Source organism: Rhinatrema bivittatum, chromosome 1 (assembly GCF_901001135.1).
Source record: "Rhinatrema bivittatum chromosome 1, aRhiBiv1.1, whole genome shotgun sequence".
In the NCBI taxonomy this organism is placed as follows: domain Eukaryota; kingdom Metazoa; phylum Chordata; class Amphibia; order Gymnophiona; family Rhinatrematidae; genus Rhinatrema; species Rhinatrema bivittatum.
In genome coordinates this window covers 715165544-715287439 of record NC_042615.1, presented here as the reverse complement: position 1 = coordinate 715287439, position 121896 = coordinate 715165544, and the positions used below count along the sequence as shown (strand labels likewise).

Here is a 121896-nt window from a genome sequence, read left to right as displayed (position 1 = left end):
CTGATGTTTGTTCTCTCTCCTGTGCTGACTGCAAGAAGCACAGCTCCTTTGTTATAATTTTTACAATTAAAACAATAGGTGGTGACTGGGTCAAGACTGGGAGAAACTCTTCTATGAGGGCCCCTCATGCTTTAGCAACAGAGGGAACCTCCAATCTCTACAGCCACAGGAGGGAGCTCCTCATCCTCCACTCCTGAGTCGTCCATATCAGTTTTGGAGGTCAGTCAACTGATCCCTGGCATCAAAAATGCTGAGAAGTATCTATCTAGAAGGTCACACCTTCCGCTTATGGGAAAAGCATGGAAACTTTTGTAACACGGCTATGTCATCACTGTAGTAATTTAAAAGTCTCAAAAATGCACATCAAATGCCTAAACAAGTTTTTATAAATTACAAATTTTATTAAGACACAACATGAACAAAACTGAGCAAACAATTCTTAGGGGTGTTAAATTTAATAGTAAATGCTTAGGCTTTATCAAATATATCATGTCTATATGGAAGACAGTCATGCTTTGTTAAATAAAGTTGTGTATGCAGCCTGCAACCTCGACAACTCAATGTTTTGGCCTAATCGAGTGCATATTTCTCATAGTGCTCAAAATATGTGTTCATACTTATCATATGCATCTACGATTGTTAAACAATGTTGCTCAATTTTTTTTTTACAGTACAAATAAGTGTTCAAGTCCTAGATGTATATCAGGTAGTTTACTGCATGACAATGGTCCCATTTCAGTATATTAGCCTAACTTCAGAACCCCAAATAACTTATGGTAAAAATACAGGCTCTTCATTTCTTGAAAAAAAGTATAAAATGTACACAACGTACCATAGCCCTAATATCTTGATTGTCAAGGAGTACAAGGTACCAGTGCGAGGTTCATATATAAATATACATCATAGATATCGTCAATGACCTTTATTCTCGCTAAGCTTGCTTTTGCTATTTTTTGGTAGTCGATGCCCCTTAGTATAAGCATGATACCAAAAGTTGAGAAACAGAATTAAAAACACAAACCCGTATGCCCAAATAACATACAGGAAAACTGGAAACTGGTATTGGCAATTCTCCATAAAAAAGAACTGGGCAATGTGAATGGTAATCATCACAAACTGGATCTGAAAGAGACAAGAAAAAATTGTGAGTCCCGCACTAAAGTTTTCCCATTAGTAAATTTATAGATCAGTTGCAAGAACATTATTTAAATTTATTTCAGGTAAAGGTTTATTCCTGTGATGATCACAGGTGAAATGTAACTTAACCGAATTAAACTTTGCTAATTTAAAAACAGTTTAATTTTGATTTATTGGTGCACTATTTTTGATACTATACACTTGCAGTCTACATACTGTCTCTATATTGACTAGGTTTATTTGCACAGCACAGAACTACATAAAACAAAACACTCTTGGTAGACATGTTTCATGTGTTTTCTGATTTCTTGCTCTTTGCTTCCCTCTTGTGGCTGCCATTCAATCCCTATTATGTTTACTTATTATTCCTGCAATATGAGAAGCCACATGATGTCTTGAAAGAAAAAGAATGTAGGTGTCTGTGAGAGTAATGTGGCAATAAAAGTTTCCTGGGCTTTAAAAACAGATTTCAAGACCAATATAATCCTCTCTAACGAATGAAAAGCAATGGCACATTTAAGGGAGTAAAGAAAATCCAGTCAAAATGTCAGTAAGTTTGCTTATATTGGGAGATCAAACTCCAGTCCCGAAGTCGGCACAGCCAGTGGAGTCGGGGAAAGGATGGTGGAGAAAAGAATTACAGCAGCCACTGCTGATATGCATGCCAAAAGCACAGGTGTTATAGTTGAGAGAGTTTCACTTAAAGATCTTGTTGGTTGTTGGGAAAGGTATAAGAGAGCTGGGCTTTAGGGCTGCACCCATGCATACAGACTTGAACACAGGGCTCCACAACACTGCCACTGAGCCACCACAGGCCAGCCTTCAAGGGGACTGCAATTTCACTATATACTGGAAAGGCCTCTGATTCCATTCAAAGATTTTGAATGTTATAATTTTGAGGAAAAACATTTTAATACAAAATATTTATGCATAGAGGGAAAATAACACTATCCATTGCAGGCCCTAAACAATGGAACACCCTCCCTACCACTCTCAGGCTAGAGCCATGTTACGCCAAGTTCAGAAAAAAACTTAAAACATGGCTCTTCCGACAAGCCTACCCTGATTAAGTACACCGACTTCTGCAAGTATCTTGCCTACGCCTTGTATATTCCTGTAAATAGTCCGTTGCAGTTTTTATTTATTGCTTTAATTCCTCCACCTCCTGCTCTTTGCATACTCCTCCTTGTTCGCCCTCCCTGTTCATTGTAATTTCTACCTTTAAAGTTACATTGTAAACCGGTATGATGTATGCATACTAATACCGGTATATAAAAGTTTTTAATTAAATTAAATTAAACCCATACTGTAGTTACAAGATGTTAGATTCCATATTAGGAGTTAGCACCCAAGAAAAAGTTCTAGGAGTCATAGTGGACAATACACTGAAATCACGGCTCAGTGTGCTGCAGTGGTCAAAAAAGCAAACTATGTTAGAAATTATTATGAAGGGAACGGTGAATGTCAATGTTTCTGTATCGCTCCATGGTGGGACCTCACCTTGAGTACTGGGTGCCACATCTCAAAAAAGATATAGCTGTACTAAAGAAGGGCGACCAAAATGATAAAGGGAATGGAACAGTAGCACATTTAAAACAAATCAGAGAAAATCCTTTTTCATTCAATGCACAGTTAAGCTCTGGAATTAATTGTCGAAGGATGTGGTTGGGGGCAGTTAGTGGAGCTGGGTTTAAAAATAAGTTCCTGGAGGAGAAGTCCATAAACTGCCATTGAACAAGCTGTCTTAGGGAATAGCCACTGCTATTACTGACATTAGTAGTATGGGATCTGTTTAATGTTTGGCTACTTGCTAGAAGATAACAACCTGGATTGGCCACTGTTGGAAATAGTATGCTGGGCTTGATGGACCCTTGATTTGACCCAGTACGGCAACTTATGTTCTTACACAAACACATAGTGATATAAAAACTAATTGTAAACTTGTTGAAACCAATGAGATTTTCAGGGCACCCTTGAGAGTAGTCCATGATCACCCATGCTGTTTATGTTGACTCTTCAGTGTCACTACTCTATTTAGAAAGAAATATATTGACAAGAATATACATTGGAATTATTTCTAATTTAATAGAATTATTGACCATCTCTTAATGTATGTATATGTATAATGCCCAAGAGAAGGTTGAAATTGTTCTTGATCGTTCACATATGATGGGCAAACTGGTATCTGATCTCTTAGCTATACTCTGTACCGTACCTCTCTCTATCCTACACCATTCCACGATCTATTCTGTACCTTATAGCTTCAATCTACATTCGCTTCAGCAACTAATTGATAACTCTCCCCCTAGTGTATTATAATCAACCTTGTAAATAATGTTAGAGCTGTGTATTTAGGTCCCTTACATCTTCTCTACACGTTTGTCCCCCCACATATATTCATATATACATTATATATATTCATATAGACATATATATTGTTCTTGGCATTGTACTTATTTGTTATCCTGTTATCTGTCAAATGCCACTTAAGCGTAGTTTCTCGTTTATTGTAAACCGATGTGATATCCCTGATGAATGTCGGTATATAAAAACAGTTAAATAAATAATAAATAAATCTTCTCCTCGTGTCTTAACACTACATCTGAACATTTTGCTATACATGTTTGAGGCTGCTCACTATTGGGCCAATACAGAAAACCATGCAGGAGAGCCGGCGAGTGCCCGCTCTCCCGAAGCGAGGACAGGCCACTCTCCTGGGCGCGCGATTCAGGAAGCCCAGGTATGCTAATTAGGGCCCATGGTAAAAAGAGGCACTAGGGACACTAGCACGTCCCTAGCACCTCCTTTTTGACAGAAGCGGCGGCTGTCAGCGGGTTTGACAGCCGACGCTCAATTTTACCGGCATTGGTTCTCAAACCCACCGACAGCCACAGGTTCGGAAAATGGACGCTGGCTAAATTGAGCGTCCATCTTCCAACTCACGGGCCGCGGGAAGATTTTAAATTTTTTTTTTTTTTTTTTTTACTTTTGGGGCCTCTGACTTAATATTGCTATGATATTAAGTCGGAGGGTGTACAGAAAAGCAGTTTTTTCCGCTTTTCTGTACACCTTCCCGGTGCCGGCTGAAATTAACACCTGCCTTTGGGGCAGGCATTACTTTCTGGATCGTGCGGGAATGACTAATAGGCCCATCAACATGCATTTGCATGTTGCGGGTGCTATTAGTTTCAGGGGGGTTGGCCGCGCATTTTCGACGCGCTATTACCCCTTACTGTATAAGGGATAAAAATAGCGCATCGAAAAATGTGCGGCCAAACGCGGGCTAACAGTGTGCTCCGCTGGAGTGCACTTTACGGTATCAGCCCGTATGATCTGTAAGATTCTTCACCCTACATACATTAGTACACCATTCTGTTTTGCTATTTCATTGATTTAAGACTTACATATATAACTAACCTGTTTAGAAAAAAAATACATTCTAAAAAGAAAAAGAAAAATGGCTTCACCATTAATTTACGTTAATTTCCTGGGAACTGAAAAGTAAATGCTAGTTTACCACAATAAACACGGATTTTGAAGATCCAGTAATATCAACAGCAGCAGAAAGACATTTTAGAAGAATTTGGTTAGAAAGTTACTTACAAGCTGCACAGTTGTCAAGTATTTTTTCCACCACAGGTATTTCTGATAGGCTGGTCCTAGCGCAGACAATCCATAGTAAGTATACATAATAATATGTACAATGCAGTTTATCAGGGCATGGAATGTACCCAAACCACCTACAAAGCAGGGAAAAATTGTCAAACTTTTGAAATATTTTATTGTAACAGCTAAGCAGTACCTGGTTGTTATTATGCCTGGCAGCCCTTCTTCCTTTTTCTTGGGCTGGTGCAGCTCCGTACATTGCCACATTCAGATTGTAATGGAGCTACCACATTTTTTGCAGCTCTTGGTGTTATTTGCTGCCTTTCTACACAATATGGCTTCCATAGACTCAGATCCTGCTTCATAACTGGGAAGGCTAGCTGTGATACAAATGAAAATAATGCCAAGTATCACCATTCTTTACAATGTTGCCAGTAGAAGTACCTGATAAAGTATTTAGGGACCTAAAGAAAGCAATTTTGATATTTTATTCTGGAATGAACTATTAAAAAGCAACGGGGTAGCTGAGCCTTGCCAGATTTTAAGCTCTATTACTGTGTTGCACAGTTAACAAGAGTGGCAGACTAATATAAAGGAAAAGGACAGCAAATACTGGATGGAGCTGGATAAACGCACTGATGGGAAAACAGATCCCCGTTGAGTGATTTTTCTCCAAAAGGTAAGTCTTGACAGATGAATCTGATCTATTTCTTTGTTTGGGTGATCAAAGAGTTGGATCGGGGGAGAGCGCTAGATGTAGTGTATCAAGATTTCAGTAAGACCTTTGACACAGTTCTGCATAGGTGACAAATAAATTGAGTGCACTTGGTATAGGCCCTGAAAGTAATTGGCTGGGTAGACACTGGTTGAATGGGAGTTGACAAAGGTGAGTAATAAATGGAGATCACTTTGAGGAGAGGGACATTTAATAGCAATGTGTCACAGGGATCAGTCCTTGGACCAATTGCTTTCAAGATTTGTGAGCGACGTTGTGGAAAGATTATAGGGAAAGGTTTGTCTTTTCGCAGATAATAGCAAAATCGGCAATGGGGTAGATAGCCAGGAAAGTATGGAAGATATGAGGAGGGATTTGGCAAATCTAGAGGATTGGACTAGGGTCTGGCAGCTAAGATTTAATGCTTAAAAAGTGCAGAGTTATGCATTTAAAGATGAATTTTCATACCTGCGTGCACGCACACATGGACGCACCAATTTTATACGGATGCGCATGTGTGCCAGCACACATGCGTAAGGGGGGGACATTTTATAAAATGCACGTGGCGACAGACTGGGCCTTTTCCCAGTTCCCTTACAATCCACTCCGATAAAGGAGTGGACTGGGAGGTAACTTCCTACAACTTCTACCTTTTCCCCTCTCCTCCCTGACCTCTAAAACCCCTCTAACAATTTATTTTTCTATATCTACCTGCTCTCCGGAGCAGTAATAAGTTGTGCGCGACAGCCGGCTGCCAGCGTGTGCCTCACCAAGACAGTGCCTAATGGGGCTGTCCTGGGCGGGCCACACCCACCCCTTTTTTTTGGGGTGGCTCTTCTGCGCTTACTGGGAGATACACACATGGTCACAGGCCTTTAAAAATCCCTGTGGCGCACGCGCAGCCACACACATATCTCCCTGTTTTTTTACATGCACCAGCTTTTGAAAATGTACCCGTAAAGCTGCAAAATCCCAATGGAGAGGTACAGTATTGGAGGTGAAATTCTTTTAAGCATGACAGAAAAGCGGTATCTGGGGGTGATCGTATCTGATGATCTTAAGATGGCCAAATCAGGTGGATAAATAGACAGCAAAAGCCAAAAAGATGCTTGATTGCATAGGGAGAGGAATGGTATAGGTCCCTGGTGAGACCTCTTTTGGGATACTGTGTACAATTCTGGAGACCACACCTTAAAAAGGATATAAAACAGTTGGAGTCTGTCCAGAGGGAGGCTATCAAAATAGGTAGGCATCTTCATTCTAAAGCGGTGGTTCCCAAACCTGCCCTGGAGGACCCACAGCCAGTCAGATTTTCAGGATATCCACAATGAATATATATGAGATAAATTAGCATGCACTGCCTCCATAGCATGCAAATTTGGGTTTGGGAACTTCTGTTCTAAAGCATATGGGGGTAATTTTAAAGATCTAAACATGTACATCCTCAAGGAAAGACAAGATAGGGAAGATATGATAGAGACATTCAAATATCTTAAAAGGTTTCCATGCACAAGTGAGCCTCTTTCAATGGAGAGGAGGCTTTAGAAGAAGGGTCATGACATGAGAGTAAAAGGGAGTAGATTCAGGAGTAATCTTAGGAAATATTTCTTTATGGAGAGGTTAGTGGATACATTGAACAGCCTCCAAGCAGAAGTGATAGAAACAAAAACAGTACATGAATTCAAAAAAAGTGGGATAAACAAATGGGAGATCTCTGAGGGAGTGTACAAATTGTAAAGCTAAATTATAGTTGGGTGGATGGCAGACTAGATAGGCCACAAGTTTTTTTCTGCCATCATGATTCTATATGGTCATTTCATTGACACTATGCATTCATTTGAGTTTTACCTGCTGCCATCACTACTCTGCCTCCTCTCCCCGGACTAATGGGCCTTTTTCCACTCTGGCCCTACTGAGAGAGGAGTGCATCATAGCTCGTTGCTGTTCCTGCCCGCTCCAGCCCCAATGCCATCGTAGGCTGTAAGCCACGCCGCCCAGTGACGTCATCCAAACGGGGGGGGGGGAGCCAGCGAGCAACGCCAGAGGCGTTGCGCACTGGGGCGTCATGCGCATGAAGGAGCGTGAAAAAGGAGCTCCTTTGTGCGCTTTTTCATGTGCAATGAGTGCGAATGAGGCCAGTGATTCTAGTCATTTACTCACAGACTTCCAGTTTTTCTGTACATGATTCTATCCCAGTTGTTTTAGGACAAGGCAGGTACGGTGATCTTTTTAATGTTAACAAATTTCATCTATTTTGTAGGCCATCCTGTTTAATTCAGATTAAACCTTCTGCTTTATCTAATTCTATATTTACTGATGCTAACGTCATGTTGATTAACGCTTAATCTATTAAGAAGAAATTTCAGTTTATTTATGATTTAATACTTATGGAAAAACCTGACTTCCTCTGTATTAGAGATGTGCATTCATTTATCACGAAATTGCCTAATTTGTCATGGGTCGGGGGCCCCAAACCCAGAGACTTATTTTCCCCGAACTACAAGGAAAATTAGTTTTTCGGGTTTGTACCAAAAACCACCCCAAGCATTAAAATTCATTGTAATACAACCCCCCCCCACCATCTTGATCCCTCCCCAAGACTTACTAACATCCCTGGTGGTCCAGCGGGGTCCCGCGAGGGATTTCTCCCTCTGTGCTGTCTGACTTTCGGGCCTGCCTCGATCAAAATGGCGCCGATAGCCTTTGACCATACTATGTCACAGGGGCTACCGGTGCCATTGGTCAGCCCCTGTCACATGGCCATCGGCGTCATCTTGTGCTCCTACCATGTGCCAGGGGTCGACCAATGGCACCGGTAGCCCCTGTGACATAGTATGGGCAAAGGCTATCAGCGCCATTTTGATCGAGGCAGGCCCGAAAGTCAGACAGCACAGAGAGAGAAATCCCTCGCAGGACCCCGCTGGACCACTAGGGATGTTAGTAAGTCTTGGGGAGGGATCGGGATGGTGGGGGGGGTGGGTTGTATTTAATGTATTAAAGTGAATTTTAATGCTTGGGGTGGGTTTTTTTTAGTTTCATTTTCCCACATCGGTTTTTTTCGGCCGGTTTTGTTTTTCCCTGTTTAATTTTCCCAAAAAGCTAACCGAGGGAAAACAAACTTTACCCCGAAGCGTCCGACTCAAAAAACGACCCGGTAGAAAAAAACGAAGCTCATCTCTGTATCACTGAGAGTTGGCTTCTTGACTCTGACATGGTTACCCTAAATCAAAAGTTGTCCTCCTAATTATTCTTATTATTCTGAGCCATGATCGAAGGGCACAGGTGGCAGTTTACTATCTATAAGGAATCTTTGAACCCTAAATTTCAAAACCTGAATGGTAACTCATATTCTTGTTACTTCAGGTTTTTCCATTTCTCTGGCTTATTGTCCTCCTAGATTGCTTCAATCTAATTTGTCTCCCTTTTTTGAGCTTTTGCTCTTAGCCAAATTTAATTTAAACAATATGTTTATTCTGGGTGATTTCAATTTGCCATTTACCTCTATTCTACAGTCTTGCCAGTGTAAACTGTTTTTTTTGACATTCTCTCTTCTCTGGGATGGTCACAATTAATTCATAGTCCTACTCACAGACAAGGTCACACATTAGATCTTGTTTTCTTAAATACCTCTAGTATACAATATTCTTCTCACTCCTTGAAAATCAATGACATGCCATGATCTGATTACTCATTAATAAGCTTTTTTGTTTCCTGGCCTAGGGACTCATATAATTTAAATTCATTACATTCACAAACTCAGAGGTTTCATTGATAGCTCTAAATTTCATGATGATTTATCTCCTCTCAGAGCCTTTGACCTCCATTGATTTAAATGATTTTGTTTTTAATTGGATCAACTGTCATCTCAGTACTGGATACTATTGCTCCCCTCAGACCTGTCTCTCTTCCTCAGAAGAAACCTCAACCTTAGCTCAATCAAACTTTAATTTCTTTAAGAAAATCTCTGAGAAAAAGTGAACGTATATGGTTTAAAACACCGTTGTCAGCAAATGCTCCCAAATGCTCCTGGCCAAATATCAAGCTGATACTCATGAATCTAAAAAGAATTTTTATGCTGAAAAGATTAGGCAGTTAGGAAATAAGGAGGGATACGATAGAGGCTGAGGGGGGATATGATAGAGGTCTTGAAGGAGTAGGTGTGAATCTGTTATTTACACTTTCGGATAATAGAAGGACTAGGGGGCACTCCATGAAGTTAGCAAATAGCACATTTAAGACTAATCGTAGAAAATTATTTTTCACTCAATGTACAATAAAGCTCTGGAATTTGTTGCCAGAGAATGTGGTTAGTGCAGTTAGTGTAGCTGGGTTAAAAAAAGGTTTGGATAAGTTCTTGGAGGAGAAGTCCATTAACTGCTATTAATCAAGTTGACTTAGGGAATGCCCTCTGCTATTATTGGCATCAGTAGCATGGGATCTTCTTGGTGTTTGGGTACTTGCCAGGTTCTTGTGGCCTGGTTTGGCCTCTGTTGGAAACAAAATGCTGGGCTTGATGGACCCTTGATCTGACCCAGCATGGCAATTTCTTATGTTCTTATGCCTAAAGCTTTATTCAGAGTGGCTCAAAATTTAACACGTGACTATTACCCTGTTACCTATTTCTGACACACTTTCAGCAGAAGCCTTTTTGAAATATTTTTCTCTAAATATTGAAAATTTTAGTTTAACTTTTGCCAATGTCACTCCTTGGTACTATAATTCTCCTTTGGTCTGCCTTTAATGATGTATCGTCTCTTGAAATTTCTATCATAATTTCAACAGTGAATAATGTCATGTGTTCATCTACCAACACCTCATTGCGACCTTTAAAACGATCAAGGATACCATTTTTCCATCTCTAACCTCCATTGTTAATAATTCAATCCATTCTGGGTTTGTTTTGGCTTGCCTTAAGAAGACAGTCGTCAAATCCAATCTACATTCATTACATTTTTCCAATTATCAGCCTATTTCATCTCTACCTTTCGTCTCTAAAATCACTGAATGTGTGGTTTTACACCAACTTACTGATTTTCTGGAAGACAATGAAATTCTTGACCCTCACCAGTTCGGCTTTTGCCATTCTATGGAGTACCGAACTTTTATTAGCTTCTCCAATTGACACTATTAGATGAGGTTTAGACAACGGTCAACAATTTCTTCTTGTATCATTAAACATCTCATCAGCATTTGATACCATTGACCATGAAATTCTTTTATTTCATTTATAAGAATGTGGTATTTGAGGCACTGTTCTAGGTTGGTTTTCATCTTACCTTAATAATCTATCACAACAGGTGAAATTCAATAATCAACTTTCTACGTCATATCACTTAAAATCCAGTGTCTCTCAAGGCTGCGCCTTGTCCGCAATTCTGTTTAATGTATACTTAGCTCCAATTACAAAACTTTTAGCCAACATTATACAGCTGGCTATAAGATTTATGCTGATGTTTAGTTTTTTATTCGGTTGCATCCCACATGGAAGAATACTGTTGAGCATCATCTCTGTATATCGTCCATAAAATGATGGTTACACCAAAACAAACTATCCTTGAATACCTCTAAAACCGAGCTATTATTAATTCACAGACCTCACTCTACTTCTCAACACAATTCTGTATCTATTGATAATCTCAGCTTTACTATTAACTCCCTTATCAAAAGCCTTGGTGTCTGGATTGATGCCTCTCTTAAAATTAAATCTGTGATTAGAGCTGGTTTCTACAAGCTACGTTTACTTGCTAGTTTACATCACCTCTTACATTATCAGGATTTTCTTACCATCATTCATTCAATTATATTTCCTCACATTGACTACTGTAATAGCTTATATTTAGGTCTTCCAACGAATTCTTTGCACCCTCTGCAATTATTTCTCAGTGCTGCCGCAAGATTGATCACCGCACCAGTCATTCTGACCATATTACTCCTGTGCTTGAGAAAATAAAATGGCTGCCAATCTAACAACAAATTCATTACAAAATTGCTATGACTACTTTTAAGCTGTTAAGTACTGATTCCTGTTCCTGGTCAAATGCCTTACTAAAAATGTCTAAACCTACATGAGATTTAAGATCCTTCCAATGAGGTCTTTTGGACATTCCTTCAGTATGTCAGAAACTCTCTACCAATGGAACTTCGGCTTCAAGACAATCTAAAAAAGTTTAGACTTCTTTTGAAAAACTTTTTACTGCAGCAGGCATTCCTATTTTCTATTGTTTTGTTTTATTAGTATTACTTTTATCATGTATGTATTCTATAAATTGCTTAGGCCTTTTTGTGTAAAGCGATCAATAAATTCTAATAAATACAAATACCTAGCAGATTAATTCTCCTACACACATACATAATCAGGTAGTGCCCTATTTTTTTTTTTAAACGGTTGTCTTTGTTCCTCAAAAAATTAAAGTACCTTGATCTGATTATTGCCTGATTTCTTTTTCTTTTGAAGTTCATGTACCATGCTCTGAGATGCCTACGACAAGAAGCATACCCAAAAAAAATTCAGAAAAGACCTGAAAACTTACCTGTTCATACAAGCTTTCTCTGAACACCCCTCTCTCCCATGACACCCTCTCTCCCTTGCACTCTCGTCTCGACTGTCAAATATGACTCTTTTGTAAATAATTTCTATTGTATATATTGACCTTTATTAAGCCCCTTTGGGCACACTATTTGTTTTTTTATCTGTAAATTGTTGAAAATTATGAATATCTTTATAGATTTCAGTTCCTTGTTTCACTGTAAAGCGCTTGTTGCTAAGTTTTGTTTTATGTAAACCGATGAGATGTTCCCAACGTTCATCAGTATAGAAAACTTTGAAATAAATAAATAAAGATAGTCCATTTAACTAAAGATTTGGGCCTAGTCAGATTCATAGAAGACCTGAGGAATATCAGAAAGATCTAAATTGAATGGCGATTGACTGGAATTGTACTCAGACCTTAGATGCTATTGCTCCAAAGTCAAACAACCCTCATAGGTTAAAGTCTGCAGGTACTTTCTAACTGCAGAATTTATCTAAAATTTTCAAAGTGGATATGTGCGCATAAATCTTTGAAAATACATAGGTGTGCATGGAACCCCTTTTGCTATACATGTGCAAATTTACAAATCTACTTTTGAAAATCTAAAGTATGTGTGTAAATCCTTTCCCTGCCCCAACTCTTCCCCCCAGAATGCCTACTTATGCATGTAAAAACACATGTGAAATCATGTTTCATGCATACACTCCAAATTGATTTTCAATCAGGATTTATGCGCAGAAACTCGAGTTTCTGTGCATAAATCTTTCTGAAAATTACTCCCTAAATATGGAAGTGTTCTGCTCCCTCGTACTCTGATAATCTTAGGTCTATGAAAGAGGAACTTAGAAGAAGCAAAAGGCTTTAGAGAAAGTCTAGACTGGCTGAAGCTAAGCTGAGCTAGAAAGCTAATACTCAGGTCTATCCAGTAAAGTGCGGCCGCGTTTACCCAGCTCCTAACCCGCATTCTACTCACTTTAAGGCCGCGTTAGCCCTTCCTGCGATCCCGAATCCCCTTTAACCTACTCCTACCGCTTCCTAAAATCCCCGGGCAACCCCTTCCGCACGCGGCATGTATATTGCATGCAAACGAGCGAATTAGCTATTCCCTAGCATCCCGTAACCCGCGCCCCGACTATCGCTATCTTTCCCTGCAGTTTTGTCGCGCGTTTAACCTGCTAACTTACCGCCTACCCTTACCCCTGCGGTAGAGGCAGGGGTAAGGGTAGGCGGCAAGCTTTCCCCCAGCCCCCGCTCACATGCCCCGGCCGCGATCATGGGTGCAGGTATCCGGGGCAGCCCCAGTCCTCTCCCCTCCTCCCGAAGCAAAAAAAAAAAAAAAAGCGAAAAAAACGTTGCAGCCCCCTCCGATGTCCGGAGGGGGCTGCAAAAAGTAAGTCGCTTCACCGCTTCGTACTGCCAGCTCCTTCTTCCCTCCTCCCGGAGCAAGGCTGCTTTTCGCGCCCTGCTTCGGGAGGAGGGAAGAAGAGACACTGACAGTGTGAAGCGGCGAAGCAACTTACTTTTTGCAGCCCCCATCGGACCTCTCCTGCCTCCCGCTGCGTGACTTACTTTTTTTTGCAGCCCTCCGGCCATCAGCAGGAACTGATCGTGGCTCCCCTGCCTCCCGGCGAAGATGGACGCCCGCACGGGGGAAAGCGGCCCCTGTGCGTGCAATTGGCCGCTCAAGACGTGACGTCACGACGTTTGGCGTCACGGCATGTGACGTCACTTCTTGAGCAGCCAATTGCACGCACAGGGGCCGCTTTCCCCCGTGCAGGCGTCCATCTTCGCCGGGAGGCAGGGGAGCCACGATCCGTTCCTGCTGATGGCCGGAGGGCTGCAAAAAAAAGTAAGTCACGCAGCGGGAGGCAGGAGAGGTCCGATGGGGGCTGCAAAAAGTAAGTTGCTTCGCCGCTTCACACTGTCAGTGTCTCTTCTTCCCTCCTCCCGAAGCAGGGCGCAGAAAGCAGCCTTGCTCCGGGAGGAGGGAAGAAGAGACACTGACAGTGTGAAGCGTCGAAGCAACTTACTTTTTGCAGGCGTCCGTCTTCGCGAGCAGCTGGAGGCAGGAGAGGTCGTCCGATGACCGGAGGGGGGTGCAAAAAGTAAGTCGCTTCGCCGCTTCGTACTACCAGTCCCTTCTCCCCTCCTCCCGGAGCAAGGCTGCTTTTCGCGCCCTGCTTCGGGAGGAGGGGAGGGGGGACTGGCAGTCCCGACTTCCCGGTATCTGTCATTTCAAATGACATTTGAAATGACAGATACCAGCGTGGCGTGAAGCGTTTTAGGCCTGCGCACCCAGGATACTGTATAGGCGCTCTATCCAGTAAAATGGGTTGCGCGGGCCTAACGCTTCATGGACCCTTCTTAGACGCGGTTTACATTTGCATGAAATTATAGTTCAGGATCGAGCGGTAGGTGAGCTGCACTGTGCGTGCGGCAACCGCGGATGCGCCGGGCACTAACACAGCTCTTCCTACCGCTCGGTACTGGATAGACCTGACTATGAGTTATAAGGACGCTAATCAAGAGATCTAAGATAATCTGATTATCAATAAAAGTTAAGTCTGTTGGAAATCAATCTAAGATTTTATTTAGAGTGGTCAAGAAATGGCCCTCTATCCTGAGTAAAGCATTAGGGATGGATTTCTCAGCTGAAGTTTGCAACTCATTTTAGGAACAAGATTGCCACTACCTATTCTGAATTTGAGGGCAAGTGATTTGAATGATAAATTGAACGGGGATGATGCGATTATGATTCCTAGGTTAGACTTTTCAAGATAAAAGTGTTGGAAAAGGGAGAACACACCTCAATTAAAATTGTTAATGAAAAGAATACTACAGTTTGGAGTTGTTTCCAGTGGGTTGATAAGATTCAATAATTGAAATCCTTATAGTAATGACTTCTTTGTGAGATCCTGACCCTTGTCCCTTTTTCTTGGTGAAGGCTCTACATATCAGTTGGCAGACTGAGTTTGACTGCAGTTTGCTGTCAGATGGTGTTTTCCCTGTCTTTAAAGAAGGGTTTAGTTAAACCCCCTTTTGAGAAAAACATCTTTGCAGCCTTTACAAGGAAAATTATAGGTCTCCAATGTATCATTGTTTGGGAAGGTTGTGGAACAATAGTGGCTACCTAGCTGCTGGAGTATGTGTGTTCTGTGACTTTACTAGATAAATATCACTTAGGCTTTTGTAAGTTTCTTAACATTAAGACATTACAGATTTTTTTTTAAGATAATAGTTACTGTTTTAAGATGGGTTGGATATTTTGTGATCTTTCTTTACCTCTCTACTGCCTTTTGATAAGGTTATCACAATATGTTGGTTGCCTAATTAAGGGCAGTTGGTTTAGACCAGTGGTTCTCAATCGTTTTTCGGCTGGGACACACCTGACAGATGGTTCTCACATGCGTGACACACTGAACATGTGACCATCATAGGGCTAAATGTAAACATGCACTCTGCACCCACAGGAACCCCCTCGACCCCCAGCAATGAGTGCAGAGCAGAACTAGGGCATTACCCTGTTCAACTCACCATACAAAAAAAAGAAGTATTCTGGTTCTGCTGACATCTCAGTAAAAGCAAAACAAACTCCCTTTACTACCAGGCACAATAGTGTTCCTTATGAAAAGACAGTAATTTACCACTAATGCATATCCTATTGAGAAAACACAACAAATAAGATTGATACAAATGCCTGCATGCTAGTAAAATACCTCACCTCAGTCACACACCCAGAACCGACCTTCACCAAGTACAGAAAAACCACAAATTATAAATATGGAGACAGAAACTGGAATGGAAAACTAAAAAAGCCACTCTGCATGCAGTGCAAACCTGGAGAAATGGAAAGAGAAATAAAGTACCTAACACAGTCCCAGTATCTGCAATAATGCACACAAACTAACCCGCACAAAGTTACACCTGTATTATGGAATACACTGAAACAGTAACAACCCTATCTATGAAAAGGCAACACTACAAATATTAAATCAGGCCCTAAACACTAATACACTTCCTATTAGGAAAACAGAATAAGCCAAGCTGCTATAGAGCCTCACATAGAAATAATTGTAAAGCTATACTAAAAATGTTACAAAACAGCTGCTGAACAGAATAACATCCAACAATTAAAAACTCATAAAAATTATTAAAACATGTCCAAATATCAATAAAATATTTCAAAACAGCAGACACTGCATAATACTCAATAATTAAAATGGCAGTCAATCAAGAAAAATAAACTTAAAAAGCCACCTTTACTTATCCTCTCCAGCAACTCTCCTACTCCTTTCCCTTCCAGGCCAATAGCACTCACCAGAAGCAGCAAGGGCTGCTGAAGCTCTGTCCTCACAGTCCTGTTCTTTAGTGCCCACAACCAGTCACTCACACCCAATTAGACCCCATGACCAGCCTCGGTCTCACACACACTAGTCATCTTTCTGACCAGTTTTTCTCTCACACAGAAACACATCACCTCCCTGACCAGTCTCTCTCTCAATCACATACATGCTTATTACATACAAGCTCTCAATCACACACAAATGCTCTCGCACCCATTCACACCAGCTCTCACCCAGGCACCCATTCACACAAGCCCTCACCGCCAAACCTCTTCTTCCTTTGGCTGCAGGGATGGGCTCCAGTTCCTCTGCGGCTTTACTCTGGCAGGCTCCCATGGCGGCCTTGCTTGGTCGGGGTCGGGTTTCCTCTTCGCTGCCACGGGGATGAACTCCCGTGGCGGTCTTTCTTCGTTGGGGTTCGACACTGTCATTCCTCCCATCCCACTCTCAGGCTATGCGATGCCCCTTCTTCCTGCCTCACTGGCCAATCAGAGGCTTCCTCCCTTCTTCCTATTCCCACTGGCAGGTAGAAGGGAGGAGGTTTCCGACTGAGAATCGCTGGTTTAGACTGTACAATATTACAGTGGTTTACTTCCCTTCCACAAGGATAATGGCAGAAAGTAGCAATCACAAATAATCAGCCTTCACCCAGGGAATTTTTCTATTGTGTTCTGCAAAGGGTCAGTTCTATTCTCATACCTTTTTAATCTTTTGTACGGCAGATTTTATGTATGATTATTTGGGTATCATGATTAAGATACCATTGCTTTGCCAATGATATGTGGATTTGATTTATTTATGGGATAATAAGTTCATTTAATATAAAAAAAAATTAGTGATGTTATGGATAGGGGAAAGGGGAACCTTATTCTGATTTAAGATTATCTTAGATGGTTTGATTATCCCCTTTGATTTTGCAGTTTGGAATCTGGGTTGGTTCACGGCTGACCTTTTGGTTACATAAGAAAGGGTCGCAGCTGGCAAATCAATTTGTTTAACCAGAACTTGGTCTCAGTGAGTGAGGCATTAGTAATCTTGAGATTGGAGTACAATAATGTTGTCAACAAGCAGGCTTGAATCAACCATAACATGTGGATGACATCATCCAATGGTACAGACCTGGAAGTGAGGTACAGAGCTCAGTAAAAAAAAAAAAAAAAAAAGTCTTACTGTGCATGCACAGAAGTTCCACCAGTGTGCACACGCTGCCTTGCAAGCTCCTTAGTCTTTGTCCAAACTACTGCATGGATATGTTTCCCATTCTACATTGGCTCCCTATTCACTTCAGAATCATCTTCAAGTCCATCACCATTATATATAAAACCATCCACCACCTTACAACACTTGACCTACAATTCCCGCTCAGCCAACATAACGCCTCAAGACCGACCAGAGAAGCATACAGAGGATCCCTCCAGGTACCTCATACCAAATCCACTCGGCATATAACTTTAAGAGAACGGGCCTTCTCGACAGCTGGACCATCCCACTGAATCTCCGACAGGAGCCTTTCCTCCCAACATTCCGAAAAAGACTTAAGACGTGGCTGTTTAAACAAGCTTCTCCGGACCCCTCATAAATTCCACCTCATCAACTTCAAAAATGCAGCCACACCAGTTATCTGTAAATAACTCTATATGATGTTAAATTACTACTGTATTTCTCTATTCTCCCAATTCGATCATCCTTGTTCTTTGTAACTGCATTTTCATCTGTACAAGTTCCAGTTTTATTGTATCTTACACCCCCTGTTCAACTGTAAACCGGCATGATGTGATTGTATCATGAATGCCGGTATATAAAAACCTTAAATAAGTAAATAAGTAAATAAAAATTCTCTTTAGGATTTTGTTTGTGTCAAGGCTTTGCCCTCATTCTGCCTCATTTCTTGCTTGTTGCCACTTCCTCAGTAGCCCCTCAACCAAACTTTTCAGTTCTTAAAAACAATAATAAAGATGACAAAGAAGAAAAATAGAAAAACCTAAGTCCAAGACAACTCTGTTTGGTGATTTTAAGGTCTGCAGTTGTGGGCACTGGATATCCATTATTGATACTTTTGCTGCCTATTATCACTGCCTAGGCCCATATCACGATGCCCCCAGCTGCTACAGTTGTGGTAGGAATGTCTGAGGATGCAGCAACAGCACACTGGAAGATGGAGGCCCTGCAGCAGGTACAGTCAGAGAAGAGCCCGAAGTTCTGACAGGAGGCAGCACAGCAGAGCTACTCCTCTGCTCGGAGTGAGGCGATGGAAGTCTGGGAAGGATTCTTCCCCATCTTTTCTCCCACAAGTCTAGGAGGCTCCAAATGTTTGTGCTGCGCCCCAGAAGCTTCCAGTCCTCCCCCAGAAGTGGTGGAGTCATCTCCTCCAGAAGAGTCCCTTAAGGCATGAGAGGGGGAATATGTAGGGTCAGTTCATTCTGCGTTCCTGCCAGAGGTCTCCCCCTTAGACGAGCAAAGACTCATCCTTGGTTACCATCATGATCAGGATTATGGCTCAGCATTCCTTTGTGGTTGGGGGAGAAGGAAGATTCCCTGGGTTTCCTTCACATCCCCTATCTGATTTGCTTCAGCATACTAGTCTCCTCTGAAAGATATCTACTAGAGTTTTGGGGTTTTTTTTTTTATAAGCTGGCACGGATTCTACCTATTAGTGTCAGAAAGAAGCAAGAACAGAGAACAGATGTTTTGGGGCTTCTTTAGTTTATTCTATATCTAGTCAATTCCATGTCCATTCCAGTGTATAGACTCCTCAAGGACCTGCAAGTAAGGCTGTGGCAAACCCCGATATCATGAGTGGATTAGAACAGATATATATATATATATATATATATATATGTAAGAAATGGTTATTTACTTTTTTGAATGATATAGGGGATATTCAATGAAATTGATAGATTTCAAACAAATTGGAAAAATATTTTTTTTCATTCAATACACAAACTGTAGAATTTATTGCTAGAGGATGTGGTCAAGGCATCTAGCAAAATTGAATTTAATAGGTGGTTGGACAGGAAAGTCCATCAATTATTAGCCAAGTAGTCTTGGGGAAAGCCACTGCTTATCTCTGGGAGAAGGCAACAAGGAATAGATCTTCTCTTTGGAATCAGGTTACTTCCTAGAGGATCTGGATTGACCACCTTTTGAGAGAGGATACTGGGCTCAATGGAACCTTAGTCTGACCTAGCATGGCAGCTCTTATATTCTTAATATAGGAAATGTTTCAAAATGGAAGAAGCCATCAGTGTGATACTACACAGAATATACTACATGACACCTTAGTATTTTTTTATATGTATTTTTACTTACTGGCCAATAACCAATTATAAGTGGTTAATAATTGTTCAAAATATTTTGTAAACAAAATCAAAAGGGCTTAAATAATTACAATGATATATTATTATGTAGAATTTTTATCCAAACAGGATCACAATGCTTTTTACAATTAAGTACGTCAGAAACCCACAGATATCCATCTCCAAGGCAAGAGATCTAGCTAATTGGCACTGGATCTGTATGGAAACTTCGAGAGGTAGATTCAAGAAGGAATAATGTTATCACCCTCTAATTACACTCGAGTCATAGGGAGATAAGATTTAACCCAAGTCAGGGTCACAATGGGGCAGCAGGCTAACATCTCTCAGTCTCACAAGCTCAGAACTGCTGCCTCCATGGATGTGGGCAAGAGATATCAAGTGTTTTAAAAGGCGCCAAACCGGAAAAAACAAGAAACTCCACGAAATGCTATGGAACTGGTGAAACCAGGGACTGGTCAAGTACCAAAATGATGGTCTTCTATAAACAATCTATCAAGGGTGTTACAAGTGGCATTACTCATTTCTAAGAAAAAATTAATTACAAATTGCATTTATGTTTTAGAAACATGGTTAAGACCAGAGATTTAAAATCAGGACTGTTCAGACAAATTTAGGGGGGGGGGGGGGGAGTAGTTGCTAAGAATACAAGAAATCCTTGTTGTTAAATGTCAACACAGGAAAGTCCTAATGAGCTGGGTTCATTAGTGTTGCAGGGTTATCACAGGTGGGGGAGGGGACTTCCCTTTAGCCTGCAATCATTTGCATAAGCTCACTTGACTGTCAAAAGGGGTTCTTGAAAAACGCACCATGGCATCAGCTACACAGAGAAGGGAAACCAGAACATTTGGCTTTACCATTAAAGAAATACAATACATATAAGGCAGCAGACAGAAATGGAGAGGTGGGTATTTTATCCCATGCATAAAAGAAAGCATTCCCATGGTGGGCTTAGAGACCTCTTTTCCCCCACCCCAACACCTTCCTGTTTCTAAGAGCCCTGACTGAGCAGTTCAGGAGGTCACTACTGGATTCTAAATCTCAATTTGACTACCTGCAGCAAACTTGACTCCAAACCACCAAGTCCACGGCATAATGGAATGATGGTAAACATGCAGGAATGTGATCTGGCTATTCTTCTTACGCAGAACAAAAAATATCTGAAACACATTTGTTTTAAAAGCACAAACACAAAAATTACATTTTCATAATGTGCAAAGTTTGTTTTTTTTAATTTAAGAGAATGAGACAAGTTTATCACTTATATAGTATTTTTCTAGATGAAAAATACATATATTTTCAAAAAGGTTTTCATTTCTAATCACTTCCATTGACCATTATCTTTGACTAGTTAAAGACAACTTTTAAAATAGCGCCTTGAAGTTGGCCCAACGATCAACTAAAATCAAAATGCCATGATCTTCCAATGCCTAGGTAACTCATACCCTATCCTTTCACCTGGCGCAGGGGCTCCTATGGGAATGCTGGGCCAAGTTGTCACCCATGCTCCCAGCTTCTTCCTAATGGGGAAACTCGTGAGTGTTATGGGACTCATTCTGTGGAGGCTCTGATCTCTACAGAAAGGGGCATTCTGGTGACCTCCTTATACCTGTATACAGTACCACTCAATAAAAGATCTAAATGTGGCACAAGGACACACACTATCATGTCAAGCTTGCTGGTTCAAGTCTTGCTTAGCAAGATAGTGACAAAGAAACTTTACCCCACCCTCCACCAACTAGCATTCTTGCCAATCTCCACATTATCTCCTCTGAGACGTGGCTCCACCTGACGACATTATGCACATCCAAAAAAGCAGTGGAAGGATACCAGGTAGGCCCCATATACTGGAGGTCACCAGGAAGTAAAAGATGCCCACAGTATGAGAAAATATTTTTTTGCAGTCATTTACTCAGCTCAGGAATTTTGCAGAATGAAGCCTGAAGTCATTCCCATCTGAAAGTCATTGGGATGGGTGACATAAGCTTGTGGTTTCAGTTCTGTTCCCGGTCAGTATGTGACCACACATTAGGATGTTCATAAGTAGTCTGAGCAGAGATGGCGAGGGCTGAAATTAGTTTCACCACTGCCTCAGCTCACACAGCTGTGTGAATAAACAAAGAGCTAGGGTTTCTAGCACCAAGGCATTTGTGGCTTCAATACTGTTAATGTTAAAGATATATATTATATATATAAACTTAGACAAAAAGAACCCAGTATATTATATATATACACAGAGCATTCAAAAACTATTCAGATACCTTCATTTTTTCCAAATGATGTTACATTACAGCCTTATTCTAAAATGGATAATATACATTTGTTTCCCTCCTCAATCTACATACAATACCCCTTAACGACAAGGTGAAATCAGGTTTCTAGAAATTTGTGCAAATTAATTAATAATAATAAACTGAAATATCACAATAACATGAGTATTCAGACCCTTTACTCAGTACTTTGAGGCACCTTTTTCATCGATTACAGCCTCAGGTCTCTCCTTGAGAATGATCTTACAATCCTGGCACACCTGGATTTTGGGATTTTTCTTCCTTTCTTCTCTGCAGATCCTATCAAGTTGGATGGGGAGCGTTGATGGGGATGGGGAGCGTCTCTCCAGAGATCAGGTTCAAGTCTGCGCCACTCAAGGACATTCACAGACTTCTCCCGAAGCCACTCCTAAATTGTCTTGGCTGTGTGCTTAGGGTTGTTGTCCTGCTGTAAGGTGAATCTTCGCCCCAGTCTGATGTCCAGAGAGTGTTCTGGAGCAGGTTTTCATCAAGCTGAAAAACATCCCCACAGCATCATGCTGCCACCACCATGGCTCATTGTAGGGATGCTATTTGCTAGGTGATGAGGGTCATGTCCTCCAGAAATGATGCTTGGCATTCAGGCTAAAGAATTCAATCTTGGTTTCATCAGACCAGAGAATCTTCTCATGCTTTGAGAGAGTTTTTTTTAAGTGCCTTTTGGCAAACTCCAAGTGGCTTTTTACTGAGAAGTGACTTCCGTTTGGCCACTCTACCGTAAAGGCCTGATTGGTGGCATGCTGCAGAGTGAGTTGTCCTTCTGGAAGGTTCTCCCATCTCCACAGCGGAACTCTGAGCTCCGTGACCACTGAGTTCTTGGTCACCTCCCTGACCAAGGCCTTTCTCCCCTAATTGCTCAATTTGGGCAGGTGACCAGCTGTTGGAAGAGTCCTGCTGGTTCCAAACTTCTTCCATTTAAGAATGAGTTCTTTCGGACTCTCAATGCTGCAGCAATTATTTTGCACCCTTCCCCAGATCTGTGCCTTGACACAATCCTGTCCTGGAGGTCTATAGACAATTCCTTCAACTTCATGACTTTGACTTTGCTCTGACATGCACTGACAACTGTGGGACCTTATATCTAGTGCTGCATTTCCAAATCATGTCCAATCAATTGAATTTACCACACGTGGACTCCAAGCAAGCTGAAGAAATATCTCAAGGATGACCAATGGAAACAGGAAGCACCTGAGCTCAACTTTGAGTGCTATAGCAAAGGATCTGAATACTTATGTAAATATATTTCAGGGGGTTTTTTGGTAATTAATTTGCACAAATTTCTAAAAATCTGATTTTGCTTTGTCATTATGGGGTATTATGGTAGACTGAAGAGAGAAAATATCATCCATTTTAGAATAAGGCTGTAATGTAATAAAATGTACAAAAAGTGAAGGTGTCTGAATACTTTCTGAATGCACTGGATATAAAGTTACAATCTGTATTTATTTATTTTTTTTATCAAATGACAAGTACGAGTACTTACAGTGTCTAATAATTCAATAAACTTTGAGAAGTAATAAAGCCAGCAGGTCCAAGCCATCTACAGAAGAAAACATATCATAAAATTAGATAATCAAGTTATTCTGTACAGGAACATTTTTGTTTAGAATTGCACGAGTTGGGCCAGCATGGTGGTTCTGTGGCAGTGCTATGTTCAGTCCTCAAATTTAGTCATTTAATCTGCTGTAAGAGTGTCTTGGTGATTGCTCAAGGTGACATCTAGCAGACAGATTTAGATCCCATGATAGAGAGTTCCAGAAGAAGCCCTGATTCAGTCCCCAGCCTGTTGCTACAAATGACTAAGCTAGGCATGCCGGGGGAGGGGGGCAGGGTGCTGTGAATGAAGGCTCATGGTGCTTGGATCCAAACCCTGGTTCTAACAGAGTTGGAGGTCCAAAGCAGCAGGAGGCAAATTGCTGGGTCCACCAAAAAAAACAAACAAAAAACCAAAGAAACAAAAGAATTGCAAATGAGTTCTACACCTTTACCCTAAATGATTACAAATTCTATTAAACACACATTTAAAATTTAACAGATGCTTAAAAAAATAAAAATGTACTTGGTAATTTGTAAAATGTTCTCTATTGCAACATGGGGGAAAAGGGCCATAGTAAAAGCTACATAAGTATGACAATGCAGTATAGGATTTTCTTTCCATGATATGCAGGAGATCTATTTTTGGCATAGGCATAAAAGTGGAAACTTTCCTTGATATGCAGGAGATCTATTTTTGGCTTAGGCATAAAAGTGGAAAAAAAAAACCCCTCACTTTGTAAATAGAGCTATAAAAACAATGAAGCCAGGTTGCTTGAAATGACCTTGTCCTTTCTTCTACCTGCTCTTGTTATTGATCAGTCAGTGTGTTAGAGGTGATGCAGATCCATGATCAAAAGCATTAACAGGAAGAACATTTAATCAATCTCGCATAAAATTAGCATCAGTAAAATGACTTACTCTCATAGCTTGAGGTGACCTGGAATAGTCCACAATGTCACATCGGAATGAATAGCCTGTGGCCCAGCCTGACATAAGGAACTTGAAGGACAGATGGAGAAAAATACACTATTTTAGATTACATCAGAGTTGCAGATTGGAAGCAAAATCTTGGCCTAAAAAGTGAATTTTTACAAATTTATATACACACAAATTTTTACCTTTCAAAACTGTATTTCTGAATGGAAAATGGCAATGGATCTTTATCATGTTAGTAACATATTTCATTTAGTGGGCCCAGAGTTTAAAAATCAAAGATTTTTCTCATACTTTTTATTGGACAAAGAATAATGAAAAATTATTTATATAAGTTTTTGAGATCACATAAAAGTCTCTTAATTGGTCTCAATACCCTTTTCAGATTATTCTTCTGTTGGCCCAACAGAAGGTATCACAGCATGCAAAGAATCCAGTATTCTGCAAGATCGAGTGCTAGAACCCTACCCTATAATACTTAGTAATTCAATAGATATCTGCAAATAAAGTCCATTTGGCTCCTCAAGTCTGACCTGTGGCCCCTGCCTACATGATTAACTCTGCTTATAACACTTCCTTGCTGTTATTATTACCCTCTCCTCTAAGATCATATCCTTTCAGCTACACAGGTTTGATGGCCTGCAGGAAGTCACTCCTTTGGTCTTTTTGTCACTAGCTGGACAGTTTAACCAAGTCATCCTGTTGACTGTGCCTCTTCCCCATGACCTTTCTGAGAGCATACCAAAGTCTTATTACCTTTCCATGCTAGTCAACCTGGTCATAACTTCCAGCATTTTGATGTTGCATACTGTCACTTAGTGCAAGTAAGTTTTGGCCCTTTTCTATTTCTATTAGATGGGCATATGTATTTCCCTACATAAGCCAATACCTAGCTCCACTCTTTCTACAGTACTTTATCCCACACCACCTTTCGTAATCACCACCTTCTGTATTTATCCCATGCATACTTGAATTCTCACAGTATTGATTACTATTACCTTTGCTGGTAGGCCACCCTCGCAGTAATGAAGTATTTCCTCATATTTCCCCTGAGATTTCCTCTTTCCAATTTCTTATAACTCCTTGTCTTTGAGTTAGTCTATGGAAAATGCTACCTTTTCCCAGTTTGTAGGTATGAGAAAATGTTTTGTACGGAGGGCCTATCATGATTGTTACTTTAATTTATATTTAAAACTTTTGATGCACATGGAAAAGAGACAAAAATAAACTGCAACGGAAAAGATGAAATGCTCCATTCTTGCTGAAATGCTTTCTTGTTGAAACCGCCTGTTCAGCACTTGCTGGATCCAGTAACACCAATACTGCTGATAGCAGATACATTTTTTCCCTCACTATCATCATTATGTATTAGTAGGAAATGCTGGTAAATACATGTTTTAGTATTTATCACTATTTTGCAAGAGTCGGAGGTCTACTTTCATGCAAAACAGTGGCATCTGTTCTAGTTCTAATTTATTTTTGTGTTTACAGTATTTACAGCAACTCTCTTTATAATGGCCAGGGCTCCAGCATTTGTCATATCCCAGTTTGTTAAACTAGAAAACCACTTAACCTGGCCTGTTTTTAATAACAGATTGAGGAAACGTATTTTCCATGCCCTTCACTCTGTTAAATTGCTGCAAAATGAAATTTGACATGACATTAAAAAAAATCTTTTCTTTTCAAACTGTGTACTTGTTTAGTATCCTCTGCAAGAAAGTCTCAGAAAGATGGGCTTCTACACTCTAAGGACTTTTTTCCTAAACTTCACAAGCTTGAAAACATGAAGTGGATTTTTATGCTTTGATCTAGAGACAAATAAAACACCTCGCTAATAAGCTATATGATCAAAAAAGCAAAAATCTCTTCTATGCTACATTCAAGTGATAGCAGATCCACCTTAAATTCAATATAAATATGCCACAGTCGTACATTCTCTCATACATAATGTTCAATCACCATGGATAAACACCATCATGAAAATACATTCCCCGGTGACATCCCTCCGATCAGCAAATCAGAATATTCTGGATATCCCTGCCCCTAAAATCGCGCATCTGGACGAAACTAGGGAAAGAGCACTTTCAAAAGCAGGACCAACCTTTTGGAATTCATTACAAAATGAACTGAGAAACCTAAAAGATTCTACGTTTTTAAAGAAAGCTTTAAAACTTTATTTAAACTCCCTTTTAAATGTCTAAATCCAGGTGTTTGATTGTTTGACTACTCGCTGCTATGTAATTTTAATTTTGTGTGACTTTGTCGCCATGTTTTAAAAAAAATTTGTGAATGTGATATTGTAACCCGCCCTAAACGTAGGGAGGGCGGGCTGTAAATATTTTAAATAAATAAAATGTATAAAATACTGTCCAAGCTAGTCATGAGATGTGCTCAGTTCCTGTGGCAGACTTTGTTTCTGTCAATAACATTCCACATCAACATGTGAATCAAGTCTACTGTGTGGCTAACAGGAATTCATTGACAACATCCAGTAATATGACAAGTATGATATTTGGCTGGTTATTGATCTTAACAATGAGACAGAAATAAAAAGAATTACCAGCATTGAATCCTCACTCATGTACATATTTTTAAAAAACTTAGTAAATGATACATTCCACCACTACTAGCACTGTGTAGCACATATTGGCAAAGTGTTTCGGATACATCTCTGAAATGTGGTTCCTGATGGAAAAGTATTACAATTAGAACTGCATTAAGGGAATCTGTAGACTGAAGCAAATTGGTAACCTTCTCTGCTAAATATTCCTTTTTAAACTCATCCAATGCAATTCCATTTATTTATTTTATTTTTACTACTTGAGTTTGGTTTACCAGTTACATTCAGATACCAACCAAGGACAGTAGGATGAAATCCCAAGAAATGTGGTCACTTCTCTAAATGCTAATTCTCCAATACCAGGAATAAAAAAAATGGGAGAATCAACTAATGCTCCAAGTAGGTAAGATGGCCCAAGGGAAGTAAAATTCTAGCTAGTACCATGAATCTCTAATCACTTTTTGCATATTTAGAGAAAGAAAAAAAAACCTTTAAAAAAGAGCCAGTACAAATGATGTTCCTGTTCATTTTATTATAGACTGAAATGCTAAGAAACTTTTAAGACCCGATAAATTTGCAAATTAATTTTACTCTCTGATAATGGGTTTGCTTATTCATGGTATGAAATTAAACCCCTTGAAATTCCTTTTTTTTTTCCTGTCACTTGGTTATAAGTTTCAGCAAAAGAGATAAAAAGCCTATTGTTAACTTCATTCCACGATAGATTTAGAACAAGCTAAAGTCACCATATTAAGTCCAGATGATTTCAATACGTGGGCACCCACCAACACACACAAGTGCCACTGTCCCAGTACTGAAAGAATTAGTTGCTTGTTAAAATGCGTTAACAGCTGAAACCAAGCATCTAAGAATTCATTCCTTACATATTTTAACAAAAGCTTGTTGGTGTGGCAGTCTAATAATGAAACACAGTGCTAGACAACCCTAAAGGGGCTCTGATTTATTAGCAAACTTAAGTTTTCTTTTCTAAAAACAAAATAAATGTGAAACCCCACACCATGTGTGTTGTCCTGCACAGGTGGGTCCATATTGCTCTTCGGGGCTGGAACCTCTCACTGGCTGGCTCTTGCATAATCTCTCTTACATCCAGGGCCCAATGTGACGGGGGTGACTTTTTTTTTTTTTTTTTAACACATTCCCTTTTCCATTGTGCTCCCTTGCGAGAGGGAACTTGTCCTTACAGTGGGTGCAGTGAGTTCAAAATAAATTCTTGGGAGTCACTGTGTTAGTGTCCAAAAAACAACGGCACAATAACTCATACTGCAGCACCACAGAATTCTCTTGTTTTCTTTTCTTATAGTCTCTTCCTTCTATCTTTGCAGGACTCTCATATCAGGACCAGGAAAACATCCACTCTCCTGGATTAGGTAACATGGGGCTCCCAGGTGGGCAGGGTTTCTTTAGACTGGACAAAAAACCCTTCCAAACTGATAAAAATGTTAAACAGTATGGCACAAAGAATAAATCCTCTCTCTCCCCAGGGTGATGAAACACAGGATTGATGTCCATAGTGATCTTTGATTGCCCTTACTCACAGTTAGCAGATCTTCAGGATCTCCTTGTTCTTACACAGGCTCTTTATTTTTTCTTTCTGGATCCCTGATGGGAGGGATCCCCTTAAAGCAAACAGCTCTTTTTGCTTCACACAGGAAGCAAGGGCTGCCAAAACTTCCTCCTGGATCTCGAAATCAAAGTCTGTCTTTCCCCAATTTAACACCAGAGTTCCTCCTAACAACGAGTCACCACCACCACTTCAGGGGCAGATCTTCCCAATCCCTGGGCATCCCAGACACAAGGTTCCCCATGCCTAAGTCCAAGAAAGGCCCGGGTATCCAAGGAGGCTTCTACCACTTAAAATCATAAAACCCGAAAAATAGACCCAAAGGGAAAATCCTAACCAGCCAGTGAGTGGACTGGAAAAGGAAATCCATCCTGACCCTGGTCAGGACCACTAAGCAGGGTTTGCCTGCTCTATCACCAATTCTAGGCAGGTAACAATGGACATTCATAATCCTTTCTACATACAACATAACTTCAAAAACTCTCTGCAAACAATAAAACAGCACAATAAACAAACAAAATAGCCACAGCAACTCAACAACACTACAAATTGTCAAAAAGTCACTGCTCCAAGATCAGTCACAACCTGGCCACATCCTTTCAAGATGAGAAGACAGAAGCTAGCTAGAAACAAGCTCATTGCTATCAAAGTATATAGCTATATATCATATAGCTTGGCCATCACATTAAAAGTAAAAAATCTGATACCAGCCTATAAAGCAAGCAAGATAGACAGATTTACTTACCAGAGACAAATTAGAGATCTGGCTGAAATAATCAGAACATGACACTGAAGAGCTGTTACAAATAGGAGACGCCAAACATTAATTAAAAGCAAGTGTAAATAAATTGGCCTTAAGCAGCTTCCTGAAAAATAGAGGTTTCAGGTTTCAACTTCTCCAGAGGGTCATCAATGCCAAATAGGCATTCAAGATTCAGCTAATCATAAGAGTTTAACCAATGGCACATCCAGCAAGCTAGGAGAGGAACATTGCAGCAGGCAAGAGGGATGAAAGATTTTTAGAACGGTGTTAAAACAACAGGGAGTAAAAGCCATCGATTGCATTATAAATTATAATTCAGATTTTATTTTTTTATTTATGCATTTTCACAATTACAATCAAGAATCATCTTGAAATAAGAAAAACACTAGATCCAGAGCTGATATGTTACCATAATGAACACAACCGAAAAGCTCGGAGCACATTTAGCCGTAACACCAGCCCTATGTTAAAACATGCGCATCAGACACACGGTGACTTTTTGCATGGGGGGGGGGGGGCAATAGCTAATAGCCTCATCTACATACATTTACATGTGATGAGCACTATTAGCTACAAGTTGGTTTGGACGCATGTTTTGGATGTGCTAATTCCCTTATTGCATTGGGTGTTAGCTTAGCGTGTCCTAAAAGCACATCTAAGAGTTTGTTAACCTATGCCCTAGGTTCAGCTCACAATATAGCATTGGCCTGACAAAATGGGCATTCAAGAGCAAGTAAACCTGTGCATTCAGGTAATTCACCTTTCTGTATCAGCTTGCATTGCATAGGAAGAGACACCTCTTACTGGGAAAACCAGAGCAAACCAAAGTGCTACAGATCCCAATGCAAAAATTATGTGTAAAGCCATATGCAGAGCACAGACCTACCCTCACCAAATACAGACTAAGGGACCACAAAAATTAAAAGGAGGAATCTGCAGATAAAAAACAAACCTTCTTCTTTCCTCTGCCATCAATTCCAGCTTCACCCCTCCCTGCCTGTTTTCTGCAGCTGTCTGGAAAAGGAGGAGAGCAGGAAACGGGAGAGGGCTGTATTAAGGAGCAGATTACCTCTTTTCTACTTTGCCTCAGCTTCACCCTCTCCCCTCTCCTGCTCCATGCTGCAGTAATGCTGAGAACAAAGCTGAAAGTTCAGTTTTCTCACAGGTGTAGACACAAAATGAGTCAATCTACTTTCAAAAAAAAAAATAAAAATGGAAAAACGTAACACACCAGAATAAACAAAACCATCGTATAAAGCAGTACTGTGTGGCTGTTTTATTTGTGCACATGAAAGATGAGAAGACAGTGATTGCAAATGCTGATGATTCTCAGTTTGTGTGGCTATCAGGACTTATTGTTTTGCTTTCACTGCTCCTGTTCTTTGCCACTCCCCAAAAGCCAATTGTCCTACGTGATCACTAGCAGGCCAATGCAATATCATGCATTAATGAGTTAATGAGCGCTTGGACGTGTGTTTTGTACAAGTGTCCATAACCCACAATGCAATAAGGGGATCAGAGAGTCCAAAACGGGTGTCCAAACAAGCGTGCAATAGCTAATAGTGCTCATCACATGTAAATTCCATGTAGATGAGGCTAATAAATATTACCCCACTATGCAAAAAATCCCTGTGCGCTCAAGGCGCACTTTTTAACCCATCAAATTTTACGCCTGCCCGGAGCAGGCGTAAAATCTTCCCACATGTTAAGGCTGCAACTTACAAACAAAAAAACTGTTTTTCTGTGGTGACTCCTACTTAGAATAATCACGATACTAAGTAGGAAGAACCACAGAAAGTTGCACCATGCAAAAAAAAAAAAAAAAGTCTTGACCACAACAAAATTTAGGGGCACACAATATACATGCTCAAGGCCGTGTATATTGTGCATGCGAATTGCACCAGCTGCTGCGGGATAAAACAGATATTCAATAATCGAGCATCCATTTTGGTAACCTGCACACACAGGGCACTTATATTAATTTATTCACTGCTTCACTTATTACCGATTGTCAGTGGAAGACCAATCTGGAACAATCCTGCCAACGGGTGGGGAGGGAGCTCTGACCAGGCTGTTGTGTACACACAGCTACTTTTCCTGGGCACCCAATGCACAGCGCTAGGGACATAAAAATTATCCATTGCACATCCCTTTTAGTGCAGCAGCCCATTTGCGTATTGTATTGAATGCCCAGGAGAGATGGATGTGCACTTTGGATGCATGTTTTTTTACACGCATGATATTAAATCGGCCTTTAAGTCTGCCCAATTGTAAAGCCAGTTCTATTTGGAGTAAAGTCAAGGTTGGTGGTTTGTGGGACAAGTATGTCCAAAGTATAAGAGAATAGTTTTGTAACAAGGAACTGCCTCCTCAGACTCTGACAAGGTAGTGGAGGAGATGAAAGGGTTAATAACCTAGAGATCCCAGAAGGTTTTGGTGGCATAGCAGCCAGTTTTTGAAGATGACTAGGGGTGCTAAACAACCAAAATTACAGCACTTCACCCCCCCCCCCCCCCCCACAAAGGAAAACAAACAAACAAAAAAAACAAACCATAGTGGATTGTGAGAACTGACCAGCTTGTATTTTAATGTCCAGAAAGGAGCAAGTAATATGGACATGGGGGAAGACTCATATGAGCAAAGCTAAAGCTAGGGATGTCAGAAACTTCCTTAGTTCTTTTAAAGTAATCTTAGGCCTCGCAGTGACCTTCAGCAGCAATTTCCTTAACTCATGGCTTCTGACTGTGGAGGGATGGTCCGATTGCGACTGTCTTGGTAATGCCAAACAGTTTCCACTTTACAGTGATGGATCTGACAGTGCCCCATGAGATATTGAAACACACTGCTATTTTTCTGTAGCCTTCCCCCCAATCTGCACCTTCAAACAACACTATCCTAGAATTCTTTTGGCAGCTCCTCTTTCAACATAATTTGACCTTGCTTCAAAAATTTACTACATACAGGACAAAACAGTTTGATTCTTCACCTGGGATTATTCATGTCAGTTCAGCTGCTGTGATTGGACACAGATGACTCTACTTTACTTAATAAGGGCCTTAAGGAAATGTTTGAACTGGAGCTAGTTTAGCTTTGCTATGACAAAGTGGGCAGAGACTTATGCAATCAAGGTTTTTGTATTTTTTTTTTAATTCTTAAATTACTTTTGGCATATTTCTATAATTGTTGCAGTATGTGAAACATGTACAAGGGAGTGAAGCCTTTTAAAAGACACTGTATATGCTACTGCTTTATATTTGAAAAAGCCCTTCGAAGTATGACTTATTTGGAACACCAACAATGTGTGGACTTTTATTTGGATCAACAACGGAGACCAGTTAAATGCCTGAAGCTATTGCTTCCCCTAATTCAGAGTAGAGGGACTTGGCTAACCCAAAGTGAACACCCTTACCAAAGGAAGGACCAGAGGGAGGTATCACTGGCAGCTCGGTCATGCAGTGAATAGTGCTATCTTCAGTTCTGTAGTGCAGAATTCTGGTAGCCTTATTAGTGCTTGAGTAAACGGAAGTCTTTAGGTTGTGACACTCTTTCAGGACCAACAAAAAAAAAATAATTTTGGTACATAGGTTCTCAAAAGCTCAGGTACTGCAGCATCTTTCCTGTTGGTCCAATATAAAAGGTATCAAAACCTACAAACCATTTAAGTCCACCTTATAAAGTGTAAAGTGGCTGAATGATAACCACTTATCTTGCCTTCCATGATACAAAATCCTTTATGCATTCACTCAAGTCCAGAGATGAAACAATTTTCTATTCCATGGAGAGAATGGTCAAAACCACTTAATCATTCTTGTGACACAGCCATCCAAAATATATACTGTATTAATTTCAGCTTTAAAAACCTTTCTACTGACAGTGGCATTGTAAGTAGAATTTTAAAAGCAATTAACGTGTTTTGGAAGGAGCAGCCAAATGTTTCGATTAGCTGAAGTGTCTGGATTTCTGCCAAACTTTCTAGCATAATTTCATGCAGTTGAAAGACAGTAAAGGGTTCACACATTAGAACACAGTACATATAAGAAGGATGCATGAACAGTATGATTATATCTGGTCACAATTTTAAACACTCGTACGGTGACAAGGTTTAAATGTTCAAACAAGTTTATTCAACGGTCTTCTTCCTGAGTAACATGGCCATGTTTCACCAATAAGGCTGCATCGGGAGGGACCAAAAAGACACAATCAATGCTGAGTTTACAAGAGGTTTAGATGGGGACTCACATGATTCACTAAAGGAGTAGCAGCTAGCTGAACACACTCATGCCAGTTCTCCAGTTCTTTTTCAATACTCCTTTTATTGAGATTGAGCCCTACAAAGTGAGGAAATGAGTGGTAAGGACTCTCAAAAGCAGTTGGCTGAAAAGGAACTCAAAAAGAAAAATCTAACAGAAAAGCCTGTTCCTGATATTGGAGTAGACAGCATTTCCAATGACTTAGCGTCGCGTGAGGAAGATTTAAACAATTTGCAGGTCTTAGCATCTGACACATTTCAAAGATATTTCAACAACTTTTAACATAAAATGGTGAAAAATATAGATGCCAAACTTACTATTGTTGTTGAAAAGTTAGCGAATTTGGTAGCATTGGTGCATGAACAAGGGGAGCACCTTGATAGCACTGACTGCAGAATCATGAATTTAGAGCACACCTATACAATATATGGCCAAAAACCCCCCAATAAATTGGAAAAACACAACACTAAAGCTTTGGAAGATAAGGTGGAGGATTTAGAAAGCAGAGGTAGTCATAATAACATCAGGCTTGTTGGTCTCCCAGAGTTGGCGGAGGGCCAAAATGCTGTGGCTTTTGTGTCAAGATGGCTGCCAATCCTGCTGGATTTGCAGGCCAAAGTGGATAAACAAAGTGGATACAGCCCATTGCTCTTTGGCCCTGCTACCCGGCCTGAAGCTACAACCACATGCAATCGTTGCCCATTTACATAACTTTATGGACAAGCAGCATGTGCTGAACATGACCAGACTGAAGAAGGACCTTCTTTTTCAGAGGACCAAGATCTTTATTTTCCCTGATTTTTCAATGGCAGTCCAGAATCATCAGCAAGGCTATGCTGAACTTAAACGGAAGCTGTGGAGAAAAAGGTATCCAGTTCACTATGCAATATCCCATAAAGCATTGGGATAGCACAAAGATTTTCAGTCTCCTGCGGAAGTCGAGGAATTCCTCAATTCCACCATAAGCGCAGAAGTTAAGAGGACTCATCTTACAATGACAGAATCAGGTAGGACAGACTGCTTATATTAGACTGTGACTGATCATTGTGCTGCATGGTTCCTCCAGGTATATATGTTTCTGAATTTCTTCATTTCATGTTGGACACGTTTTCATCTTGATAAAGTCTGGAATGGCAATTTTTGGTGATTTTTTCCAGTTTTTAATCTTCAACATATTTTTTCTTGTCCAGGGTTCTTCGGGGCTACTGGATTTTACACTGCTTCAAGGTTTTGGGACTTTTCACCATGATTACATTGCTACCTGTTTTCAGGGTACTTGGGGACTGTTTTGGACCTTTTATCTCACTAAGCGTAGGGTATGAAGTCCATAACCCCGATGGACATGGACCAGTGCACTTTTTCTGTGCTTTATTTTCTTTCCAATATGTCTTCTGATGTTTTCATTATTGGGGATGGGTATTTGTGCAGGAACTGAGTCTGCAGTTGGGTCACACTCAAATTGGCATCAGTGTAGGGTATGGGAAGTTGGGGTCTACCAGGTTATGCTTGCTATGGGAAGGGAGCAGGGTGTTGGGGGGTTGACTGGTTTTCCTTTTGTAAATTTCTGTTAAGTTGGTTTATAACATCACTGCCTGGATTTTTTGTTTTATTAAGAGGCAGTGGGATTAAAACAGGAAAAAAGGATGTACATACAGGCACTGCAGAATACATTACTTCTCGGTCAGTTTGGGAAAGTTGACTATCTTGTGCAAGACATGTTTACATTGAACTATTGCTCTTTAAATATTGTATCTCTGTGTGGCTAATGCCTCTCTCTAATATAAAACTTGTCTCCCTTAATGTTAGGACTTTCACACCCTATTAAAAAAAAAAAACAAAAAACAACCCAAGAACACTACAACATCTTCAAAAATTAGGAACTAATTTGGTGCTCCTCCAGGAGGCATACATGACACAGTTGGAACATAAGTGAGTGGCTAGGTGGAGAAAACTGTTTCTTCTTATTCTTCAAGAAGTAGGGGAACCTGCATACTTATACATAAGGCTCTACCAATCTCTATAGCCTGAGGGCAGAGGGAGTGCTTTATGGATTAACCATTTTACTAGTAAATGCATATGGAGTGAACCACTATTCTGAGGAATGTTTTGCACAGTTATTTGATATTCTTAAATGCTTCCCTGCTGATAGAGTAATAATGGGGGCATTTGGAACATATGCCATAAGGCAAAACTAGATAGGCCACATTCTTTGAACTCCTCTCTGCTGATTCCATTAGCTTTACAGAATATCATACAGTTTTACAACCTTTAGAATGTTTGGTATGCCCGCTATCCCAGTAGCCAAGACCATACATTTTACTCCCCTAGTCACAACTCATAGCAAAATCAACTTTTTTTCTGTGTGGTTTCCCGGTGTTGCTATTTGTAGCCCACTGAGATATTCTAGCCTCCTGTTTGTCTGACCATCACACCCTGTCACACTTTCATTAGACTTTGTCAGAGAAGCTGGTTCTGAAACTAGATGGTGTCTGAACTTAGCTTTCCTTAAAAACAGTGAATTTACTGAAATGGTTAAAAAAGCCATAGCAGACTTTCAGTGTCATCATATGGTAGTAAAGTATGACCCCAGGGTATGTTGGGAAACATTAAAGGTCAATATATATCCCATGCCAGTCACAAAAAGAGACAGTATATGTCTAGGCAGAAAGAACTGATGCAGATTATTAATAACTTAGAGCATCAGCACAAGACTGATTGCTCCCCCAGGACTTATAGAGCTCTACCACTCGCCAGCAATGAGCTACTTAAATTGCAATACTTGTTAATCTAGAAAACCTTTTGCTTTACTAAGTAGAGGTATTATGAACGTGGAAATAAACTGGACTCATTACTGGCATGTTTAATAAATACTAGATGTTCCTCCTTCAATATTAACTCCCTATAAGGATCACCGGGTACCCTTCTGCATTCTACTGTACAGATGTTACAGGAATTCAAGATTTTTTATCAACAGCTGTATACTGATTCTTGTATGGTTGCAGATGAAGCAATTCTACAATTTCTGAACTCTGTGCAGTTACCGCTGCTTCCTGTTGAAGCTAAGGCTCAATTGAAGGGTCCATTAACATCATTTGAAATTGTGCAGACTATAAAATATTTGGCAATGCAAAAAAAAAAAAAAAAAAAAAAAAAAAAAAAGAGTCCAGGACCAGATGGACTCCCATTGAAATATTATCATTGTTTCAGAGAAGGCTTAGTCCCTCTTTTATAAAAGCTTTTCAATTATTTGGGCACTCCTAATTTTTCCTCAGGAAATTTAGTGGACACTTTTATAACTTTGATTCTCAAACCAGGGAAAGATCCATTGCACTGCAGCTCATACAGACCTATTTCCTTAATTCTGACATCAAAATATTGGTTAAGGTGCTACAGATTTGGATGGAGCACTTGTTACCTATATTGATCAGCCCAGATCAGACTGGGTTTGTGAAGGGGCAAAATTTTGTTGCTAATACTAGACAGTTGATGAATATAGTTCAGATAGCCAAAAAATTAAAAATTCCTGGTGCCATTTTATCCCTAGATTTTTATTTATTTATAATTTTTATATACAGACATTCTTACATTAAAATGCAAATCATACCGGTTTACATAAAACAGAAAAAGCAGGAAAAAATATTTCCATAGTCAAATACAGAGAACATTTATAATAAAATTGTTAACAAAGGCATAAGGTAGGAACTTGAAAAAAGGTTACTTAACAGAAAACATAAAAGAAAAAATAGTAAATGATGTGGCTAAAGCATTTGACTGGATATCCTGGCAATATTTATTTATGGTCTTACACCACTACAGCTTGCCTGAACAGTTAATCAATTAGATATTGGTGATGTATAAGCATCCCAAAGCCCAGGTGCTGGTGAATGGGTCTACTTCTGACCCATTTGGTATATTTAGAGGGATTAGGCAGAGGTGCCTATTCTCTCCTTCTTTATTCAATTTGGCCCTTGAACCATTGGCACAGGAAATCAGAGAATCCATGCTAATTCAGGGTTTTAAGTCTGGGTCTGTTTCTCATGACTTCTCCTTATATGCAGATGACATCTTGTTTATATATTTCGCGACCAGAAGCATCAGTCCCTGCTCTTATGTCACTCCTGGAGAAATACAGAGCTTTGTGTAGTTAATTCCTGATTTTGCAGTTCCCATGGACTAGTAGGGGGTTAACATCCCAAATTTATTTCTTTATTATGTAGCCTCAAGATTAGCAAGTATCAAATACTTTTTGGCATATCTTAATCCACCTATCTGGGTATTGTTTGTGAGTTCGCAGTTGAGAGATCTTATTTTAAACTTCACTGCTTACTTTACCAACTGCTTCCCATTATTATGCTAAGATAAGCTGAATGAACACCATTATGTCACATACCCTTATGGTTTGGTGTACAGCTAGTAAGTAATTAGGCTGACAAAGCAAGGGATTGTCCCATATTTCATGCCTTCAGGGTAACCCAGCCCTGTCCCATATTATACTCTCTCTGGATCTGAAGACCTGGGACTGCAATATTTAGACCAGATTTGGGTAGGGAGTCAGTTTAGGAATTTTGGGAACCTTCAAGCTGAATTTCACATTCTACAACATACACAATATGTTTTTTCACAATTCCAAAGAGCTATAATGCGGCACCCAGAACATGGCAGGGAGCTGCGTCCACACACAGGACTAGAGTCCTTATTGATCCAGCCTGTGTTTCAAAAACGTTTGATCTCAAAGAAGTATATTTCCTTGAAGGATGGAATATTTGTCCCAGAGACGTGTCCCACCATTACAGAAAAATAGAATGAGGATTTAGCATTAAATCTGGATGAAGATGACTGAAAGATATTTGGGGTTTGACTCAAACTGACTTGCTGAAATAAGGTCCGGGACTTAATGTGCCACCTCCTATGTAGAACATAAAGATATCGCCTGTTGTTTCTCTGAATTTAGTGCCTCTAGCTCTTTATGCTGGGGGGTTGTTTAAAATCCACTTCTCATTTTGTATGCAGTGGGAATGTTTCATTGTAAGTAACTGTTATATTCTGGTATAGCTGTGGATCCTGGATCGTAGTGAGAGCTGTTTCCACCAACAGGGAAGAGCCCTGTGGGTACTCACCATGATAGGCATGGCCTCAGCTGAGACTGACACAGATAGAAACAAGACTTTATTAGACTGGAACTTAGGTGAGATACCCACTGAATGGGAAGGAAGACAGTCCAGAGTAGTAAGGTTCCTCAGTGATAGCCCTGGTAGTGGCCCACGGAGTGGGGTATGCCGGGGAACTTCTCCTCCAGATGATACACTTCTCAGGGTAGATCCAGTAGTGGCCCACAGCACAGGCCACTACTGGATCATTGGTAAGAGAAGTGCAGGAGGACAGCAGAGCTGGGTAGATAAAAGTACTCACTCTGAAGCGTAGAAGATGGTCTGCTGAGGTGAGCCCAGTAGTGGCTAGAGGCACTGGGTACACCGGAGGTTCCGTCAGCAAGATGGAATCAAATGTGACGTGTACTCACAAGGCTGAATGAGGCTGGGTCCCAAGAGTAGATGGATTCTCCAGGCAGAAAGGCCCTCCGAGGAGCGGATAGCCAGAATGCTACAAGGCTCCCGAGGAGCGGGTACCTATAGCATCCAAGTCCCGGAGTTCAGGAACAGTTCAGAGTAGCAGGAAGGAAGTCCTTGCTAACTCGTCGGAAGCATAGGCCGGATAGCTTAAATACACTGGCAGGTGACATCATGCGGAGGGGACACCCCCGAGGTTCCCGCCATGATGGGTATAAGAAAGGGCCTGGCGCGCACGTGCCCTAGGTAATCCCCGATTCAAGATGATGGACGGATAGCCCACGCCATCCCGGGGATGCTGGGGAAGGTGGCGTATATAAGCGGAGGCTGCCATTCTTCCAAGAATCGCTGGTGCAGGGAAAAGAGAGGTGAGCAACAGAGGTCGCAATGGTCTGCGACTGACAGGCGCAACAGTAACTTTTGGCACCAGAGACACTAACTAGAGATATATAGGGCCAACATCTCCAATACTTTGCCTCTGTGTCTTTGGGTAGATGGGGCGATATTGATTTGAGTAAACCTACTAGATCTCTTGGTGTTCATATATTTCACGCTGCCTGTACCATGATCGCCTACTGTTGGAAGTCGATTCCCTTGATTGCACACTGGATGTCAGTGTTAGTAGATTTTGCTATAATGGGGAAAAAAAAGTCTCCTTCTTGCTCCTTAACAGGATGGAGGCCTATGAAAACATATGGACATTATACTGGCAGTGGAGAAAATGTATTGAGTGATATTTTTGAAATGTTATCTTTGCTATTACCACTGTCAACAGCTCCATTCTTTTATATTTTCATTCTCATACTTTTATATTGTTTTTACTTCTTTTTTATTGATAAGGTTTATAACATGGTATCCCACTTAGTTTCATATTTGTTGTGATATTCTAGGACTGCTTCCTCTTTGTGATGTCTTGTATTGTTGCAACCCAAAATAGGGATTAAAAAAAAAAAAAAAGTTTAGATGGGCAGCATTGAACAAGTTAGCACCATCAATGTTATGTTAATCAGAGTCAGTGTGTAGCCAGACAAGTAATCCTGTGATAATTCAAATGTGCAGGACTTAGCTGAGGGGGATGAAACCATCTTGGTACAGTCACAACAGCGAGAAAATATTATCCAAGAAAGAATCAAAGGGGTCTGTTATGACTGTTTCACTCCCCCGGCTAAGACCTGTACATTTGAATTATCACAAGATTACTTGTCCGGCTAAACATCTTGTAAACTCAGCATTGATTGTGTTTTGTTTGTCCTTCCTAATGCAGCCTTAATCGGTGAAACATGGCCATGCTGGGGGATTGAAGACCACTGAATAAACTTCTTTGATCATTTAAACCTGGTCACCATATGAGTGTTTAAAATTGTGAACAGATATATCGTACTGTTCACATATCCTTCCTATATATAATGTCAAGCAGAACATGCAATTTTCCAAAGATATTTCATCTAGATCAGTCGCTCTCAACCTTTTTCCCCATCGTGACACACCTGACAGACCACGCTCACATGTGTGATGCACTGCTAGTTACAATTCATGGCGGAAATAAAAAAAATAAAGGTCCAGTATTATTTTTATTGCTAAGAATGACAGAAGGAAAAAAGATAAGTATTCTGAACAGAAATTGCATAAATAGTAAACATCCCACACCAAAACAGCACCAATTTCCAGCACTTAAACAGTAACCACCTTACCTAAGAAAAGGCAACACTGAAATATTACACCAGGCCTTAAGACACCAATACATCTCCTATTAGGAAAAAACGGACCACGACAGGCTGCTATAGAGCCCTACACAGAAACTACATGCCAGCAGAAAACCGCACCTGAATCACATGTGCTGACCCTCACCTAACAAAGAATAAAGAGACCAAAACACATAACTAGAAGCATGCAGACAAAAACTGAATTGGAAACCGCAAAAAGCCAGAGTCTCTGTATGCAGTGTAACAAAGGAAAAAAAGAAACATCACCCATCCTTATAAAACAAATCAAGAAATATAAAAATCAGTAGCAGTAAAACCATACTAACAAAAAGAACAGATTATTTCAAAACAGCTGTTGAATGGAGTATTCAATAATTTAAAACTCATATAAAAAATTTCTAGATATCAATAAAATATTTCAAAATAGCAGACACAAAGGCCCAGTAATGAAAAAATAAGGATACAAAAAATGTTTTGCTCTGCATACCTGGGAATGTTTGATATCCAGGTGCACTGAGATTGTTTGAATTAGCAGGAGGGGGGATGATTTGCTTGCAGCTTTCTCCTCTCTCTCTCTCTCACACACTGGCTCTCAGTCACTCACATATCCACATGCTTTTTCTCTCTCACTTATATAGGCTCTTAATTACACATTTACACACATGCTGTCTATCTTTTCATGCTTACACACACAGGCTTTCAATCAGACACATACATGCTGTCCTTTTCTCTCACACACAGACTCATTCACATGCTTACAAACATGCTCTCTCTTTCTTTCATTTACACACAGGCTCTCAATCACATATTCTCATGCTCTCTCAGCTATACCAGCTCTCAATCACACACATACACTCTTTCACATGTACAGGCTCTCAATCATTCACATACATGCTATCTCACTCACATAGGATCTCAAACACACATGCTTGCTCATTCACTCACACTTCCCCCTCCCCCAAACTAGCAGCAGCAGCAGCAGCCTCCTCCCAACCCTAAAAGCAGCAGCAACCTCCTTCATTTTCAGCCCTTGCAGAGAAAGGAGTCCCATCAGCCGCAAGGGTTGAAGTTGTTCCTCATTTTACTCCGAGCTGCGCTGCTCATCCTTCAGGCCGCGCCTCTCTTCTTTTCTTCGAGCTGATGCTGCCTGCACTAGCATGGTCTCTTCTTCCCACGCACACACCTGCTGCTCACCATTTCCTCTTCCAACACGCGGGAAGAAGAGAGCATGCCGCTGACTCCAGCTGTCCTGTTTTCCACCCATTTTAAGCCCGGGTAGAGGACTTATTTTGCTTGGGTAGGGGGAGCAGCTGGGTCAGCGGGGGACCAGGAAATGTGGCGACACACCTGCATGTTCTTAGCGACACACTGGTGTGTTGCGACACAACGGTTGAGAACCGCTGGTCTAGATCATTAAGACTTTTCTTCCTGAAAAATTATGTATGTATTCATGCAATGTTTCCTGAGATTATCTAATGGCTTTTGTTTCAGCTCACACAAGAATCCAAAATGTCACTACTAATTTTTTCATAATGAAAGTGACAGTTCATTGAAGCTAGAGCAGAGTCAATGATGCACAAAAACATTTTCAAGAGGTCACATGATGCAGGGAGCACGGGAGGACATCTTTAGCAAGAGCTCCAGGTGCCAATCTTGTTACCGAGGCGTTTTCCGTGCCCTCTCTCATTCCAATCTTACTGGAAAGCATGTGGCTCTCAAGTTTCTATGGACAAATACATGGTGCCGCAGCCAACAATGGCAACACATTTGAGCAAGTTAAAAGAGAAGGAAAAATCAAGGCCTTCTGAAGACAAAATGGCTGAGAGCTGCAAAGACGATGAGAAGGTGGCTTCAGATACGTTGCTAGCAGAGCTTATTGCGGCAGTGGTATCAGCACTAGAGAACTGCTTTAACAAAATAGATGAAAACCTTGCTGAGGTCAAAACCTTGTTGTTGGACGTCGATAAACGAGTCACTGAAACTGAGAATAGAATCTCAGCACTGGAAGATAGTAATCTTGACATAATGACGCAGTTGAAAGAGGCCTGCACGGTTCCTAAACTTAGCACACAAATTTCAGCTGTTACAAGCGTATCGACGAAAGAAAGATATTGCCTATCAAAAGAGCAAGGTTTTTCTGCGGAGGTGGTTGCTTGTCAAAAGGCCTTCTCGACTATATGTTCAGAGCTTGTTCAGAAGAACATTTGCTTTTCTCTGCTATTTCCTGCATGATTGAACAGTAAAATTGTGAATGCCAACTCTTCGAGTGAAGCGGAGAAAATTTTGAATGATCTGCACAAACCTTCAACAGTGGAAGGATGAGACTGAGGAAGACTTTATTGTGTTCGGTTGTATCACACAGAGGTCGATACGGTCCAACTTGGTAATCTTTTCTCAACCTGGAGAAATATGAGGAAGGGTGTCTTCTTCTTCCAAAGTTTACTTTTTGTCTAGTCCATGACTTTTGCTCAGGTAATAGCTGAGTGGTCTGTTTGAAATGTTTGATTTTAATGCACCAAATAGTGTACTAAGGAATGGCACCCGAACGTGCTGAGCTCTATACGGAGCTACAGAAAAATGGTATATGTTCTTTTCGGGTGTGAAAGGGGAAGAAGGGGTGTGAAAGGGGAAGAAGGGGGGGGAAACAGGGTTAGAGGGGTGGGATATAAGGATGGTTTGAGTTTTCTATTAATGGATATAAAGATCGATCTAAGATGGAAATTGGTGAAAGCCATGCTGCTCAGCATGGGACAGGCAGGCCTCTCATGACTATCTACAGACTCAAGTAGAGATTTGTTCCATGTGTTTACCATAATTTAATTAATTACATGAAATGTGGCAGGAAGAGGCACACCTATCAAGAGGGAAAAAGTCTTAACTCACTTACAGGCCGATACAGTACAGTGCGCTCCGACGGAGCGCACTGTTAAACTGCCCTTGGACGCGCGTTTTCCCTTACCCCTTATTCAGTAAGGGGAGGAAAACACGCGTCCAACCCGCGGCACCTAATAGCGCCCTCAACATGCAAATGCATGTTGATGGCCCTAGTAGGTATGCGCGCGAGATACAGCAAGTAAAATGTGCAGCCAAGCCGCACATTTTACTCTAAGAAATTAGCGCCTACCCAAAGGTAAGCGCTAGTTTCTTCTGGCACCGGGAAAGTGCACAGAAAAGCAGTAAAAACTGCTTTTCTGTGCACCCTCCGACTTAATATCATGGCGATATTAAGTCGGAGGTCCCGAAGGGTGTAAAAAGTAAAAAAAAATAAAATAAATTTTAATTGGGCCGGCAGCTGTCGGGCCGAAAACCGGATGTTCAATTTTGCCGGCGTCCGGTTTCTGAGCCCGTGGCTGTCAGCGGACTCGAGAACAGATGCCGGCAAAATTGAGTGTCGGCTGTCAAACCCATTGACAGCCGCCGCTCCGGGTCAAAAGGAGGCGCTAGGGACACGCCTCCTTTTGCCCATTTCTACCGCACCACCTAATTTGTATACTGAATCGCGTGCACCGGCAAGTGGCCGGTGCGCACGCCGGGAGAGCAGGCGTTCGTCGGCTCTCCCGCGTTTTTACTGAATCGGCCCGTTATATAGGTTAAAAGGGAACATTGTATGCTTAAAAGAGATCCATTTATCAGATGTTGAACATCTTAAATTGCGGTGTATTTGCATCGGGCTATTCCAAAAGCTGTGGTGTGGTAATCTTATAAATTAAGATGACTTTCAATTTCACAAAGAAATCAAAGATCCAAACGGAAGATTTCTTTTTGTCCTAGATTCTTTGATGGGGAAAAAAATATTTTGCCTTCCATTTATGTTCCTAATTCATATGAACATGCCTTTTTTTTCTAGTGTGATGACTAAATAGAATTAGGTTCTAGTCCTATTCTTTTTTTTTTTTTTTTTTTTGGGGGGGGGGGAGAAATTGTATTGTTGACCCTTTGTATGATAGATACCCAATCAGCCAATGAGTAATAAAAAGGGAATTCCTTTTTTATGCAAGAACTTTTAGTGACAGTAGATATCTCAGAATTATATACAAATGTCCTCAGGAAGCAGCTCTGTGTCTGCAGCTATTGAAGGAGTAATGGTGTTTCTGATGTTAATTGACAGTTTATTAAAGAATTGGCATCCATTGCTTTAACACAAAATTATTTGTTTCATGATCAATTATAACAACTAATTAAAGGCACTGCCATGTGAGCCACCATGTAATACGCTATACCAATTACCACCCTTGTGGTCTACACAACATCCCTGTTGGCCAATTTCTCAGACTGCATCACTTATACAAGATTGTGCAAGAACATGTCGCAGCAGTTTTTAAATCACAAGTATTCTACATCTTCAGTTACGCATGCATTCAATAAGGCATTATGCACCAAGAGTCCTCCAACCAGGATATTATATGCTTTACTATATTCATCATGGTCATCCCACATTAAGTCTATGATTTTACAATGGGCTGTACCATCACCTTTACAAATGTTTTCACAACCTCCAGTGTTTGCTTTGAAAAAAAGCTATGTGAGTCACTGACATCTTCTACAATCATTGAAGAGTCTGATGCTTCAGTTTCTTTACCAATGGACACTATAAATGTAATTCATTTTGGTGTGTAATCTTGCACTTGAAATTCAACAATTTGATCAACCCTCCTTGCCTTCTTCATATGTGCCCACCTGAACATTTTGATTGTAATTCAGCACAAATCATATATAATTTGTCCATGCTTTAAAATCTATCTTGGACAAATGAAGTGATGTGTCAAAACACATATTATTGAACATAGATGTGCTACTCACACAGTTGGTTGGGAGGCTCCATTGGTAAATCATTGGGATACAGCATCATACACAGTTAATGACATCAGATTTGTTGTAGTGCAACAGGTTTGGTGTCCCTATAGAGGCAATCTCTCTTAAATATTATTACAGCATGAACAAAGTTTTGTTTTTAGATGGAATACTTTGCAGCCTTCTGGTTTAAATCAGTAAATTGAATGGGTAGCATTTTCGTTAAGGTTGCTTGGAAAATATATTTTCATCTTATTTTTTTTCTTTTCCCTAACATTTTTCTATTAGGTTTTTTTTTTCACAGCATCTTCTGGGGTACTATATTTATTGGTTAATTTTTTTTGTAAAGATCCCTGGGAAAATGGTTTTTTTTATTAATTGAGTCTCTTGCAGAATTCTCCATGGAAACATGTTTGTCATTGGCTGATTTCAGTTAGAGGATTCTAGGGAAACAACTTTTTTTATTGGTCAGTTTTTCATGAATGTCCATTTTCTGGTCTTACTAAAACAGCATTTCCATGCAGCTATGCTTCAAGCAGGACTCCATAATGTTTTTGCAAAACCAAGTGCAAATGACATTTTTACAATTGAGAAGTGCTGTGTCATGTGTAGAGATTTTGTTTGACATTCTTCTGAATATGATTTTCAGCATGTTTGCTGAATTTTGTATTAGCCACAATGCTCCTTTTGGATACTACTGTTTACAATAACATTTAATAACTCATAAGCTCGGGGCTGTTAGTTAAAACTTTCTATTTAAATAAATATTTTGTTTTACAGATATTTGCCAGTTAAAATTTGGCCTTTTGTTCTAAGTATCCCCCCTGAATAAGTCAGTTTGGAGAAACAAGAACTCTGTTGGGACACTGGCAAATCTGTTACTTAAAATCAATGCTTTTAAAATGAAAACATTTAGTGAAATTTTGCTGGCTGCTCCTTATGTATGGGGAAAATGCTAGCTGAATTTTTGTTAGTTAATTTGATTTAAATCAAGTTTTTGAAATTATTTTTGTAAAGAATTTTGGAGTGTTTAACAGTCTAGACACGATTACTTTTTAATCCACTACACCTTATGAGTAGCTTAGAAGAATGCTTGTATGAACTGGCCGTTTTTCACTCTAATTTTCACTTTGATTTGTTGGTTGAGATCTTTACTGTATTTATTTGAAGTCCTTTTTTATTTAATTTCTTCTAATGAATTAGATAACCCCTATCTTTATTTTTTGCATAAAATTATTCTGAAAACCCCGGAAAAATAAATATGATATGTTATTATGACTACATCAAACAGCAGTTCAATCTTTCAGTCAAGTGATCTTTGAATAAGAATTCAGATTTCCGGCTACAAAATGTGTAAATACATTGTGAGGTATGTGGGACACCTTCCCCACATGTAGAATCTGTAAAAATTAAATCATATAGTGCCAACATTAAATAAATTCTCTTAAGAACTTACTTCATAACACATGTAGAAGGAGAAGACTACCATACTGAGGTTATAAAATGCCATTATTTCCTTGAGATCAAAAGGCTTCCGGTTTTCCATGAGCTTGGGGCCTAGAGAAGTGACAAAATAAATGTAGGCTCCAATGATAACAGTCTGTGGCAGAGGAGAGGACATGAGCAGCCAGTCTTCCACTCTGGGATCTGGAAGAAAAAGTAGCAGGTGTTACCAGATCAAAGATAGCTACACTGCAAAAATGCCTAGCACCCCTTGTATATTAGTAAGCTCATATTTGCCCAACCTGTGAATCAACAGAAATCATACTTTTACATGTGTGTCTGTGTGGGTGGCAGGAGAATGGGGTTCCTGTTTTATTTACCTGCCTCCTTTCCCTTGCTGACTTAGACTATAGCCACTGCTATTCGCATGGGATCTATTTAGTATTTGGGTAATTGCCAGGTACTTATAGCCAGGATTGGCCACTGTTCAGTCAGCTTCCCGCTGCCTTGAGCTGTATCTTCGCCCCTCTGGATCCCTCCTTCAACTTCTCTGCAGGCGACAAACCCCCCCCCCCCCCGCGAGGAGAGGGGAGCTGGAGACCCCGAAAGCCTTCCCTTCTCCTCCCCGAGTGTGGCGGAGCAGTTTAGCAGGGAGGTTGCGGCGTCCGTTCATCGACCTTCCCGAGCACTCAAGGCAGCGGCGTCCGTTCATGTGAAAATACTTAAATCCTGTCCTAAGTGCCTGGCCAGGTCCATACAGGAAACCCTTTTATTTACTATCTATATTTAAAGTATTTATGCTACTCACCCTCTAGTTCTTTGGAGGGCCACAAGGAGTCCTAGTTTGTTGCTGCTCAAGGCAGCGGGAGGTCACGGTGTCTGTTCATGGACAGATTCCTGGGAGAGGGAGAGACGAGACGAAACTAGAGTGTCTTCTTGAACCAGCGAGATGAGCGGCGACCTCCCGCTGCCTTGAGTGCCTGGCCTTCCCGCTGCCTTGAGCGCCCTCAGTCAATCCCGTCTCTGCGTCGTCGTCCTGTTTGTTCTGAAGGTGGAAAGCAGGGCACGCAAGATTAGACTTGGCGTTTTCACGCCACGCCATGACCTCCCACTGCCTTGAGCAGCAACAACTAGGACTCCCTGTGGCCCTCCAAAGAACTAGAGGGCGAGTAGCATAAATACTTTAAATATAGATAGTAAATAATAGGGTTTCCTGTATGGGCCTTCCCGCTGCCTTGAGCGCCTGGCTGGATGCCCAAGCCGGACGTCTGAGGTCGTGGCTTGGTCGTCCAGCCTGGTGCTCAAGCCAGTGGGGTCTGTAGAAAAGAAACTGACATTTGAAATGACAGGTACCAGCGCACCCAGGATACTGTATAGGCGCTGTAGACCGCTCTATACAGTAAAATGGATTGCGCATGCCTACCGCTTCACAGACGCGCTTTGGACGCGGCTTGCATTTGCGTCTCATTTGAACACTGAATCGAACGATATGTGAACCAAATTGCGCGCGCGGAAAACGAGCGGGCGCCCGGCACTGCCGCACTTTTTCTTACGCGTCCTTACTGTATCAGCTTGTATAGGAGTCTCTCTCTACAACTCAGCAAACCCGGAGATAGCAGTTCCGGGATCTGAAGGACTTCAGCCCTGCCTGGCACATCAGCTCACTACTGCCACCTCTGTTGATTCTATTACCTGTCTAATAAAGAACTATCTGTGTCTGTCTCCATACTCCAGCCTAGTCGATGGTCCCTCTCATGATATCCTCCTGGGGGCGCTGTCATCTGCCATTGCCCCCTTCACCATTCTACATTAGAGTGCTCATCTCTCACACTTCAAGAGCTGAGTACATCAAACTGCTAGCTTGCAGCCTATCCCTCAACTGTTGCTAACATCTCCTTCCTCAGGCACTGTATCATAACCAATTGCTACTTCTTAGCAGGAGCCATACAGATGGCCAACACCTCCCTTCAGGGGAATTCTTGTATATCAGGGTGCCACTCTGTGCGGCGATCCATAACAGATACTACTCCGCCCCTCTGGAAGAACAGATCTTATATGGTTACTGACTTCTCCCCTCTGGGGAGCAACTCTATAACAGTTTGCCAACAGATTGCCAACCCTAGCAGTCACTAACAGATTTCTAGCCCTTCCCCTCTGGGGAGCAAAGCTCAACAGGATTGCTGACTCCTCCCCTTGGGAGGAGCAAACCCTTACAGATTGCTAATTCCTAGCGGCTCCGTCAACAGATTGCTAACTCCGCAGTCCAACCTATAACAGGATCCAGCATTAAAGCAAGCTACTCTACAAGTCTTGTTCAAAGTCCTTCCTGGAACTGCTTTAGCATCCCTCTCCAACCTCACCATTTGCTACCCCCCCCCCTCCCGTTTTTCATGCTGCTGCCTCTTCAACTTTTGCACATCTGCTGACAGATTTTTTCCCTAAAATCTAATACAGCTTTTTCTCCCATCAGATGACTGAATCTTCCCCTTCTCTCCCCCACCTTTTTTTTTTTTTTTTTTAGAATTCTACTCAAACATTCATCTTTTCTCCCTTATTTCTACTTCATTGCCTAAGTAAAAATATTTTCTACCTATTCAAGTTCTATCAAGCCAACTGAACATTCTCCTGTCCTTTTTACACCCACCCTGACATTTATTGCATCTCCCACAGTGACTGGAAAGAGCTTTAAGATATGTCTATATAAAGCATATACCATGCAAAATTTAACTATTGTAGTTAAAATACTTGGTGCTCTTTACCATAACTAAATTAGGTCTGTCTTTGTATTTTATTGAACAGTGCATATCAGGTCATATCATCAGCACCTGTTAATTCAGCAGTGATTGAGTTAAAATTGTGGAAGGTGGCTATAAAGCAGCTGCCTTTGGCACTCCTGATACTGCATTAAGTCTCTTGGAACCACATTTGCCTGTTCTCTTAACATTAGAGTTTAAGTACTCAATTTAATTCTATGCTGTTTTGCAAATTACATAATGTGAGGTAGACGAATGGGCCTTCCAAATCTTAGGTTGGGTAATACTGCTGTATCACTCTTGGCTAGTAAGACTTCATTTTGGGTTTTGATTTTACATTTACATTTGACAGTGCATGGCTAACTGACAATTGATAAGCCCCATCAGAGGGCAGCCTAATAAAACCTAAACCAATGTCTGCAAGTTAAAATGTTCAACATCAGAGGTCTCAAGCTTCCATGCAATTTTCCCAATGATACATTTGGAAATTAAGTAATAAAAAATTCTTCCTGGCTTTTATGGTGACCAAAATGATAACATGGATGGAATGATTATCCTATGAGGAAAGGCTAAAGAGGTTAGGGCTATTCAGCTTGGAGAAGAGACAGCAGAGGGGGATATGATAGAGGAATATAAAATCATGAGTGGAATAGAATGGATAAATGTAAATCTGTTATTTACTCTTTAAAATATAGAAACTAAGGGCTACTCCATGAAGTTAGTAAGAAGCATATTTAAAACATATTTGAGAAAATCCTCTCTCACTCAATGCAGAATTAAATTCTGGAATTCACTGCCAGAGGATGTGGTAAAGGCAGTTAGAATAGCAGGGTTTAAAAAAGGTTTTGGACAAGTTATTTGAAAACAATTTATGGATTCTCCTAGATAGACTTGGGAAAAGCCACTACTTATCCCTAGGTTTTAGCAGCATGGGATCTACTGTATCTACTGTTGTGATCCTGCCAGGTACTTGTGATCTGGATTGGCCACTACTGGAAACAGGATACTGGATTTGATGGACCCTCAGTCTGACCACTATGGCAATTCTGATGTTATTTATTTTTATTTATTTAGTCGGTTTTATATACCGATGTTCTGTGTTAACCTTCACATCAGTTTACAGTTGATACAAAATATGAAAAACATGTAAATATTAAAATAAAATAAGCTATTAACACAATTAAAGTTTATGAGTAAAAAAAATTAACGAAAAATTAAAATTATTAAAACATAATAAAATAAACAAAGTAGTTATCACTGGCTGGTGTCTGTTCCATACGCTTGATTAAAAAGCCACGTTTTTAATGCCTTTTTAAATATTTTCAAATTTTTCTGTAATCTTAACTCGACAGCTAAGGTGTTCCAAAGTTTCAGGCCAGCTAACAAGACAGCTCTTTCTCTTACAGATGTAAGTTTAGCACTTGCTACAGAGGGAATAACAAGTAGCCCTTTATTGGCAGAACGTAGGTTACGTTGAGGGGTATGAATACGTAACATAGCGTTCAGCCAGTTGACCTGGTCAGCGCAGATTTTATATATATATATATATATACATATATATACACACACACACACACACTTAGAGGAAGGCCTGCATCAGAATCTGGTGGTTTACAGGAAATGAAATTTTGAGAGAGTGTTGGGTGGGAAAGCATGAGGGTGGGAGTACAAATGTCAGTTTAGCGATTCACCTGCATCCTTAATCCATCCATCGTAGAGTATTACTGCTTGTGATGTCAGTTCCTTGAAGGCCATTATCTCTGGAACCTCTTTTCCTGTGATTTTATTCTGCACTTCAAAAGAAGAAAAAAAAAAGATACTGGTTGTTATTTTTAGACCCTTCTGGAGGGTTTACTCTGCATTTTTCTTTGCTTTAACAGATAACATTCTTATGGGGTTGTTTAGAAGTAAAATAAACTTCTCAGTGAGACTGCAGAAACATTACAAGCTGCCTCTGCAGCGGGCCTCCTAGAGTTTGTATTCTTCTGGGCTTTGCCAAGTCAGAAAGAGCAGCCATGATACTATCACTGTTTACCTTCTCGCTGAGCTCTTCCCAGAACAGCAAACCTTAAGTTCTCAAAGGTATGCAACAGTAACAAGAAAATGTTAGTTTCTAATACTTTTACCTTGGGACTGGGAATCAGGAACTCCTGGAACCTGAGGCAAATCATCAACTTCCAACTGATTTTAAATGATACCAGTAACTTTCTCTCTTAGTACATACCTTGGTTTACCCAACAGTACCCAGGAAAGTATGGGCCTGTCCTGCTATGTTATATCTCAAAGTATAATGTGCCGTGAGGTATTCTCGTATGTAAGGCTCTATAAAAGCCTCCCATTACCATAGCATTATATCTACCAGAGAATGGGAATTAGTACTACATCTCATGTCAAGAATTTCAAACTTCTAAAAGTTTCCAGACACCGTTGGTAATAAAATATTTATAATAAACCATAAAAGTGGTTATTAGAGAGAAGCAAGGTACGTAAAAAATAACAGCAAGGAACATGAACTTGAAAATGTGCTGGCAGACAGAAAACTTGCACCAATAGATTTAGGGCAGTAGCTCTCAACCAGTGTGTTGCCAAGCACACACAGGCGTGCTGCTAACTTACCGGTCCCCCCGCCCCAGCGAGATGCGACCTCCTCCTCCACCCAGGCAGAATGCAGCAAGAGAGCCAGCAGAAGCACTCAGCGGCACTAACAGCATGACCTCTTCTTCCCGTCCCCACAGCCCAGAAGAGGAAGTGGTATGCAGCAGCCACATGTGCAGGAAGAAGAGACCATGCGAAGTTATATGTGCGTGCAGCATGGGCCCGAAGGAGGAGAGCAGTGCAGCTCCCGCTGCCATTAGGACTCCTTTCTCAAGGTCACAAGAGTTGGAAAAGGAGGAGACTGCTGCTGCCACCCGTTGTTTTTCGGTGGGGGACAAAGAGAGTGAGTGAGTAGACAGCCATGTATGTAATTGTGTAATTGGTAGGCTGTGTGAGAGAGAACAAGATGATTAACAGTATGATTAAGAGCCTGTGTGTATAAGTGAGAGAGAACATATGTGTGTGTGTGAGAGAGAGAGAAAGACAGAGAGCATGTGTTTAAATGTGCAATTGAAAGCCTTTGTAAGTGAGAGAGAGAGAGAGCATGTGTATGTGTGTGTGATTGACAACCTGTGTGAGAGAAAGCTTGAATGTGACAGAGGAGAAATCTACAAGCAAAACTCCCCTCCCCTGATAATTCACAACAATCTCAGGGCACCTGGAAATCAAACATTCCTAGGTATGGAGAGCAGAACAGTTTTTTATCATCATTATTTTTAATTATTGGGTCTTTGTGTCTCCTATTCTGAAATATTTTATTGGTGTCTGAAAATGTTTTATATGAGTTTTTAATTATGGGATATTCCATTCATCAGCTGTTTTGAAATAATCTGATCTTTTTGTTAGTATGGTTTTACTGCTACTGATTTTATATTTCTTGATTTGTTTTATGAGGACTGGTGCTGTTTCTCTTTTTCCTTTGTTGCACAGCATACAGTCTCTCTGGCTTGTTGCAGTTTCCAGTTCAGTTTTTTTCTGCATGCTTCTATTTATGATTTATTGGTCTCTCTGGTCTTTCATGCCATTGCAAGATTGGGTGCTCTGGTCAGCATGCCATTAAATGCATGGCCCGATGCAATACTAGGATCAGCTCGCAGCTAATAGCGCTCATCACATTTAAATTCCACGTAGATGAGGCTATTAGCTATTACCGCCTGATTCAAAAGATACCCACTGTAACACAGCAAATTTAACGCCAGCCCAGGAACTGGCATTAAGGCATGCTATGGTCAGGGGCTCACCAAAAATACAAAAATCTTTCTTTCTATGGTTCCTCCTATTAGTATTGTCGTGATACAAAGTAGGAGGAACCACAGAAAGCAGCATCATGCAAAAAAAAAAAAAAAAAAATTTTTTTTTTGGACAGCCAATAGACATGCACAATGTACTTGGTCCAGGCAGTGTATATTGTGCCGGCAGCCGGAGAAAACAGATGCTCATACTGAGTGTTTTTTTTTCCTAACCCGCACTGACAGCCATGTCTCCAGGGCGCCGTTGCAGAGAAGGCACTAGAGACGCATAGTTTCCCCATGTGCCTCCTTTTTTTACTTGGCAGCTCATTACCCCACTGCATCGCGTACCCAGGAGAGGTGAGAGGGCACTGCATTAGGAAAGTGGGAGCTCAATCATGAGTGCCCATTTTTCTCGCGCCAATGTTGTATCGGCTCCTTCGTTAGGCAAGGGTCTGCACGGGTCTGTACAGGTGACTGTCCTGTTTTCCTAACAGGAGGAGTACTGGTGTCTTAAGGCCCGTGTAATATTTTCAGTGTTGTCTTTCCTTAAGTGGTTATTGCTTGAGTGCTGGAAGTTGGTGCTGTTCTGGTATGGGAGGTTTACTATTTACTGTAAGTAATTTCTATTCAGGGAATGTACTTATCTTTCCCTTGTGTCATGCTTAACAATAAAAGTAATATTGGGCCTTTATTTATTTATTTATTTCCACCATGGATTGTAATGAGCAGTGGGTCACACGTGTGAGCATTGTCAGTCAGGTGTGTCAGAATAGGAAACAGACTGAGAATCGCTGATCTAGAGTACGGCAGGTAGACATTACAGTTGATGTCATCCTAGTATTTGTAGTAATATTTTACATTTTTTTTTCTTAGTAAATATTGTGCTTTCATATAGAAATCTGGCCAACAGTAACAGGGTCACTTTAGCCATCTAAAGGAGCCCTGGATAGCCCCTCTTATTTTCTCCCCATCGAACAGCACTCTCCCTTTCCTACCTTGTTAATCTGATGCTGCTGCAGCTTTCCATCTCTGACCCGGGTCACGGGAAGGCAGGCACATGCCACCTCCTTCCTCCAGCCTTGGTGGGCCAAAGCAAGCATAACGCTGCCTTCTTAGAAACTGTGAGGGCTGATGCAAGCCCGTCTTCCCCTTATTCCAGCTCATGCAGGCCAACGCAAGCACGCTGCTACCTTCATCCGGCCCATGCGGGCTGACACAAGCATGCCTCTGCTTTCTTCAGGCCCACATGGGCCCATGCAAGCAACTGTGGGGCATCTGCCTCCTGCTAGCCCCTGTGGGCTGGTGCAAGCATGGTGTTAAAGACCTTGTGATTTGGACAGGGCTGGTGCAGGGGTTATTAGGCACCCTTGGTGAACCGTCAGACTTATGTGCCCTTCTCCTATTAATTTTCAAGCCCATAGCCCCCTCCTAAGGTTTTAATAATTAAACTTATGAATCATTAAGAGCCCCATCAACCCTCCCTGAGCAATCCTCTAAAAACAAATAACTGGACATCATATTTTTAAATATTAAACTTTGTTTCATATATAGATACATCATACAAAAAAATGTTTCAGAAATCATGTCACAGTGTAATGATCTTTTGGGGGTAGAATGCAAAGTGTATATATATATATATATATATATATAAAACCAATGCAGCATGGATCTCTGATTTATATATATATATATATATATAAATTAAAAGAGATCCATGCTGCATTGGTTTAAAGTAACCTCTGAAATGTTTGCCTGACCAGGTTGGCTCAGCAGAGTTAGAATGTTTCCTCTTACTACTCACCATGAGAGAAAAAAAAATGTAACTCTGTTCTTACTTCAGCAGTGATACAAAGCCCTTCCATTACCAGATACGTTGTAAAGTAACACAAAAACCTGCAATAAAAGGCACTTTGAACTTATATAGCAAACCTATACTAAAACCACACTAACTCCCAGAACTCAAAACATCAACTATTCTATGAGAAAACAACATTTCAAATATTCCAACAGGGCCTAGAACACCAATACACCTCCTACTTGGAAAACAGAACAGTTTGGATTGCTACACACACCCCCTCACCAAATACTGAAAAAGTGACCATAAATTAGAAACAGAAATATGCCACCACAAAACTGAATAATCATTGCTCTGCTGAATATTCCAGCTTCATCCCTCTCCTCCTGTTCCCTGCATACAGGAGGGGAGAGGGGAGGGGAGTCGAGTGGTTTGTTCTTTGCTCTGCAATGTCTCCCTAAGGCTCATCTTCTGTCCATGAATGATAGGAAAGCAGAAATTATTGTTTCTGCACATGCCTTCTGTCACCTATCCCACTATCATCATTCTATGAATCTGGTTCCTCCATAATATCAAATGTAGTGGTTGAGATAGTATCTATAAGGAACATTATACACTTCTTGGCTATTAGTAGTTCTTTGTATATGAAGAGATTATCCGGAATAAACGAACTATGGAGGCATCAATATCCATGTCAGTAACACCTTCACACAATGTAGTGCAAGTAATTGACAGACAAACATTTCTTGGGTTGGGGGTTTTTTTTTGCAATCTCCAAAAATCACAGAGGATACATTCATCAGACTCTGACATGATTTCTGAAACATATATATATATACATACACACCACAAAGTTTAATACTGAAAAATTAATTGGATTAATTCATAGGATTGTTCTGGGAAGGGTTGTGGGTAGGGACATAGTAATTCTTGAGTGTAAATTATCATGGTGGCTGGGCTATGTGCCTGAAAATTAAAGAGGAGGAATGCAAGACTTAAGGACCTAGGGAAGTGGTTCCCAAACCTGTCCTGGGGGCCTCTCAGCCAATTAGGTTTTCAGGATTTTGCAATGAAAAAGCTTGTGTGGGAGAAATGTCAGGACTGCCTAAGGGCCTATGAGCGCATGACTGCTCACAGGCCCTGTGCTGATTTTATTTTACATTTCTGCAGCTATTGCTGCTGCCATTGTACAAAGATCTGCAGCACTACAGCCTGAGGAGCATAGGATGTAGAAAAGAGAGGGGAGGGGCTGCTGTGAGGAGGGTGGGGGCAGCTTCTGTTGCTGACCCGATGGTGAAGAGGAGGGTGAGTGAGAGAGGAGGGATGCTGCTGGACAAGAAATGGAGGAAGAGAAAGAGCAGGATGCAGGGCAAAGAGTGAGAAGGGCAAGAAAAAATGGATTGCAGAGCAAGGGGGTTGGTGGGGGAAGAAAGAGGAAGTCAAAGCAGTGGTGGGGAGGAGGGGAGAGAAAGGCGGGGGTTTTAGGGCAAGAGTGGAGTGAAGTGGAGAAGGGGAATATACAGAACATGGAGTGCAATGAGGGAGAGAAGGGAAGAAGAGCACAGAGTGAATTTGGGGAGAGAGAAATGCAGGGCAAGGAATGGAGGGATAGAGAAATGGGGGGATGCTGGATAGCAGGGGAGAAAGAGGGGATGCTTTGCTGAAACCACTGCTACTAGAGGATCAGCTGTGTCTTAGCTGCCAAAAGAGAAAGCGCGGTGCTGGAATGTGTGCCCTGGGTGCTGGAAAAGCTGGTCCTGTCACTGCCAGTTGGCTAGCAGCATTTTTCCAAAGGAACCTGTGAGAGCATGAGCGAACAGGCATCACTCCTCCTCCTTTTTGGATACCACCCACAAGGGAAGGGATAAGTGGGGGAACTAGGGAGGACCCCAGCCCTGGCATACACTTCAAGGGCTATCGGAGGAACCTGGGGATGTCCCAACTGGTCTTGGCTCGGCCTAGCTGGGTAGGCCCGGGCTCCGACGATGGATTTGCAGGGCAGGAGAGGGGGCGTGGCGGCACTGGCCTTGGCTCAGACCTCAAGTCTTTCTTGAGAGTTGGGGGGGGGGGGGGTAGAAGGCCTCAGGGAGGTCATTGTTTTTGGGGACACAAAAAAAATACAAAAGTTTTCAGGTATTTTTCGGGTTCTTTCAACCTCATTCATCTCATTATAATGAGTGCACATCCCTAGTTGACAGGGAAAGAATTTGATCTTTTCAGAACCCCATTCTGGCTTCCATGTCTTGTCAAGTTAAGGCCAGATTTTACATAGATAATTGACTGAAGTTGGTAGAATTTCAAAGACCATAATAGAAGGACTAGGGGGCACTCCATGAAGTTAGCATGTGGCCCATTTAAAACTAATCGGAGAAAGTTCTTTTTCTCTCAACACACAATTAAACTCTGGAATTTGTTGCCAGAGGATGTGGTTAGTGCAGTTAGTGTAGCTGGGTTTAAAAAAGGATTGGATAAGTTCTTGGAGGAGAAGTCCATTACCTGCTATTAAGTTGATTTAGAAAATAGCCACTGCTATTACTAGCAACAATAACATGGAATAGACTTAGTTTTTGGGTACTTGCCAGATTCTTATGGCCTGGATTGGCCACTGTTGGAAACAGGATGCTGGGCTTGATGGACCCTTGGTCTGACCCAGTATGGCATGTTATGTTCTTATGAGAACTCTTTACTATGTGAGAAGTTGCTGTTGAGACAAAGAGATATGTGCTGTTACCTGAAATGAAATGAAATGTAATGTACCTTGGGGGAGCTGAATAGGGTTAAAGCATGAATATGCAGAAATAGGGGTCAGCAAACAAGCTGTAGGTAATATCTTTTTTTGTATTACTTCAATACATCTGTGACAAGCTTTTGAGAGATATCCGCCTTTTATCAGGTTAGTGAAGATGTAACTGAGGTGCACCCTTGCTGCTGTGGACCCATAGGCCCTCACCAAGAGCTGGCAGACGTTCACTGGCAGGGGACTGGTCTACAGCTCCTTTCCCCACAGGTTGAGCCCCTTGGGCTCCGGGAGCCAGCAGATCTTAGGCAAAAGTCTCTCGAGAGAATGTGATAGATGGTACTAGCACTGCAAGCCCTTGATTGTGAGGCTGGGCGCCGAAGGCGTCTGTTCCGGCGGGGTCCCACCACGCGAGGGAAGGTTGGCGGTGTTTGCCGCGAAGGAGGGGCCCGGGTGCTGGCAGTATCAGGGCGAGTGTGGTGGCTTGCGGTGACACAATGCAGGACACCAAATGTAACAGCACAATTACACAGCCTAAGATCTAGCTGACTCTGTACTATCTAACTCCAGTTTAACTGCACTATTTCTTCACTGATCCGATAAAGGGAACAAAGAAAAAGCCACTCGGCTCCCTAATCCAGGAACATGAGGGGCAGAGGCGAGCCTGGCGCAGATAAGGCAAAGCAAAGAAAGCTTTGCCTTTTGTCCTTCCGCTCTGTTGTCCTTGTGTGTGTGTGTGGGGGGGGGGGGGCGTGATAGCACCAAATCATGTCCAAGGCGGCAAAATCCTAACATCTATCACTGGTGAGAAGAGCCAAAACATGCATTGAATTAGTCCAACAAACAATTTAAGAAAGTATTTTTTCCAGTAAGAGCACAATTAAGCTGATGAATTTGTTGCCAGAGGATGTGGTTAAAGGTTGGTAATACAGCTGTGTTTTAAAAGGTTTTGACTAGTTTCTGAAGGTTAAGAGCATTACAACAAAACAACTAGACAGGTAAGTTTGGGGAACACAACCTCTTACTGCCAGGCGCTGGGACTGAACAAGAAACAGATCTCCCCATTAGGAGCTGTTTTCACTCAGCACACAATAAAGCTCTGGAATTTGTTGCCAGAGGATGTGGTTAGTGCAGCTGGGTTCAAAAATGTTTTGGATAAGTTCTTGGAGGAGAAGTCCATTAACGGCTATTAATCAAGTTTACTTAGGGAATAGCCACTGCTATTAATTGCATCAGTAGCATGGGATCTTCTTAGTGTTTGGGAAATTGCCAGGTTCTTGTGACCTGGTTTGCCCTCTTTTTTGCTGGGCTTGATGGACCCTTAGTCTGACCCAGCATGGCAATTTCTTATGTTTTTATGTTACTTCTCCCAAGTGATCCTGGTTGTCACTGTTAAAGATGGGATTCTGAACTCAGCAGACTATTGGTCTGACCCAGTAGGACATTTCTTATGGATGATATAATACGACTATCCAACTCTACTCCTCGAGGGCTACATACCAGTCAGGTTTTCAGGATAGTCCTAATGAATATGGATGAGAAATATGCATGCACACTGCTCAAATATGTATGTAACTTTACCATGCATATTCATTAGGGGTATCCTAAAAACCAGAGCAGCTTGCAGCCCTCAAGGACCAGAGTTTGACACCCTTGCTATGTAGATTTCCATAACTAGTCAGACTCAAGCACCCCCAGTGATGAAATCCTCCTCCTTTTTTCAATTACCTGCATCCTCTCCTGCCCCTTCCAAAACCCGAATTAGTGTTAGCTTTCCATTACTTATTTTAGTTTGATATTCCACCATATCCTTAAGAAAGCTCAAAGCAGATTTTAAATCAGCTAAAACCACAATCATACATAAATAATATTAACACCAGTAAAATAAATAAAATAAAACTTGACATTCAAACATCCACCCAGATAGCTAACTGCAGGCCTGTTCAAGTTGCCAGATCTTACTTTTCCCAAAAGCAAGATACTCTGATTCTCCACATGCATGCAAAAGAATAGAATTCCAAAGCATCAGTACAAACAAACTAAATGCAAGCTTCTGGGTAGAGAACACTTTTGCCATCCCGCTAAGAAAGTGCTAGCTAGTAGAACTTGTTAAAAATGACCTGCTTATGTGGAGTCTGCAGTGGCAGCAGCCAAAGGAGCAATGCTGCTGGCTATTGACATTTGTTGCATAGAAACAGGGCCATGTGGGAGTCCTTTAATTGACATGCAGTACATCTCAAGGGCAGGGAGCCTGTTAGTATTAGAGATTGTTCAATATTGGGCTCAAACCAGATGAAGCAAGGCTTCCCAGCATAGAATATATGAGAACAAGAGGGGCGCACAATAAAATTTGGCAAAGTGCAGTTATGAAAAGCAAACAAAAAAGGCGTCCTTCTCATATATGATACTCATTTAATTTTTGGATCTTACTGTTGCCAGATGTAATATAAAAACTAGGTTCAAGAGCAGATTAGACAAGTTTATGGAGGTCAGACAGATTATTAAACACAGTGGGGACCATCATCAGACTGAAAATAATGAATAACCTGCTTGAAACATATGTACCCTTATAGAAATATATGCTTGGTGCAGGTTATTTACATGCCTGCAAATAAAACATGACACACATAGTGAAAAGATGTGATAATATTTTCAGTAAGTGCAATGACCCTTTCAGAAAAGGGCCTTAAGCAATAAACTATTTTCCCCACAGACACTAAATAGATTTTAAAAATTATCCCACACCCTCCCCCCAAAAAAAAATAGGGAAAAATCCTTTTGTGCACCTGGCCCTACATAATAAGAAATTCACAGAAAATGTTCAGGATGTACAGGTGAGGCAAACAAGAACACTGCAGAAGGAATAAAAAGTTGGCATACTGTAGTAAGTACAGCTTCACTTGGCAATTTGGCATTTTATCCACTACAGTCACAAGAAATCCCATTTGTGGCTTTAACTATGCCTGGTTGACAAATACTAATCTGGGTCTCATCAGGATAAACCTTATCCACAATATATTTTCCTGTAGTGAAAAAAACAACAAAACCTGGACCTGCAGCACTAAAAACAAGACGAATCTACAAACAAAATAGTGCAGTTTATCTGTAACATTATAAAAGCAAAACCTTTGCAAAACTACACATCTACGGAAAACTACAGCATGGCCTAACCATCCAACTCATACACCTACAAGCAGATTCCATTTAGTTTCAGGATTATACTAAACACGAGTAGGAAAAGAACTGCAGAGAAATTGATATGAACATTTTTTTCTATGTTTAACAGGAAAACATTTTTTCACTTTGGGCTAGGTGCATACATTTTCTGGGAAAATGTTGTTTGCTTTCTAGCTTTTATTTAGATACACCTATCCTGAAAATCTGGTTACCATCAGTTAAATGTTTCAGGAGATCAAATGTACACAAGCAGATAAAGCAAATACATAAGTAAAGGGGAAAAATGGATTGAATTAGTACAAGTTGAAATTTGTGAGCAATAGTGTCAATAGTCAAGGCTTTAACCCTGATTACTATCCATGTGTGCATCCCTCATATACATTCATATAATCCAATCTTTAAAAAAGGGAGTACAACTCACATCTATAGGTACCTCATGCCTGGATCAGGAATGGCCGAGCAGCATTCAAGGCTGTGTTGCCAGATTTTAAAGGGGGTTTGTAGCCCAAAACTAGTCCAAGTCAGTCAGGCAAAGGGAAGTGCCAAGCCCAAAGGACCAAATAAAGGCTAATATAAATGGCATTTTCAATATGTACTAAAGCATACAAAACTTGTAGTGCATTTACAATGTCAACAGGTTGATACCAAACTGCATCAATACCCCTCCCTCATCATACTGTACACAGGACATTCCCAGTTACTCTTAGTCCAACTGGGAATAGTTCTGACTTTGTAAAGTTAATTATGAATCCTGAGACAGCAAGATACCGGCCCCCCCTCCCCCAACAAAGTTTTGAAGGGGCAAGACAGATAGGAAGTTGAATGAGAAAAAGCAATAAAAAATAAATATATAAAGCAATAGGGGCTCAACATCCCCAAACAAGATTCTTTCCCAATCTTCTTTCCCTCTACACCGTGTGCCCCAAAACCTCCCCGCGTCTGCTTCCACCCACACCATCTTACCCACTGTCTACCCACCCTCTGCTCCTGACCCCTCCCCCTTCTCTTTGCCCCTTCGCTGCCCCTCGCCCCCTATCTTCCCTGCATCCACCTTCCTCTACTTATTCTACTCAAGACAGCATCAGCATTCCCACACTCATTCTATCTTTACACTTTCCATATCCCCAACCCCGGTTTCTTTCCCTCCCTTGTCCTCCAGCTTTCCTACAGTGCTATTCGCCCCCCCCCCCCCCCCGACTAATCCTTAATCAGGCACCAAACGCCTCCTCCCCTAATCTCGACTCTTACCTCTGCTTCCCGTTCCCAAACAGCACCTAGTTTACGGAGCTTCAGCAGCACAAAGTGGGGAGTTCAGCAGCTTTAGCTTCAGGGCCGAGATGAGGGAGAAATTCAGCAGCCACAGCAGGTTCAGGGGGTGAAGGCTGGCACCCAGCTCTGTTTCCCAAAAGCTGCCAGCAGCCCGGTGGAGGTAAAAGAAGAGAGGCAGTCTATGCTGGGAGAGCTCTCCCTCTCCGTAGTGCATGCCTCTTCCTCGGTGTGGCCAGACTGGGTTGTTTCACACCCAGTTAAAGCTACTCCCCCCCCCGTTGCGTGGGTTGTGCTAGTTCGGGGCTGGGCCACTGGGCAGCGGAGGGGGGCAGCCCGCTGTGCTGCTGGCGCCGTTTTCCTTTGCCACAGGCAGCCCCCAGCCAGCAGTCAGAGTGGTGACTCATCAGCAGCAGCGGCCAATCAGAGGTGACAGGGAACAGCAGGGCAGGTGCCGAAGGGAAGAAAGAGGAAGCGCCCAAAATCCTCAAAGTCAAATGTGCTATTAAAACCTGATTTGTAAAATGTCAAAAATGAATTACTCCACTAAGTTTACGTCAAAAGTGATTCAAACAATCACATGGAATGTGCAAAAACTCAAAACTCACTTCTGGTGAATACATTAAAAGAATAAACCCAAATATTTAATTCGGTATCGTTACAATCATCTTTTTCCTGCTGGCAGGCACCCATTTTTCAGATCCAATGAACTTGGTTATGAATTTGGTTCATAACCAAATTACCATGGGGGATGCAACGCAATGTAATTTCACTATGGTTCGTGCCTTTCTACAGGTAAACCCACACCTAACCAAGCTGATGCAGAAAGGTACGTTCAGCGGAACACACCTTTCTAACCTGCATTTCAAGTAACGTTTTCTGGGCGCAAACTGCCGATGCTGCAAGGACTTTTGTGCGAGAAAATGGCGTTTCCCAACGGGAGTACTGCTTCGTGCCTCCACATGGAAACCAGACACAACTGCCATGCAAATGAGGTCTTAAGCAAGTACTCCCCAATGCAGAGAGACTCCATCTGGCCAGTGCACCTTTTTCAGCGCTGGAAATGTAACTCCAGGACAGAACTGGTAACAGAGGATAACAGCTGCCAGAAAGCTGAATAATGGGCCGATACAGTAAAATCGCCGGAGAGCGATAAATTAAAATACTGAATCGCGCGCACAGGCCCTGTGCGCGCGATTCAGTATTTTAATTTATTTTAATTAGGGCCGGCACGTCCCTAGCGCTTTTTTTGACGGAAGCGGTGGCTGTCAGCGGGTTTGACAGCCGACGCTCAATTTTGCCAGCGTCGGTTCTTGAGCCCACTGACAGCCACGGGTTCGGAAACCGAACACAGGCAAAATTGAGCGTCCGGTTTTCGACCCGCGGGCCCATTTTACATTTTTTTTTTTTTACTTTTTTAAACCTCTGACTTAATATCGCCATGATATTAAGTCAGAGGGTGCACAGAAAATGTGCACTTTCCCGGTGCTGGCAGAAAAGGTAGGCGCTAATTTCTGAAAGCAAAATGTGCGGCTTGGCTGCACATTTTGCTTTCTGAATCGTGTGGGAATACCTAATAGGGCCATCAACATGCATTTGCATGTTGCGGGCGCTATTAGGTTTGGGGGGATTGGACGCACGTCCAAATGCCGGCTAACAGTGCGCTCCATCGGAGCACACTGTACTGTATCGGCTGGCTATTTGGCAGAGTTCACTGCTACTTAGCCAAATAAGTATTTATCTGGCTAAGCAGCCATCACCCACATCAGATAATCAGATATGTACTGACTTATCTGGCTATCTGGCAGAGACTTCCCACTGCCATATAGCTGAATAAGTCAGTATTTATCCAGCTACGTTGCGGCAGCTGCCATCACTTCTGGCCTGTCAGGGATGCTTCTACTGCATCCATTCCCAAGTTAAAACGTGCATTGGATTTGTGCAAATGAACATTTTGGTGTAAAAACAATTTTCTTTTTTGTACTCCCAGTGTGCCAGTTGGAAGCCCGATCTTCCAGTCTTGCAAGGAACTCTAGCAATTCATCATAATCCACTCAAGATTTAACTAATCTGCATAATTTTTTGTCATCTGCAAATTTGATCACCTCACTCGTCGTACCCCTTTCCAGATCATTTATAAATATATTAAAAAGCACTGGTCTAAGTAGTGATCCCCGAGCACTCCATTGTTTACCTTTTTCCACTGTGAAAGCAGACCATTTAATCCTACTTTCTGTTTCCTGTCTTTTAACCTGTCTTGTAACTTGCTTGCAGCCTACTCAGGCCTCGGGTCTATCGTACCTTGCTCCTTGCCTTATGCATAGCGGCCTATGGGCCTTCTACTTTGTGGCCTTTGGGTCTTCTGTATTCTTTGTTTTGTCTTGTCCTGTCCATGTTTAGTCCTGTTTTGCCCTGCCCACCTCATTCTTGTTAGTTTTCAAAGCCTTGCCTTTGTCTCCAGTCCAACCCTGCCTATACTCTGTGTCCTATTTCAGGCTGTATCCAGCACCAGTTCCAGTCCAGCCTCAGTTGCAGCCAACTTGTGTCTGACCTCCGCTTCCAGCCTGCACCACAGCTCCTAGTCCATTCCTCCCTATCATGATGTTCAGCCAGAAACAAGTCATGCCTGCCCCCAGAATTCAAGGGCTCAACCAGTGGAGGAGGGGATTAGTTTAGGCAGCAGACCAGTCCTAGCCCAGCCCTGTGGTCCTGCTTGACCATGACAGCTTTCAAACTTGTGCTAATTCAACCTCTTTTTGTGTCCTCTACTGAGGGCTTAATTTCTGGAAGAAGAACCCAGAACAGTGTTCTGCCATTTTTTTCTGGGACCGGCGAAGTGGCGCAGATCGGGCAGTGTATATCAATTCTGGCTCCCTGCGGAAACAGACCAGAGCCCATAGTTGCATGGATTATTTAAACCCTCAACCCCTTTGAGGAAGCAGAGAAGGACAGAGAGTGTTGGACTTGCTTACCCTGAGACAAGGGCAGCCACATGGCTTTGATTACTGTGAAATTTCCCAGCACAGTTTAGGAGGCCAAGGTAAAAAAAAAGAAAAGGCATGAGGTGAATGCTTGTCCGCTCCACTGCTTCTGCCACTCTTGGGCGTGTGTTAGCTTCTTGCTTATCATGTAGTCATCCCAGGTCCTGAAGACCACATTGGTAAGGGCAAAAAGAGCCAAAAGAGTGAATGAGTGGGTGGAGGTGGGACTGAGTGAAGGGATCAGAAGGAGAGAGAGTGATGAGATGTGGGAGGGCAAAAAAGTGATGTAGGTTGCATGGGGGGAGAAGAGAGAATCAAGGGATCAAAAATGCTGCAGGGTGTGAGTAAGGGGATCAGAATAACTATGAGATGTGAAGGAGATGATCAGAGTAGGGGGCAGTCTGTGCGAAAAGTGATCGAAGGATGTGGAGAAGGGAAGAGGATAGGAGTGGGTATGGCAGGGAAGGGAGAGAGAAGAGAATAAGAGAGGAGAGCACTTTCTTCCACTCCTAAGAAGGAAAAGAGCAGGCCCCACAGCCCTGTCCAAGGAGACTGAGGACAATTGACAGTGCATACTAGTCTTCTTCCATTCCCCCTAAGGTAGAGGTGAGCCAGCTGATTCCGACGAAGAAGAGGCCTGTACTTTACTGGCCGAGGAGGAGAGTTGCTGAAGATGATTTTCCAGGGAGATGAAGCTCAAGGATCACCAGGAATAGGAGATTAGACTTAGGAGCCTTAGGGGCACTGCAGGGGGGAACAAGGACCACTGAGGAATTTAAGGAGGGCTGGAGGATCAGGATCACCAGGGCAGAGAGGAGGTTAGAGAGAGAGAGAGAGAGAGAGAGAGAGACCCCCATTCTCTCTATTTGCCTTTTCCTTACCCCAGTGATCCTGCATCCCTAACACCCAACAATCCTTTGCCTACCAGTGATCAGCAAGCATGTTAAGAGTGGAAGAGTGTATGTGTGTGTGAGAGAGTTCACACCCATACCTTTGCACAGGTCACACCTGTCCCCGCCCATCTCATTCCTGCCCCCAACACAATTCCACTTCCTTTTTGTCTACAAATTAAACCCTGCTCCATATCCTTGAGTCCCTGTTGCTGAGATTGTCACCCTAATCCCCAATTCTTCTCTTGCTCCCCCCTCCTAGTCCCAATTCTTCCTCTGGTCTCCCTCACAAATCCACAAGAACACATTTTTCCCTGCTATTCCCCTCCCATCCAGAGTCTCTGCTTTCCTCCGTCCAGTCCCATTCTTCCCTGTTCTCATCCAATCCCTGAATCCCCATCAAGTCGTTGCCTGAGGACCCGACCCCTCCTCTCCTCCCCCCTCCCCCGCAGCAGCGAAGAGGTGGGCCGGAGCTGCAATGTCAGCATGGGCTCTTATCCCCGTGACTGTGAAGCGGTGGGCCAGAGCTGCAATGCCATCTCAGGATGGTGAAAGAAGGAGTTTGTCTGTGCCTAATGAAAAGGCCCTGTGTGTGGGGGGACTGAGAATGGGAGCCTTAATGTCTGTGTGTGAGGGTGGGGGGTTGAGAATGGGAGCCTGAGAGGGGGAGGGTGTTTAAAATTTCAGTGTGTGTGTGTGTGTGTGTGTGTGTGCGTATGCGAGAGAGTCTGTGTGTGTGCGTATGCGAGAGAGTCTGTGTGTGTGAGAGAGTGTGTGTGTGTGTGTAAGGAAGGAAAGGAAGAAGACAGCAGGAGAAGAGAGACCCTGAAAAGGAATGAGGAAATGACTTGCAAGGGAAAAGTGGGAAGAGAGAGACCAGGACCAACTGATTAGAAAAATACAAAGACCAGACAACAAAGGTAGTATTTTTGCTCTCTTTACTATTCCACTGTTCAGAGTCCAGTTTCTCAGGCTATTTCGGTTTTGTCTGCATGTTTCCATTTCTAATTTGAAGTCTGTCTCGGTTTTGCCTGTGTGTGACTGAAGTGCAGTATTTCTGCTAGCATGTAGTTTCTCTGTAGCAATCCAGCTTGTTCTGTTACTCCTGTAGGTGATATATGGAGGACTAGCCTAGTGGTTAGAGCAGAGGACTATGACCCAGGAAAACCCAGATTGATATCCCATTGTCTCTCCTTGTGACTTTGGGCAAGTCACTTTACCATCTGTTGCTGCAGGAACAAAAATTAGATTGTAAGCCCTGTGGGGATAGGGAAGTACCTGAATGTAATTTGCCTTGATGTACACTTTGAAGTGCCAAAAAACAGAATATAAAAATAAATAAAACATATTAATGTTCTAGGACCTGGTGTAGTATTTGCATTGCTGCTTTTTCATAAGGTTACTGTTATTTGAGTCTTGAGAGTCACTGCTGTGACTGTATGGCAAGGTTCTAGATGTCTTTTTTTTTGCAGGAGTTTGTTACTTCACAAAATAGCAGTGGAGGGATATTTTTTGCTAAGGTGACACCAGAATTTGAATTTTTTTTTCTTGTTGGTTGTAATGTGCTCTGCACCTGTTCTGATGATTAATGTATTTTATTATAGCTATGATTTCCAGCTTTCTGCAAAGAGTTCATGAAAGAATACATTCATTTTTGTTTTATTACAAGATTGATCGGATCTGTTTGTTTTCTTTGCTTTTTACATGATATACTTGTGCATTTATAAACTGCAATAAAAATAAATGTAAGAGATTAATAAGGAATTTTTAAATCTGATAAGTGCTTGAAATAATTGAGGTAAAATGTTTTAAAGTTTCACACACGATGCATAATGGCTGTTGCAAACTACTTAGAAAGCCACTGCAGGGTGCAGTATGAGGCATTATTTATCAATAAGAATACAGACCTGCATGCCTACAGCCCACCCAAAAACTCAGTTCTGGATATGTCACAGACTGGCTCGTCCTCCCTCTCAGGACTTCACAAAACAAACATCACAACCATATGCTGCCTGGGCCTCCCTAGCATCCCTAAACCCCTCAGGCCTCATGAAAATTTAAAAATATATATATATCAGGACCTCCAGACCCACAACAGGGAGAGCAGCAGCCGCAGCCACAGCCCCCAACCAGCAGGTAATTTTTTTTTTCTGTCTTCATGTAACATCTTTCCCATTACTTTTTGTCATATCCACAGGAGAGATGGAAAGCTGATTACCATCCTCTTTATAACTTCCTATATGTATTTCAATACTTAAAGGGAGGGTCGCCTCAGTCTTCTCATCTTTAAAACTAACGAAACCCAATACCTTCAAACCTTTCCTCATAGGAAATATTATGTAGACCAGAATATCACATTTCTGGTCAAACAGTGCTGGTCAAAAAACCCCCAAAAAACCTTACATTCAACCTTGGCATGCTTTTCATTCTGCCTTACAGGTTTCTCTCCATGAGTAACAAAATTAAGAATGGCAGGGTGGCATGCCTACAGCCCACCATCTCATCCCACACTGCTGCCCCTGCCCAGTTCTCACTCTATAGTCCCTAAACCCAGTTCTCTCAACCCTCAGTCTCCTTCTCCCACAGCCAGAGCTCTCACCTCACAATCCCCGAACACAGGGCTCTTATCCCTCTCTCTTCCCTGCACGCAAGAGCTCCCATCCCACACTCCCCCCTCTGCTCAGGAGTCTCACTCCTCTCTCTCCCTCACTACCCTTCCACAGCCAGTGCTCTCACCCCACAACCAATAGTCTCACCTCAAACTCTCTCCACCTGCTTAGGGCTCTCTCTCTCCTCTGTTTTCACCCCTCCCATTTGCACACTCCATTCTCTCTGTGCTCTCACACACCCTGCATTCTTTCCCCTTCTTTTTATGTCATAATGGGAAGAAGCTCTGCCTAGCACTAGGCTCCTTCTCCCTACCTCCCATAGCTGATTAGTTCATACTGTCCACTGTCCGTAGGAGGCTGCACAGTAAAGCAGAAGGTTTTCCTCTTCACTTTTATTATAGGCCTGAGAAAACAAGGGAGACAGCAGTGGGGGTGGGAGTCTGATTAGTGCTCTTCCTGCCTACGTCTCTCTATTACTGGAGGTCCTGCTTATAAGCTGGCTCCGACACTGTAGGGACCTGGTGCAGCTGCCTTTATTTAAAATTTATTTATTTAAAAATGTTTCTATATCGCTTTTACAAACAAGGTTTAGTCAAAACGGTGTACAAGGATACAAATCATAAAATAAAAGTAACATAATTAAAAAAAATAAAAAATACAATAATAACAAAGTTCATAAATTATTAAAGCTCATCAAATTAAACATAAAATCAAAATAAGTGCCATCTTATAGATTATTACGGTATATGAAAAGGAAAATGAAAGACATGGATGGTTATGTGGTGTGCCTCCCCCTCCCCCAAGTTCCTCAGTTCCTGCTTTTTCCCCCCAAGTCCATGATTCCTTTCAGAATGGAAAATGTGCAGCTTATGATTATAGGGCATGCACACTCACTACGCCCCTGTCACTGTGACAGGGAGGGAGAGGCTGGAGGAGGTACAGGTTCTCTCCAGAAGCTGTCAGGTTGAACTTCACCAAACCACAGCCCCTCTTCCTCTTCCCAATATCAAAGGTTGTGTAAGAAAAAGTCCCTGAATGTTCCACTCAATGTTGAGCTCTATTACTAGCCATGCATTCCCAATTGCCATTGGCAACTGGAAGTTTCACAACCTAATAGAGGTATCTTATTTTTCTTGATTCTCATATTTGTTTTTAAGCTTTTCTACCTGACACTTCCACAGCATTCAATGTGTGTTGAATGTCTGTTTCTCCTATTTGTTCAATTAATCTTTTGTTGCAGTGTTCTTACTGGTGCCTGTTCTTGGTATTGTATGGTTATCTGATTAAGCTCTAAGCACACTGCACTCCTTGAAGCTGAAGAGACAACCAAGAAGAGACTAAGATCCCCTCCCTGCTGTGAGCAGCTAGAATGGAAAGATTTTAAACCAATGGTAAATTAATTTAACTAACAAATTCCTTTTCAACTCTCACCAACATCTGCATACAATAATAATAAAACTGATACACTGGTAAAACACAAATGATGGTAGTAAAAACAAAACACAACCCACACACATCCTCACATCAAATAGCTCATTCTGCATTATTAGACTACAACTAAACTTTAAAAAACATCAGCAACTGTCAGAAATGCATAACACAAACAAGAGAAAAACAAATATATTTTAGAATAGTTGTACAAGAAAGACTAACTACACAAACATGATTTCCTGAAGATTTTATGAATTGTCCACAATATCCTGCTGGCAAGTCTGTAGTGGATTTAATCCCCTGGCTGCCCATAAGCTTAGAGACAGCTGGCTGCCCCAGATTTATTCAGATAAAATGGCATCACAGCTGATGATGTAAAACAAGTGGATTCACCCAGACAGGATACTGCCCCAGTGTGGCAAGTGGACTCACCCAGACAGGGTACTGCCCCAGTGTGGCAAATGGACTCACCCAGACAGGGTACTGCCCCAGTGTGGCAGCTTTCCCCTGCTGATAGTAATAAGAGTCAAACAATACTTTTTTTATTAAACTCTGTCCTCTAATTTTCAAATGTTTTGCATGCTAAACTTTAAGTACCTTGGGTGTAGCGCCATTAAGGGAATGATCTTCCTTTCATAGATATTTTATAACACATTATAGAGAAGAACAAGGGGGCATTTCAGTAGGTGGACAGGACTCAAAGAAGGATCATTCCCTTAATGACCTCCCAATTAAGGTACTTAGAGAGAATTAAGAGTACACAAGAAGGCAAAACAATTGAAATTCAGATGATGAAAACACTGTGAAACAAACAAAGGGACTTAATAAGGACATTGGCTTTCTCACCTATTAGCAGATATAAAGCAGGTTGACCTGTAAAGTTTTACTGTCACCTATGTCAAGCCATTCTTCCCCCACCCTGCCAGTTTTTACTGAATTGAAGCCTAGCTGATTCTGTAGTATTGAAACCCTGTGTAACTGCACCATTTCTTTACTAACGTAATGAAGTAGTGTGGAAATAAAAGTTAACAAATAAAAACAAGTCTCTCTGTCTCTCTCTGTCTATATATATATATATATATATATAGACAGAGAGAGAGATATTTTTTTGTTTTTGTTAGCTCTCATCATATGCAAATGCATGTTGATGAGGCTATTAGCTATTCACCCCAAATACAAAAAGAAATGTGCACCCGATTCGCACATTTACATGCTCAGAAATTAACGCCCGCCCGAAGCAGGCGTTAATTTCTGAGGGGCCAAAAAAAGTGTACAGAAAAGCTGAAAATACTGCTTTTCTGTATATCCTTCAACTTATCATGGTGATATTAAGTCAGAGGAACCAAAAGGTTAAAAAACATTTTTTTAAAAAGTGCAGGCAATGAGGTCAGGAAGAGGGAAGCTTGTAAAATAGAGCATCTGTTTTCCTAACTGACTGACAGCCACCTCTCCTGGGCTGCCAAAGAGGCGCTAGGGGCGCGCGTTTGTCCCCAAGGCCTCCTTTTAGCACGACCCCTCATTTAAATATTGTATCGCGTGCCCAGGAGAGGTGGCTGGGCGCAAGTTAGGAAAGCGGGCGATCAACACTGAGCACCAGTTTTTTGCACGACTTTACTGTATTGACCTGAATATGTTTATTGGCTACATATTCAAGCAGACTATAATGGCAACCGGTTCAGGAAGGTTTAACCTTCTCCTGGAGGCACGCCTAACGGGTCAGGTTTTCAGGATAGCTATGATGAATACAAACAGTTTGCATACATTAGAAAGCCAGGGTATACAAATTATCTCATGCATATTCATTGGGGCAGTCCCAAAAAGCCAACTGGCTAGGCAGTGCCTTCAGGAGAGGCTTGGGAAACGTTGCCCCAGGGCATGGTGCCTGGCCTGGGACCATCACTGCAATGACCAAACTAGGTATGTTGGCAGGGAGGAAAAAATCCAAGATAGTTGTGAACAAAAGGCTCATGGCAGGACATTCCAGCCCTGGTTCCAAATGAGCTGAAAGTAACACAAAAGCAGGTAAAAATAAAAATGGTTTTATCTCCTTGAAAAGGGGCAACTGGATTTGCTCGATTCTCGATAGGTATTCTACTTGGTTCTCTGCTTCCCAAACAGCCTGCACATAAACAACGTGTCCTTAATATTTTGCAGTACTGAATGACTTGGAGACTGCTTGCTGTAGCACTTATTAGAGGCCTCACAATTAAATGCACAGAATTCGAAGTGAAAGGCTGTGATCTATTGCAAACTGCAAACAAGGAAGAATGGGCAGAAAAACACAAGAGCAGCAAAGATTTGGGGTTTTTTTCTTTAATTTCAGTACTAAATATTCTGGCCCAGACTATGTTCTAATTTAGGGATGGAAAGAAAGCCAAGCACCCAAAGTTAAGTCCCTGGCATGTGCCACAGGACCCAGGTGGAAGGGTTACTGCTGGGGTTGGGCCCAGGAGAAAAAGGCATTGCTTGATCATTGATACAGAGAAATTCAGGAGATAAAAAGAAAAGCCAAAAGATTCTATAAAGAGTAAATAAAACAAAATTATTAAGAATTGTTCCCGTCTCTTAAAAATTTTCAGTAGTTCCTAAATTATCAAATAGTTTGTGTTACGTCTTGGCAACATCACTTACAGTCTGAAGCTACCACCTGGATTGAACATCCACAACGCATTTCATGTTTCAATTCTGAAACCATTCATTCTCAGCGAGTTCTCTTCCAAGTCTCAGGAACCATCTCCCATCAATGCAGAAGATGACCTAGAATATAAGGTCAAAGCCATTCTTGATGTCCGAAGATGAGGCAAGACTTGGGAATACCTTCTTTCATGGGAAGGTTTCGGCCCCGAAGAAAATTCTTGGGAGCCTCTGGCAAATATTCTTGACAAAGAGATGATCCATCAGTTCCATCTCTCATATCCTTGGAAACCAAAACCTGGTACCCGCAGAGGAGACTGCCCTTTGAAGGGGGGTACTGTTGCAACCGTCGCTGCCCGATGGCTTCACTCCGCCTAATTTTCTGCGACGACTCCTGCTCTTCACTGATGCCTGGCTGCTGCAACGTCTGCCCGCCATCCTCTCCGGCGTCCCCGGACCGGCTTGGGGGCTGCCTCCCGCCATGTTCCTCAGGTACCTTAGGGCGCGCGCACAGCACAGACCTCATTCTTATTTCCTCTATGGCGCGAACCTCAAGGGCATCCCCCTGTGATGACATCATGCTGCCCGGATATTTAAGCCTGTTGTTTATTGCTAGCCTTTGAGTTAGCAAGGGGAATTCCTACGGATGGGATTCACTCTCCGTACCCAACTACTCTGCCTCCAACTTCTATTTGGACTCTTTGCTGTTAATGAGGTACCCGCTCCTCAAGGGCCTCTCTGCTTCTTTCAGGTCGCTACCTGGAACCGGTACTCGCTCCTCGAGGGCCCATGTTCCCTGACTCGCTGCCTGTGTCCATCTCCTCTTCTACTTGGAAGAATTTGCTACAAACACCATCTGTGAGTGCAGCTACCATCTACTCCTCAGAGCTGTTTCCATGGAACCAGGTACTCGCTCCTCGAGTGCCTGCCTCCGGTCCAGCACCAGTGCGATCTTCCATGGAGAACTGCTGCGGGAGTACTTGCCAACGATTCTCTGTGCCCAGGGACCTGGTACTCGCTCCTCGAGGGCCAGCTCTCCCTATCTCGGGGCTTCTCCATACTGGGGACTCTGTGAATATCTCAGTGTACTCATTTTCTCAGTTCTTCTTCCTACAGCACTGCTACCGGAGAAGCCGCTGTTCCAGCGCCCTGAGGAATACTAGCCCAACCGGGCTCCATCTTCTACTCACTACCACCACCTCTGGTAGCTTCATAAACTGTCTAATAAAAGATATAATCTGTGTTTGTGTATCCGGAGCTGAGCCTGACCTGTGGCCCTCACGGGACTTCCCCCGTGGGCGTGGTCAGCTGCCACAGTGTCCAAGGGTCCACCCAAACTCTACAAAACATAACAGTAGCACAGATATTCATTGCCAGTTAGATAAAATCATCAAGCTCACTCTGGTTGGAAATGTTAGACAGAGTAAAAAAAAAAAAAAAAAGTGAAGGACCCAATCTCCATTCAGAACTCACTGGCAGTATCAGCATATAATCTCCATTCATTACCAAGTTCTGAACAGGGATTGGCTGCTTCACCCAGCAGCGAAGTATATAAATGAATGCTAAGTGCTGGTACTGTCAAAGCTATTTCACCTAGTATTTAGCCCAGGAGCTCTCCTCCTCCTGGCTGGGCTGCAGGAACAGTTTTTGGAGTTAGGGTTTGGCCCATGATTTTTTTTTTTTTTGGGGGGGGGGGGAGGAGGATTGCTCACTTGGCCTGCTACCTACAAAGTGGTGGAGGGGAGAAATGGGGGCGTAGGCAATCAGACTCGCCCTGCTATACACTTGTTCAGTAAGCTGGTAAGCAGCAAAAATTACCCAGATGAAATTTATTCAGCTAACTTTGGCCAAGTATATGCCTAAATATGTGGTTAAAATTATTTGGGTAGCTTTATCCGGATAAGTTCTCCACTTGTCAGTTTACTAAATATTGACCTTTTTTATTTAATGAAGGCTGTCAGATGAGAAACCATAAAAAAGAACGGCAATAGTATCTTACAAATGCATATTGTGTGACAAGACATATCTTCACAACAGGAGAACATAAAGAAAAATAAAGCTATGATCACAGAGTTAAAGACATCCACATTAATTAGGAGCCTCAGACCAGTATGACTGTAAGCAGCCCAGTATGGGCTCCAAAGATTTTTCCTCAACGTAAGTGACTCAATACATGCAATATTATGAACGAGGGGTTTTCTGTACAGAAATCATTGGGTTCATCTTCCACTGCAGAGGAATTGAGGTACCATGCAACAGCCGGGAAATCAAGAGCTTACTGCAAGCAGTAAGGGAAACATCTTCCCACAGACTCAGCAAATATAGCGGAGGGAATAACACCACATGAATACCAAGTATCCAGTCTCTGATTCATCTAGGGGCCAAGTCTGGGGATAGTTTTTTACCTGGCAACCTGATGGGTAATAAAACATTTGCTTGCATGAATATCCAGCAACAAGAATACTCATGGACTTTGCACCTCCTTGTTCTGCAAACAGAGGAAAGGTGTGTGTGTATCTGTGTGTGTGTGGGGGGGGGGGACGGGGGGGGACGGTATGTGCCAATTTTAAAATTCCATTCTTTGCATGTTCTTTATGTACTTTACTCCTCCAAATTAAACACACTCAAGGGAACTCCCCTTTTTAAAGGTGGTTAAAAGTATGCAGGTTGTGAATTAACCTCCCACCCCGACACATACGTTTTTTTAGCCACAGTGGAGGAGAACTATTTTTACCCAGGTAAATGACTTCATTCTCCTTGTAGGTTAATAAACATTTAAGGGAGTGAGAGGAGGCAAAGCAGGGCCCAATGACTAAGCATAGGATGGGTCTGCCTCCTACATGCTCAAATCGCTTTTTAAAGGGCTCAGCTGAATAAGGTTGAATCTTTCAAAACAGCCTGAATATTCGGGATGTGCTATTGCCTATTTCATTTCATATCATTTCTAAACTGAAATAAAAAAGGGTCTTTTTTTTGTATTTTTCATTTACTACACACTATTACAACTCAAATAGTGTGCACTAAATGAAAAAAAAATGAAAGAAAACATCACAAAACAAAAAAAAACTGAAGAGGGTGGGGGGAATAACAAAACTAAAATTTTTATTGACCCCTTTGACAATGCATGAAGTTTCAATGATGAATCAGGAAATAAGGAGACTCTCCAAACTAGGACAAACAATGCACATGTATTGGGTTCTGCAAAGAGCCAGGGTCTATGGTCCCTGGCCGTGACATTTCATGTGACGATTGGGCTACCCAGAAAAGGGGGGGGGGCATGTTATTTGTAAATGTTGTCTTGGACCTGATTGAATACAGGTCCTAGAGTAAGAACTGGTATAAGTCAACCGCCCCTCAAAGCTGATGAAGAGTGTGGCTGCCCAGTAGGGGGCTTACTGTGATTTTGGAGGAAAAAAATGTCACATCTTCCTTGTAAGCAGCAATATTAGATCTTTCCGTGGAACACAGATATGTTTCTGAATCCCTGTTGGAGAATGAAGAGCTATATCATTCCCCATAATCAAAAGGGAATTGATAGCAGAGATTCTGATGGGGATATCCTGTCAAGAGACCCCAAGAGTTTGAAAGAATGGAAGTTGTTGGAAAACCTCCTGAGAACTTAAAATTATCCAAGTATTGGCCTTATGAATAAAATCTATGTGGGATCTGTTGTACCAAATCACCCTGGAATTATGTTCATCTGGGAAAGAGTTGAGGGGCTGAGAGTGTTCCATGATAGGCAATAGAGGGTGGAAACTTTGATAAAATGAGGAAAATAGTTAGAAAAAAACTGAAAGGTGCAGCTGCAAAGGTTAAAAGTGTTCAACAGGCATGGACATTGTTTAAAAATACAATCTTAGAGGCGCAGTCCATATGTATTCCACACATTAAGAAAGGTGGAAGGAAGGCAAAATGATTACCATCATGGTTAAAAGGTGAGGTGAAAGAGGCTATTTTAGCCAAAAAAACATCCTTCAAAATTTGGAAGAAGGATCCATCTGAAGAAAATAGGATAAATCATAAGCATTGTCAAGTTAAGTGTAAAACATTGATAAGACAGGCGAAGAGAGAATTTGAAATGAAGTTGGCCATAGAGGCAAAAACTCATAATAAAATTTTAAATATATCCGAAGCAAGAAACCTGTGAGGGAGTCGGTTGAACCATTAGATGACCGAGGAGTTAAAGGAGCTCTCAGGGAAGATAAGGCCATTGCAGAAAGACTAAATGAATTATTTGCTTCCGTGTTTACTAATGAGGATGTTGGGGAGATACCAGTTCCAGAGATGGTTTTCAGGGGTGATGAGTCAGAAAAAACTGAAGGAAATCACTGTGAACCTGGAAGATGTAGTAGGCCAGATTGACAAACTAAAGAGTAGCAAATCACCTGGACCGGATGGTATGCATCCTAGGGTACTGAAGGATCTAAAAAATGAAATTTCTGATCTATTAGTTAAAATTTGTAACCTATCATTAAAATCACCTATTGTACCTGAAGACTGGAGGGTGGCCAATGTAACCCCAATATTTAAAAAAGGCTCCAGGGGTGATCCAGGTAACTACAGACCAGTGAGCCTGACTTCAGTGCCAGGAAAAATAGTGGAAACTATTCTCAAGATCAAAATTATAGAGTATATAGAAAGACATGATTTAATGGAACACAGTCAACATGGATTTACCCAAGGGAAGTCTTGCCTAACAAATCTGCTTCTTTTTTTTGAAGGGGTTAACGTGGATAAAGGAGAACCGGTAGATGTAGTGTATTTGGATTTTCAGAAGGCGTTTGACAAAGTCCCTCATGAGAGACTTCTACGAAATCTAAAAAGTCAAGGGATAGGAGGCGATGTCCTTTCGTGGATTACAAACTGGTTAAACGACAGGAAACAGAGTAGGATTAAATGGTCAATTTTCTCAGTGGAAAAGGGTAAACAGTGGAGTGCCTCAGGGATCTGTACTTGGACCGGTGCTTTTCAATATATATATAAATGATCTGGAAAGGAATACGACGAGTGAGGTTATCAAATTTGTGGATGATACAAAATTATTCAGAGTAGTTATATCACAAGCAGATTGTGATACATTACAGGAGGACCTTGCAAGAATGGAAGATTGGGCATCCAAATGGGAAATGAAATTTAATGTGGACAAGTGCAAGGTGTTGCATATAGGGAAAAATAACCCTTGCTGTAGTTACACGAGGTTAGGTTCCATATTAGGAGCTACCACCCAGGAAAAAGATCTAGGCATCATAGTGGATAATACTTTAAAATAGTCGGCTCAGTGTGCTGCAGCAGTCAAAAAAGCAAACAGAATGTTAGGAATTATTAGGAAGGGAAAGGTTAATAAAACGGAAAATGTCATAATGCCTCTATATCACTCCATGGTGAGACCGCACCTTGAATACTGTGTACAATTCTGGTCACCACATCTCAAAAAAAGATATAGTTGCGTTGGAGAAGGTACAGAGAAGGGCAACCAAAATGATAAAGGGGATGGAACAGCTCCCCTATGAGGAAAGGTTAGGGCTGTTCAGCTTGGAGAAGGCTGAGGGGGGATATGATAGAGGTCTTTAAGATCATGAGAGGTCTTGAACGAGTAGATGTGACTCTTATTTACACTTTCGAATAATAGAAGGACTAGGGGACATTCCATGAAGTTAGCAAGTAGCACATTTAAGACTAATCAGAGAAAATTCTTTTTCACTCAACGCACCACAAAGCTCTGGAATTTGTTGCCAGAGGATGTGGTTAGTGCAGCTAGTGTAGCTGGGTTCAAAAACAGTTTGGATAAGTTCTTGGAGGAGAAGTCCATTAACAGCTATTAATCAAGTTTACTTATGGAATAGCCACTGATATTAATTGCATCAGTAGCATGGGATCTTATTGTTTGGGAAATTGCCAGGTTCTTGTGGCCTGGTTTGGCCTCTGTTGGAAACAGGATGCTGGGCTTGATGGACCCTTGGTCTGACCCAGCATGGCAATTTCTTATGTTTGCTTGAAATGCAAGTGACAATGGTCTCGTTGAAAACAGTTACTGGGAGAAGCTGTGATCTATTTTAAATCATCTACAGCTTTTCAGCATGTGGAGCCAGTACACTAGCAACTTTATTGAGAAGGAGCAACTTTGTATTTTTGCCTGCTGTTTCATTTGGAAATATCTCAGAATGAAATATTCTGCCCTCTAAATCAGAGCAGCTGGGTGAGAGGAACAGCTAACTTTGTATCTTTTGAATTATACTAGATGTAACTTCTTTTGTGCTTTTAAAGTATCTGGGTAAAGTCAGGATTTGATAATATTATACTACTTGGGTTGTACAGGAACTGCTTGCTATATATTTAATTATTATTTCTACCTAAATTCTGGAAATAAAACATCTTTGGGAGCAATCATTACTGTGAGTGCATGCAGCTATTTAACACAGGGACAAAGTAAGTGAAATAAATAAATTGTGTCTGCAAGCCTAAAGCTTCCACCATGGAACCCCCAAGATTTGCATTGACTTACAATTTATTTAAGCTTGGCAGCATTCAGACTTTGCTATCTTAACAGGGGCTACACAAGTAACAATTCTTGATGTAGCTGAAGGAGGAGATGGCTCTAATTGAAATGGAAGCTCAAAAGGATTAGGAGAAAACTACCAGATTCACAAAGAAAAAAGTGGAGGTCATCCTGATAACGTTGTCAGTTTGGGAGATGCTGACCAATATAAGGGTGTCCCTTGCTGGAAACATGGAAGGGGTCAGGTTCAGTTGAGGCTTTCCTGCCACCTCACAGGAGTAAAAATATCAAATTCCTCTCACAACTGGTCATCAGAGAAACTAGAGAGAGAAAAATGGGAAGCAATATCAGTGAAGTGATATGCTTAAGAACTAAGGATGCAAACAGAAATATTTTTTATTGTGCATTATTGCCTTTTAAAGTGCACTTGTGTCATTTTATGTATGTCATCTTGAGCTATATATCATTAGTTTCATTTTAAATCATTTGTTCCATGCTTTATAAAAATGTTGTAGCCCTGGGACCCCTCTCCTAATCTTTCCATCCCACCTGCCATTTAAAAATAATTTGAATGGGTCCAGGGGACTCCCTCCTGATATGCTCCCCAAATTAAATTGCTCCCCAAATTAAATTGACCCCCATCTCCAAATCTATGTAGGAAAAAAAAAAGGTGACTCGACCTCCAGCCAACCTCATTTCCCCCTCCAGCTCCCAGGACTCCCATGAAGCCCCCCACAACAAACTGATAGCGGGACTTCCTAATACCTTTTTCCATCTCAGTGTGTAGCACTACGCTAGCTATGCCAGGGGGTCAGGAGTGGGTGCAAGGGACTGGCTGCGGACCAAGATACACACTTTTCTACACAGATTGTTTGGGGAAAGGAACAAGGTAGATTAAAAATACATTTGGTTGGTATACACACAAACTACATAACAATTTAGTTATATGGTTTGTGTCATTTTAGATACAAAACAAGGTAAAAAGACATTGAAAAAATTGATGTTTTCATGTTGTATGCAAACAAAAAAGCATCTCTAATAGAAATGTTGATCTTTTCATCTCTTTTCATTATGCACAAACAGCTTCAAGTAGAGATTTGCGCAAATTAATGCTTTTCCACCTCTAGCATAACACATTTTGCATTTGTCAAAAAACAAACACATGATTCCAGGCACTGAAGGATTAAATTTTTAAAATTGATTTCAAGGGTAATGTGTTAAGCAAATTATGTTTTCAAATGACTTATGTTTACAGATTCACAATTAACAACTTTTCAAAAAAAGATTTCCTATTTATTCATTCAAAAAACAACAAAAAAAAAAAAAAAAAGCTATTGCTCAGGCAACTCACTGCCAATGAATTAAAACAGTACTTCCCAAATCTGGTTCTAAACAGCCTCGAGCAAGCCTGGCTTTCAGGGAACCAAAACATACAAATCAGCAGGGTACTCAACCCAAAAGCATGCCAATACACACAAACTACACCAGCTTGTCTAAGGGGCAACTCAAAACTATTCAGCGGATGATTACCCTCATTCATACTGATCTACTGCTTGATATATTATACATTGTGCTGAAATGCTGCAATCAAGCATGCCATTACATTCAGATCAATAATTACCACCATCTTTGTATTCTATGCTAAGATTTATCTGTTTCCAAAAATGTATATGCATGCATACATAAAATGAGTGCATTCCCAGGTGATTCAAGAGATAAGCAGGGGAATAAAAAAAAACAAAATCAGCCAGCCTGCCTAACTAGTAGATTCCACTGCTGCAAAACCAGTTTTGCAAGTGCCCCTATCCCACAGTGTTTCGCAAGTGTGCTCCCATCTAGGATTACGGCACAAAACTACAAGCTCAGATACCAGTTTACACTGAATGAACTTTCCCCACAAGTCTCTATAACAATATCCTTTGATACATTCCATCTGTCCAATCTTCTTCTAACTCAATCTGAGAGCAAACCAAGTCTTTTTAGGCCAGTCTAAGAAAACTGATACTTTACCCTTGTGCACAAGCAATGGAAAACAAACCACCTTTTTAGTCAAAAGCAATGACTTGGTATTTAATAGCAGTGGCCTGGGAACCAGAGAAACTTGGATTCAAATCCCACTCTCTCATCACCATTCCTTATGATCTTGGTAAGGACCATTGTTTTCAGTTTTTATTTTATTCTTCCAGGGAATGTATCAGGGTTTATTATAGTGAAAAAAAATGGGAGAAAATTATTGGGAAAAAATGTAGATTTTTTTCCAGTGTTTTCTCCTATTTTTGTTTGCCATGATAAACACTGATACATTCCTTGGAAAAATAAAATAAAAACTGAAAACAAAGGTCCCTAGAAGTTGATTAAAGTCATTATGCATGAGGCAAGGAGAGTGAGAGTACCTATCTGAGAGGATTTCCTTGACTGCTTCGGGATTTATTGCCTATTTGTTTGATTACTTGTTGTGGGCTATTCTTGGACTTCCGGGGGTAGACTTAGTTCTGCCCCGACGGCAACATCTCCAATCCCCAGCAGGTACGTCATAAGGAGGAGCCGGAAGAGGTGGATAAAGGGGCTCTCCTTCGGCGCGAAGCTGCTGACAGCGCGCGTGGCTTTGACCGGATTTGCCGGATTTCCGAAGACTGATATTTAATTCTTTAGCAGCAGTCGTATATCTCCAGGTAGGCTAAGCCTTAATCTCTCCTTTTACTCCCTAAGGGAAGCCTGGATTTTAAATAATTGCCTGACTACTCGAAATTAGACTCAATACTGTTAATTAATACAATTGTAAATTATGCCTCACACCAAGAGAAAGGCAAAGATAAGGCCTTCTCTCGGTGTATCTACTGAATCTGATCAGAGGACTGTGTCAGAGTGGTTAAACTCCCCATATAATACTCCTGTGGAGGGGGCCGCATTAAGGGAGGAATCAGAGCGGAAACTTCCTTTTATGGCCAATGACATCTCACTTAGTCCGGGAGCGCCTGGTAAAAATGGGGATAGTCTCCAAGAAATACCTCGCATATCCCAACAGGGTCAAGAGGTTCAAGAAGAATTACAAACATCAGGGATGTTACCCGATATGGGAGCCCAATCATTTTCACCAGAACAAGGAAGCACACCGAAGAACGATAAGAGATTAGAACAAAGTGTTTCACACCACATAGGATTCATCTATTACAAAGCTTGCTGATGTGGTTCATGAAACAAATGTGGTTGTAAAAAGAAATTCTAATGTGTTAGAAACTCAACAGAAACAGATTATTAATATAGAAAATCGGGTGGAGCAGGTTGAAAAAATTCAAAATTTACAAATAAAAGCAGATGGAGAAATACAAAGAAAGACTGAATTTCTAGAAAATCATATTCAAGCCTTAAATTTAAGGGTTATTAATTTCCCAAAGATAGAAAAGATAAGTCCAGCTGAACTATTTAGGTCTTATGCTATGCAAATATTAAAGATGCCTGAACAATGTTTGCCTACTATAACAAAAGCCTTCTTTCTGAAGACAAATACAATAGCTAGAAATAGAGAAAAAGAATTAGATCATGAGGAAGTAGAAGGTAGCAAACTGAGTCAACATAAGACAGATATTGATCCATCTATGAATCTTTCTGATTTCTTAATAGGGATGTGAATCGTGTGCCCGATCGTTTTAATTATCGGGTTCGGAGGGGGGGGGGGGGGGGAAATCTGATCGTTAGAGATGTGAATTGGGATTGGTTCCGATTCCAATTCACCTCACTAATTTATTTTAGTGAGGCCCCGACCCTTTAAAATTACCCCCTTAGCCTCCCCCACTCTCCCAACCCCCCCCCCCAAACTTTTTACACATACCTGGTGGTCCAGGGGGGCCGCGGGGAGCAATCTCCCGTTCCCAGGCCATCAGCTGCGCTAAAATAAATGGCGCCGATGGCCCTTTGCCCTTACCATGTGACAGGGTATCAGTGCCATTGGCCGGTCCCTGTCACATGATAGGAGCACTGGATGGCCGGCGCCATCTTTAATGTGGTCTGTCAGGTGTGTCACGATGGGAAATAGGTTGAGAACCACTGGTCTAGATGAAAGGGCAGCTAATGTTGGTGAGTGGGGATTGACTTGAATGAGGTAAGCCCAGAGGCCATTATTTGAGTTTGAACAGAAGGGCTAACAGTGTACATTTATTCATTTATTAGTGCAAGCCACAGACAAAAAACTGAGGTGCTGTTAAGTTTCCCGCCCTAGATAGCACAGAGGAGGAGTCTAGTGGTTAGCGCAGCTGGCTACAAACCAGGGAAACCAAGGTTTAAATCCCACTGTGACTCTTTGTGAATCTTGGGCAAGTCACTTTACATTCCATTGCCTCAGATACAAAATCAGATTGTAAGCCCTCTGGAGACAGGGAAATACCTACAATACCTGAATGTAATCAGCTTTGAAGTGCTGAAAAGCGGAATATAAAAATCTAAAAAATAAATAGTCCATGTTAACATAAATAGGCATTATTGCTGGATAGTACATTAAGGATTAATATCTTGTGAAGAAGTACACATGCCAAAATGCCAATCTACCTTAAGAGACCAGTTGCAGTGATCTCTACCTGACTACCTTAAAGGAAATGCAGGAGCCACAACTAGGTCATGGGACAGTTTATCTGTCCACCAATAAAAGCCCACATAAAGGACAGCAAAGCCCAGAAATAAGGAGAAGGATGTCAAGAGAGGAGACCAGAAAAACCTCTGTGGCAAAGATCTCTTGGAAGGAAATGCTTCCTATTTATGCCACACAGTTAGCCTACTCCAACATGGACCCCGGGACTGAATTAAGCCACAGAGTCACTTTATGGGGACTTAATTATGTTGTTTTGTTTTACTTTCTGAACCAGCACTGCAATATTGAATGTTTTCAGTGCTGAAGCCGCAGTGGAAATAAAATACTCATTCCTGACAAACAGCATCTCTGGCTTTTGTTTGAAAGACAAGCCCTGGAGTCAATTAAGGTAACAGCTCAGCTAGCCTAGTAATAGTCGGTTTGCAGAAGCACTAAGCATAATGTACACATACACACACATTCCCAACAAGGCACAGAGATAATGAAAAGTAGGCCATAAGTAAATTTCTTTCAGCTATAGAGATACCAATCATTAAACTAACATCATTTTACAATTATGCATATACAGAGCAGTATAAAAAATATAAAAAAAAAACCAACTTAGGAACCAGTCAAAAACCTTTAGGTGCCAGGTTTTACTAAAGTGATATGTTTTGGTTGTCCTGCTCTCAATTTTTATTTGGTAGGGTCTAGGTGAGCAGAGTATGCTCTTATGTCAATCAGTACATGATGTATGTGAACTGCTGAGAGAGGATGTGAAAGCAGCTGAATAGAGATTGAGGCCTAGCTGGATAAGTTCTTGCAAAGTTTCCATAGTTTTTGAAAAGATTTTGCTCAATTATATCAAGATGCTATTAATCCTTTTTTTTTTTTTAATTCACACTTTATTACTGTATTTTTTGCACTATAAGACTCACCTTGGATTTAGAGGAGGAAAATAAGAAAAAAAAATTCTGTCCCCATGACGGGCTCTGTACGGAGCTCCCCCCTGGTGGCAGTCCGTGGGATATTTTTTCGGTTTTGTTTTTTATAGTAAGGCAGAGAACATCCAAACAGGTACTCACACTCACTGGTTTTGTCTCCCTCACATACATACATAGGCTCTTTCTCCTCCCCACATACACACACAGGCTCTTTCACACTCACTAGCTCTCTCCCCCACAGGCTCTCGCACATACAAGCTCCCCCCCCCCCTTGATTTGTAGAGGTGGGGGCTTCCCTGCCTCCACGTAGGCCGCCTTGATTACTTCTTTGATCCAGTGGGCTATGGTTGCCCGCGAGGCCGCTTCCCCCTGTTTCTTTCTGCTGTGAAGGACGAATAGGTGGTCTGTCTTTCGCACAGATTCCGATCTTTCCAGGTACTGGACTAAGAGTCTGCCGACGTTTAGATGGCGAAGAAGGCGTGAATCTTCCGAGTCCTTAATGTTCGTCTGGAGATGGCAGCGAGATGGTTTGGTTTAGATGAAACTGAGAAACCACTTTCGGCAGAAAGGAGGGGACAGTGCGTAGCTGTATGGATCCCGGTGTGAACCTGAGGAACGGTTCCAGACAGGATAGCGCTTGAAGCTCAGAGATGCGATGGGCTGAACATATTGCCAGAAGGAATGCAGTCTTCAAAGTCAGGAGCCATAGTGACAGACCGTGAGTTGGTCTGAAGGAAGTTCCCGCTAGGAAGTCTAGTACTAGATTGAGATTCCATAGGGGCACCAGCTACTTTAATGGTGGTCGGATTTGTTTGACCCCTCTCAGGAAGCGGGAAACATCTGGATGGGTTGATAGACTGATGCCGTCCACTTTGGCTCTGAAGCAGGCCAGCATGGCCACCTGAACCTTGAGGGAGTTGAAAGACAACCCCTTCTTCAAGCTGTCCTGCAGAAATTCCAGGATCGTGGGAATTTTGACTGTCCACGGAAGGATCTTGCGGTCCTCACACCAGGCTTCGAATACCCTTGATATTCATATGTAAACTAGTGATGTGGAGAACTTGCGGGTTCGAAGCAGGGTATCAATAACTGCCTTAGAGTATCCACTTTTCTTCAGGCGAGCCCTCTCAAGGGCCAGACCATAAGAGAGAATCGAGTCGGGTCTTCGTGGAGGATCGGTCCTTGCCGGAGCAGGTCCCTGTGTGGAGGTAGGCACAGAGGGTTCCCCGCAAGAAGCCTTCGCATGCCTGCATACTATGGCCTTCTTGGCCAGTCCGGGGCCACTAGAAGTACTAGACTCCTATGGTGTTCCATGGGGTCTAGTATGTCTAGTACTAGACCCCATGGAAGGAAGACACCCCAAAGAAGGAAGACACCTGTCCCTTAGCAATCCTGCCAATCATTTCAATCCCCTTGGGTGAGGGGCAGATGTATCAGCCAATCAGCCATGGTGCTATGCAGCCAGTGGAAGGATGTGCAGACCGAGACTAGCAATTCATGTCTTGCTGTCAGTAAGATTAATAGACCTGGGATCCCATGGAGGAACACCTGCAAGCAGGCTGAGAAGACACAGGGCGATGGTGTGTCAGACTTGTACTCCATTTCTGTCTTGACACCAGGTGCAAGTGAATTTCTATGGGAAGACCCAGTCTAAATGAGAGAGAGAGAGAGAGAATGAGCGAGCATGTGTATGTCTGTGTATATGAGAGAGAGAAAGGGAAAGCAAGAAAGAATGTGTGTATGTAAGAGCATGAAGAGCAGGAACTGGGGAGTACTTAATATGACTGCAGGTTGAAGGGCATTGGGAGCAAATTTATGCAAATTATGGGGCCCCTCCCCCTCGTGTCCAGTCCAAGTCTGTGGAAAAGTTGGCCACCCCCACTAATCCATGGCAAGCTCAAGATGACTGGAAATCAAAAGTTTTCAGGTTTAGGAAGCGAGGCATTTTTCCCTTCCTGTTTTAATTATTGGGTATTTGATGTGTCTGCTATTTTGAAATATTTTATTGCTGTTTGGAAATGTTTAAATCTTTTTCTATGCATTCTTAATTATTGGATGTTATTCTATTTATCATCTTTTTGGCAATACTCTTTTTATTAGTATGCCTTATTGATTGATATTTCTTGACTTTGATTTAGGAGGAATGGTGATGTTTCTATTTTTCCATTGCTTTATAATATACAGATCTAGCTTGCTGGAGTTTCCAGTTCAGTTTCTGTCTACACCTTTCTATTTATATTTTATAGTCTCTTTATTCTGTATTTGATGAAGGTCTGTCTGTGTTCTGCATGTGCAAACAAGGTGAGGCATTCTGCTAGCATGTATAGTTCTATGTAGGAATTTAGAGCAAATTGGTTAGTTCTAAAAGGTGGGGTTTTTTTAATATATTTATTAGAATTTTCGTATATCATAACACTCCAAATGTCAACCTTACAAGCTCTAACAAGAACAGAACTTCCCCTTCCTCCCCCTCCCACCCTAGTTAGCGAGTCCAATTGTCAAACAGGTGCAAAGGGAAAAAAGAAAAAGTAAAAAAAGAAAAAAAGTTCTTTATTCTGGTGTCCAAAGGGGGCTGGCACGGGCATTATCCCAATGTGTCTTGTCCACGAGAGTGACTTCCCAGTGATCAGTCTGGTTGTTGATTGGTGGCGCTCAATCTTTTCCAGGGGTCTCTGCAGACGCTGCTACGAGGAGTAAGGTAAGCTGTAAAAGCAGCCCATGTCTGAAAGGTTTGTACCAATCTCTTTGGCATAGTCAGAGTGAGAATAGCGTGTTCCATGGAGCACAATCGCACCAGACTTTTAAACCATATCTCGTGACTGGGACTATTAGGGTTGAGCCATTGTTTCAGAATAGTCTGTTTGTCCACCAAACCAGCTTTAAGTAAAAATAGGGTTTCCTTAGGGCATAGGTGTGGGTAAGAGGTTTTCTAAAAGGTGTTTAAGGGCCTGTTCTACACATTTGCCTTTTTGTACATAGGGTTGTTCCTGTTTAGTTAGTACTGTTTTTATTATATTGCCATTCAGTTTGCTGAAGGCTGTCTAAATTGCCAAACCCACACCTAAGATGAGTTACAGGCCTAGGACTATATGAATTCCAATTGTCTTTTCTTTGCTGGGTTTTCTGGTTGGCACCACAGCAGTGCATGCTTTTCTGTATAAACAAACTAGCGCCGGCTACAGGGCCCAGCCAGCATCGATTTTATATACCGGTAGGTGGGGAAGGAGCACTTTGAGATCATTCCTTTACAATTTAGAAATTCTGGACCTGTGGATGGGGTAAATTAGGTTCGGGGGGAGTGTGCTAATTTTCATAGCTTCTACTGCCGGAGGGAGCAGCCTTTTTTTTTTCCAGTGGCGAAAGGGGGCTTCAGACAGAGCATGAGAGTGACAGTTTCTATTTTGTGCTACTTACTGCGGAAAACAACAAATTTTGGGTTAAAAAAACAGAACCCGGGGGGGGGGGGGAGGAGGAAGGGGACAACAGCACAGCAATGTTTGGCACAGGGCAGCAAAATGCTAGTATTGGCCCTGAGTTCAGGGGAAGGACTATATACTGTACACAGAAATGCCTTTTTTGCTAGTCTTTTTTTTTTTTTTTTTACAGGCCTTTAACACTAGTACTTTAAGATTGCAAAGTGTTACATATTCCAATAACTACTAAAAATAAAAAAAATATTGTAATTTGAGGGGTTCCCCCTCCCCCATCATTGGGTTTACAATCTTTCCTCATCTGTCTTCTGAATCCATTTCCTGGTTTTCTTTCCATTTTACCTTTTCATAAGTGTCTTTTCCTCTCTCTCTCTCCCCTCCCTCCAACATTTCTGATATCTCAAGTCTCACTTTCTTATCTTCATCTCACACCATTCCACCTCCTAGTACAATTTCTAACGTCATCTCACCAACTTCCCCCTCATTTTCATTCTCAAAAACTCTTGCATGCTTTTCCCACCCTTCCCCCTCTCTGACCCCGCCCTGCATCTAAGCCCGCAACCTTCTAGCCTCTGCTTCCAGCTCCTCCTCTCAGTGAACCACAGGCTCCCATCTTTACCTGTTGGTCCCTCTCCAACTTCCCATCACTCTTTCCCCCCTTTTCAGTCCCTCTTCTTCAGGGCCAGACTTAATATTATTGCCACCATAGGCGAGAGATGTTGGGAGAGAGCAACCGGCGGGGTCCCAGCTTATGGCTGCCTTCAAAGTTTGGCGCCATGGGCACATGCCTACGTAACTTTGCTGATCTACCTCCCTCAGTACTGCCCCCAACCCCAGCCTCAACCATGCACCCCCAGCTGCTAATAGCAGCGCGTGACTAACACTACAAATAAATATTGTCCCAGTAATGCACAATGAATGCCAGATACATGATCTCCTACTTATATTGAGTAACATGCACAAAAGGGATTTTCCTATGCTGTATCTATAAGTAAAATACTTATTTTATTTGGCCCACAATGTTAAAAATCGTTTCAGAATTAAAAAAAAGTTGCAAATCATCATTTTAGTTGCTGAAATGTTTCCGAGTTCTTTTTGTCACTTGAACTGCAGAGTTCCGGTATTACTACTTCCTAGCAACTCTTTTAATGGGTTTCTCTTGTATACCCTCTGTGGGGGCAGGGTCCTACCTACTTACCTGAATTGTACCTCAGCTTCAGCACAGGTCTGGAAAAGCAATTAATAAAATCCAGATCATTCTCACCTAGAATCCCATCCCCCTACAAACCTCCTTTCCTGTTGATATTTAAATATCCTAAAGGGGGGGGCCTCAAGAAGCTCAAAGGTAAGATGTCCAGCTTGTCTTAGTGATCCAAGCACGAGGTGAGTGAATGAGCATATGCTGGTTTCTCTTCAAAATGAATAAACTGGACTATCGTTCTCAGAGTTCTAGGTCTAAACTACAAGCCTACCATATTAGTCTTTTGTCTGAGATTGAGCATCCGTACAGCACTGGGACGGAAGGAAATTTAATGGGCTTGCACTTGACACCCACTGTGGACATGGTCATGTATTGATCATTGCGAAAGCAGGATTACATTTTTTTTCCTATAAAATAAAAAAATTAAGTAATCAAATTATTAAGGCTATGACATGCACCTATGGACAGTGGCAAGAACTGAAGCCTAGACAACTGGCATTAATGCAGGTTTTAAAGTTTATTTTCCAGAAAATTACAGTGGTTTTAAAAATTATTTCCTGACTCATACTAATATTTCTACAATGTAGCTCTATGGGAAAAGTCTGGAAAAACAAAGCATAAAACAAAAAAACAAACAAACCTCTGCTTAAAGCCACACTCTCTAGCATGGACACAGATCAGCCCTTTCCTACTGTGTGGAAGAGTCACTTCAACAAGGAGCAGTCTTGGACATTCAATCAACTCCCACCCACTCCTACTACTACTAGTAAACACTTCTATTACGTGTTAAAACTGTGCATTGAAAGCGCAGTTTCTTAACTCACAAACTATTTTTTTTTAAACTCAATAAGCTAATACAGAAGAAGTAAAAAAAAAAAAAAAGTATACAAATCAAAAAGCATGAGCACAGAAAACAAGTTTATGTACAGAAAACATGCTTTATGCACACAATTTTCCATGCCTAAAATTAAATTTATGTGCAGAAAACATGCATAGAAAACATGCGAGAATAAACCATGTTTTCCCACACATAAAATGTAATTTTGCACACAAAAAAATGTGTTCTGCGCATAAAGAGCATATTTTTTGTAGGGCTCCTAACTTGTGCACACAAAACCTTTTCAGCACAAAACGCTTTTTGTCACATAAATCATATTTTATGGTCAGAAATTATGCTCTTTGTGAACAAAGCTTTTTTTTTTTTGCCCATAAAATTCTGACTACAGGTGAAACTGCAGCTTTCACCCATAGACTAACATTAGCTCTGTAAACTCAATTCCTAGTATGAGGCAGAGTAAAGTTTCCAGCACTAAGAAAACCAGAGGTAAACCAGCACTCCTCTCTGTCAGGCCGATACAATATCAGGCATTCTGGCCAGTGCACCATTCAATGAGATTTGGACACACATTTTAGATGTGCTAGATGGGCGTCCTATACAGTACATGCATTTGCGTGTCCATAACGCCAGTGTTAACCAGGATGTAGGCAACAGCGTCGTGCACATGTAAATTGCATGTTAATGACAAGATTAGCTAGTACCCCCAATCCAGTAACGTGCGCCCAAAAGTTGCATGTCCATAACTACTTTTACGTGAAAAATTTAGCGTCTGCCCTGTCCTAGACGTTAGTGTGGTGGCGCTATTGGTAGCAGATGTATTGGGAAAGTTGTGTGAGATTCCTGCAATATAGAATGGATTTTCTGCACTGTCCTGCTGACCTTTCTCTTGCATATGAAAGAAAGAACCGGTGCCAGTAGAAGAACAGGTAGGAAAGAACTGGAAGTCCATACAACCATTCTGGATGTCTTACAGACCCAGAAATGGATGTTGAAGGGCTCGACCCTCCCGAGGCATCCATGCAAGATTAGGGATGCCCATTCCGGATGTCTTAAGGCCAAATCAAAATCCTGGATGTCTATGAAGGGGGGCCTGTACATGGACATTCAATCAATTTATGCTGGCTATGGCCTGTTCCTTTATCCTTTCATGTATTAATGGAGAGTAGCTATTCCTATATAAATGCTATCTTGAATTGCAAAATACTTGTGACTTGATAGACTAAAGCTGTACTTTATGGACTCTTGGTCAAACCCAGGATGGTTTGTTTTATGTTCTTATGTTTTTGATACAGGCCAAAGCCATCCGTAGACCATGCCAGCAACGTATCATTCGCCCATGGCAACTCTTCTTGAGTTGTCTGAGCATGATGTGGTACAAAGATGCCGGCTCAGCTCACGGGCAATTCTGGCCCTTTATGAAGACCTGCGTAGTGACCTTGACCCTGTAGCCTATCGCAACCATGGCATACCTAGGTTGACAAAATGTCTGGGCACTTTACATTTTTTCACCACAGGAAGTATTCAAAATCCGGTTGGTATCATTGCAGGGTTGACTCAGGCCTCGGTCTCGCAGCATTTCACGTATACCTTAAAGATGATGATGAAACAAATGAAGAACATCAAGTTTACTGAGGACCCAGTGCAACTTCAGGAGCTCCGCCTTGGGTTCATGGCAATTGCTGGAATGCCGAATGTGTTGAGTGCCATAGACTGCACCAATATTGCATTGACCCCCAAGTCAGAAGAGGGGAGTTCCTTCCATAACCGCAAACAATTCTATCTGATGAACATGCAAGTTGAATGTGATGCACACCTTTGAATCCTTAATGTAGTAGCAAGGTTTCCTGGGAGTTGTTATGATTCCTACATTCTTGCACATTCATCACTTGATACCCATTTCCCACAGGGGAGATATGATAGCTGGCTGCTCGGTAAGTAACATTTGCTAAGGGCTGGGGTCCGAGACAGCTAGGTGGGATGATGGCATGCGATATATTGTGTTAATTTCTGAAAGTATTTCATTAATGACTGTAGTGTTAGGGTGATGGAGTATAAAATGAGATTATGTATATTTATATGCAATCTGGATCTGTGTATGTGCTTGGCGTTGTTTATCTAGTGTTTTTTGAAGCAATCTTGGTTACACATTTATAGGTAATGGTGGCTATGGCTGTAAGCCTTGGTTGCTAACTCCACTCCAGTCCCTACGCACTGTGGCTGAAATACGCTATAATGAGGCTAATGTCAGTACAAGAAACGTAACCTTCAGCAGACCAAGAGCGGACCTGAGGAGTACTCAAAGGCAGATTCAGATGTTGGGATCGCTCCAGTGGAGATCTACAGTACAGTGTGGAAAAGGTGGTGAGCATTATTATAGCTTGCTGCATGCTGCATAATATTTGCCTCGCTTTGTCTTGGACACAGAGGTCACAGAAAACCTGCTGCCAGATCCACCTCTCGAACCGGCAGCAGAGGTGGACAACTCAGCATGGGGCTACAATGTTCACCGAAGGATCATTACCAATTATTTCTTGTGTAAGTTGTTATCAATTACATCTATAATCCTTGAGCCCTTGTCAGGATATTGATGCAGTCTTAATACAACAAAATGCCTGTGTGAAATCTTTTTATATTTTTCTTATTATAACAGTAGATTAGTTGCATATCATGACAGGAGTCTGTCCTGTCATCTCAGCCTTGCAAGCATAGGCATCTATCCCACACACAATTTCCTACCTACACCTAGCGCTTGCACTACTCCCTTGGCCTCTCAACAAATCCTATCTCTGTGGCACAAAATCTAAATCCTGTTTTGTGCTTTATTTCAGAAGCTGTAATCGGAGGACAACAGATGGATCCGGACCCCAATGCATTATATATAATTTTTTTCAAAATGTGCCAATAAATGTTTTGAATTTCTTTAACAGACTGTGTTCTCTGGAATAAGGTGTCTGTGATACATAAGTCATTTATATCCCTCTCCCCTTGTGCCAGCTACTGCCATTGCTGCTGAGAGCACCAGGTTCACACATGGCAACTCCCATCCATCACAGGCATGTGTCCACTTACCCTCTCACAAGGCCCCTGCATTGGCATTCCTCTCCTACCACACTGCTAATATGTGGTGCGATGACATGGACACCTTGGAAAGGCCATGGCCTTGACCATCCATTATGTGCCCTTCAGACATCCAGAATGGGCATCTGTTGTCTAGGATGTGCGGACCCTTCACAATGCCTTACTGCTGCGGCCTCAATAATGGATGCCCAAGACCTAGGCTTTTCCAATGCGTCCATGCTTCGGGCCTCCATGAAGGGTCTGTGTGCCCTAGACAATGGGCATCCAAGGCCTTTCCAAAGCCTTAGGCATCTAGGACGTGTGGACCCTTCACGGACACCCAAAGCATGGATGCCTGATCCATGCAGCCTTGATAATGGATGCCCAAGCCTACTCCTTTCCAACGCATTCATGCTTCAGCCCTCCGTGAAGGTTCCGCACACCCTAGAAAAACATGGACACCTTGGAAAAGCCATGGCCTTAGGCATCCGAGAGACTCAAATCAGAGTATTAGATATTGGTTTAGGGTAGTGACGCAGCTAATGGACATCCACCCAGAGGAAGTCTTTAGTGCGCATGATCATGGATGTCCGTCCCCCACAGCCACTGCCAGATGTCCATTTTGTGTGGTGCTTTAATGCAAGATGCTGCGCAGGAGGCTCCCGAATTTCAGAGAAGTGAACATCCGGCTCTTGGTGGTGCTTATAGTGGCCAACGAAAGGCATTTTTAATTTCGCCCTAGGAACCAGCGGGATCAGGATCGGGCTGATGAGACCTGGCTGATGCTCAGGGTAAGCTTTAATGCCCAGGTGTCATACCCAAGAGATGTAAGTGGGGAGGTAGGGAAGATGATAATTCCTGGAGGCCTCCCTCTAGATTTTTGGATGTCAATAAAGCCAATTGTGGTTTAAGAATTTTTGCTCCAGGTAGTTGTCCTTTTGCTGCAGGAAATTCAAAATTGTCCGGGGGGGGGGGGGGTGTGGAAATAATAATAGTGTGGGAAACCAAGTTTCCTAGCACCAATTGTATCACATTTGTTCATTGCTGATGCTTTTTAAGACCTGCAGGATAGGAGCAGCAGACCACATCTCAGCTTTTTGCATAGTTGAATGTTTTATATTTTTTGGTGCCCACCAGGATGAGGCTTGGAAGAAGAAGGCCCGGAGCCTCTGATGGGTGGACCTCCAGACCCTACATGCCCAGCGTGGTCCGCAGGAAGATATGTGTTGTTGGTTTCACATAGATTTTGGAAACACAAGACAAAAAGCAAATGTCATGTAAAGCACACAGAAAACTGTACTGTAGTATGCTTGCAGTCTATATATGCTTAATAATATAAATTATTAGGGGTGTGGATTCGTTTTAGACATATTGGCAATCCACAACGTATATATCCCTATTCGTTGTATTCGTGGGGTCACGAAACGTATGATGAACCCCCACGAATGCAATGTATCTAACAAATAACCCCCCCCCCCCCAAGACTTACCAAAAGTCCCTGGTCCAGCGGGGGTCCTGGCGCGATCTCCTGCACTCGGGCCGTCAGCTGCCGGTATTCAAAATGGTGCCGCTAGCCTTTGCCCTCACTATGTCACAGGGGCTACCGGTGCCATTGGTCGGCCCCTGTCACATGGTAGGAGCAATGGCCAGCTGGCGCCATCTTGTGCTCTACCTTGTGACAGGGGCCAACCAATGGCACCGGTAGCCCCTGTGACATAGTGAGGGCAAAGGCTAGCGGCGCCATTATGAATACCGGCAGCCGACGGCCCGAGTGCAGGAGATCGCGCCAGGACCCCCCGCTGGACCACCAGGGACTTCTGGTAAGTCTTAGGGGGTTGTAGTTAATAAAATTTAAAGGGTTGGGATGGGGGTTTTTTTGGGAAATGAATACATACGTAACTAATGAACGGATCGGGGTCCCCCGAGAACGGATGCAACGGATTTGGCTCCCCACGAATATGAATACCGAATGGGACGAATCTGTCCCTGCTGCACATCCCTATAAATTATAAATAAATCCCTCACGGCTATTAAAGGTTTGCCAGGGGAGCAAGGCAGACCCGCTCCCATCCAGGCACAATGAATGCTGTGCTGGCTCTCCAGGTCTGGTTCACCCATGGTCTGGATGCCCTGGAGGGCCTGATAGTGCAGGTGGTGGCCAGCTTGGCAGACCTGCAGCATTACCAGCAGCAAACGATTGAGCTGTTGCAATCTTTGGCAGCAGCTCAATCGCTGCTCGCCATGGCCCAGGCTCCACCAAGCTGGCCACCATCTCCCCATCAGTGACGATCCTCTTCGGCCCACCATGGACCTTAGCGGCCGCTCACCCTTCATCCTGCCCCTCCTCCCCTGTAAATAGTTTTGCAATTATAATAAAGAACAACTGTTTTAACAAAATTATTAGTTTTAATAATATTTTTGGTAAAACATGTTGGTGGCTTGTCCTGTGTACAAAGCATATGAGGGAGAGGGATGCAATATTGGTTGAGGGAAGGTGATGTTACAGATGCTAGTTGGTGGTGGTGGATATAGGGGGGGGAAAAAGGAGGATGATACCAGGGGAGAGGCATGAAAATGATGATGGGGGGGGGGGGGAAGAGGGGAGGGAGATGGCAATGATGCCAAGGGGCGCTGAGGGGGTGAGTGAATATAAGAGATTGAGGATGGGGAAGTGGGGGTTGTGCCATAAGCTGCGATATTTCTTATATTTGCATGGCTTAAAAATCATGTTTAATGTTGGTTACTTATTTCCTGGACTAGCTATTTATAGAACAGAACCCCCAGACGGGCTCCCATACCCCCCTTTTAGCCTAATGTACAGTTCAGGGCCGGGCTCCCCACCCCGACCCCGACCAAATTAACCATTACAGTGGTTATGTAGATGACGAACTTTGTCAAAACAAGAGCCCATAAATAGGAAACATAATTCATTGCTTACACTGAACAAATACTTTTACATGGCTAATACTCTTGGGAGTTTCAGAGAACGCAAAGTACTGGCTACATCTTGGATGGTGCTGATCAGATTGCTCATCAAGCTGGACTGAGAAGCTACTGCCTAACAACATAAGAACATAAGAAATTGCCATGCTGGGTCAGACCAAGGGTCCATCAAGCCCAGCATCCTGTTTCCAACAGAGGCCAAAACCAGGCCAAAAGAACCTGGCAATTACCCAAACACTAAGAAGATCCCATGCTACTGATGCAATTAACAGCAGTGGCTATTCCCTAAGTAAAATTGATTAATAGCCATTAATGGACTTCTCCTCCAAGAACTTATCCAAACCTTTTTTGAACCCAGCTACACTAACTGCACTAACCACATCCTCTGGCAACAAATTCCAGAGCTTTATTGTGCGTTGAGTGAAAAAGAATTTTCTCCGATTAGTCTTAAATGTGCTACTTGCTAACTTCATGGAATGCCCCCTAGTCCTTCTATTATTCGAAAGTGAAAATAACCGAGTCACATCTACTCGTTCTCATACTGACTGTAAAGCTTGTTGCTGATTTACTGTTTATTGTGAACCGAGGTGATGTTATTAACGTGCCGCGGTATATAAAAAAAATTACGAAATAAATAAATAAATAAATAAATACTCGTTCAAGACCTCTCATGATCTTAAAGACCTCTATCATATCCCCCCTCAGCCGTCTCTTCTCCAAGCTGAACAGCCCTAATCTCTTCAGCCTATCCTCATAGGGAAGCTGTTCCATCCCCTTTATCATTTTGGTTGCCCTTCTCTGTACCTTTTCCATCGCAACTATATCTTTTTTGAGATGCGGCGACCAGAATTGTACACAGTATTCAAGGTGTGGTCTCACCATGGAGCGATACAGAGGCATTATGACATTTTCCGTTCTATTAACCATTCCCTTCCTAATAATTCCTAACATTCTATTTGCTTTTTTGACTGCTGCAGCACACTGAACTGACGATTCCAAAGTACCATCCACTATGATGCCTAGATCTTTTTCCTGGGTGGTAGCTCCCAATATGGAACCTAACATCGTGTAACTACAGCAACGGTTATTTTTCCCTATATGCAACACCTTGCACTTGTCCACATTAAATTTCATCTGCCATTTGGATGCCCAATCTTCAAGTCTTGCAAGGTCCTCCTGCAATGTATCACAGTCTGCTTGTGATTTAACTACTCTAAATAATTTTGTATCATCTACAAATTTGATAACCTCACTCGTCGTATTCCTTTCCAGATCATTTATATATATATTGAAAAGCACCGGTCCAAGTACAGATCCCTGAGGCACTCCACTGTTTACCCTTTTCCACTGAGAAAATTGACCATTTAATCCTACTCTCTGTTTCCTGTCTTTTAACCAGCTTGTAATCCACGAAAAGACATCGCCTCCTATCCCATGACTTTTTAGTTTACGTAGAATCCTCTCATGAGGGACTTTGCCAAACGCCTTCTGAAAATCCAAATACATCTACCGGTTCACCTTTATCCACATGTTTATTAACCCCTTCAAAAAAATGAAGCAGATTTGTTAGGCAAGACTTCCCCTGGGTAAATCCATGTTGACTATGTTCCATTAAATCACGTCTCTCTATATGCTCTACAATTTTGTTCTTGAGAACAGTTTCCACCATTTTCCCCGGCACTGAAGTCAGGCTCACTGGTCTACAGTCACCTGGATTGCCCCTGGAGCCCTTCCTAAATATTGGGGTTACATTGGCCACCCTCCAGTCTTCAGGCACAATGGATGATTTTAATGATAGGTTACAAATTCTAACTAATAGATCAGAAATTTCATTTTTTAGTTCCTTCAGAACCCTAGGATGCATACCATCCGGTCCAGGTGATTTGCTACTCTTTAGTTTGTCAATCTGGCCTACTACATCTTCCAGGTTCACAGTGATTTCGTTCAGTTCGTCTGACTCATCACCCCTGAAAACCATCTCCGGAACTGGTATCTCCCCAACATCCTCATTTGTAAACACGGATGCAAAGAATTCATTTAGTCTTTCTGCAATGGCCTTATCTTCCCCAAGAGCCCCTTTAACCCCTCTGTCATCTAATGGTCCAACCGACTCCCTCACAGGTTTCTTGCTTTGGATATATTTAAAAAAGTTTTTATTATGAGTTTTTGCCTCTATGGCCAATTTCATTTCAAATTCTCTCTTCACCTGTCTTATCAATGTTTTACACTTAGCTTGACAATGCTTATATTTTATCCTATTTTCTTCAGATGGATCCTTCTTCCAGTTTTTGAAGGATGTTTTTTTGGCTAAAATAGCCTCTTTCACCTCACCTTTTAACCATGACTGCCTCTGATCTCGTTACATATTTCCTTGAGTTCCTTGTGTACAAATTCTTTGTGCCACTCCTGTTGTGACAACATTGTGGACATGATGTTTTCATTCAGCCCATTGATGCCAAACAAAGCCTCTGCAAGGTCATGTGCCACTGTTGCCTCGTTCGGGGCTGGTGCCACTGTTATTATTTAGGAGAGTTGTGGGTGGATCCTTGGACCGGTGGCAGATGACCACACCCCCAGGGGAAGATCCCGAGAGGGACCACCGGTCAGAGTTAGGAGACAGACACACACTAGTTCTTTTATTAAAAAGTATACTGAACCACCAGAGGTGGCAGTAGTGAGCTGGAATGCCCGTCTGGGCTGTAGTCCCTCAGATACTGGAAAAGCGATCCCTGGAGGCTGAGCTGTAGAGAAACTGAAATAAAGTGAGTAGGCAGGGTATGCAGAGTTCATGGACCGAACCTGATGGTAACACTCACGCAATGTCTCATAGAAGCCCAGGAGCTGGAATGAAATAGGCCCTCGAGGAGCGAGTACCTGGTTCCAGGGAAAGCTCTGAGAGAGCGATGGTAACTCACAGATGTAGTAGGCAGTGATGACTTCCAGGCAGAAGTGAATTCCGAAGAAGTCCGGGAACGAGGGCCCTCGAGGAGCGAGTACCGGTTCCAGACTGCAATCTACAAAGTAAGAGAGAACGAGGCCCCCCGAGGAGCGGGTACCCCTGTTTAGTCCGAGGAGGCAAAGTAGCGTAGATAGAACGAATCCTTATCCATATCAGTTATCCTTATCCTTGCTAACTCGAGTTGTTAGCAATTCAGAGACCTTAAATATCTGAAGCGAATGACGTCATCTCAGGGGGACACCCCTGAGGTTCGCACCACTTCTGGTACTTAAGGTGGGGCTGTGCCGCGCGCGCGCGCCCCTAGGCATCAGGTCAACATGGCGTATTGCAGCGTCTGGCCGGTCCAGGGATGCCGGACGAGGACGGCCGAAAGACGCCACGGCAGTCAGCCTTCCATCAACCCCGGAGGGAGTCGCCAATGTGGTAAGGTGGGCGGAGTGGAGGCGTCGGGCAGCGACGGTCGTAACAGCCGCTGATTCCTCGTCCAGGGTTGGTGCCGCAGAAGTCTCAGCTCCTTGAGTTTCAGATATAACCTCCATCAGGTTGAGTGTGATAGGGACCTGGGTATCATTATCCTTGACTAGTTCGCTGGGGGACCCATCGGGTTGACAAAGGAAAGACAAATTCTGGTATGGGAAGGGATTGTGCGTCTTCCTCCATGACATCTGCCACATTATTGTTGACTCCATCTGTGAAGAAAGACAAGTTAGACCCCCCCATCAGTCCTGCATGCTGACACCTCCGTTTTGGTGGCCTTTCCTTTTACCTCCCCCTCTAGTGTTGCACCACTGGTGCTGGATTTGTTTGACCTCCCTGTGCATTACCGACTGGGAGCTGACATCCAGCGCAATCTTCTCCCAAATCTGTTTCTTTGTAGAAGCAGAAGCCTTTGATCTGAAGAGAACTTTACAGTTCTCGCAGATGATGTGGCACAGTAGGTCCTTCTCGCCATCTGTAAAATGATCATGTGTTTCCTTGTTGGGACGCTTGGCTACCGCCTGCCTGCTTATCCAGAACTCTAGCCGCTCTTGCCACCTAAGAAAAAGTTCGTTTTGCAGCCATAAACAATCTGTCTCTGCTTGTCGGAACTGTCAATGCAAATAAAAACAGCGTATACGTCAGTTGTTAATAATACATTTCAATTCAAGATAATGTGTCCAAATATCAACTGTCCACTGAGTGATGTCAATATAACTTTCCACTAATAAGTAACGGAAGAAGAAAGAAGCTGGCCACATGGTTTGTATCAACTGATACCAATACATGCAGTTAATGGTAAGAACAAAGAAGCAGAGCACATGAACCGATGACAAAAAATGCAATTAATGAAAGGAGCAGGGCTTGGATACAGACTACAGGCACATAACGGGCGGCCACGTGTTGGACGTCCAGGAAAGGAGCAGGGCAACCGAGTACAAATCACGGATGTCCTGCCTCTTTCATGGACGTCCATGATTCTGACCCTCTCTTACCTGTTCAAAACGAAGCGATGCTGATCTCGATCTTGATATTCCTGCGATATCGATATGCAATATGAATGCCAGGCACCAGTTCACACCAGTCTGTATATAATATAGATCCAATCTGAACTGAATACAAAAGGACAGTCCTACTCCCAGCAGCGATTTATATACTTCCCAGGCAGGATTAGGATGTACAGCATAACGTCACGTTGAGGGAGTTACGATAAATGTTTAAAATGAATAAACTGGAAAGTCTTATTCCGTATGACAGATGTATGCCCTTTAGACAGAACTTCGATGCGTCCACAAGCCGCACACACAATACTATATGGACGTCCAATACAATAAAATGAGTAGCATTATGGATGCTCTTTTTTGGTTGCCACACTTTTTTGGCACCCTTATGATTTGTGTCTCATTTGAATACTCTATCACATGCAGAGAGGGGGCTGTGAATGCACTGAAACAGCGGGCACCCAAAACGGGTACACATTTTTAGCAAGTCCATATTGTAGTGACCTGTGTATTGGGACATACTAGCTGTCACCTTCATTAGCACGAGATTTGGATGAAAGGGCGTTAATGAATACACACAGTTGTAAGCACACATTTTTTGTAGGCCCAACTCCTTTCTGCAGCAGCAGTAAAGTTAGCGGACAAAATATGTGTGCACAACTCCAGGTTGAACTGTGTGCTCTATGAGGCTCATTTTCAAAGTCCTACGTGTGCCGAACTGGGAAGATATGTATGTGGCTGGGCCACACGTGTGCCATAGGTTTACCAGTGCATGTTATAAAATTGGCATGCACATGGATGCCCATGCAAGGGTCTTAAAATCTACCTTTTTGGCTTGATTTTACATTTACACACCTAATTCCTTTGAAAATTACCTTCTCTGACTGCATCTTATTCCACAGGGCCCCATATCAGATGAAAGAGAGGGAAAAGAATTCTTGAAAATCTGCCCCGAAAAGTAAAGTCACTGCAATAAGCTAATTATAGGTTTCGGACCAGACTGGATTCTAATAAGACCACTACCACAAAAGGAAAAAAAAAACAGTACTGTGCATTATATTTTGAGTTTACCCCCCACCCAATTCGTATCCAAAAAAGGCTGTATTTTCTGCTTTAAAAAAAAAAAGGGATTATTCACACACTCTGTCCGGCGTTAGGAGTTAAAATCTTGACCAATCTCCGTTTCCTTCAACTCTGTAACCAGTTTGAATATTATTAGGAAGAGATGGAAAAGCTACACCCGATCCAAGCAGATCAAGTGAAGCGTACAAAGAAACGCATGTGTGAGAGACGCCGAAAAGTATCCCAGCGTCCGAAAACAGGGACAAATAGAACTTTCCGCGGCCAATCTCTTTAAAAGGGGAAGTCCGGGAAAGACGAGCAGCAGAACGGTGCGACATACCTGTCCCTCCTTTCCTTCTTATCTATAACCAGCGCTGGAAAGAGGCAAACTCGGAGCACCAGAAGGAAAAGCCCACACCTGCGGCGAGCTCTCAGTCAGCGACCCTTTCCGCAAGCACGGATCGGGCGAGACGGGGAAGGGGGGGGCAGTGATTCTCTGGGCGGCACACACTGAATCTCCTGCCCTGCCCTCCGGCAATGTGCTCGCCATGCACCGGCGGCAGCCCCCGCCCCCGCCCCACCTGCAGGACGTCACGTGACCTTCCTAGAGGCCACTCCGGGGAAGCCGAGCTGCCGCGCTCTGCATCAAGGAGAAGCGGAAGGGGGGAGGGGACCATTCCCACAAATAAAAAACTTGAGCACTCGGCTCAGTGTTAAAAAGGCCGAGGAAGGCAGAAGATGCCTGGTACCGGTTCTTAGTAACTTTTTAATTTAAATACATCAGTGACAGAAATTGCTGGAGCACGAATAGACAAACCAACAGGACCGATCTCCCTGGGCTTTTCTCGGCAGGCTGTATTTATAATTGCAGGGGCGTCCTGCTGCATTTCTGTTGGGTCTGACAAGATCCTGTTTACGGTCTCTCCCTTTTCTTTTAGTTAGGGATTCGCCTTCAAAGTAAAAGAATAAACACCTAGTGTTAAATTGTGTCCACCTTTAATCTCCTTTCAGGACTGACTTGATATTGGAGACTACAGGCGTGGGGAGGTAGTGGAGTCGGATCTGACAGTTGTACATTTTGGGGGGGGAGGGAGCGGGTCTGCGTTACATGTGGGTGCGTTTCAGGCACACTAACAGCTTGTAAGGCGCTGTTACTGTACTGAATTGTACCTTACCCTGAGTCCAGGTTTGGAAAGAGGAGTAATAAGATGCAAATCGTTCTCATGTAGAATCCCGTTTCGCCCCCACCCACCTGCCCCTACATATTCCCCTGCAAACCTGCCTTCCTGCTGCTGATTAAATGTACTAACGGGAGTCCTCGAGAACTTGATATTAAACATTACTGAAGTTAAAGCCGATAGTGGCAAATTATTATTTTTTTGGAGGGGGGGGGGGATAATGAGGAGTTGCCTTACATTTGGGTTTGTTTTGTTCGTTTCTGCTCTTACGCTGGGCACATTACAACAGTTTGTGGTCAGCAAAGTCATTCGGTCAACGATAAACGGAAGAGGAGAGGGTTGTTTTTGGTTTTTTTTTGGGGGGGGGGGTGCAACCCGTTCTAAAGAAACAACAGCCGCCTCCACATACGTACAGCTCAGAGGAGTTGTATACATTAGTCTTGTTCAATCTGGGCTACAGCTGGGTGAGCCTTAAGTGGAGAAGTCCAGCACCGGGCTCTGGCTTGGCAAGTAAAGAACAAGAAAGAGGCGATGTGGAGGAAGACAATAAGGAGAAGGGGATAGGATAGAACCAGGCTGAAGTGTGGGGAAAGGTGAAGAGAAATAGAAGAGATTGTGTGCTAGCCAGAGCAGGCGTTCAAGCCCCGGGCAAGAGTTGTTTTAGCCCCCCGTTGGCTGCAGACTCTTGGTCCGATTCAAAAGGGTGGTGTGGCCCTCTCCTCTCTTTCTGCCTTGACACCCAAGGTAGTTGCCTTTCTTACTCATTCCTTGTGACATCCCAGGGCATGATTAACACAGTTTGATTCAAGAACTAAGGGCACTGAAAATATATATACACACACATACGTATACATAGGTAAATGATAGAAATATTAGGGGTTCCGGTTAGTCGTCATGGTGCATCTGCACGTGTGCACTCTGTGATGTTCGTCTGGAGCCGCTGGGGGGTGGGGTCACCACCACAGATACAAGAGAGGCAGGAGCTGCGGGACCAGAAAGGGAAGAGAAAAAACGTAGTACGGCTTGTAGGATTCCCCAGGTCCCACCAGCCATACAGGTCGATCCAGTAAAGTGTGCTCCGTCGGAGCGCACTGTCACCCTGCTCTGGACGCGTGTTTTCCCTTACCCCTTATTCAGTAAGGGGAGGAAAACACGCGGCCCACCCGCGGCACCTAATAGCGCCCTCAACATGCAAATGCATGTTGAGGGCCCTATTAGGTATGCCCGAGCGATCCAGTAAGTAAAATGTGCAGCCAAGCCGCACATTTTACTCTAAGAAATTAGCGCCGCCCAAAGGTCGGCGCTAATTTCTTCCGGTGCCAGGGAAGTGCACAGAAAAGCAGTAAAAACTGCTTTTCTGTGCACCCTCCGACTTAATATCATAGCGATATTAAGTCGGAGGTCCCCAAAAGTAAAAAAAAGTAAAAAAAAAATAAAATTTTGAATTCGGCCCGCGGCTGTCGGACCGAAAACCGGACGCTCAATATTGCCGGCGTCCGGTTTCCGAGCCCGTGGCTGTCAGCGGGCTCGAGAACCGACGCCGGCAAAATTGAGCGTCGGCTGTCAAACCCGCTGACAGCTGCCGCTCCTGACAAAAAGGAGGCGCTAGGGACGCGCTAGTGTCCCTAGCGCCTCCTTTTCCTCGTTTGCACCGCGTCATCTCATTTAAATACTGGATCGCTCGCACCGGCGAAGGGCCGGTGCGTGCGCTGGGAGAGCGGGCGTTCGTCCGCTCTCCTACGGACTTTACTGGATCGACCTGTCAGAAAGCAGCCAAAGGGCGGGGGGGAGGGGCAGAGGCAGGATGGGCAGTTGATCAAGCCTCAGGCTGGTGGCAATTTCCGGACCCCACCAGCCCAAGGAAGCAGCTGGAAAAGGAGGAGGGAGAAAAGAAGAGAGCAGTTAGTTAGGGAGAGTTGGGCAGGGCAAGGTCAATAATGATTCTCAGAGTGGGAGGGGAGGGCTGAGGGCTAGGAGAGAAAAGGAGAGGGGGTGAGGAGAGGGGGATGACAGGTATGCACAAAGGAGAGAGAGAGAGAGAAGATACAACCTCCTCCCCACATATCTGAAACCCACAGAAACAACCCCCCACACTCATAAAACATAAACCCAACACACCCTCCCATACATGACCACTCCCTTCACACACCACCACCACACACATGACCACCCTTCACACACCACCACCACACACACCACCACTCCATCCCTCCCCCACACGCATACATATCACATACAGCATTTCTACCCCTTACATCTCACACTCACCATCACCACCTCCCACACACATATCACACCACCAGCAACCCCTTCCCCTACAGGGGTGGTTCTATAATCAGACAGGGTGAGGCGGCTGCTTCAGGTGGCAGAATTTTGAGGTGGCAAAAAATGCCCCTCTCAGAACACTGCTGTGGCATCTACCTCACAGTGCCTGCCCCTGCCACAGCTGCTGACTGCCTCATACTCAGCTGCCCTCTGTGTTGATAAATTTGCACACATCTAATGATCTAAAAAAAAAAAAAGAAAAAGAAAAAAGGTGCAGATTCCCATGTCACACAGTGCAGGCTCAGCATTTTCTGCTGCCTTCCTCATGTTTTGGTGCCCGCTTGAGTAAGGTCCTACTCATCAGCAGTGCTTATGCAGAGCTCAGCTGCTTTGTTTTGTGGCATTTCGTTCCCACTTGGCCATCTTGAAGCCTGCCTCCAAAACAAAGTATTTAGAAAAATGAAAAACAGCAGCAATGCCCGCAAGCAACACTGAGCCTCCATTCCTGTCCCTGTGATATATGACAGAGAGCCTCAGACTGCCTGTGATAGAGTATATGACAGAGAGCCTCAGACTGCCTTAACGGACTGGCTCCAGCTATCTGGCCTGGTCCACCTTAAGACAGGAAAGGGATCCTCAGGTGGGGGTGTTTCCCTGAGGTAAGGGATACAAAGGTAAGGCCCTGAGAGAATTAGAGAGGCCCCAGGGAGAAGAAGGAAGCTGTAATGGAGTGCTGTGCTCTTGTTGAAAACTGTTCTTGCATTGTCAGTCTGCTGAGGTAAGCAGCCATTTTGATTTTGTCTTGCTGAATTTTTTTGTAATTAAACTGTTAAAAAGCAGAACAGACTCCAGCCTGGTCTGTTCTCCGACCTTCTCCTGTCTTAGACTGCTCCAAGGGCATCACATATGGTATCAGAAGAGGGATTACCTGGTCTAAGCATCTGCACAGTCAAGGACCCACACTAGCAGAAAAAAAAAAACATTTTTTGGGGGGGCCTGGCTGCAATGGTAGCCACACAGGATTTTTTTTTTTTGTTTGTTTGGTTGTTGGTATCGGCTAAGGAGAGAAGCTCTGCTGGAGGGAGGGAACAGAAGAAGTGAGTTAGAGCTGGTGAAGCAGACTTTTCTTTTGTTTGGAAGAAGGGGAAAGGTTTCTGGTCTTGAAGGGGCAGGCGCTCAGGATAGCCTCTGCAGAAACCTCCCTGAGAAATGGAGCAGCTACTGCAAGCCCTGGTGGAGGGACAGCAACAGCTCCGGGCAGCCGCTCAGACCCAGTATGTGCAGCACCAGCACTACAGCAACAATTGCAGCAACACCTGGAAGCCCAAGCACAGCTTAACGGCCAATTACTACAAAGGACACCAGGGACCGATGGGGTACACACCAGAACGGAACAGAGTCCAACCCCACCAACACTGGAAATTTGGCTGACAAAGATGGGGCCCCAAGATGACCTGGAAGCATTCCTGGTCACCTTTGAAAGGATGGCGGAGGTCATGGCCTGGCCTAGGTCCCAGTGGGCCATGAGAGTGGCCCCATATTTAACCGGTGAGGCCCAGGCTGCATACCGGGCCCTTGACAACCAGCAAGCCCAAGACTATCAGGAAGTCAAGGCTGCCATACTTGATAGACTGGGACTGTCTAAGGAGTCTTATCGGAAAGGTTTCTGGGGCTTAATCTTTACCCCAGGAGAGAGACCCTGGGTTCTGGCTCAGAAATTAAAGGACCAGTGCTGGCAGTGGCTAGAACCTGATAATAAAATGGGAGTTCAATTTGCAGAGACTGTCATGGCAGAACAGTTTGTGGACGTTCTCCCCTCCCGAGTGCGTGAATGAGTGCGGCGACAGACAGCGGTAACCCTGAAGGATTTCCCTAGTAGAACGTTATTTGGATGCTGCAGACACAGGCTGTGGGCTTACTCCAGCAGAGAAGAATTCCCGAATAAAAGGCTTGGAGAAAGGAAGGAGAGAATCGAGGGGCAGAGCCCTAAGCCGCTATATCAGCTGAGAAGTGGAGAGTCTCCCTACCCCACAAGACCCTGACAATGCATTAGAGGAGCCTGAGGGCGGAACGAGTAAACACCCAGAAGCAATGAAGCCCAAAGAGACCTGCTTCAACTGAGGAGAGAGGGGGCACTTTGCTCGGGTCTGCTATCGAGTGGAGGTTGAATTTATGGACGTCAATTTGGTGGTCCCTTACTCCTGCTCGTTTGTGGACATTCCCCGCTCGGGATTTTCAACCTTCGTGGTTCCGGTGGAGCTAGATGGTGATTCGACCCAAGCCTTAGTAGACTTGGGAAGTGTAAAAACTCTCATTCGGAGGGAACTGGTCAAAAGAACACAGATTGATTATGAACAGACAGTGACCCTCGCTTGTATATACATGGAGACCAGAGACAATACCTGACCAGTCAGGTCCTATTGAAGACTCCAGTGAGACAAGTGACAGTAGAAGTGGGAGTGCTCCCCCTGATACCATATTCGGTGATACTGGGACGAGATTATCCAGACTTTGGGACTCTTTGGGCCCGGCTCATGAGGAGCCCAGATGACTTCAGCGAGGAAGAGACCTCATTACCGGAGGTCTTTCCGTTAGAAGACCTGGATTTGTATATTAATAATCCTAAGATACCCAAGCCTCGTAGACAACGTAGGACAGAAAAGTATAATTATTCCCAAGGTTTAGAGGCAGTCATGGAGTTAGAGGGGGGCTCTCCAACCCATAGAGGTTCCCTCAGACAGGATAGGTGAGGAAAACCCTGGGAATATTAGACGGGCCCAACAAGAAGATGGGACACTAAAAGGGGCCCGGGAGAATATACAGATAATAGATGGAGATTTAGTCTCTGGGGTGGAGGGTCAAAAGCCAGCCCTCCCCTTTTTTGTACTCAAGAAAAATCTAGTATACAGAGTAGCATAGGGGACTCTATAGGGCGAAACAGTTGAGCAGCTTTTGGGTCCCCGGCAGTATCATCAGCAAGTGTTGCGGCTCGCCCATAGTCATCTTTTGGGGGGGCCACCTAGGGGGAGAGAAAACACAAGAAAAATTTTTAGCCCAGTTCTATTGGCCTTGCTTGTATCGACACGTTCAGGACTATTGTCAGTCCTGCCCTACCTGTCAGCTGACCAGACTGGCAGCAACGCACGTAGCTCCCCTAGTGCCTATGCCAATTATAGAGACACCTTTTGAGAGGGTCGCTATGGATTTGGTAGGCCCCTTAGATAGGTCTAGCTGCGGAAACAAATACGCTTTCAGATAATTGAAAGATTAGGGGGAACTCCATGAAGTTAGCATGTGGCACATTTAAAACTAATCAGAGAAAGTTCTTTTTCACTCAACGCACAATTAAACTCTGGAATTTGTTGCCAGAGGATGTGGTTAGTGCAGTTAGTATAGCTGTGTTTAAAAAAGGATTGGATAAGTTCTTGGAGGAGAAGTCCATTACCTGCTATTAATTAAGTTGACTTAGAAAATAGCCACTGCTATTACTAGCAACGGTAACATGGGATAGACTTAGTTTTTGGGTACTTGCCAGGTTCATATGGCCTGGATTGGCCACTGTTGGAAACAGGATGCTGGGCTTGATGGACTCTTGGTCTGACCCAGTATGGCATGTTGTTATATCCTTGTCATTCTCGATTGTACAACCAGGTATCCAGAAGCTATTCCCCTACAAGGTATGAAGACTCAAACAATAGCCACGGCCTTTGAGGTGATTTCCCGGGTGGGGTTACCCAAAGAGATATTAACCGACCAAGGGACCCCGTTTGTCTCTAAAGTGATGAAACAAGTTTGTACATTATTACAGGTAAAAACCCTGCAGACATCAGTTTATCATCTACAAACTGATGGACTCGTGGAGTGTTTTAACAAAACTCTCAAACAGATATTGAGGAAGTTCATCGCAGAAGATGGCAAGAATTGGGACTTACTCTTGCCATATATATTGTTCAAATAGTAAACTCATGCGAACATCATATATAATAGCTGTATTATGGAATGTGATACCTCATATGATATTTGAGCCTCTCAATATTTATCAGAGGGTACTCATTTCAAAAGTGTCAGATATACGCAACATTAACCAAAATATTGAGGATTGGTTTAACGCAAAAGACCTTTTTTTATAATCATTGGTATCAACATTCAGAATTTTGTGCTTTTCGATTTTTTCTTTTTCTTTTTTACATTCTATGTTAATTATTTATAAAGACAGATCACTTATTATGCATAGCGTGAAGAGGTGACAGCTTTTCCCAGAAACACCAGCTTAGACCTGACACGATCCGTGTTTCGTGGACTTCTTCAGGGGTACGATATTACAGCGGTGTCTGCGATGAAAATCAAACAGTTAGTTTCAGTCTGTATTCACCAATATAATACTGACCACGAGTCACCAGACGCTATAGGCATACATTTTTAAAGTCTGTCCCGTAGCATAACGCTATAGCATGATCACAGCCTTAAGTGAAGCAGGATCCGCCATTAGCTAACCGCACTTTATTTAAAGAGGTAGTTCAGTTTTCAGCAGACCAATCAAAAATAGGCAGGAAACTACATGAACCAATGAAGGACTAGAGTAATGATGACCACTCAATGCTGTCATTTCCTGCTGGAGCTTCTGTTGCGAGGGTGGAAATCCACCATTGCTCGCGATAATTGAGGTGACTAGTGATGTCACCCCCTCTTACACTTGTTTGTAGGGATGTGAATCATTTTTTGACGATTTAAAATATCGTCCGATATATTTTAAATCGTCAAAAATCATTAGGGCCACGATACAATACCAATTCCCCCGATTTATCGTCAAAAAATCGTAAATCGGGGGAAGGGGGAGGGCAGGAAAACCGGCACACTAAATCCCCCACCCTCCCGAACCCCCCCCCCCCCCAAATGCCTTAAATTACCTGGGGGTCCAGCGGCACACTAAAACCCCCTAAAACCCACCCCGACCCTTTAAATTAAATCCCCCACCCCAAATGCCTTAAATTACCTGGGGGTCCGTAGCGGCGGTCCGTAGCTTAAATTACCCCCGGGTCCGTAGCTAAATCGGGGGAAGGGGGAGAGCAGGAAATCTGGCACACTAAGTGGTGGTGTCTTCAGCCGGCGCCATTTTGCAAAATGGCTGCCGCAAAATGGCGGCGGCCATAGACCAACACGATTCGACGCAGGAGGTCGTTCCGGACCCCCGCTGGACTTTTGGCAAGTCTTGTGGGGGTCAGAAGGCCCCCCCAAGCTGGCCAAAAGTTCCTGGGGGTCCAGCGGGGGCCCTGGAGCGATCTCCTGCCGCGAATCGTTTCCGTACGGAAAATGGCGCCGGCAGACCCCCGCTGAACGACCTCCTGCAGTCGATCTCCTGCCGGCGCCATTTTCCGTATGGAAACGATTCGCGGCAGGAGATCGCTCCAGGGCCCCCGCTGGACCCCCAGGAACTTTTGGCCAGCTTGGGGGGGCCTCCTGACCCCCACAAGACTTGCCAAAAGTCCAGCGGGGGTCCGGCACGACCTCCTGCGTCGAATCGTGTTGGTCTATGGCCGCCGCCATTTTGCGGCGGCCATTTTGCAAAATGGCGCCGGCTGAAGACACCACGACTTAGTGTGCCGGATTTCCTGCTCTCCCCCTTCCCCCGATTTAGCTACGGACCCGGGGGTAATTTAAGCTACGGACCGCCGCTACGGACCCCCAGGTAATTTAAGGCATTTGGGGTGGGGGATTTAATTTAAAGGGTCGGGGTGGGTTTTAGTGTGCCGGGGGTGGGTTTTAGGGGGTTTTAGTGTGCCGCTGGACCCCCAGGTAATTTAAGGCATTTGGGGAGGGTGGGAGATTTAATTTAAAGGGTCGGGGGTGGGTTTTAGGGGGTTTTAGTGTGCCGGTTCACGATTTTAACGATACTCTAAACACCCAAACGGCGACGATACGATTCCCTCCCCCTCCCAGCCGAAATCGATCGTTAAGACGATCGAGGACACGATTCACATCTCTACTTGTTTGTACTTGTTCCAAAATTGTCCATTGTAGTTGGTCAAATGTGTGTGATTGTTGAAAACAGTGTTTGACAATGGGGGCTTCAATGTTGGCAGTGTTGATACGACTCCTGTGCTCCCGTAACATGACTTTAATTTGTCTTTTGGTGCGGCCCACATAGAAGCGGGCATGGACACTGAATAAGATATATCACCTGTGTTGATTCACAAGTGGTATTGGCATTTTTTGTGTATATTTTTATGTGATAGGATGTTGCCATTCATGCCCTTCTATTGTCAAATTACACATGTCGCATTTGCCACATTTAAGATGTACCCCGTTGGTGATTTGGGATCCACTAGTTGATACAGAGGCATGTACCACGTAGTCTTTGATGTTTTTGCTTCGTTGATATGAGATAAGAGGTGGTTCTGAAAAAGACGAATGAAGTTGTAAGACGAATAGTGATTGGTCCTCGCCTATTGTAATGGTACCTAAACCGGATAGTAGTATCTGGTTCTGTATTGACTTCTGGAAGGTCAATGAGGCTTCGAAGCTGGACGCATACCCGATGCCCCGCGTGGATGAACTTATTGAATGCTTAGGAACTGCTCAGTTTATCTCCAGCTTGATTTGACAAAGGGGTATAGGCAGTTTATGGTCCTGGCGTTCGGATTTCATAGGGCTCCAGCTACCTTCCAACGCTTGGTAGACCGCTTACTGTGCCCACAAGAGGGTTATGCAGCGACCTATCTTGACGACATCATCATTTACAGTGGAGACTGGGAGACACACCTAAGGCAATTACAGGCCATACTTACAAGTCTACGAAAGGCTGGGTTGACTGCCAACCCCAAGAAATGTATATTAGAGGGTCAAGTAGTACAATATCTGGGATACTCCCTTGGGAGAGGGAAAGTCCACCCACAGACACAGAAAATAGAAGCAATTACCCGAGTCCCAATCCCACAGACAAAGAGTAAGGTGAGAGCCTTTTTAAGCCTCATCAGTTACTATCTACTGTTCATACCAAACTTTTCAGAAAAAGCGGAGCTCCTCACATGCCTATTACAAAAGAAAGCCCTAGAGAAAGTTAGATGGTCTGCAGAGGCGGAGGAAGCCTTCCAGGGTTTAAAGAAAGACATATGCTCAGAACCTGTTATACTAAGTCCAGACTTTACCAAGCCCTTTATAGTACAGACAGACTCATCAGAGGTGGGGCTAGGAGCCATCCTCACACAAGAGAAAGGAGACTAATAAAACCCAGTAGCCTTCATTAGCAGGAAGCTACTAACCCAAGAGAGACGCTACTCAACGATAGAGAAAGAGGCCTTAACTGTCAAATGGGCCTTGGAGGCTTTTTGTTATTACCTACTGGGCCGCCAGTTCATGCTAACAGTTCACTAGCTCCTGGTCTGGGTCACTCAGAATAAAGAGTCCAATGGACGAGTAATGAGATGGTTTCTGGCACTCCAACCATTTGACTTTAAAGTCCGACACAGAGCAGGGAAGGCGAATATAAATGCAGACTCAACTAAGGCAGGCAGGCGCTCAACTAAGGAAGATTGAGCTGAGGGGGAGGGAATGTGATAGAGTATATGACAGAGAGCCTCAGACTGGCTCCAGCTATCTGGCCTGGTCCACCTTAAGACAGACAGGAAAGGGATCCTCGGGTGGGGGCATTTCCCTGAGGTAAGGGATACAAAGGTGAGGCCCTGAGAGAGTTAGATAGGCCCCAGGGAGAAGAAGGAAGCTGTAATGGAGTGCTGTGCTCTTTTGGAAAAACTGTTCTTGCATTGTCAGTCTGCTGAGGTAAGCAGCCATTTTGATTTTGTCTTGCTGAACGTTTTTGTAATTAAACTATTGAAAAGCAGAACAGACTCCAGCCTGGTCTGTTCTCCGACCTTCTCCTGTCTTAGACTGCTCCAAGGGTATCACAGTCCCCTTTGTTGTTGCCTGCTTAGCCACTCGTCTCAGTCGCCCATGGGAGGGGAGGCGGTCAGGCGGGGACTCACGCTGTGGAAAAATAAAGCTGAGTCTGCTGAGGGTCTGAGATGTCAGTGAGGGGGGCCGTGAGGTTGAGCGGGACAGCTGCAGCAGAGACTATTTTAAGGCAGCAGCAGGCCAGCAGCTCCCACACACTATGGAGTTTGATTAGGGCAGGGCAGCTGCTGGGGTGGGGAGCAGAGCAGGAGACCTAGAAGGCAGGCTTCAGGCCCCACTCCAGTAGCATTGCTGCCTGTAGTGATACTCCTGCTGAAACATACTGAATATGCAGTGGCTCCTCCCACTCCTGAAGAGAGAGAGAGAGACACTGGTCTTGGGGTGGGTGGGGTAAGACAGTAAATGACAGAGACCGGTCTTTGGTGGGAGTTCATAGAAACTGCTTTAGGGGAAGGGGTTGACAGTGACTGGAGAGAGACAGACTGCTTTGAGGGGTGACAGTGACTCATAAGAGAGCGAGTGGTTTTGGGGGGTTGACAGTGATGAAAGAGAGACTGGTCTTCGGGGAATGACAGTGACAAAAGAGATACTGGTCTGGGGGGAGGGGTGACAGTGACTGGTGAGAGAAAATGGAGAGGGAGCAGCATCACCTATCCTGTCGCAACCCAAAGAGAGGCCTGGTGGGGCCGCAGCAGATCCCAACTCGATATGGCCTGAAGAGACAGGGATGCCCTGAGAGTGTGAATGAGTGCGAGAGAGTGTGAGCTTGTGTTTGTGCATGTGTATGTTTGTGCGTGCAAGAGAGTGAGCCTGTGTGTATGTGTGTGCTGGAGAATGAGACCCTGGGTACGTGTGTACAAGAGAGTGAGAGCCTGTGTGTGCGCACAAGAGACCCTGTGTGCATAAGCATGAGAACCTGTATGTATGTACATGTGAGAGAGCCTGTATGTATGCGTACATGGTGGTTTGCATGAAAGCCTGCATGCATGTGTGAGTGTGGTGTGTGTGAGAACGTGTGCATATGAGGAGGGAGAGAAAGCCTGTATATGTGAGGGAGTGTGTATGTTCGTGGGGTCCCCTTCCTCCAATCCACAACAATTTTAGGGTGACTGGAAATCAAGATATCAGGTATGGAGAGTGGGGAATTATTTTATTCTTATTAGATGTAACTGATGAATGTTATTTGATATGTCTAGTTTTGAAATATTGAATTATTTTTTAGAATATTTAAAAAACAATTTTGATGTCCTGCTCATCAGCCATTTTGAAATATTTATTCTTTTTATAGTATAGTTTTACAATTATGATTAATGATACATTTCTTGATTTTATTATTGTTTTATGAGGAATGATGGTGTTACTATTTTTCCATTGTTGTACTGCATACAGGTCTGGCTTCACGCAGTTTCCAGTTCAGTTTTTGTCTGCATATTTCTGTTTATATTTTATTCTATATTTGTTGTCAATCAGTCTGTGTTCTACATGTGTGACTGAAGGGGTGTATTCTGCCGGCATGTAGTTTGTGTGTAGGGATACAGCAGTCTGGCTTATCTTGTTTCCCTAATAGGAGGTGTATTGGTGTTTTAGAACCTGTTGTCATTTTGTAGTGTCTTTTTCAAAGATAGGGTTGTTACTGCTTGAGAGCTGGCATTTAATGCTGTTTTAGTATGGGATGTTTATTTAAATTATTTCTAGGCCACTTATAGCAAACATATTATACTAAGCAGATTATAATGTAAATATCATAATAGGTTTACTATATTATCATTGTTCAGTTTGCTCATGGCTTTCTGAGGGCCCACATCAAATATATTTTACAGTAGGCCTAATAACAAATGTCTTTTTTGCAGAGTTTTCTGGTTATCACCAATGCAGTACATGTAAAAATAATATACATGATGCTGGGATATTTTTATCTTGGAAGACTATGAATATCTTTTTATGTACAATCTGTTATTATAAATGCACAGTTTTTAATTGTGTGTGGTGAGGGTTAGTGTGTAAAGTGCACCTGATATCCATACACTGACACCCGCCCCCAAACACACACATACTATTCACCCATTTCTCACTTCTCCAGGGGGCAAATGCTGTGGCAATGTGGGAGGCAGGTTATAGTGCTCCTGGGAGTGTAGCAGGGTTGCCAGCTTCCAAGAAATTTAATCAGTGATACACTGTCTGCCATTTCTTTGGGAATTCTGACCCTTCCTTTCCCCCTTCTGTAGCATTTCTAATCACCGGAAGGGCCAGACTCCAAGGGGACTCTACACACATGGGTGAGGAGATAGGAGAAATTAAAGAGTGCCCCCTGCCATACATACAGACAACTCACCATCCCCCCACACCACATATATACTACTGCCGCTACCGCCAAACCCCCTAATCTCTTCTGCACAGCCCCTAGTATACACAAACCTCACGCACACACAAATTTAAGTGTGTTTCAGAAATCCTCTGACAATGTCTAATGAATGTGTCATCTTTGATTTTTGGGTGTTGACTGCAATAAACACAATAAAGAAATACATAAAGTTAGAAATTAAAGAAATCCGTACTGCACTAATTAAAGGTAATTTCTGAAATGGATGGTTGAGCTTAACTTGGATGTTTCCCTTACTGCTTACCATACAAAAAATTATTTTGTTACCACAATAACAGTGATGAACTTCTTACACATATATAGAGAGGATGCATTTTAATATTTAAATATATGATGCCCAATTATGTTTTTATAGCATTGTTCTGGGATAGATGGTGGTAGGGGAGTTATCATGACTATTGAATTTAATTATCAAAATCTTAGAGGGAGGTGGAGTGGGAGGGAACTCAAAACTGAAGATTCACCTAGAATGCCTATTACCCTAGCATTGGCCTTGCTGCACACCTATCTAAATGTTTTGCTTACAATTCTGTTTTAACTACTCCAGACCTTTTAAAAAAAAGAAACAGAATCTCTACCTCTATAACATGGCAGGAGTCCATGCCACAAAATATTAAGTAGACTCAAAACAGCATTATGTGCTGTTATGCTGTCAAATAGATGAGCAAAAGCAGTGATAGATTTCATAATACCAGCCCCAGTTATAATCAAATACCATGGAAAAAATAAAAAAAACTTTTTAAAAATAGTTTTAATGTATTAAATCCCAAACCTTTCATTCTGGTACCACACTGAGTCCAAAAATGTTAGTGTTCACAGCACACTGAATATAAAAATTTAGTTCTTGCAACATTTAAAACTCAACAGTAAAAACTGTAAACCTTCTAGTGAAAAAGAAAAAAACAAACTCAATAAAATACCATCTTGGAAGCCCAGATAAAATGTATTCCACAAATTAAATAAGGTCAAAAGAAGAACAGACATATCCCAGCATGGCTAAATAATGCTATGAAAGAGGATATCAAAGCCAAAAAAGCATTCTATAAAAAAAATGGAAAGCAGAACCTACTGAGGAAAATAGGAAAGAGCATGTGCACTGGCAAATTAAATCTAAAACATCTGATGTTATCTAATTGAACTAATTTATAACACAATTTTAGACTGTGTTTATTGTTTTACTGTATATTATATTTTTACATATATGTTTATGATGTTTTCTATTGCAAACTGCTTTTATTATGTGAGAAAGATGCTATAATAAAGAGAAATAAAAGTTATTAGTTAATATTTATTTATTTATTTAGAAACTTTTATATACCGGTATTTGTGGGGACATCATACTGGTTCACATAGTAACTGAAAAGATTGGAAAATACATTGCAACAGGGGAATGTAACTGGGCGGGGGGAAGAACAGAAAGGCAGTAGGAAGGATAGGAGAACAAGGAGGCCAAGAGAGAATTTGAGGAGACATTTGGCAAAGTTCAAAAACTACAATATAAATTTTTTCAAGTACACCAAAAACAAGAAATATGCGAAGGAGTCAGTGAGGCCATTAGATGACCAGGGCAAAAAGAGCACACAGGCCAATTCATTGCTTCATACACCTTATCACAGAATTCGCCATTAGCCATAACAAGAAATCAATCCTTCCCTCAAAATGTACCCTTTCTCTGAAAGAGGTTGCCTCTTTAAGATAGGCAAATAAGTGCTCTTTTAGATGAAAATTGAAGTCCTGGATGTTCAAGTCACAGATGAGGAGTTCTTGCCTCATTAGTGAGGCAAGCGGGAGTACAAAAGGAGGCAATTTTTTCAAACAGTAAGGGGTCTTGTTGGGAGGGAATTTATTAAAGAACATTTATTGTGGGTAACCGGAATTTATAGGTAGAAGCAAAGGGGATTTTTTGGGGTTGAGATGGGTGTATATGGTCTGTGGTTGTGTGTTGTCTCATTGTGTTTTAAATGTAGTGTGTATGGTTTTTTTAAACTGTTTTTTATTTGGATTTTCAGGTGAAACACAAAACAACAAGGTATGCGTACATTAAATCCCATATTGACAATGAGTGGTGATGTACATGGGGAATAACTGCAAAGAAAATGTAAAATACTAAATACAAAGTGTAAAATACACCAATAGATAGGTGAAGAGCCCTCCATCTTTAACGTTATGGGCCTAGGTAATCCTCATAACAGAGTGCAAAAGTGGGGTACCGACATACCTTAGGCAAACAGAACAGTGATAAACTTTGCATAGAAGGATATGTGGAACACAGAGAAACAATAAGGTATCCCCGGTTAGAGGAGAGAACATAACTCCTTCCCTTCTAAGGTGCAAACCGATGTTCAAAATCCAAATATTTAAAGTTTTTTGAACCCCCCTTCCCCCTCCCTCCCTCTAGGGTACTGTATGCTTCACTTCAAGCACTTAAGAAGTAGGATGTCTACAATGGCTTAGGGTGCAGGAGCCGCAAAAGAAGTTGCTGGAAGCAAGGGTCCTAGGTCTGGAAAGTTTGCGCAAAGAAGAAATGTGCAATGAGCAATCTCCACCCTCACCTTGTGGAACAGGGCACAACAGGAGAAGAGCAGATTTCATGCTTCCAACCCAAAGAGCAGGTCCCAAGTCAAACTGGCTGGGGCAGTGACGGTCCAGGTTGAATATAAGATAGGAAAGAAGTCCACAGTTGGTTGATATCAACCTTTGTAGAGGGCTGGTGTTGGTGTATATAAAGTTCATGTGTGCATAAATGAAGCATTTGTTTAAACCAATGATCCCAATCTGGGGCTTTGGCCTCCATCCAATGTAATAAGATGGTTTTCTTTCCCACTATCACAGCTTTAACCAGAAAAGACCTCAACATCTTAAACTCATGACCCTTCACCAGGCCCGTGGGCCGAGCTCCAAACAGCCACAATGGTATTGCACCTTGCCAAATGGTTGTACAAAAAAACTTTAATTTCAGACCAAAAGGCCCAGATAAGAGGGCAGTCCCAAAACATATGGAAGAAGTCACCCGGAGTCATCCCACATTTTTTACATAAGGGAGAGTCACAAAGTTTAGCTTTAAACGCTTGTGTTGGGGGTATAAACCCCTATAAATTTATATTGAGACTCCCGCAAGTCCTCATTGGTAGTAATAGAAGAGATTTGGGAAAAACATTTTTAAAAGCCTTCATAAGTTAAGGAAAAATATTTCAGTTTTTCCATTTAGTGTATAAGCACTGCAGATGCTTGTCCTTAGAGCAAGACCCCAATTCTTTATAAAAAATAGAAATGCTCGGACGTTTGGCAGCTTTGCTCGTAAGAAGGCTTTGTAACGCCGCAGTGGTTGGAACCGACTGCCAATTTGCACTATGTGTCTGCATAAAGTGCCTGACCTGGAGAAAGCATAAATATCCGAGTTGGGAAGCCAGAATTGCTGATGGAGTTCAGAGAAACTATACAACACTCCAGTAATAAGGTGTATCAATTGGTACACATACTTAAGACCTGTGGTATGCCAACGGCAAAACGAAACATCACTGCTTCCCAGCGGGAAATAGGGGTTGTTGGTTGTTAGTCAATTGTAACATGGGTGTAACACCACCCCCCCCCCCCCCCGTGGTTGTCTGAGCCCTTTGCATAACTGTGCCCACATCCTCCTGCAATTGGAAACCAGGATATGACCTTTGAGCTGTGGTGGCAATTCTTTCTCCTGCATATGTAAGAGGGAGTTTAGTGAAGGCACCCCATACCACACTCTCAATAAAGGGTATGGAATGTAGTACGAGGTTGCAAAGAGCCAATCTTGTAAAAGTCGTAGCATACAGGCAAAATTATATTGCGCCACATCGGGACAACCTAGACCTTTCTGACTGGGTTGCTGTATGCTGGTCAGGGGAATACGTGCCTTTTTCCCTCCCCACAAAACTTCCGAAGCACCTGGTTAAGCATGTGAATATCCTGTGAGGAGACTTTGATTGGAAGCATTTGTAGGACATACAGTCATTTAGGTAGTATTACCATCTGATATAAGTGATCTCTACCTTTTAGGGACAAGGGAAGTGTCTGCCAATGGCTAAGCGTCGTTTTCGTATATCGCAGAAGAGGTTGTATATTAACCTGGGCCCAACGCAGCGGGAAGGGGTCTGTCCAACGGAATTGGATTGTGTCTGTGACATCCATGGCCTCCGACTTGTCCCTATTAATTTTAAGTCCTGCAAAGGATCCAAACTGTTCTTGTATATTCAACAGTTGGTCCAAAGAGGTGTGGGGTCTGGTCAGAAACACAAAGACATCGTCTGCAAAAGCCACTACTTTAAACGTCATTTGTTCCTTCTTAAAGCCGTGAATGCCCTGGTGGGCCACCATTTTACGGAGTAACTGGTCAATGGTGAGAATGTAGAGGAATGGGGACAGAGGGCACCCCTGGCGGACCCCCCTTTGTATAAGTACTGAGTCTGATCTTGACCCGTTCACTATAATCCTGGATTTGGGAATATAATATAGTAGGTGAATATACTTAACAAAGTACCCCTCCAACCCATATCTGCTTAATACGGAAAACATATAGGACCAGAACCCCCTGTCAAATGCCTTTTCAGAATCAAATCCGATATCAAGCGCCGGCTTCCCCATTTGTTGGCAAAACTGCATGGCTGAAATTAGTTTAACTATGTGACTGGTAGCCATGCGTCCCTTTACAAATCCCATCTTCTGGTCCATTATCAAATGGGGGATGAGCACAGCAAATCTCTCTGCCAATATTTTAACTAAGATCTTTAAGTCGCTATTTAGCAGGGAAATGGGTCTATATGACTCAGGTTTCAGGGGATCTTTCCCAGGTTTTGGAAGGACTATTATATGTGCACTATTAAATTCTGAGGAAAAGCAGTCTCTGGCGAGGCCATCTATATAAAAATCCGTTAGGTGGGCAGCAAGGGCACTTTAAGCAGCTTGTAAAAATCATAAGAGAGCCCATCAGGGCCATGTGATTTACCAGACGCCATTGTGTTAATAACCCTGTGTTACGAGCGTGCGCGGAGCGCGGTCGTCTCCATAACTGGTGGTGAGCCCTTGGGCCACGGCAAGACTCAAGGGGGAGCCCCAAGCCACACCGTGGGAGGTGAGCCGATGCAGGCATGGTGAGGCAGGCAGGAACAGAAGCAGGGGATAAGGAGCAGAGTCTGACCCTCAGCCGGACCTGCACACCCACGGCAACCAACACTGGGAAGTTGATTGATGAACGGTCCTCCGACTGTTCCAAGCCCTTTCGGACCTGCCGCTGGGTACGGCATAGGGCGGCAGGCCGGACAGAGGCAAGGGCAGACAGAGTCCTTAGAACTGAAGACATCAGACGGGGGCTGAAGCAGACATCCAAGACAGGGCTGAAGCAAGACATCAAGGCAAGGGCTGAAGCAAGAAACGAGCACTGTCTCTCAGGGCACCCTACACAGCCAGTACGGCTGGACTGGTCACGGACCACCCTGTCCTACAATCTCGGGAGCGGACACGTGCAGGGAAGAGGAAGCGGTGGGTTACTGCACTCCTGGCAGTCAAGGCAGGGTAGGTTGCTGCACTCCTGGCAGCCTAAAGCAGGTTTTGCTGCACTCCTGGCAGCCTAAAGCAGGAAGGAAAGTCGGGAACTGGATCAGGCACTGGATCAAATCCTGGATGGAACACAGGCGAGGCCCTGGCTTCGAAGTGGCCTCCAGTGGAAGGTGAGATACCACCTGTAGCGCAGCCACAGGGGGGATCGTAACACCCTGAGAACTTCGTAAGACTGAATGGGCCGATTCAAAAATTCTTTTTGGGAGGCATTAATACGGGGCAATGTTACGAGAAAAACTCGTGTTCTAAATCGGCTGGCGGGGTGGCCTCTGCCCTATAGAGACTGTTATAGAATCTACGGACAACTTCCCCAATTTCTCCAATGGCCAACACTCTCTGCTCCTGCACATTCCGCATAGCATGGATCAGGGATTTTGGGCGGGCCACTCGCACTAAATTTGCCAAGGGTCTCCCAAATTTAAAATAGTTG

At 42.7% G+C, this 121896-nt stretch overlaps 1 protein-coding gene across 5 annotated transcripts; it reads right to left on the bottom strand.

Moving 5' to 3' along the window:
* Positions 1–377: 377 nt before the first annotated feature.
* ELOVL7 (ELOVL fatty acid elongase 7) lies at positions 378–102761 on the bottom strand. 5 transcript variants are annotated; one of them, XM_029576592.1, is made up of 8 exons: positions 102490–102758; positions 51524–51625; positions 47093–47283; positions 24409–24489; positions 23438–23494; positions 20700–20805; positions 4741–4877; positions 378–1122 (listed from the first exon to the last, which is right to left on the bottom strand). In XM_029576592.1, the coding sequence occupies exons 2-8, from the start codon at positions 51585–51587 to the stop codon at positions 913–915; spliced, it is 846 nt and encodes a 281-aa protein (XP_029432452.1). In that variant the 5' UTR covers positions 51588–51625; positions 102490–102758; the 3' UTR covers positions 378–912. The 5 variants fall into 5 exon arrangements, with proteins under 5 accessions (XP_029432452.1, XP_029432479.1, XP_029432462.1 ...); XM_029576619.1 differs by lacking the exon at positions 102490–102758 and adding an exon at positions 47888–48124; XM_029576602.1 differs by having other exon boundaries at positions 913–1122; positions 51524–51620; positions 102490–102761.
* Between the last annotated feature and the right edge of the window lie 19135 nt (positions 102762–121896).

Excerpts from the sequence above, each read along its gene's own strand:
- ELOVL7 (XM_029576602.1), bottom strand. The coding sequence starts at position 51,587 with ATGGCCTTCAAGGAACTGACATCACAAGCAGTAATACTCTACGATGGA. Across the intron at positions 4,878-20,699 it reads TGGAGTCAAGTTTGCTGCAG|GTGGTTTGGGTACATTCCAT; the intron begins GTAGTCAAATTG and ends CCTGCTTTGTAG. Across the intron at positions 1,123-4,740 it reads ACTTGACAACTGTGCAGCTT|ATCCAGTTTGTGATGATTAC; the intron begins GTAAGTAACTTT and ends TGTCTCTTTCAG.